The sequence below is a fragment of the Telmatherina bonti genome (genome assembly GCF_933228915.1).
Source record: "Telmatherina bonti genome assembly, chromosome: 5".
Taxonomy (NCBI): domain Eukaryota; kingdom Metazoa; phylum Chordata; class Actinopteri; order Atheriniformes; family Telmatherinidae; genus Telmatherina; species Telmatherina bonti.
The window spans coordinates 18623877-18766221 of record NC_136623.1 but is presented as its reverse complement, the minus strand read 5'-3'; the positions used below and the strand labels follow the sequence as shown (position 1 = coordinate 18766221).

Genomic DNA, 142345 nt, shown 5'->3' with positions numbered 1-142345 from the left:
TTCTTATTGTAAGTGTGACACAGACGTGCCAACTTAGACCAGTGCAGTAGCTATCAATTCAGATAAGTATAAGCATATCTTTTAGAACAGTGTGTATTTCACAAAAAAAAACTGCCCAGATCAACAAGTCATAAGAAAAACACTGTTAAACACAAATAAAAGCCATTTTCATTGAATGATGAGAATTAAAAACAAGAAGCAACCTTTTTTTTGCCAAAACAAGAGATGGCTTGAACTGGATCTAGTTGCTCTTTCACATGCTGTTATAGAAAGTGGCACAGTGTTTCTATGCAAGTATAGCAATCTTTGCTATCTGTCGTGTTGAAGTGTTATGTCCTCCAATTAATTGATTGTATTCATATAAATAAAATTGTAACCTCAAGCATGTCATGTTGACTGTCCTGTAGACAGATTGTCTTGTTATATTGCATGGTTGCAGCTTTGTCTGGTAATGTCTGTAATGCAAATATGCATTACAAGTCTGCTATGGAAAAGGATGAGTCATAACCCTGTGGGGTTCAAATTCTCTAACTAACAATTTTAGTATGTCCATGACATATTATAGGATGTCTCATGACACAATGCAACAGCTGGCACTTTCAAAAGAACATAATGGGTTTGGCTAAAATTGCTCACATATAAATCTTGAGCAAAAGGAGGTAGGCAGAAAAAGGAGAAGTGCTGTTTTTTGTTTGTTTGTTTTTTTTTATCACAGAAGCTCCAGACATGCCACCAGGAGGAGAAAGGGTTTATATGGTCGTGTCAGAATTTAAAGCGAAAGAATGAAACACCTTTCCAAATGAGTTTAACTTTTACGCTCAGCTCTTTATACAGTCTGTCTTACAAGGCTAAGAGCTTTTTTTTGTCATTTCCCTGTTTACAGAAGCTTTCATGTTTGTTATATGTAATGTTTTGGGGTTAATATCTCTTCAGTTTGTCTTTTTATATTGATAATTATTTTATTTAGAGAATCTTTGAAGCAATAAAATGCTACTTACGCATTCTCATTAGGAGGAAAAAATGCATTAACCCTTTGTGAAGTAAAAACCCCTTTCAGACATGAACTTTGCAATATTAATGACTTCATGAATGTATTCAAGCTGCAGCATTCAGTCATTCAGACATGGATTACATTTATCTGAACAGCCTATTTGAGATTTATGTACCATAGTGACTGAAAGATTTTAGCTAGATATTTAATGTTTAAAGAATAGAGGTTTAACATAAAGTGCCCAGAGATATTTCTTTTCTCAAAACTTGTTGGACTAATGTAACAATTCTTATCAACACATCAGACGTGCTGTGGAAGTGTAAAACATACTGTAGATAGAAACAATACTTTTAAATGAAATTCTGTTTTGGTGATTTAAAGCACTTTGACAGGTTTCAGACTTTATTGTTTCTTTTAATTGCCTCTTACAGCTTTTAGCCTTATCTAATTTATCCTGGAGACATTGTTTACAATCTGAAAGCTCCATGTGTGTTGGAAAACCTGCAGTACAACCCAGAAGGCTGCAGGGATCGTGTTACATTTTCATTCCTGCTCATATGAGATGGGCACTAAAAAGGACAAGTTCAGACTTTTATTTATGTGGGATTAATGAATGACTGAGAGTGGTATTAATTGTTCTTATAGTCATTGACATTTATGAAGGCATCACTTCCCGGTAGTCTGTAAGAGGATGTAGAGAATAACTATCACATGACAGATCCATAATAATGACATGCCATCTATTGATGCACTTTGCTTTAATTGTTTCCACATGTGTTTCTTTCATTTACTGAATATAGCTAAATAACATTTATTAAAAGGTGTATAAGGAGTTGCAACCCAGGTGGTTTTCATTTTCATAGAACTGTAAAGGTAGCCAAGTGTGTGAGCAGATATGTGCATGCATGCGTTTGCGTGTGCTGAAGGCGTGATCCATCGGAACAATTGTGCTTTTGACTCAAGGTCATGTTTTGATCTATGGGTCTTCAGGGAAATGTTCTTAGATTTGCTGCAGACTCTCAGGAGAGACACCACACTAACGTCAGCATTTGTTTAACCGCCAGCATGTGTGAAGTAAATATTTGAACTGAACATGTTCCTGACGCACCTCACACGTTATGATGGCTGCTTACGAGCATCCCTAGTGGAAAACGGTCTCACTCAAACCTTGCCAACCTTGTTATCTCTGTACTTGATGACACCATAAACAGGCAGGTGTTACATATTGTAATTTGTGTCTGGCATCTGTGAGATCTGCTCTGTTCTGTTGCAGATTAAAAATAATTTCACAAGCTTCTCTCTCTCAAATCCAGGCTAATTGACTTTGTTTTGAAGTGGCACTATTTTTGCAGACTGGTTGCGGAATATTTTTTGACACATGGTCCATCACTGATGCATTTTACTGAGACTTAAGCTCTCAAATATTAATCCAAGTTAATGAGCTGATAATTAAAATTAGTTTGCAAACTGTGTTGTTTTTTAAGTTGATCGAGGAGCTTTAATGTTCTCATTGAAGGCCGATAATCAGGCATTTTACTGTCAACGCCTGCTGCAGCTTTTCAGTCTACATCATCATTTTTTGTTGTTTTGTAGACAAAACAATTTCCAAAGCTGTTTTGTGTGTGTGTGTGTGTGTGTGTGTGTGTGTGTGTGTATGCGCCTCAGTTCAAATTTTTCCTTCATGTGTCATCACCTCTAATACCCCTGTAAAAGGCCTGACATGGACATGTTGCCAAGGAATGCAAAGCCCTTGACTCTTGTCAGCTGATAAATGTTGGTTTTCATCATTGGTCGTATAAACAGGAATCCTGGCTGTCGAGTTACCGAACTCTGCTGCAACCTGTTTCATACGTTCAGGTTAAACTGACTACCATATTTAATCAAAAATAATCCCGTAAGGCAACTGGTCATCATGCTTCTTTGTGTTCTTCCTCAGATAAATCCAGAAAATGGACGACTCCAGCAGCAATAAGCCATTCATGGTGACCTCATCGCTGAACTCCAAAGTCACCACCCCATCCTTCTACAACCAGCCAAAGAAGTTTGCCTCTGTCGCACCACCGCGGCCCAAGAGTCAAACCCCTCCCTCAGCTCCATCACCGACACCACTTGGAACAGCTGTTATTGGTCGAGTGGGAGACCTGCCTCCACCACCCTCTTCAGTCTGTGATGGTATTTGCATTATTAAGGCTACTTTATAAAAAACATTTTTGTTTCTTTCTTCAGTTTTATTCACCTGGCGAGCGCCCCATCCCACCCACAGTGTCTTTCATGCTAGTGTATGCAGAGCTTTCTGGTTAAAATATCCTTTATGGCTTCAGTTTTATTTGTATTAATACAAACAGCAAAGTCTTCTCAGGGCAACCTAATTCATTGTGATCCAATCGGAATAATAATAATGATGATGATGATGATAATAAGGCCTAGCTAAGAATCAGTTCAGTTTTCTGTCATTATCTACTTATACTTGTTTTTGTTTTGTGTAAAGTTATTTGATTTGTTTGAATCCACGATGTAATCCGTGAACAAAAAGATCAGATGAATTTTATGTACCCTATGGAGTTTTTAGACACTTGTATGAATATGTTTGTGAAGAAAAGGGCTTGCACATTACCATGAATTTCAATGCCTATGCATATAGAAATGAATTCACTACTGTTTAGCTTTTTTAGACACCTAAGTGGACACTTTGAGATTAAGCATGCAATGCAGAATGTGAAAAGAACTTTTGCAAAGAAGTACAACCACAACAACAAGGAGATACAGATTATTGCTGGACAGAACTTTGAACTGGAATTTTTCCTCTGGTGGACAATATAGATAGGACAACAACTTTATAATAATGTAACAACTGTAGGGAAGTTAGTAAACGAGTAAAAACTGAGTATTTTCTCTGTTGTAAAACCTACTTAAGTTTGAATGTTTGTTAACTTTTGTTTAGATATTTTACAGGTTAATGTTAAGAACTGCAGTTACTCTTTTTTAGTGATGGGTTTTTTTTTGTTTGTTTTTTTTTTGTTTTTGTTTTTTTGTTTTTTGTTTTTTTTGTTAGTCCCAACACTTATTTTTCTCCTGATGAATCGCTTTGCTGTAAAATCTCTGGTGGTTCTTTTCATGTTTCTTTGTACTGGAAGGATGATACTCAGAGTATCAATCTATTTTAGTAAAATAGCTGACACACTTCCTCTGACAATTATAAGAACTGTGAAAATGTTCCTGTGGTCTGAAAAGAACCTTCTAAGTTGTCTTGTGGATAGACATAAACTCAGCTGCACGTCTATCAGAGATCCGTAATATAATTAGTTTAAATTGTTTTGTTCCATTAGATATGGATGAGGAGGACTGTTTTATTGAATTGGATAATCGAATAAAATGTTAGTAAAAATGTTTTGTGTTGGCTTTTAACTAGCCTTTCCTTATTTTTGTCAGACTTCCCACCCCCCCCTCCTCCTCCACCGGAAGATGATTTGCCAGCTCCTCCCCCTGAATGCCAAATCGCAGTCATTGCCTCTGATGCCCCTCCTCCTGCCTTCCCTGCTCCACCTCCAGTGGCAGATGACCTGCCCCTCCCAGCTCCTCCTGAGGAGAGTGCTTGTCTACCCACTCTCTCTCCTCCCCCTCCCCCTCCCCCTCCACCTCCACCTCTCCCAGCTTCTGGAACCAGCCTACCTAGTGCTGCTGGAAACCCTCAGGTGAGTTGTGATGAAGTTGCTCTGACTGTCTGCATGATTTATTCTTTTGCTGCATCCAGCTGCATTTATTCATAATCTGATAATCATTTTAGACACTGAAGGACGTTGTTGTATGACCAGCGAGTCCATGAAGCAAATGCAAGGGATTCTGTCTCTTGAGATTTTCCCACAAATTCTATTAACATTAGTCTGGGGCAAATGGGCCAGTTTCATGCTTCTAACAAGATTATTGTGGATTTTTGTCACTAAAATAGACTTTGGAAACAGAGTGAAAGGGTATCTGTGCAGATGTTTACTGTTGGATTGTTTTAGTTTCATCTTGTTTTTAAGATAGAAAAAGATCAGTTAAATTGTTTGTGAGATTAAAAAAAAAGCCTAAAAATAGGAGTCTGTCTTGTTTAACAATTAAAAAAAAAAAATCCTACATTTGCACTTTTAAGTCCCATCATACGGTTGTTACAAGCTATGTTTACGGTCCGAAATAATTTCTCCAATTCTTCATCTTTGTATTGACTCATCTTGTATCTTTTGCTCAGTTGCGATCACATTTTTGTCTGAACAAATTAGGGCTGCCACAATTAGACAGTTAGCCGTGATTATGTAGACTTTAGAAATAGTCGATGACTAATTTTAAAATCGACTTATCTTATATTTTCTGAAGCTTTGTTTTTCTTTCAAAGCTGGCACGTGCCTTTCTGTCCTTTTACGGGCATGCCCAGTCGTGGCAGTTCAGGTCAGCCATAACGTTACCAGATAAGGTAACAGTATCATGGCAAGTTGACAACAGAGCTCAGGAGTTTGGGAACATTATGTAAAAATTAAAGTGTAAAATCTGCAAGGTAGAGCTCTTCTTCCATGGCAGTACAACGGCGATGCACGAGCATCTAAAAGGGAAACGCCTTGTGGCTGATTCAGTTTCTGAGGAAGAACAGTCGTTGTCTTGCTAAGCTAACTGACTAGTTGATTTGTGGCACTATTCAATACTTGAAAATGTAGCTGTGATGGCACAGACAAATAAAGAAAAACCCATACAAGTATTCATTTTTGTTTTCTTAAGCCTTGTTTTACTTATTTTGCTATAAGCTGAAAAGTTGATTAAAAGTCGTTGAATGAGCTATTATCTTGTACTAAATGTACTTTTCTTTTAACCTTTGCCAAGGAGGTTATCTTTATGTCATTTATCTATTTGTTTCTCTATTAGCAACTCTTTTTCTTCCTTCTGAGAATGGGTTTTTGTCTAAGATGGATTCCATCAAGTTTTGGGAGTGACTGGATCACCTTCTGGATCCAGGAATTTTTCTGAATGTTTTTTTTATCATTGCAAGATAGGGCAATTTTTAGTATAAATACAAATAACTCCACAATAAATGGTGCTTGTCCAAAAATACAGGAGAAGTTGTCAAAGAAAGATCTGCATGCCAGCAAAATTCTGGTTACTACGATCCAGAACAGGGGGAAAAAAAGTAAAAAAAAGTAAGGCATCGTTGAAATTTTATCACTGCAAAACAACAAATTAGGCAATAAACTTGCAACAAACACCACAATATAGACACTGAATTCATTTTCAATTAGTCTGATAGCGTTTACATATGAATTCAATATAAGATTATAACTTAGGGTGTAAATTGCAGAATGGATGGAAATAAGCTGTGTGGTGGAAGTCTTTGCTCTGACTGCTTTCCTAGTGTGTGATTATTTCTCTCCTCTTTTATCCTTCACCAGAGACTGATGGAGAAGCAGACGAGCTTTGATAAACAGCTCGACTCTCTGACTGGATTGTTGTCTGAGATGGAAACCAGGGGACCTTTCAACCCCAAGGTATACAGCACACAAGATTCAAGTGTCTAGCTTTAAGTTTTCCATGGAGCTGAAGAACAGATGAGAAGGAAAATAGCAGCCGGTGTTGACTCACAGGAATTCTGCTGGAGGGAGTTAGAATGAATCGATATCAAGGAAAAAAAGAGTAAAAGCAAGGTTGTTCTGTGAAAATAGTTTGGAGGGATGCCAAGATAGTTTTATAAGTTACTCGTTTGTTCGGGTTGAAAGTTTAATTGGAAGTGAAGTGCATACACTGCACACCAGACTGAAAGAGAAAACCAAAAAGTGAGGTGGTTGGTGAGTCACACGGAGAGAGGAGACACTTGCAGAGAGGGAAGGCGATGCACACTGAAGTGAGTGGGGAGTGTGTTGGAGCCAGAGTGTGCTGCCAGAGACTCAGTGAGAGCGCCATAAATGGAAGGTGTTTTTATCTGACTGGGAGGTACTGAATCAGAGAATAACATTGGCTCAAAACTGCAAAATAAATGTCAGGAAGACGAAGCACCGCTGATAAGCTCAGACTGTGGAGCATTTCCAGTGTTTACTTTAATCAAAGTACCTCATTTGATAAAAGTGTCTGCTTGCATCATGTAAGCTTAAGATCATATGCTCATAAAACGTAACTTCCTTATGTTCAGTTTTGGTGAAGGTAAATTTAATCATTTCAGATTTATTCTTTTACCGATGGCTGTTTTTTTTTTTATTATTTAATTTTGTTTAATTAGTTTTAAGATTCAGAAAAGAAATAACTTTGTCGTTTATCCACAGCTACCGAGCCAGTATTCATCAGCACCAGCACCCAAGCCTTGTGCCCCTCCCCCGACTGCTCCCAAACCAGCACTCTCCTTCCTTCCACCACCTGAAATGGGAGACCGCCCTCCGCCTGCACCTTGGGCCGAAGAACTTAAAGCCAGAACAAACCGGCAAGCCAATCACAACTCCGCTTCAGATACTCAGCCATTCACGAAGACTCCAGCTGTGGCTCCCAAGTCCAGTTTTGGAGGGAGAACACCGACAACATCATCTCTCTCACTCGCACAAAAACTCAACCAGAATCTGAACCAGCCAGCCACTCCAATCAACAGTGCACCAAAACCTTCACTTCCCACCGCCAGCAGCTCATTCCCTCCACCTCCAGCAGCTCCGCCTGCACCTCCTACTCCAGCAAGTAACATGGCTGCTGCACCAGCCCCAAATCACATCAAGAGTTCCTCTTTTGGGAGTCAGATGAATGCAAACCAAAACCCTCCTGCTGCTGTGCCTCCTTCTCAAACCAAGATGATGGGATCACCACCCTCCCCCGTGAGCCAACCAATGAAAACCACTCCTGCTTCAACGGTATGTTCCAGCTTTTAGCTCAGCTTGTATTGTAAAAAGGCACAATTGCACATCGTTTAGTATATAGTCAGATGCACAGCAGGTAAATAATGAATTATAAAATGTACTATTAGGTCTACAACATCTAAATCATAAAAAAATAGTGTTTTTGCTGTTTTATTCTTATTTATTTTTTGTCCCGTGTGTGTGACTGCAAACAGCCCTCACCTCCTGGCCCAGTTCCTATCCAAAGTGGAGGTGCTCCTCTTAATATGAGGGAAGTGGAGGAGCTGGAGAGAATGACCCAGGACTTCATTAAAAACATGGACACAAATCCACCTATCATTACCTCCCCTCTGACAGGTACAAATATTCATATTCACTGTTTTCAATACACAGTCATATTCTTCCATATGTTAATTAGAAAGTCATTAAACATAACTTGTTCTGTCGGCGTCTGCTAATGTAGATGAATAGTGGATGTCATTGTTGTAATTACAGTCATTATGTAGCTCCATGTTGGAGCATCTTGCATAGATTAATCAAAATCCTCTCAAAAACAGAATCACTCCTTTTGGTAATGTTCTCGATAAGAATACATGAGGGTGATGGAAAAGTATTGACTTTAACATTTCCAGTTCCCTTGTTGAGGATGTTGCAGCTTGGAGATTGTTGTTTTTGTGACGAATGTTGTATCACACATCTTTGTCCTCTTTTCTTCATTTCTTTAGAGGTTTGTGGGAAGTGTGGTGAGGCTCTCTCCCGTACTCAGCCAGCTGTAAAGGCCATGGATAAACTTTTCCACTCCAGCTGCTTCTGTTGCATGAGCTGCCATCGCCCCCTGCAGGGCATGCAGTTCTATGACAGGGATGGTTCTCCACAGTGTGAGAATTGTTATATGGTGAGGAAACCAATTTTTTTTTTTCTTTTTTAAATAAAATCCCCAAGTTCTTGGCAGATGGTGCTTGTTTCATAAGTGTTATTATCAACTACTTAATTATTAATCATTAATTTATCATCTTTTCACTTGTTCCTCAGAGTTCTCTGGCTGTGTGTTGCCGATGTGGGGAGAGGATTACAGATCGTGTGCTGAAGGCTGTGGGACAGTGTTTCCATGCCCACTGTTTCCGTTGTAGCACCTGCTCCTGCGTACTTGAGGGGGCACCCTTTATTACTGATGACAACAACAACCCTTACTGTGTGCAGGATTACCACAGGTGGTCTCACATTCCCCAAATAATTACAAAAAATATCACATTTCTTTTAGATATTTGGGATGAGATTTTTCTGTGCATTGTATTATATCAACCAGTGTTATAGTGGAAGACAACTGTGACAGAACATCTTAACCAGCACACATAATTTTGTAGCACAAGAAAGAGTTAGCTTGCTAAGTTTTTAGGAGTATTTGAATTTACAGATTCACCAGACCTATTAGACATTTTGATACAAGCGCTGGAGTGAAATGGCTTTGCTCTCCACCTCTAACTAATATCTCCAAATCACAGTTTGCCTGACAATCTTTTCCCACTGTCTTTCTGCCAATTAATGGTGAATTTTGTAGGTAACTAATGCCCTCTCGTCCTCCCTTTTGCAGGCGTTTCTCACCACTGTGTGTGAGCTGCAATGAGCCCATCATTCCAGCCCCAGGCAGTGAGGAAACTGTCAGAGTTGTGGCTCTCGACAAGAACTTTCATCTCAAGTGTTACCGTTGTGAGGTAATGCAATCAAATTAATGTTTTTATCCAAATAAATACACACTTACATGTGATGATAAATATGCACACTAATTAACTCTGCAGGATTGCGCTCGCCCTCTCTCCATCGAGGCGGATGAAAATGGTTGTTATCCACTGGATGGCAAGATCCTGTGTATGAAGTGCCACACCCAGCGGGCCAAGAGGGCTTCACAGTGATTGGCTGGTACAGCATTACTCAGTTCAACTATGAACCAAACCCTAAAGCACAGGATCGATCCGGCTGCCGGTTTTTGCCTTTGTAACAGGGCTTTGTTTAGTACATGTGTGTGTGCGAGAATGTGCATTGTGGAAAAAGTGTGTTTGCATGCTTATATGGTGTAGTATTCCCTTTGATCTTTGTCCACTTTATCCAGTGCAGAGGTAATGTACTGCACTGAAGAAAAGTCCCCTCATGTATTATTCTAAATATCTAATGCTCCTCTCTCCTGTCTGTAGCTTTCTTTTGTGAACTACAGAATAGGTTTCGTGCCAACTCAATGTTTACTCAAAAAATTTCCAGCATAACTTGCACAAGAACAGTTTGATCAAAAGAATAATCTGATGAACAGAAAGTTGCCTTTCTCTGTCTTTTGCCTAAACTTTGTTTGTAGCACCAAGAACTGGGATTTTTCCTATTTTGAGATCTTTACTGGTCAGTTTCTTTCTAAAAGAGCATTCTAACTGATTTGTTGTTACTGAGGCAGATTGGTACTGTAGGGTGAGAAGCATCAGCAACCTGACCATTTAACACATTTCACCACTTGGATTGGCTGGTGGTTGATAATGTCTTTTAGCATTTGTGCCTGCAAGCATGGTAAATGATGCTTCCCTGCCTAGAAAGTGCTTTATTTCAGCCAATCTACTCTGATAGCATTTTGAAGTCATCTAGGGCTATAACGCAACTGCAAAAAAACAAAAAAAAAACGGTGAATGTTCTTTTTGTAGTTTCTGTGATGTAAATTTCATAATTTACAAGCATGCTTTGAATTACATCTTCTTGCTTTTCTATGTTTGATCAAACTGCCATAATCAAAAGAAAAATCAAGTGTTTTATTCTTTATGAAAATAGTTTAGAGCTGATTCAGTCATGATATGTATTTTAAGATGCATGTTCTTGAGATGCAAGAAACAAACAAATAAATGAGCACAGGCTCAATCCCTGGAAATCTCATCTTTAAAACAGTTCAGTTCTGTCTGCAGCATGGCTGAAAACGGGACCTATTATGTAATCTTGCACAGTAAAATTAAATATACTTCTAGTGTCACTTTTTAAAATTTTTGGACAAATTTAGTTTAGACACCAACTACATACATATTATTGGTTTAATAGTTCTTAATTAGGATAGGAAACAGCTCTCGAAATATGTTTCTTTAAATAATATAATTTAAAGATCTAATGTTTTATAAATGTTAAAGGTTGAATATAAGTTGGATCTCTAATAGTATTAAAATAGTCTGTCTTGACAGCGGGACAGTAGAATTGCAAAGCCAGTTGAGGTAGGAGATGTAAAACACAGTGACCAAATGTGTCAAAGTAGATAAGAGGATTCTGATTAGTTGAATAGTTAAATTGTATTTAATGTTTGGTTTTTTCCTTTGTGTCTGTTGGTTGTTTGAGCCCACTCTTTTGCTCTTAATCTGTTCTTTTTTTTATCATAAATACCACTAGTCTATACATTCTTCAACATTTTGGACTTAAGTTTCTTCGTGTCTGTTATATATTTACATCTCGCTGTACTGTATTTCACTGATTTAAATGCTTAAACTTAATTGGTTACATTTTTACCCTGGCTATGTGCCTTTTCCATTACTGTATTCCATTGTTGTTTTGTTGGGGTTTTTTTTTTTTTTGTTTGTTTTTTTTTGAGTCTGGTTTGTAGCCACAGAAATGAATTTTCCTCCAAGAAAACTCTTGTAATTTATGCTTGCAATGAACGTTGTGCTGTAAACACCAGAGTGACCAACAAGACATGGCAACAGTGATTCAGCATTGCATGCTAGCTGTGTGATCAGTGAAGGCATTTCTATTAGTATTATTCCTTCTGTTCCAAACTATGACCCGCCACTGAGCCTGTGTCTTTGCCTCACGCTGTTCATTAGATGTGATGCTGCCTTCATGGCTGCATTTACTGGCATTAATGTGGTATGTCTTTGTATTACATGTGGATGCCTTTACTGAAAATGTTTTTATACATTTGATAATGTCTGAATGTGTACATGTTTAAAACATAATCTAGCCCTTCCCCTTCCTTTTTGTCTTTGTTTCTTTTTTTTCTTTGGCTGTATCAAAAGATCCAAATAAAGATCCTAAAGACGAGCTAAAAACTCAAATGTTTTGTCTGTTTTTCCTGAAGTATTGGAAGAAAAGATTTTGTTTTTTTTGGTTATTGTTAAAAAAGATGCCCATGTGACAGCCATTAGATGTGTTTTCTCCCAGACTCTCGGTGATGTGTTACGCTGACAGACTGTGACCTCCAGGACGCTCTATCAGTTGTTAACAGCCATGTGTTGCACTGATAATGACGATAGCAGATGTGCGTGTATGTGGTGCATGTGTATTTATGTGCAGATACTTTCCAGGAAAAAGAGCTTACCCCCCCACTTAATGCAATGTATAAGTAAAGGCAAGGTGTTGACTTTAACTCACCAGTCCCAGCCTGTTGTCCTGAAGCTTATAACACGGTGGATGGGAGGGACACTGAAAAGACAGTTTTCTGTCTACAACTTCATGGTTCCATTGATCATCTCTACGCACAGAGTGTGTACCCTAGTATTTACTCTGTCTGGATTCTGGAATGCAGAGTAAGACGAAGCTTGCAGAGTTGTTTTTTATCAGTCTTTCAGATGAGGAGAGAAGTGAGTGATGAAAAGAGATACAGAGCTGAGATGACAGCTGTTTGACGCAAGGGACATGAGGGAGAGGTACACGTGAAATGTAAAAAAAACACATAAGTAAAGATACTTGGACAACACAGGGCAAGAATGAGTGAAACTCCAGTTGCGCTTGAGGTAAGACTGGAAAAACCATGTGTGTGTATATATATATAGTATAATTAAGAAGCTGTGCACGAAGAGCAATGAGGCTAATTCATTTAATAGCAGACCTGTCTGTTCATTGAAAATTGCACTACTATAGATTAGTGGTTTTAAAATGACTGCTGCTCTCCACTCTATACATGCCAAAAGCAGTTTCTTTACATTTAAAATGAAAAGTTTAAACTGAATATTTACAGAGCATTGTCAATGTGCCGAAGAGCACCAACTCAACCTCAAGTCAGAAGCTGCCTTCAAATGTTTACGCAACAGAAATTGATCCATAAATCATATACTGCAATTAGTTTATGGAAAACATCTAACAAACAGTAAGATTTTGCTATTAGTAAGCTGCATGTTCTTTTTTTTAATTTATCAAAGCTGATCATTATCACTGCACAATATTTCAAATGTCAGCATCTGTGTTCTTATAGGGATACTTCAGTGTATATGACAAACAATATATCCAAAAACTGCTATTCTGAAAAAGCCTTTATTTAAATCAATAATTCAATGTCAAATACTAGTAAAATAGTCAACTGCTAAATGTTGTCCCGTTCTGCCACTACACAAAAATATTTGGCATACTTTACAGTGAAAAAGATGATAAATGAAGCTCCCGAACTGCTAAGAAGCTGCAATCCTTATGCAGTAAAATGAAAAACACACCAATTGACCCCTTAAGTCAAATACAGAGTAGGCATATATTGTGTCCAAAAGAACCATATTTCTCAGTTTCAGCATTGCATTTTACAGTCATAGTATTACGTTCATTCACAATTTACATGTTTTGCTTTTTATTGCAGTCAGTCTATAATCAAAGAATGCATTGCTTACATTGTTAGAATATTTTTGTGACATGACTTTGATTAAAACTTGAAAAACCTAATTAATCTCCATTTAGCATGAGCGTGTTGATGATAACGTTTCTCAGTGGTGTGCTTTTCAACCAGCCAGTCGTCCCACCCTTTACAGTGACCTATTGGGGCTTAAAATAATTCACATGGAAGAGTCGAGTTTAATTGGTAATTTTTACATGTTAGAAACTGGTGCAGTGTTTGAAGAAGTGGATCCATATCCACTAAACATCTGTGAGTAGTGCAAAGAAAACTACACTTAAAGTTTTTCTGGATATGCTGCTCTTAGAGGGTGAAATTTCATGTTTGTTTGTTTTTTTAATAAACAGCTTAATGTTTCCTTTGCATGGTCACTAATTATTTATGGCTCAAGGCCTGAAATAACCAATTAATTATTTGGTAGGAAAAGATTTCATGGTAAGCTATTCTGACACTGGATTTTTTTTTTCTTGAAAACAAGAATGTGTCTAAAGTTGGCATTTAATTTTGGAAAAGTTTTTGTTTGTATTGTTTGGTTTTAAAAGGTTGCTAGTGAAAATGTGTCAGCGGACTGTCAGCTATCTTACATCCTGAGCGTCCCTATACAAAGACCGGATAACTGTTGTTTAAAATATTGACATTATGGGCGCACTAGTTGTTGTCATGTTGATCCCTGGAGCACTACCGACTGCTTCAATAAAGTCAGAAGGAATAACACGAAATATTAGTCTAATGTTGTTTCTCTTGAATCATCTACTGTGTTTTCTTTACACAATTTCAGCCACAGCTATCAGTCCAGTCATTGTCACAGCCCGAACCTGAGAGGGGGCTTCAGCCTCTACCTCTGTTTCAGCTGCCACTCCCCACACAGGATCCCAACCAGCTCCAACAACAAAGCCAGCTCCAACCTGAGCTGCAGCAGCAGCAGCTATTAGAGTCAAACCTTGAGCACCAAGCAAATCCAGTGTGGATTAAACATCAAAGGCTGCTCCTCTTCCTTTTGGGATTCTTTTTATTCACTGCCATTTTGGGACTCATCTTCTACATGCAGCACAATCTGGACACTGACAGCAGTCACAATGCTGGTGGGCCAAGAGACAATGCAGCAATACAAGGTAATAAAGTTTGGAATTTCTTTTTTATTTCTAAATCTTCTCTCACTTTTTTTTTTTTTTTTTTTTTTTTTTGTGTAGTGATGCCGTGTGTCTCTCCAGCCTGTCAATGGGCCTCATCCCATCTGTCCACATCCACTGATCCCTTCACACAGCCATGTGACTACTTCTCGTCCACATGTGGATCTGATAGACTTTCACCAGAAAGCAGAGGGAGACAAAGAGGTCAAGGTATCCCAGGGCATCCACAAAACCAGAAGGAAAAGAGACAAAGAGATCGCAGAAGACTAACACAGGATAATATCCTGAGCCGAAAAACTGTGCTGCTGCAGTACCTCAGGAAAATTTTAGGTAGGAAACCGTCTGCAGCCTGTCAACATATGTTTCCCTCATCAATACACACACATGCCTCCACAACAAAACAACACAGTATTAGGATTGTTTGAAAACATTTGCACGATCACACTTATCTTTGAACACTCTTCATGATTCATATTGCGCATGCTGACAGTCGCTGTGTTTTCCTGTGGGTTCATAAATGAGTTGCTTTTTTTTTTTTTTTTGGTAGTTTGCCTTGTTTTCCTGGTGCTTCTGCTGTTGTTGTTGTGACATGCTTTTTTTTAAAGCTTGTTCTTCTGTTATAGGTGCTCCTGAGGATTGTCAGCTTTGTTTTCTGTAGGCTGTTCTCTGTTGTGTTTCCATACAGGTGTAACAGTTGCTTTTCTGACATTTAATGAAAAGCCGTTGCTAGCTGTCTGGTGTCTCTTAATATGTACATCACCTCTTTCTTCTCTTGCACCTCCTTCTCTTTTCCATTCACTCTTTCTTTATGCCCTCCTGTCAGGTCTGGAAATTCCATGTAAATTCAGTCATGAACAATTACCCTTAGTCTTACACCCATAAAGCTCCTCTTGACAAAGCAAATTTGGTTTTGAACATATCAGGCCAGGTAAGATCTCAGGTTTTTTTGTATGGGTGAAGATGAAAATAAAGTCGTTAGCTTGCGATAACTATAAGCAGACCTGCAAGACTGTGTCACAGCTCACATCTATAGATAAAGATACAAAGCAACAAAATCTTCAACATTTAAACTGTTCTAATGTTTTTGGGCTCCATTACAATAATATCAAATCAAATGTTAACTGCATTATTTGAAACCACCAACAGATCTGAACGCTCAGCCAAACTGAATAACTAGACATGGGACTCTGAAAAGACTGCAAGGATTAGTGTAACCATGAACTCGAGGAAAGGAGCTCACAAAGAAAAGGCTATCAGAGCAGACCATTTGGGCCTTTATGATGGAGTGGCAACACACAAGCCACTCCACGTTGAACAATACATGACAATTAGCTGGAAATATATCGGTGTTAATTGCTTTCATAGATTAATAAATTAATTTAAAAAATAGTCAAGAATAAAGACTGAACTAAAAATGAGAGAAAAATCAGACAGTTTTCAAAAATTCTGGACACTGAAAGCTCCCCATTAAGCCTGGCAAAGTATTACTTAAGACCACGTTATAATATTAAAGAAGACCTCGCTCTTTGCAAGCATAATATGAGAAAGGGAGGTGAAGGTAGGCTGCTGCACATTGCTATAACTATTTAACTATTTTTCCTTTCAACTGACGTACAGAGTAAACCAGGCACTGAGCATCACCTCATTATTATTGTTCCTACAATCAAGGTCAAATTTTTCTGACTGGAGCTGGTAGGCTTGTCAGGATAGAAGGAATAATTGATACAAAAACACAGCATGATCCTTACTAAAAGCATTTCTGAAAAATGCTCAGGATCTCAGGTTGGAATGAATGTATACACTTATGTAACAACCAAAAGCATGTAATTAAGAAAACCCTGATCTCTGATTGTATTTCTGTATCTCTATGTCAGAGGCCAACGACAGTTCAGATAGTTCAGCGGTGCAGAAGACTAAAGAATTCTATCATTCATGCTTGGACACAAAATCCATAGAAACCGCAGGAGCAGAGCCCTTCCTCGCACTCATCCAGAAGGTATGATAATTATATACTTTTATAAGAAAGTTATTGGCCGAAAGTTCCTAACAGGCTGTTGAATGTTGCTTTACTGCCAGGTTATGGGCAGTAGTGGTTGCTTCTTTGTTCTGTAGTTGCAACTTTAAAAAAGAATCAAAATCAGACGAAAATATTGTCTTTTACACATAAATTATGAATATGTAATAGTCTAAGCTTGCAAGAAAATGTTTTTTCTCATTTCACAGGACAGGCAATCAATTTTAATTTATGACCTCAGAATTTTAAAGATTATATTTGTAAAGTCTTCCTATCATAGGTTTATCATACACAGAAAAAGCCTTAATATGTCAAACAGACTCCAAGATGTGGACCAATGTCCACTGAAGGCTTTTTCTCTCTGCCTGACATTAAGGACACAGGGAGCAGAAAACTGCTGTTTCCAGTAGATATGCTCTCACACAGGTGATTAAGCAGGAATGTGTCTTTCATGACAGACTACTGCTTATGGAGAAGATATAAACTGAGTGCCTTATTGCGGCACCAATTAGTTTCCCCTCACATTGCTTCCTGAACCACTCTGAAGCCAAACCACACCCGCCCACTGCAATCATTGGCATTTTTGGTTTCTTTCAAGTTTTTTTCTACAATAACTGTGGCCCCTTCTTTTTATATGCTGTTATTTATTTGCTGTCTCCTCTCTGCATGCAGCTGGGAGGTTGGCCAGTATCTGGGCAGTGGAATAAGACAGATTTCAACTCCACCCTTGGTTTGCTAATGAGAGACTATGCCACTTTCCCATTTTTTAACCTATATGTGGGCAAAGATCCAAATGAAACTGCCCATGGGATGACCAAAAGATACATACAGGTTAGTATCCATCAGGATATATTGCAAGCCCTAATTATAATGATGGGACCAATGTTAGGTTTATGTCATGGTTGTAAGTAATGTTTCCTCTTGACAACAGATTGATCAACCAGACCTGCTGATCCCAATTGAATGGAACAGCAACACACAGAAGTCCGAAGCTAAAACTGAGGTTAATCATTCATTTTGGTGTTAGAGATATTTGTGTGAGCTTCATGTCTTGAATTGAGTGGAGTGTGTCTTTTGCATGTAGACGCTGCGTCCCTTTTTGAAATTATGTCAGAGGTACCTGGCCCTCCTGGGATCCCCACAGAGCAGAAGCATGATCCATGTGGGTATGTTCATCTCTTTGTCCTCTGAGCTTGCCGTAGCAGCTTCACCTCTGCACTATCGCCTGTTAAAAGGCCAGCTTCATCAGCGTATGACCATCAAAGAACTACAGGTACAATAACATTTCATCATTTCAAGTGTATGTTGAGGCATATTTAGCTTTGTGATCAGTGTGTCTGAACGTCTGAATTCCCTCTGTTATGTTTTTTTATGTAAATGTTTCTACAGAAACAAGCCCCTGCCATCAATTGGCTGGGCTGTCTGCAGACCACTTTCCATCCACTGTCTGTCAGTGAAGACGATTATGTCCTCCTACATAACTTACCCTACATCATTCAGATGTCCAACATCGTCAACAAGTGGCTGAACAAGCATGAACTGAGCACTAGGTACTGTGAAGCCATGAAAATATGCTGATCAAATATGAATATACTGTTTTTTGTTTCTGGGTTTTTTTGTTTTTTTTAAATTCCTTTATTTTGGTTCCACTTAGCGGTCCCCTTCATACATATATGGTTCTCAATCTGCTCCACACCCTGATGCCTGCCATGGATACTAGATTTTCTGAAACAGCAAATAATTTTTCTCTGGCTCTGGGTAATGCTGCTGAGGTTAGTTCATTTTTATGACATTTTGAATAAAATAAAATGAAATAAAATAAAATAAAATAAAATTGTGAATATGTCTGGACTCACAACCTTACTGTGGGGCTTTTTACCAGGAAGTTCCTCGCTGGAAAGACTGTGTGCTGGAGACCGAGCGGGGATTTGACTCAGTGCTCACACACCTTCTCAGTGAAAGGACAGCACATGGAGAGGTGAGCATGCACCATAACACATAATGAATTCTGTAGATATTCAAGCCTGTTAAAATGTCTTTACCCTTCAACAGGCAGAGCAGGTTATTCAAAACATTTTTGCCTCCTTCAAATCTCAATTACATGAGCTCAAGTGGACGGATCGGAAGTCTTTTCGACTCGTCGCGGAAAAGGTGATCCCTGGGGGGGAAAAAAAGCAACAAAAAGGAGTATTTGTGCATAAATATACATTTTGTTAGCAGTTTCATATTAGTTATGCCTTCTCTCTCTAGGTTTACTCTTTAATTCCAAGACTCTGGACTGCAGAGGAAATCTCTGGTGAAGATGAGCTTGACCTACTTTTTTCTGAGGTATTTTATTGACCTGCTCGGATAAACCTCTTTTCCCCGAAGATTAAACCTCTTAACATAACTTTATGTAATGCAATTAGCACATAACAACTGATATTATTGAGTAGAAAAGATTACATAACCATTATGAAACTGTTGTGAGGTTGGTCATGTGATATTTTCATTAATAAAGAACTGGCTATAAACCAACAACCTGTTTGATTTCAGGTGACTGTAAGGACAAATAATTTCTTCTCCAACTATATCCAGCTACTATCCCTTTGGCAAAAAAGACGCACTAAACTCTTGACTGCTCAAAAAGAAGTTACTGACATGTAAGTGTTGTCTTTACAGCTGTAAGCAAGTTTATTCTGGAAAATAGTCCAAAGCTTTGAATAATCTTTTCACATTTCTTTCAGTCTGTCTGTCACACCACTTCTATTGGGTAATGAACTCCTCTTTCCCATGGGAATGTTCATCCCTCCAATTTTCCATCCCACCTATCCAAAGTAAGATGTACCCTGATAAGGTAGCAGTATTTGACTTTCTTATTAATCAATTAAATATTAACATGCACATATTTGTGTGTGTGTGTGTGTAAACAGAGCAATGAATTATGGTGCAGCAGGTTTCCTTATCGCCAAAGATATCTTTCATCTGCTTATTCCTGAGAGTAAGTGGGATCCATTTGTTTACTTTAAAATGATTGTATTAAGCCCAAAAATATGGGCACTGACAATTACTTGTTATTAATAATCAGTTTAACTTGTTTGTGAAACCTGAGGACGCCATTCTATTTGCAGAGCAACCTGACAATTCTCAGCAGCAGCCTACCGAATAACTATCAGGCCTTATATCTGTTTTTAATTGATGAATAATGATAAAGAACTGACTCATACCTGTCCATTAAACACTATTTGAGTTCAACTTTCAATGTTTTTCCCTGAAACAATTATTTTAAAAAGATAACTCCACACAATGAATTTCAGATTTGAAACTCTTGCTTTAATTTGGATGTGATTACTCTTAAATTAAAGATAAGAGACTGTATTTTGAACTTATATGTAACTGTAAATTCGATGCTTTGATAATAGGGAGAAATAACAGTTATGTCAGTATCCAAATATTTTCTATTCTATCTGTAACATGAAGCACATTTCCTTCATTAATCCACAATAATAGCGTCTGTGTTGTTGAAGTTTACTCCCACAGTGAGACTGTGCATGCAGTGGGCCAATGTGTGTGGACTCACTACATCAATATGACTGAAAAGGGAGGTGGAGGTGGAGTACCTTGGCTTTCAGCAAAGCAGCAACAGGAGGTGTGGGTGCAGTATTCTGCACTGCAAGTGTCACTGCAGGTGATGGGCCAGCTTCAAACTTTGGCAGCTGTGTGGGACAACACTGGTGTGTTTACATTTTGTCTGACTCTTTCCTCAGGCTTATCATCAAAGTCTAAGCCAAGATCCAAGTGACACCTCCCTGTCAGGGTTGTCACACACTCGTCTGCTTCTCACATCTTTTTCTCAGGTAATTTCATCATCATCATCATTTTAACTGCTTTATCTTCTTCCTTCTATGTTATTGATCTGGAGTTTTGTATCTACATTTTCATAGGTCAACTGTGACGCTGACCCATACCATCATTCCATGCCCGTGAAGCCTTCCTTCTTGATTGCAGTCATTTGTGCCAAATCTAACCTGTGTCCTATAAGTCTTCAGTGCTCCATTAAACCTCAGGAAAATTCATCACAAACATGCTGAGAAATAATCTCTATTGACAAGTATGACTTTGTTTTGAAAAAACATATTCTGGGAACAGGGATGCTGGAAAAATGCTGTTAAAAAGACTTTATGTAAATGTAATTATAATTTGTAAAATCAAAAACATATAGTCCTGTTGTATTACCTGTTGTTTTTGTTGAATAAATTACAGGTAACTTAAAGGAATAAACATTTTTAAATGTTTTTTTTAATGTTTATTTAAAGTTCCAAGTGACATTCTCAGTATGCGCACAACAACTTAAAGATTATGCACTCTGTAATAGATAGATAATAGATTAAATCAATTTGTCTCTGTGGGGCTTCAAACGTTAAAATGCATAAAAACACCTCCTACAGCTGCAGGAATTGATGCTTCAACAGATCAATTTCCCTTTGGGGATTAAGAAAGTTTTTTTTTCATTTCATTTCATTTCAAGTTGTCGTTGCTACATTTTCAGATAACAAGTTCACATCCATACATATGAGCCGGTGGGTGCAGTTTCATATGCTGCCGGGAGATGCACTTTTCAGTATGTGGAAGGGAGGGGGCTGTTAGGTCTTTGGAGGTTTTCTTTTGAAATAGGGAAGCACCAAGTTTACCTTTACATCACAAATACAATAAAACTTGGTTTTATCCTGTAGGGAAGTTTTTGAGTTATTATGACCCACAAAATCTATATTTCTAAATAAATTTTAAAAAATACAAATCTTAACAACAGTAAAAGTTGTTTTCATCACATTTAAGTGACATGATATTGTTCACAGCTTAAAAATGGCAACTTCCTTCGTAGAACAGCAAATGAGGGGCAAAATCAAAGGAAAAGCACTGCTGATCCTCCTTCAGTGACTGGATAGGATTTTTTTTAGAGTCAGTTCAAACCAATTAATAACAATGTTCAGATAATATTTATTCTACTATAAAACATTTCCTAACCTGACTGGTTTTCTGAGGAAGACCCCGAAACGAGCTAGAAATTAGAGCAGTATTTAAATTAATCCGAGCCTTATATTCTGGTACTGTTTGTGGTAGGCTACGTATTTTAATTGCTTAGTTAACTATAGCCATTATAAAATATTTTAAATAATCTTTTGCCCCTGATATTTTAAATCTGGGACAGAATGTCCATAGCAACCACGGAACTATTATTTGATGTTGCCATTTGAACTTTGATCCTTTATTAGTAACTGGAACGGTTTCCGAATTTTATAAGATCATATTCTTGAAAGTTTTTGCTCCAAAAGCAAAAAATGCGGAGGAGGAGAAGAGCGGCTAAAAAAGACTCGCGGACTGGCGACGACGGAAATGGCATTGCTAGTTCTGAATCGATGGAAACCTCGTCCTTGAACATGATCAGAGAGCTAGGCAACCCTTTTAAAGTTGCGAGAGGTAGAGGCCTTGGAAAAGCAGGAGCCAAGCGTCTGGGCCGGATGCTCTTACAAGCCATGCACCCTGGAGAGGAGCCGAAAGGAAAGGGGAAAGTTCCTTTGCCAAGTGAGTAGATACATTTAGAGCCATGCTACAAGGTAACTGCGTTAGGTTTCTCATCATTTCAGTAGCAATAAGCTAACTGCAGTTTACAGGTTGCTAGGATACAGAAACATTAAGCCAAAATAGACTTCAATACACTTTAGAAAAACAAAAATGCACGAATGTTTGTTTGTTTAAAAGAAGCTACAATCAAAAAGTTATCTTTGTCACTTCTTGTAGTTTTGATATCTCTCTTCCAAAGATATTACTGGAATGTCAAACCTAAATGAGAAAAAAATATTCTTATGAAATATTAGCTATTTATTAATTCCTTAGATACCTGTCCCTGTTCTGTAGAAAGATGCAACCCTATCAGTAAAAACCTGTTGGAGCTATTTAAATGGTTTGATCAAGTACAATTGTTTCTTTACATACAGTACACAGCATCAATGATATCAGTGAGGTGTCAGCACATTGGTGAGTGTGCAGAGCTCAGAGGAAACTAAAACATGAAATCCATCTGGTCACAACCTGTATACCATGCTGCCATCTGCCAAGAGAGAGAAACATCTGCCACTTAATAGCTTCCAGGCTTTGTTTGCTTAGGCTGTTATACCACTGAGTGCATCTTCTACACCCCACCATCACAGTAGTTTAAAAACTCATTTACTTTTTTTGTGAGTATCATGAAAGGGAACATAACCATCTCCATCTCATCTTTCAGAGACTCCCATTGGTCTTTTGGAGTATCACTTTCAAAAAGAGGCGAACTACGCATCTGAGACAGACTCTCCAACATTGCCCTCACCGCAGGTATCAAGGTTCATCGGCCAGGTGGTTTCCAAGTACAAACGTGAAAACGGCCTCTCCATGGCAGAGCTCAAGCAGATGCTGGCTGCTGAGGGATATGACGTCAACAAAAACAAAAAGCCAGTGAATGTAGTGACCAAAAAGCTGGTCAACGATGAAACACCTGTGCGAACTACAAGAAGTGGATCTTATAGGCTGAACAATAAGGTAAAAGACAAACATTTACTCAGTAACATGCATGTCTTAGTGTTAATGTTCATTTGACAATAATCCATCCTCACCTTTCATTTTTAATCTTTTTTAATCCTACAAAACCAGGCAGACACATCGAGAGCAAAAAACCCTGTGATATCTCCTAAACCTAAACCTAGAGAAGAGATCAAACCAAATACCATTGCACATAAATTTCCCAAAAGAGCTGAGAGGTCACCGCAGAAAGGCAAAAAGACTCCCACACCAAAAGGTAAATCCCCCAAATCAAAAAGCAAGCCCAAGAGAGCACAGGGTAAATCATGTACCCAGCAAAGCAAGACTCGCAAATGTGCAGCCAAATCTCATGAGCAAAGAAGGAAGACGCCTAAATCAAACTTAAAAGCATTAAAGCCTGCCGGAAAGAAAACCAGATCTGTAAAGAACAAAGGATCAAAAAAGACCAAAAGGACTCCGAGACGTCAAGCAAAGAAAGTACAACATATGTATAAAACGCGGACAAGAGAACCACCAAGAGACAAGGGACCGAGAACAAGATTGAGGTCACAACAACGTCGAGATGCCAGAAGAACTTACTACAATTAAGAATAGTAAGCAGTAATAAAGACATTGTTTCAGCAACTTTAACTGCTTATCAGTTTGTTTCAGTTGTGTAAAATAATTTGCTTTAAAATGACAATTTTCTCATAGAACTTTTATCATTGCATCATAGTCTTGTTCCTCATGTAATTTGTTTTTAAGACTAAAATAAAGAGAGAGAACTTCCTTGTAATACATTTTAATGTAATCATTCTAATACAAATCCAAAACTCTGAATTTGGTGCAATTAATAATGTTATTAAAAAAAACAACAACAAAGAAACAAACTTGTTTTTACATGGAAAGGCAACAATGAGTACAAAACCACTTTAAATTCCACCTGATGTCCAAACAGCGTCATATGCAGTCCTGTGTATTACAGAACAAGTGACTGTTCATGTGACGTCACTGGGTATTTTGTCCAGTGTTTTTAGTCCACTAAAAAAAGGCCCATGTATGCCACTGTTTTTGTCTATTATGCACCAGCAGTTCATGATCTTTTTTTGTTACAGGACACCCCACACTTCCTCAAAGGCCGAGCAAATCTTGGCACAGGTCAGTGCTGCAGAGAGGGGGTAGTTACTGATGGACACAGTCTTCTCTGTGTAGTCCACATTTACCTAATAAAAAAAGAGCCATCAGTAACAATGAGTACAATATAATCTGACAAAGAGCGGTATTAATTTCTTACCGCTCCATGTGCAAATGCTCCGATCACCACGGCAGCAGGTCCCTCTGGGACCAGAGTCCGGGGGCCGACAGCTTCACCCGCAGTGAAGGAAGTGGCAATACGAGGGCAGCCAGGCGGTAGGTGGTCAGACACAGGATTTTTAATCATCCTGAGGAGCTTCTGAGGACCATCAGCAGCCCTTACACTCAGCTTGTGCAGCAGCTGCACTAAGGTAGAGAGCGAGAGAAGGAAATGTTAGGAGAAAACATGGTAATAGAATGAGGATAAATTTGATACACAGAGAACATATAAAAACAAACAAACCTAAAAAAAACTTATCTCTTACCCATCAGACCACAGAATCGAGGAAAGGTTCTTGGAATGCGAGTTTGAGGGTTAATTTCTATTAATGCATTTTTCTCTGTGTGGATGTAAACTTGTAACAGGCCTGCCCTGTTCAGCGGACTGTCCATCAACATGAGCAGACTCTGGAATTAAGCAAATTCAGACAAATAAGAAAAAAGTGAAGGAGGTTAACATACAGACAATGAGCATAAATGAGTAGATGCCTAATAATGGGTTTTCTGGAAGAGTAGACCCAAAGGCAGAAAATGTAAGTACACATTAACACCACTTAATTGGGAAAGCCATATTCAAGCATCACGACAATAAAGCTTGATGTGTTTCTGTCACCATGTTGACAATAAAATAATGAACTAAAACAAAATGGTATTTCATTATGGTTTTGCAAATCTTGCAAAACCTGTGTTAAGATAACACATGCACACTTCCATTAAGTATGACACCTGATGTGTTATATCTGGTCTTATGTTTCCTGGGTTCCTTCCACTTTTGACGATCATATTTTTGTGCTGGTCACAGTTCAGCAGCTCAAATGTTTTTCCGACCTAGGAGACACAAAATGAAACAATATACATGGAAAGCCTTTTAATTTATGAGTGGCACTTACAAGTGAGCAATTAAGGTTGGCATGTAAACAACACGACCCCGATGCTTACCTTCACTGTTTCTAACGATGCTCCCTCCAAAATAACAACCAGTCTTCTCTCGGCCATTCGGTCGTGAAGACTGCGAAGGTGCTTAGCTGGTTTTGGTTCATATTCGTCCAAATGTTCGAGACCACGCTTTTTGCCCTCGGAAGCAGCCATGCTGGTTTGTAAAGCGTTCAAGCGGTCGCAGATTGATTGCGTCAAGACAAAACAAAATTTTTGTGGATGTGCCACTGCTTCTTTTTGAAGCCTTTGCTTTTACGGTGATTCAATTTTACTTTAAATTATATTTCATACTTATAAAAGAATTATGTTTAGTAATTACTAAGTATATACTCGTCGATGCGTGTTTCCGCACACACGTGACTATTTGCCGTCATCTGTGTGCGCCGGATGTACTCCTGCAACGTGTTGAGGGAAATTTCACGTGTGGGATTTTTCACACAGAAACTTTAACATTTGAAGTTGTGTCAGACCGTGTCGAGTGATTGGTGAGTTTTTGAAATAATAATAATTTATTATACATCTGTAGGTAAATGTTTAGTTATTATTACCGATGCCTTCGCATTTTACTACCGCGTGCATTCACGTAGCTGTGGTTTAATGTGGTCGTTCATTTGTAAGAAACTGTTGAAGCAGTCCTCCCATTTTTTATGATTAGATTTCTATATTTTCAGTAAGTAACCACAGACTAATTGAGGTGTACAAGTTAGACGTAAATGTGTGTGATGTTTTAGTCACAGATCTTTTCTGTATAGCTTAGATGCTCGTTACATTATGTAACAGTAAATTTCTGAGTACATTTGGATTCACAGTTATTCTTCAAGACAGTTTTTCTTCTTCACACTTATTGATTCTTCACAGATTAATCTTTTGTCCGACAGAAACCTATTTCCCTAAACGTATGCAGACTTGTAGTCCTAATAAGGTTATTCCATGCATTTAATTCCCTAACAGAGCCAAATTGGAGACATTTATGTAAGGAACACGTCGGAAAATATACAGCATCCACTGTTTGTAATAAATATCAGTGATGTTAACTAATGTATCATAAGGTCAAAGCCACAAATAAATCACCATTACTGTCATTAAATATATCCTTGCTTCTTTTTGGAGTCATGGGTCGAAAGTTGGATCCCACCAATAAAGTCAAGAGAGGGCCGGGTAAGAAAGCCAGAAAGCAGCAGGGAGCAGAGGTTGAGTTGGCCAAGGTTTTAACAGAAGGTAAGAATTTTTAAGCTTTTCATAATGGCTTCGATTATCCAATTAACATATATTATGCAGGCAGCAAAATGTTAGCTTGTTTGTAATTTTTTTTTCACAGAGGAAACAGGATCAAAACGTCTGTCAAGCAGAGCAAGGAAAAGGTAAGAGTTAGATTGATAATTTGACATGAAATGCTATTGCAGCATTTGCAAGTTGCTCATTTTTTTCTCTTTTTTGTAATCGTTATTTAGAGCTGCAAAGAGAGTTCAGAATTTGCAGAAGTCCAAAGATACTGCAGGAGAACGGTCTGAGAAAGGTATTCGTATACATCTGTTTGTTTGCAAATTGCATGTTTTTTTCTATTTTTAATGTATGATCAAGATTATGATCAAGTGCAGTGTGCCACCAAAAGTGTCTTTTGTATAAACTAAGAGAATTCTTTCACATACAGTTTTGCTAAAGTACTTAATAAAGAAAAAAAATACAGTTGTCACTGAATTGAGTGCAAATTGACAAAAAAAAGAAGAGAAAATCCTAATTAAAAATAAAATGAAAATATTGACATTGCTTTGAAATGTGGTTAAACAGAAATGTTTTTTTTGTTGTTTTTTTTAACAATCATAGTAATGCATGAAAACTAATATTTTGTTGAACAACCCTTTGAGATAATCAGATGTAGGTCTCAGTCAGACTTCTGTACCTGTTTGCAGGTATTCTGGTCCACTGCTCATCAGTAAAGGGATCTATATCATCGGGGAACATTTTTTTTAATGATTCTTTTCAGCTACCGTGTGTCTTTTCACTAAATTGAAATTTTACAAATTTAAATTTATTACTTTTTTCATTCATTCATTTTCTGAAACGCTTAGTCTGATTAAGGGTTGCGGGAAAGCTGGACCCCATCCCAGCAATCACAGGGCGACAGGCAGGGTACACCTTGGACAGGTCTACAGTCCATCAAAGGGCCAACACCTCTGAACCTCTCAGGATGGTGGGAGGAAGCCAGAGAACACAGACATACGTACACAGGGAGAGGAGAACATGCAAACACCACACAGAAAGGCAACCACCCCCAAGCCTTCTTCCTGTGAAGCCACAGAGCTAACCACTATGCCACTGTACAGCCCTATTACTTTTTCCACTTATTAATTATTTGATTGACTGTTGTAAATGTGACCTTTTCTTTAATTGGACGATTCCTGTACATTTGGCCGCAACTGTATCAGTTGTGATCCCAGAAAAATGTGATAGATTCTTTGATTGGACACGTGTCCGATCCCACTTTTGTGAGATTTTTTCACATCAAGTAAAGCAGAATAAAAATCAGCCTGTAAATGTTAAAAAAAATAAATAAAAAAAAAAGTTAGTGCTTTATGTACCTCAGTCATTGTCTACTTAGATTTTCCATATTGATTCTAGTGGATGCTTTATTTTCTGTTATTGAAGTATTTCTTGATTTGTTTTCTGTTCTTTAGCATTACAACCTAGAATTGATCCTTTTTTTATTTATCTTTTTTTTTATTTCTTTTTATTTATTTGGCAAGGATTCACTGATGAAAATAAGAAATGGTTGAAACCAGCTAAAAGGAAGCGTAAGATTAATGAACCTGAAAGTGAAGAAGATAGTGATGAACACTGGGAAGAGGAAGATGATGATGATGAAGAAGAAGAGCAGCAGCCTCAGAAGAAGACAGTAAAGGATCCAGGAAAGAAAGGTGCAAAAACAGAAGTGACAAAAATGGAAGACGACGAGGGGGATGACGACTATGACGACGATGATGATGATGATGATGATGATGATGATGATGAAGAAGAAATGGTTGACGACTACGGTGCAGTTGATGATGGCAGTGAGGATGAAGCTGGGGAAGAGGACAGTGATGGAGAAGATGTAAGTAAAATGGTTCTTTATTCTGTTTTTACTGGTGACTTGACTTCTGAAAATTCATATAGAATACGTTAATTATTAGGTAGGAGTACAAGAATGAGATGACACATGATTTTTCTCTTAATCTTCTTACTGCAGCTTTTTCTTCCATCTCAAACATTCAGTCATAGTTTAGTTTCTCTTTGCTCGTATTAGTCAGCTGATAGACCAACACACTCACTCCATAGAGCACATTTGCACCTGATCTTCTGGAGGACTTGGTTTTATTGGGCTGGCAATTTGGAAGAATTGTACTTTATTTATTTATTTATTTATTTAAGTTTGCTTTCACGCTGCACTTTAGCAAATAAAACTGCTTGTGCAGTTACAGTAACTGCTCACTAGGATTCAATATTCTCTGAAACAACCACTGATTAACAAGAAAGATGAAGAAAATTCAGCCTTTTGATTGGTCAGGACCAAAAATGGCATGTTAACTCCAAGTAAACAGTGGAGCAACAACAAGGGCATAAAAACCGACAATAAGCAGTGAAGGGAACAGTTAAGAAAACATAGTGTGTTTTTTTTTTTAAAAAAGCAGAGATGTTTAAGTTAAGTCCCAGGTCTTTAAGTTCACGTCCAAGTCAAGCACCGATCTTTAGTTTAAACAGACAAATGCTGGATCCCTCTCTTCAGGACAGTTCTTTTTTTTGCTTCACTGAATTTGCAAAACCTATAGGTGAACATAGAAGTGTCTTCAGCTTAGGAAATATGTTTTTTTTAATCATAACTTGTCCAAGAGGTTCAAATTAATATTATGGTAAGCTTCTAAAATTAAGCTTTCATATTGCAGTCGCTAAGCTCTCCAGGTGTGCTCTTTAAGGTGGATGTGGTGGATTCAGCACATTGGATTTTTATGCCACAGGTGTTACAGTTTGCTACTGTTATTTTAATCCCTTTTTATTGAAATTTTAATACCCAAATGATACAACAATGCTGCAACTACAGACACCAGCACTGCCAATGTTTGGACTAAATGCCCAAACAAATGCATCTGAGTTTATGTGATGTTACTTCAGTGTTACGTCTGGGGAGATGACAACATACAACACAGACAGCAGACAAGAGATCGGACAGAGAAAAGATTATCAAAAATAATCTGTTTAGGATAGAAGACTAAACACAAATCTCAATTTGAAGGTCAAAATTGAGTCTCAACTCACTGAAATGCAAGTCAAAGGTCCGTCAAAGTCCCAGACTAGGGTCCTCGTCTGTAGAACCAGGGTTCACGTGCAAGTGAGCTAAGATTCCTGTTTTTAAGGCACCTTGGTCCACGCCAGAGTTGGAGTGAGCGTTCACATTAGATGTGCGCTAGCTATTGTGAATTCATAGACGTCTTCCTTGTACAAAAAGGTTATTACACACTGAAGAAGAGGCTCAACCTCCATAAATCATTTCATGTTTTTGTAAATATTAACTTAACTTCAAGTATGCAAATATAACCTTTTAATCTTGTTTGAAAACTTGCTCCAATTTCACGGTTAAATGTTAAAGTAGTGCTTCGGTTTCTGCAGCAGAATAAGGATTGTTTGTTGGATAAACAGTATTATGAAGAGATATTTTCTAAAATCTGGCACAAAGTTTGCCTGTAGTGACTACATTCCTTGTGTTTCTTCCATATGTAGCTTCTTCCCATTGAGCGTGCAGCCAAGAAAGAGAAAAAGATGAAAGAATCCATGGCTCTAGGGAGTGATGACGATGATGACGATGATGATGATGATGATGATGAGGAGGAGGAGGATGAGGAAGCGGATGAACACACACAGAAATCAAATGATGACATGGACGAGGATGACACATTACAGACTAACACAGATGAAGGGGACGTGTTCAGGCTGCCTGGTACAGAGGAGAGCGAGAAGGAGGGTGAGTGAATTCATTACTTCTGTTTTCCTGCAAATTAAGGGTCAGCAAACTTTCCTTGTTGTGCAAATAGTTCAACATTTTATATCTGATCTGTATTTTTAGGTCTCATTTCTGTAGATCTGAAGACAATCTACCAAAGAATAAAGGACAACATTGATGTCCTTTGTAATTTCTCGGCAAAAAGGGAGGAGGGGAAAGACAGGAAAGAGTACATCTCTCTTCTGAGGAAAGATCTCTGTACTTATTACAGCTATAATGATTTCCTCATTGAGAAATTAATGGACCTTTTCCCTCTGTCAGAGGTGAGGTTTTCTTGTTTGTTTTTTAAATTTCGGATTTTCTTTGTAATTATTACACTTAGTTGAATTAAAAAATGAGAAACATTGTTTGAAAACTGGATTTGTTTCCATTGTTGTTGACAGCTAGTGGAATTCCTTGAAGCCAATGAAATTCAGAGACCTGTCACGATCCGGACCAACACGTTGAAGACGAGGAGGCGGGACCTTGCACAGGTAACTCCTGTGATTGGGAGTCATGGACTGCCTGTTATATTTTCCATATATCCATGCACAATAGATGTCAGAGATATGACTTGTTCTGGTAACTTAAAGAAGAGCTGTTGCTTTGAGTCTGCAAACAAGCGCTCACGTTTGACTTGAAGAGTAACTCGGGTTATTTTCCATAAATAAAATGTATTTTTGCAAATATTTCACTGAAGTGTGTCATGGTGGCTGTCTGGGGTTGTAAGGGAAACAGAAATAACTTTCAGCTGACTTTATGTAATTGACATCAGGTTTCTTGTCACAGTTGGTTCTGCACATCCTCATGATCCCCAGCAATACAACCATCGATTCTAAAGATGTAGTTGTTGAAATTCCTAAATTCTTGAATTTTTCAGACATATTTCTAGAAAGAAGTTGCACAACATTGATACAAGTGAACATTATAGAGGAGATGAAGTAATGAGTAAATGTTTGTTGCTCGATTGTTGTTTCGATGTTTGGAACGTGGAGGCCTGGTTTTAACTCAAACAAATTTTCCTTCCAAATCTTTTGATCTCTTGACCAACTTTCAGTTTCTCACATCTGAAACTTTGTGTTTTTTTCTTGTTCAGGCTTTGATCAACAGAGGAGTGAACCTGGATCCACTGGGAAAATGGTCTAAAGTGGGTTTGGTTATCTATGACTCCTCAGTACCAATAGGCAAGCTCTCCTTCCACCATCTTAAACACTAACTTAAACCATTAAAGTGGAACTATTATGTGTATTTCAGGCTAATTTTATTTTTATCTCTGAGACCAGAAGGGCTGGCATTGATCAAGTTATTGTCACAAATCACTTTATTTACTTCAGACCGACCCTCTCCGTAGGCTGTCAGATCAGCCTTTGGGCAAAACGAGTGGATTGAGACTCTTCCGCATTAAGCCCCGCCTCCCGCCACTGCACTACATGGGGAGCGCGCACCGCAACTGCTTTCGCCGGCATTGTAACATCTCATAAACAGAAGGATTCGGCTAATATGAACTCAATAAAATAACAAAATAAAATGTCAACACATAGCATACAGCCCTACATGTTGGAACCTGAATCAGACCCTGAAAACAAGTGGAAAACAGCAACCCACAGCAACGAATGCAGCAGGATGTCTCTCTTTGGTAAACTCACCAGCCATCCTTCAAATAACTTGATCCGATGTTTTCTACCCGCCTGATACATTTGTACATGTCCTTGTTGACCAGTAGAAGGTAACCAATCACCGAACCTTATCCCCCGGGATGTCACAAGGATTTGCAAGTAGAAAAAACTCTAAAACGATGCGTTTTTCATCGCCATGGAAACCAAACGGAGAGAGTACTGGAACTCAAACTCAAACATGCGTTTAGGTGATAAAAAACAGTGTCGTTCACATGTCTGATGAGGATTCAACACTAACACTGTAGAAAGCTCAGAAAACTTGAAATACCATAATAGCACCCCTTTAAGCATCTTACTGGAGAATATCTGAGACATTCGGCAGCCAGTAGATCTAACTGTGATTCTTTGCTTTTGTTAAAATAGGTGCAACCCCAGAGTATCTGGCAGGTCACTACATGCTGCAGGGAGCCTCCAGCTTTCTGCCAGTCATGGCCCTCTCTCCACAAGAGGGAGAGTTAGTGTTGGACATGAGCTCAGCTCCAGGAGGAAAGACTTCCTATATCGGTAAGACTACACTTTCTTACTGTCTTTAATGATGATTATAACTGAGATGCTCCAAACTATAATCTGTGGGGCAAATGAATTGACTAAAAACTAAAAGAAACTGAAGACCTCATGCAAATGTTTTCATTCTCAGCTCAGTTGATGAGAAACACAGGAGTGATTGTAGCTAATGATGCAAATGCTGAAAGATTGAAGAGCGTGGTGGGAAACATTCACCGTCTGGGGGTCACCAACACGGTTGTCAGCAATTACGATGGCAGGCAGTTCCCAAAGGTAAAATGAAACATGTTTTGTAGCAAAATGTTCTTGATTTAAATTCATTAACTACAGCAATGTGTTGAAAATTTGTTTGAAGGTAATGGGTGGGTTTGACCGAGTACTGCTTGATGCTCCGTGTTCGGGCACTGGAGTCATCGCGAAAGATCCAGCTGTGAAGACCAGTAAGGTAAAATACTATTTACTGTTTTTCTGTATCTCCATAATTGTACTTGGTTTTAATTATTGGCCGTGTTCATGCTCATATTTTCCCTCTAAAAGATCTTTTGTTCATTTTTACCTGGTAGGAAGTGTCAGATATCCAGCGCTCTGCTCACTTGCAGAAGGAACTGATTCTGTCTGCCATCGACTCTGTCAATGCCGAGTCCCCAACTGGAGGATATCTGGTCTACTGCACATGTTCAATAATGGTATGCGTTCCTTTAAAATGGGTTTTTGTATGTTTGTGCTCCTGTTTGAATAAGTGAACTGTCGGTCTTCTTTTAAAGAGGGCTTACTAAAAACAAGTTTCTGTTAATAACAGAAAATGAATAAATAGTCATTTTGATGCTTATTAAATTTAGGTTATTAAATAAAGATTAGTTACATGGTGAAAGTGAGTAAACTCCCAAATCCACTACACTTTGAGATCCATAAGAATGATCAGGGTGTCTGTGACGATTGGCAGGTAGATTATTTATCATGTAACAAAACTGTAATGAACAATAATAATCATGAGTCATTGAAAAGGCAATCAAGAAATAAGCTGCAGAAAAAGTATTTTTGAACTTTGTACTAACACACTGAATGCAAAGGCCAGCCAATATTCCCTCAGAGATCCAGAGATGAACAGTCCTCAGTGTTTTCTCTATACAGCAGGAAAGCAGTGAAAAGTTATCCTTTTTTTTTTTCTTTTTTTTTTTTACATTATTCTGTTCTCTTCATGTAAAGCGGAGCTTCATTTTGTCATACAAGATAAAAGTCTGTATGGATAATAGAAAACTGGAAAATCAGCTCCGTGCCTCAGACTTTTACTCTGCATGACAAATCAGATGAACAAAACATGTCCTAAGCATCTCTACCAAGATAAGAGAGTTAGAGAGCATTCCTCCTCAAAGATAAAAAAAAAAAAACAAAAAAAAAAACCTCCTGCTCTACCTTTGGACCAATGTCCAAAGATCCGCGCAAAGTTTCCTCAACCTCATAACCTCATATCAGGTAATATTCTGCTTTGGAGAGATGAGAGCTATTTGACCATGGTGTAAGAAGATGATTTTGTTGTTAGATTTAAAAAAAAATGTTTTCATTCGAGGAAGCACATGCCAACTGTGGGTCATGGTGGTGTGAATGTTGTAACTGACTCAACAATTAAATCTTCTACTTATAACAGAGGACTTGGTAAACCATCTTTCACAATGGTTAACAGGAAGAGGAGGGTTTAAACAAGATCTTCTCAGCCTGTCCACTTAAAAGCAAGAAATGTCTCGGAAAGGTGAACACATACATTATAGTGAGCTTTAAACAAGAGGAGCCACAGATCTCACATGGGAAAAAGACAATTATCCAAAGTATTTGCAAGATGGCATTTCTGCTTAACTAAGAACTTGTTTGCAATTAAAGGTGAATAACTTGACACAAACAGTTAAGCTAGTGTGATGAGTAACCGCATTATATCCTGCTAGGTGGAGGAGAATGAGTGGGTGGTGGATTATGCTTTGAAGAAAAGGAATGTCAAGTTAGTTCCCACAGGACTTGACTTTGGCAAGGAGGGCTTCACCAGGTAAATAAAGTATCCAGTCTGTTTTCACAAAGTGTGAGAAATACTGAAGGTCATTAATATATGTTCTCTTTTAGTTTCAAAGCATTTAGATTCCATCAATCGCTGCGACTCACACGGCGATTTTACCCTCATTCTCACAATATGGATGGATTTTTTGTGGCAAAGTTAAAGAAGTTCTCGAATGTAATCCCAACGGCACCTACAGGGAAAGGTAACATGGTGTTATGACATACTAATTTAACAATTTTTATACCCAGGTAACTATGAACTTACTCTGTGTGTTTGTTCCCACTGTAGAAGAAGAGAACACAGAAGCTCCTGAGGCTATAGCAGTTACAGACTCTCCAAAGGAGAAGCCATCCAAAAACGAGAAGACACACAAGACTGCCCTCACAAAAGCAGGCAGCTTAAAGCAAAATCCTAAACTGAATGGAACAGAGGACAAGAAAACGGCAAAGCTGAAGAAGGCAGGAAAAAAGGACTTGCATTCTGGGCCAAAGAAAGCAAAGGTTGCCAAGATGGCTGGAGATGTTGAAAAGGGGGCTGAGGCCAAGAAGGCTGTGGTCAAGACCACTGATGAAAATGCAGCATCTAAAGATAAGAAAAAAGAAGGAAAAAGACTTGAGAAAAAGCAGGCAAAAAAGAGAAAAAAGCCTATGAAGGCAAAGTTGAGGATGGGAAAGAATAAATTCAACAAGTTGAAGCACATGTTGAAGAAAGAACATGTGGACATTATGTAAAGAATGCTTTTTATTCCATAAGAACTGTGGAGCTTTATTTAGACCTAACTCTGCTTCTTGAGTTTTCAGGTCGCTGCATTCTGTTGTCATTTCAGGGCAGTAGGTGTCCGATCTAAATATGATATGGCTGCAAGCTCATGGATTGGTGTCAAATCTCTCTTTATCCTCTTTTTTTTCTAAGTTGTGTGACATAATTTTCATTGTAGTTAAATGTATGTGAGGGCAGCCACCATAAGTGATTGATTAATAAATACTGGAAAAGATTGTTTACATTATTTGTTTCATCATTCATTAAAAAAATGGCATACTGGTTATATTATCTTTTTTTTAAATGTGCAATTTCTTATATTTTAATTAAACCATCAATGTACCGGTATTTTTTTATACCCACTAATAGCAATGCAGAGGTGTTGAAGCCTTTCCCAGTGGCCTTTTGAATCTTTTTGAGTCATCTTCAGATATATTTTTACATTATTGTTGCATTTTTTTTTTTTAGCATTAACTTTCAGTTACTTTAGATTTAAGCATATTAAAATAAAACAAATACCGATATTAATTAAAATGGTTACAGCACTGTTATAGGTCACAATGTAAAGGGAAGCACCTCATTAAGAGCTTTAGATTTGAGATGTTGCTGCTGATTGTACCATTGACTTTAAAATAGTCTGTACATAATCACAGAATTATAGTCAATCACAGTTTCTAATGTAACTAAAATAACTTTGTAGTGTCCTAGCAGTCATGGCATTTATAGCACCGGAGCCATTAACCTGAAAATGTAGCATTTTGGAGTAGTGTTCATCCTGGAGACTCATCCTTCAAACAGCCAATTACATTGATCTGTTTCGGAACGGAAGCTGTGTTGTTTACATTTTCCAAGATGGCGGCGGGGATGTATTTGGAGCATTATTTGGACAGTAAGTTATTAATGCCCCTGCAGGTGTGCTGAAACGTTTCTAATATTGCTTACTAATTGTATGGTTTATTCTTCCTCGATACCTGTATCTATATATGGGCCATTAAGGCAGAAAACAGTGTTTTAATGGTTTTCTAACGGTTGGCGAGTTTAGGATCGGTCTATTTACTGGCGGAGCGCATCGCTCCAAAGCTAAGAAATGATGCTGCTCCACAATGAAAACTCACATGCTGTATTACTTATAGTGTCTGTGTTAGATTTGTTAATCACACCAAGTCAGATACATGTATGTATTTAACTTAATAAATATAAAAATAACGCTTATGATATAGTTTATGAGTACAGTATTAGTAACTGAGCTAGCCTCCGAGTCTGCGTTATTATTTAGTTGTGTCACTGTTTTCACTAGCAGTGTGACCGACCTGCTGTTAACTGTGATACACCCATCTCCTCTTTTACCAGGCATAGAAAACCTCCCTTTCGAGTTGCAGAGAAACTTCAATTTAATGAGGGATCTCGATCAACGCACAGAGGGTGAGATGATCAAACTGTCAAATGTCCATAAATTTCAGTCTAACAACTCAGACCAAGTTTTATATAAGCAAGATCATTTTTGCTTGCTCGAACATAAACTCACACCCCAAAAATATAACCAAAGCACGCAGATTTGCATACAGTTAGTGCATCATCAAGTGCAGAATATTGATTTAGAAGTATTTATTTGACGTGAAAAAAAATTAATATTTGTCATATTAATGTTATATTTTCTTATTTATTCTTGAATATTTTCACTTTAGGTAAATTTTGATTGGAAAGGGTTTAATTGATTGAGCTGTCCACTAATTATAAAAGTCACTAATAAAAAAAATAAAAAAAATATTTTACTTGCAAGACCTAAACTCAAAGACTTGAGCAACACCAAACAATTACAAGTATTGCAAGTGATTTTGTTTTCATAATTCATACTGATAAATTGTTGTAGATCATGTTGACCAAATCTATAAAAAAGGTTACAATATATACCTGCACATTAAAGATTAAATAAATCATTCTTACCAAGTGGGATCTTGATTTTGAATATATGATTACAATTGTTCTTTATTTATTTTTTATCCTGTTTATTTATTTTATTATTATTATTTTTTTAATCTTTTAAGATCTTAAAGGACAGATAGACTCTCTGGCTAAAGAATACACAGCCAACGCCCGGACCCTTTCTTCTGAGCAGAAGCTGTCCATTCTGAGGCAGATTCAGCAGTCATACAGTAAATGTAAAGAGTTTGGAGATGATAAGGTGCAACTGGCCATGCAGACTTATGAAATGGTTGGTACTATTAAAATTTATACATTTTATTGATTTCTGGCCTCATCATAACTGGAGAGTCTTGGACATTGATGCTTGAAAGTCAGTCTTCGAAAGCTGAATTTTTATCTTTTTATATTTTACAGGTTGACAAGCACATCAGACGTCTAGACACAGACCTGGCTCGGTTTGAGGCTGACCTGAAGGAAAAGCAGATTGAAAGCACCGACTATGATTCCACATCAAGTAAGGGAAAGAAAGGTATGTGCACTCTTATTTACTTCAAGCCTGCTAAGTTTTTTGTTAATGGACTAATCAGCTTAGAAATGCTTTTCTTAGTCAAATATTTAACAGACTTTCTTAATTCCAGGAGACTCCAGACAAAAGGAAAAGAAGGCAGCTAAAACAAGGTCCAAAGTGAAGAGTTCAGACGAAGACAGCAGTCCAAAAAGTGCACAGAAGAAAGTCAAACTCCTTCAGCCGTATGTTATGTATGCTGTGATCATGTGTTTACTTTTCACCTTTAAACTTGATCATGTTCGGCATTAATCATATCCCCATTCTCTTTTGATGAATTATGCTTCAACCATCAGAGGAGAATTCAACAGCTCTTCGTCCAACTTTGGGAATGTGCACCCATCTGATGTCTTGGACATGCCTGTGGACCCCAATGAGCCCACCTACTGTCTGTGTCATCAGGTGTCTTATGGCGAGATGATTGGCTGTGACAACACTGATGTGAGTTGATCAGCACTAAAATAAGTCTTAAACCATAATTTGGAGCTTCTTTGCATTTTGCATTCATTGAGCTTTCAAAGAAACCAGTTGCCTGATGATATGTTGGAAAGGACATGTGTTTACTCATAACACAATTCTTAGTGTGAGTGGGTCTGCCAGCATGTGCCAAGGGAGATCCATGGGACTTTAACATAGTCGTGTTGGGTTTTGATCAGGTAAAAGATGTGAATAGTTTACACCATGGCTGGACATTTCTGCCTTTGATCTATGACTTATCAATTTTCTTCCCCCAAAAGAATTTATTCAGAAAACCAGGAATTAATATACTAGCTACGTTTCGCTTGCTACTGTATGTAACATAACTAAACTTGTTGGATTATTTAACAAATTTCATCTACTGTGCTGTGGTCTGCTGAGGGAGAAGCATTGATGCAAGAGATATACTGTACTCTTTCATGAAGCCAGAAAAAACATTCAACAGAACTTGTGAGCATTTGAGTCAAGATGCTCTCCATCATAGATCTTTCATCCCACTTTTCTCATGATATACTTAAGGGACAATTGAGCTCATTCTCCAAAAGACTCTTCATTCTGCTGTCATAAAGAACACTGAAGTAAATCAGTTATACTTTTTGTTGTCTCAATGTACAACAGCTTTATTCAGGGGAAGCCTTACAAGACTAAGACTTGACACATTTTTAGTAACTATATTAGCAGTAGCCTTGCATCGCTCATTGTCTTACTATTTTAGAATAAATTTTTTTCACAGATATTTTAGGCTAAAATACTCAAAAACATAACTGTTGTATAGTTATATAAGACGCATAGCGTCAGATGGTCCATGCCTCCACATCGTCCATTCATTTTCGATAATGGATTTTATTGTATTTATATAAAAGACAAAATAACACAGTCATTAAATCTGTCATTTTGATTAACAGATTTGAAATTTTAAGGTTTTAATTGCAGCTAATTAGGGAAGTTTGACAATCCTGTGAATTAAAAAAAATAGTGGGAGAGAAGAAAGGACAAGAGCTCATTTGTAGCCATTAACATGCCACTGAGTAAAATCATGCAAAGCACTTTAAGCAGCTTTTAAATGAACTTTTTTAAGTTCAATATTGTACCTACTGTGATTTGTCTGCAGATGCTTCATAAAAGAAGTTGCATGTAAAGGCACACTAGACAGGTGTTGGTTTTCACGCATAACAGTATTTAATTTGCTTTTGTCTTTTTTTTTCAGTGCTCCATTGAATGGTTCCATTTTGCATGTGTGGGCTTAACAACCAAACCACGCGGCAAATGGTGAGAAAGTCCAAAATAAAAAAGTAAATTCAGGCTGTAATGGCCAGTCATCACTGTGCAGAGTAATAGTGTGACTCGTGACTGATGCTCTTCTTTTTTTTATGTATTTATTCATTTTTGTTTGTTTGTTTGTTTGTTTTTACACAGGTACTGCCCACGGTGCTCTCAGGACAGAAAGAGGAAGTAAAATATCTGGTTGCTCTGGAACAAAAACATAAATGCTGACCTGTTGGAAAATGAGAAAAATCTTTCTTCATTAGTTTATAGAACTTTTGTTTCTCATCTTTCATACGATTTGGTGCTTTTTTATTTGATTTACAACCTTGCCTTGGTCTGATAAAGTGTGTGTGAAGGAACCAAGTGGTCACAGATTTATTTAAGGCATTTTTCTTTTGTTTAGTTTTTTCTTCTTGTTTTTAAGTTTTGGTGCTCTTTTTAAGACTTATGTTTTTTGGGGTTTTTCTTTGTTTTGTTTTTTTTTTGTTTTTTTTTTACAATTTGTTGTCTAATTGAATAATAAACACTACAACTGCCCCTACTTGTTTAGTTGTCAACATTTCCATGACATACTGTATTCACATACAACTATGAAATTTGAAAATTCAGTATTTTCACTGAAAACTGGTCATGAGATATTTTATGCTTATTTGTACGGTTACTTAATTTCTCACCTTCAAACACTAGGGTTTTTTTGTGTGTGTGTAACAAAAGGGCAAAATTAAGACATGTTGCATCTTGACAGTATTAGTCACCTGTAGTTTTTGTTTTAACATTTGATTGGGTTCAACATAGAAATGAACACTTTTAAAAAGCAATGTAATTTTTGTAGCTGAAATATTGGTATGGAATGATTGTGTTGTCAATCATTTGAATACAGCTACTACCTCAAAAAAAGAAGATAACTTTTCCTTTGTGGTCATTTGTCTAATGATTTCCATAGTGTTATTCCAAGATGCAGCTTTAATTGTGGTTATCCAGCAGGTGGCAGTATTTAGTCGAGCTCAAAAGTAAGGCGCGGAAATGTGACGTAATTATTACGTCGCCTTGGCGCGATCGCCGAAAAAATTTGAAAAGCGACTCGGACCGTTTGTAGACATATTGTTTGTAGACGGGGAAAAAGAAAGCAAGCGAGTTTGTTTTCTCCTACAGTGAAAAAGTTGCTTCCAGCAGAAAACAGCTGCTAACAGCACTGCAGCCATTACAGGTAACCTATGTTTTAAGTTGTTATAGCAGCGGATAAATAACTTCATACAGCCGTTTCTCCTAAACAATGCTGTAGCTGACAAGTTTTGTGCTAATGGCTATTTTAGCAGTCCTCATTAGCCCTCTAGCCTTAGCTTCTGTTTGTCTGCTTAGCTTGTGTCGCAAAAGCCCTGTCTTTACTGTTCGATTAATTTAAGTCTTAAAACAGTTTTCATTTGTCAGTCATTCTGCAGAGTTTGCGGTCTCAAGTTAACTTAAACTTTCTAGCTAACGGAATTTAGATGATTTAAGTTGTGATCATCCTCTGTAATTGTAGCATGATAACATGATATACAGACCAAACTGATTTGCCTCATAGTTATAATTTATCTTGACGCAGTTATGTCTTGGGACTTTTTTGTGCCTGTGTGCCTCGGAGATCTGGTAAAGACCGGGGGGATCAACCAGTACGTTGTTCAGGATGTGGTACCCCCAAAACAGCTGCCATCCCATATCAGTAGTAAGTAGTTATTAATATTTAGAAGTTGTGTAGCTCGTTTTTTGTTTACTACATAACCGAATGCTATCTTTTAAATCAGGATTCAAGTCAGCACTGAGAAGCCAAGGACCCTTGTCTATATTGGAACATTTTGACACAGGCTATAGTGTTTTACAGTAAGTATTGATCATGTGAAGCTTGTGGTTATTACTCACATTGAGGAGTTTACTAAACTGCTGTCTATTTAAGGCACTTTAACACGGTGGATCTTGGAGTGAAAGAGGATACTCTTGACTTGCTTGTGCAAGGTTTGACTTTTATTTATTTATATAATTTATTTTTGTCAAGTAAAAAGCCTTGATATGTTTGCTGATTATCTGCTCCACTAAACAGATTGTCTCTCTTTCAGTGGTTAGTAGCCTGGCTGTTTCCCTACCAGAACTTCTGGTGTCAGCCTCCCTGTCAGCTGCGGAACGCAAAGAGAAACTAAATGCTGTTAAAATGAGTGTTTTTTTGCTTTGCAAACTCACTGAGAATCTTGAGAGTGTCTCCTACCGACAGAATATCATCACAGCACCAGGAAAGGTATGATAATCCAAAGTTAAAAATACTTGGGCAGTGTTTTTTACAATTAGGTTTGATAAACAAATTCCAGTGATGAGATCATAGCTAAATTTATGATCCAGTATGACCAAGAGAACATTACTTTTAGCCTGATGGTAGATGGGTAGGCTTGGTAGTGTGGTTGAGTTGTATTGCATTGCTCAATTTGTCACTTTGTACAACATCTGCAGTTCTTAAAGAAATGGGCGAGAGATAAGTACATGACATGTTGATATTTGTTAGTGTTTTTATGAATTCCCATTATTTGTATCATCTTGCAAAAGGTTACAGCCACAAACGTTGGTTTGGCAGTTATGGATAGCATGTTTTGTGATCTGAAAACCAAAGGTTAATTTAGAAACTTGTATTTATTTATTTAATTAATTAGAACTTTTACAGTCATTTCTTTGTTTGATCTATTTTGTTGGTATTGGGCAGGGTGGAAAAAAAGGCAAATCTGGTGGAGAAGGACTGATGCAGTGGGACTCGGAGAGAGAGAGGGTGCTGCAGGCCCTTGTACAGCTGCTCCAGCTGGACATCCGTTCCCTCTGGAATCTTTCCCTGGTGGAGGAGGAGTTTATCAGGTGATTAGGCTTATGCATCTACTTAATTAGATGGTTTAAGTTCATTTTTACTGTTCATTAGTTTCACAGTAAACTCAATAAGATATTTTTTCATTTCCTTTCCTGAAAATGTTTGTTACAGTTTAAGTTTAGTAGGACTGGGACAACATGCTTTTTCTCTCAATTCTATTTTTTAAAACTTTTTTTGTTTGTCGATTTGATTTAAACCATGATTTCTCAATATTGCCAATATTTAGTTTGCTTTTTAAATACCAGGCCATGTGAAAAAGTTGCATGTAAGTTGCACCAAGTTTATAGACTATATCATGAGCCAGATTTCCCAAAAAGAAAAAAAATGAACTGTGTTTCAGTTTTTGAGATTTATTCAGTAGCAATATATCTGAACCAGCTGTTTGAACTTATAGCTTTTATAGCTTGAACTGCATATAAAAGTTAGCTTGCTGTCACGGTGCGTTTGGCTATCAGCTCTGCATTTACCTCAGGATGTTGTCTTGCTAGGTGGGCAGTAACTTTAGTCTCGTTATCGCAGTACGCCACATGTGCATTACAGAGCTTACAAATAGCTTTTGACATGTCCAACTCTGCTTTTCCCATCAAAGCAAAAAATCCAAAGTGTGTAAACACTTTTGACAATAAATGTGATGGTGGAGGATTTAAATCTGTGCATTTTTGCAAGTTGTCCCCCATTCTCAGTTTTCTATTTAAATGTTATCCTGTTTTGTTTTGGTTTTTTTTTTTTAAAAATATATAATGTTGCCCAAAACAGATATGTGTTACTAGACAGCTGAAGAGAAACATTTCGCCCGCTGCAAGAGAAAAGTGGCAACTTTTTCTCAACTTGGAATCTAAACATATAAACTTTTAAAAGAAAATTTTAAAAAAAACCAAAACTTTTATTTATTTTTTAATTTAAAAAAAAAAAAAAATCAAATAAAGATTGCAAAACAAAAAAATTACAACTTTGTATTTAAATTGACTTTTTTTTTGCCTACCCCTAGTGCAGGGTAGGCAACTCTGGTCCTCGAGTGCCACAGTCCTGCAAATTTTAGGAGTTTCCCTGCTGCAACACACCTGATTTAAATCAGTGGCTAATTAGCAGACTTGTGCAAAGTTTGATGTCAAGTTCTCCACAGGACTGCTAATTAGGTCTGTGTGCCAGGTGTGTTTTGCAGCAGAGAAACGCCTAACATTTGCAGGAGTGCGGCACTCGAGGACTGGAGTTGCCTACGCCTGCCCTAGTGTTTAGTTGTCTGGTCTGCTCTCAATCAAAGCTTTTATCTCAGAATTTATCACAATGTATGCAGGTCTGGTGAATACTGACCCACGTATTATCCTGGCTTCAGGCTGCCTTTTGTTCATACCTCAACAAACCTCAAACTGTATGTGCTCACTCCTGTTTAGCTGTGTGACCTGCTGCTGCTATAAGCTGCTGGAGAACCCAACCATCAGCCACGTCAAAAGCAAGCCCACTAGAGATGGCATAATTCATCTACTGGGACTGCTGATCAAAAAGTATAATCACCTTCTCGGTTAGTGTCTGTTATTTAAAGCCCTGCGAACAGGTGTCATGCAGCATGAGAGCATGTATGTCTGATTTTGTATGCTTTTTAATCTATATTCTCTGGACTCTTACAGGTGCAAGCGTTAAAGTGATTCAGTTGTTACAACACTTTGAGCAACTGTCATCCGTATTTGCTCAGGCAGTGTTTGTGTGGAGCACAGAGTATGGAGTGAGGGCAATCATAGGAGAGGTCATAAGGTCAGTACACGATCTGTTTTTCAATTAAGCTGTTGTAGCATCTTTTATTTGGTAAATATCTTATGGTTCAAAGTTCATATTTCTTTCCCCCAGGGAAATTGGTCAGAAGTCAAGTGAAGAGCTTGCCAGAGAGGGGTCAGGTGTCAAAGCCTTTGCCTCCTTCCTGTCAGAACTCGGTGCACTGGTACCTGAATTAATGATCCCCAACATAAGTGTCCTCATCACACATCTGGAAGGAGAGGTGTGCATTCAGCTTTTTTTTTTTTTTTTCCTAATCCATTTTTGTTTTGTTTTTTTCAACATCACTGTTGTCCTTCATGTTGTTTTTTTTTTTGTTTTTTGTTTTTTTTGTATTTACCTTATGTAAACAAAACTTAATAATTTAAAAAAGAAAAAGTTGAAAGAATCAGGGGGGGGAAACTATTTAAAAACGACAGTAAGTGTTAGTTTCCATCAAGCTTTGAGCGGAATGCTACATTTATCCACATATTTATGTTTTCTGTGAAATAAGAAGTGCTATAAACCCCTTCTGGGGTCATCATCCTGGTCTGAGTAAACAGAACATGATTAATATAACCATAAACGGCTAGATGTCCCTCTGTAAATGTAGGGTCATTATTTTTACAGTTTTCAAGAAAACTTGGAGCTCCAAAATGCCATTGAAATATGCACAAATTTACCTTTTTTCTATTTTTTTTTCTTTTTTTTTTAAGAAAATAATTGCATGTTGGAGGTTTATAAAGAGATGCTTTAAGAGTTTTAGTTTGACTATACAGCAACATAAAACAGTAACATTCCATTAATTCATTTCTTGGTGTATGCAACAAGACTTTCTATTTATTCTTCACATTATTTGCTGTCATGTAAAAGTCCCACAGAATTTTGTATTTCAAATGGTTACAGATGATGGCCACCATATATCTTTTGAACAACTCAGGGACGAGTCTTCACAACTAAATGACTTTTCCAACACAAACATGAGATGTGATTTGATTCTTTTGCAAATATTTCTACTAGTCTTTTAGCAAACTTCACTGATGCACAGATTATGAGATAAAAATAAAAACAAAGCAAAAACAGGTATGTTAATTCTTTTCTTTTGTTTATATTTCAACCATATTTTGCCCAGTGATGAGACCAAGGCGAATATGAGCTCACTGAATGAGAGTTGGGTCCTTTTTGCCTTGACTGGCAGGTAATCTTGGCAGTGCAGAGGAGGATTCCTGCTCTGCTGTAAGGGCCTGCCGACAGTGACTTGGCTCAGACCAAATTATTCCTCTACAGTCATAATGGAGTAATTGCTTGGGAATGATGCTGACATTATGTGTGTCATGTGAGTGTTGTGTGTGGGTGTGTGTGAAAAAGACAAGAAGTTTACCCATCTCTCTTTGCTTTTCAGTGAGCAGTGAGTATTGTCTTTGGTAATCTGAGGGCACGGTTCTGATACATTTGACCTGTTTGGCTTCCTGAGGCACTTGTATAAAGGAGAGAGCATATTTCCTCTTGTCTTGAGGATCTCTTTGAATGTCAATAAAGTCTGATTTATTTATTTTTTTTCTTCTTCTTCTTCATACTTTGTTGCAGAGTCATACAATGCGTGTTGCTGTGTGTGAGGTGCTGGGCGAGATCCTAGTTCGTGTCCTCTGTGGTGACAGCTTAGATGAGTCTGGCAAAGCTGATCGGGACCGCTTCTTTGACATACTGCAGGAACATCTGCATGACACACACTCTCACGTCAGAGCTCGCGTGTTGCAGGTCTACACTCGCATCGTCAACAGCAAAGTATGCTTTTGTTCACACTTGGTGCATTTTTTAAACCAAAACACTGAAGTTTGTCCTGGAATTAAGAGATCTCTGCTTTCAGGCATTGCCCCTGTGTAGGTACAGTGAGGTGATGGAGCTTGCTGTGGGACGTCTGATGGACAAGTCTGTAAATGCAGTGAAGAGTGCCATCCAGCTTTTGGCAGCCTTTATTGCACATAATCCATATAGCTGCAAGGTAACACAAGCAAGCATCATGTAGAAGCAGAGAAGCTGACTTTGTTTTGTTTTAGCACTAAGATGTGTTTGTATCTTGCAGCTGAGCAGTGCAGATCTGAAGAAACCTTTGGAGAAAGAGACAACTAAACTGAGAGAAATGAAAATGAAATTAGAGGGACAAGCACCTGGTAAGCACAACCTTTGTGGTCATACAATAATTCCTTTTAAAAAAAAAAAAAAAAAAAAAAAAAAAATTCCTCTGCTGCAGCTTAATTTTATTCTTGGTCAGGTTCTTCTTTGCCCAGTGATGAGACCAAGGCGAATGCGAGCTCACTGAATGAGAGCAGGGTCCTTTTTGCCTTGACTGGCAGGTAATCTTGGCAGTGCAGAGGAGGATTCCTGCTCTGCTGTAAGGGCCTGCCGACAGTGACTGGGCTCAACCCCAAATTATTCCTTTAAAGTCACAGTGGCGTAATCACAAGGATGAGCCTTACAGTGTGCTAGTGTGTGTGTTGGTGTGTGGGGGTGTATGTATAAAAGGCAATAAGTTCACTCTGCTCTCTTTCTGCTCAGTGAGCTATGAGCTGCTTCTTTGGTAATCTGAGGGCCCACCTCAACATGCCAGGTGTTGAGCTTGTAAAAAAGTCACATGAAACTTTACCCATGCTGTATGAATTAACGTTTTCTTGTTTCAATTTGCAAAACTTTTTTTCTTGGACTGGAATATACATTTTTTTCTATATGAAATATAGATATATTAACTAAAATACCTGTGTGTGGGGGTCGCAGGATTTTGGCAGTTAAGGTCTTTATTCATGGTAGACCTCCGTTGCCCACTTGAAGATTTGAGCTCTGTTCTCCAGTCCCAAACCTATTTCTATAACCACTCCCTTTATCATATATATATATATATATATATATATATATATATAAAATCTCACAACAATGGAAGATTATTCAATTCACTTCAAAACACAAGTCTGTCTTTTTTCCCAGTTTTTATTATAACAAGTTGTTGCATTTTAGTAATGGTGTAATGGCATCTTTTTCTTTTTTTTTTTCCAACTACATGAAAATCTTTTAATAAAATTTTGTTAATGTGTGTACTTGCAGTGTTTTGTGAAAAAGAAAAAAAAAAACTTTAGTCCTGCAGTCAGATTGTATTCTGTACAGCTGTAAATGTATTCATGCTGATATTACCTTCAGAAAGACGCAGTGTATTTTGTGTATTTTGTGAAAGAAAACAAAATAAAAATGTGTAGAATTGTAGCCACACATCACTTTTAGGATTCTTAATGGTAATTAGTGAAAAGCAATTTATCCTGCTGCTACTTTCATTTTTCAGAACATTGTTTCACATTTTTCTTTTTAGCTTTTCCACATGCAACCACCACTGAATTATTTTATTCCTTCCTGCAGTCACAGTGATAAAAGCGTCTGAGCTGTGGGCTGCCATGGAGCCAGAGCTTCTTGAGACTGTGAGGACCGTATTGGAACCTACAAGTGACGCAAAGGAGGAGCAGCAGGATGAGGACAAGGAGGAGGAAGAACAGGCAGAAGAAGATGACAGAGCTACTGCAGTGAAGATAGCTCAGTACTTGCGAATCAACAAATACAGGTGATTGCAATCATCAGTGGTGGCCATGGTAAAAGTTAATTGATTGTGTCAATGCTTAAGATTCTTTTTTTTTTAAACCTCCCGCAGAGTTATGAAGTCGAGAATGTAATGTGAAAGGTCTTTGTTTCCTCTCTGCAGGAATGCTGTTCAGCTTTGTGTTAGAGCTCACAGTTGCTTCCCAGAGTCTGGGATGTTTGTTTCTCTCTCCTCTCTCAACACCGAAAATCTGATGGACACACTGGCTTTAATTTTCAAAGGTAAAAGCTGTTCACAGATCACCCAACACACCTCTATCAGATTGATGTTCTCCATGTATGCAAGACTTATTACGCCTTTTAATATGTTTCATTTACAAAAACAGGACTAATATGTTCTGCATGAAAACAACTCCTAAAGTACTCGTCTTATTCATGTTTTTTATGTTGCTTGATGACAGTTAATGATACACACTTCCACAAATAATTATCTGAACTCAACAATGTTCAGTCCTCCCCAAGAAGAACTGTCATTTTATTAAATAAACAAGTGCTTGAAACAACTTGAAGCAGTTTATCAGTATAATGACAGTTAAAATCCCCTTAAACTGCAATTATAATATTTCAAGCTTTCATTCTTCATTTTCCTGTGCAGTTTTTCCAATTACAATGATTTCTTTGGGCTCTGAAATCTTGAAAAAAACGTTTTCTTTAAGGGGGCGAAACAGACAAAAGGTAGAAAACCACTTGTATCAATGCAAGGAACTTAATTCCTTTTTACTTCAGAGCCACTTCTACTTCAAGTGCTCATCAAAACTTAAGTTAGCACTTGCACAGTAATTGTCTGCTGATGTACATGCTGGTTCTGTAAGATTGGCCTGTTCGTCCCTCGCCTCAAAGGGAATTTGAATGAAATTGCTCAGCCGATAGCTTTTCTGTTATTCTGAATACAGTATACTGTATAGTTGAGCCTTCACACATTAAAGGAAGACTGTCACGTAATTATTGCCGCTCAAGGAAGTGCTTTAATCGAGCAGTAATTAAAAGATGTTTAGTGTAGCATGTTATACCTTTTTTTTTTTTCTTCGACATTTGCTATAGTATCTATTCCTTTTTTTTTTCTTTATTTCTTTCATATAGTCTCTTGGTTTATTTTGTCATGTTTTAGTACATTATTTGACATACTGTTAAACTGCTGCTTTTATCAGTTATTGCTTTTTAGGTCAATTTAATCTGTGTTTTAACTTTCAAAATATATTATTAACTCAAGTGTTTTTCTCATTGGGTCTCACTGCACTGGGGGCTTTGGCTGCTCAGTCTGCAGGGTTGACGCTACACCTATCTGCATGTAGGGTGGTGGGCGGGGGTGTGTTCTGCACTAATACTGCCCTGTGGCTGTAATGTAGACCCCGCTCTACCAGGGTGGTTGCTGTGTTGGCGCCTGCTGTGGTTATGGGTGGACTGGCTCCTGGTGTGGATTGTTCCCCAAAATATTGTTTCCTCACAGCAGTGAAAGCCAGTTGTTATTATGTTTAAGTTTTATTCGTATTTTCAGAATTTCATTCAGTTCAGAGACAGAAAATGGGAGCTAGAGTTCTTGCTTGGGTTTAGTACAGGGGTATCCAAAGGCAGTCCTGTAGAGTCGCTGTCCTGCAGGTTTTTATCGTATCCCTGTTCCAGCATAACTGGCTTCCATTAAATGGATCCAACAGCCAATGAAGTTCTGCGGAATGACTGATTAGTTGGAGTCAAGTATGTTGGAACAGGGATGCATAAAAAACCTGCACGATTGTGGCACTTCTGGCTTAGTAGGAGTGTAATTGTGGGGAAAATCCAGATTTGTTTTTTTTTTTTTATATATATATTTTAATGATGTAAAGCATGCTGTTACTGCTTGGCATGAAAAGTGCTTTATAAATAATATTTGCTTTGAATTTGTCCTCAGGCTCGGACGAAGACTCTTCAGAGATCAGCCAGAATTTGCCACCAACCCCACAGAAGGAGGGAGATAAAGATGGACTGGATGGGGAGCTGAAGAAGCAGGAGATGCTGGTGCAATACTTGAGAGACACAGAGACCTTTGCTTTACAAGTGGAGAGGGCAATCTCTGTCATCAACACGATGCTCTACTGGAAAACCACTTCAGGTAGAAAACTATATCCCCTAATGTCTTATTTAGCTTTTTTTTTTTTTTTTTAAATAGTTATGTAGTAATGTATAGTAATAGTAATGAAATGAAAATTAATTTGCTTGATTTTCAGTGGTCCAGGAGGCAGTGCAGTTTTGTGTGACTGTATGCGAATTCAGTGTTGCAAACTCTGTCAGCGGAGTGAGGAAGATGTTGCCCCTGGTCTGGTCAACTGATGCTGCTATTAAGGATGCGGTTGTTCAGGCCTACAGGCGCCTGTATCTGAACCCTCAAGGAGAAACTGTCAGGTCTGTAGAAAAACTTAACGCACTTGAAAACAAGAGAACAAGTATGAGCCTGTTGATACACTTTTTTTTTTATTAACATGCATTTGTTATTAATCTCAAGGGAAATTTTGTTTTGACTGCATGCTTTTGTGTGTGTGTGTGTGTGCGCTCAATATGTCTATAAATATGTCTATAAAAATGATTAAGTGCGCGCGCACTATTTAAAAACCAGGTCAAAGCAACACCTTGCAGTAAGGAAAAAACAAAACAAAACAATATATATATTTTTTTTTATTAGGCTGAAAGCCCAGACTCTTGTCGATAATCTCTCTGAGCTGATGGTAGACGCATCTCTGGGAACTATCCAATGTCTTGAGGAAATTGTGAGTAACTCTATTACTCTCGTATGACTCATTTCATTGTTGAATGATCTGATACAGAAACTCAATATGTCTATAAAAATGATTAAGTGCTCACTGGGAGGATTTTGTGGTGAGGCATTTTGAATTGAAATGCCTTGTACTAAAGCAAACCAGGACTTGTAACCCTGTAAACATGTTTCTGTAGGTACAGGAGTTCTTTGGCAGTGGCTGCAGTCTCCAGTCCACTGTAGTTCAGGTGCTGTGGGAAAGATTTACTGGTAAAAGAGAAACTTCCGTCCTACACAAGCGAGCTGCAGTGTTACTTCTGGGCATGGCAGCACGGTAAGAAACAACCCTAAAGAACTTCCAAAGAGATAAAGTTCCTATGACATTAAGAAAAACAAGCTTATTAACGAAAGTATCAAATCTCCTACCCGACAAACTACAGGAATTTCCGTAGTTACATGTTGCATATTTGTCTTGTGCTTTTTTTTTTTGTGTGTCAATAGTTTGATGTTTTACTTCAAACTTGATCAAGCGTTTTTGATTATGAAAAGATCCTCAATTTAACTTTTGCTGGTTTCTGCTGCTTTTAGTTTGTGATTTGAATTAAAGCATCGATCTGATTCGTTCATGACTTGTAAACACAGCTTTGATTGGTTGACAGACTGTAAACAAAGCATCATAGTGATGGTATCTTAACTAAAACTTCTCAATATACCAAAAAAAAAATTAAATGCATTTAATGGTGTGAAGAGGTCATATGAATCTGTGCCTTTTCCTGCCTGTTTAATGGCTCTTTTTATACATTTTGAGCCTGCCTTAGCTACTTAACATTCAGCAAATCCTCATTAGTCAGAATACAAGCCCAGCCTTGGCTCCTCTTCATTGTAATCAAAGTCACGACCATATACCTGGCTCCTTGCCAATACATTTTTTTTTTATTTATTTATTTTTTTTCTTAGATGCATCTATCTATATATTCAATGTTCTCTCTCAATGTACCTCAAAGAATGCCACTGCTTAAGGGAAGAGAGAGAGTAAAGAGTATCTGCAGTACACCCACACTGCTGCTTCTGCTAACCCATCCTCCTACATGCATTATCTGGGCAGCAGCCTAGCTCTGGCAAGGCCAGCACAGAGTAGCTAGGGTTATGTTGGGCCAGTGTTATTACCTCACTTTACATAAAGACGTGAACACATTGGATTATAAAAGATATACTTTGTCTGTTTGTAATATCTCTTTTTCATATATGCATCTGCAACAGGGCGGAGAGAGAAGTGGTGCTCAGTAACCTGGACACTCTTTGTTCAGTGGCTCTGGGAGAAAAAGTGACTGAGAACTTCCTTTTAGCGAGAGACACAGTTATCACCATCTGCAGCATCACTGACCATGTCAGGGTAAGAATATGTGAATCAGTTTGCCTTTAAGCATTTCTTGACAACCATCTCAACTTTTAGATAATGGTTAGTGGATTTGGGTGGGATTCAAATGAATTTTTCATTTAATATAAAATTTTAATCTCATCAGTCTTCATAATTGCTCATTTTAAAATTTGAGCTATCTAAAAAGGCTGTTTGGTTTTAAAATAATTTGGGAAATGACTGCCGAGCTTTTTTTTTTTTTAATTTATTTATTTTTTATTCAGAAAATGGGTATTTATGAATATGGTAATGTAGCTATATTACCAGCTGATGACACTGCCTGATTTTGTTTTATTCTGCTTATGCTTTTAATGATTTTAATGCTTCATTCAGCCTGACATGTTCGACTCAGAGATAACTAAATTATACAAGGTCACGTGCAGGTGGAAGAATCGGGGCACTGATAAATTCTTAAAAGGAAATGCCTTCCTTGCTGGCTCCTGGGTAGCACAACTCGACATGATTTGTGCTCCTTGCTTATTCCTAGTTGAATGTGGTGACTTCTCGCTCAGTCTTGCTTTCATTTTCTCTTCCAAGCTAAAAACAACCATATTGCTGATTTGCATTGCGGCCTCAGACATGTCATTGGTTAATAACTTTATTTCCCTTTTGCAGTATCTGGGTACAGTAGTTTTTAGGGCTGACAATATGCTTTCGTCCCGATTTGATTGGGCCAAATTGATTTTAAATTGCAATTCTCAATATTTTTCTTGATTTCAAATAGGAAAAAACAACACCGTAGCCAGATCATAATTCTGCTCCTATAATGCCCAAGAAAACAAGTAAAAAGATCAATAAAAACATTAAAAATAACAGTTTTCATAAAGAATTATTTTTGTTTATTTGAAAAAAAAATCTATTTGGTTAACAAAAAAAATCAATTTTGTAAATTGTGAAGCAAAAAAAATCCAAATTTTTGATTTTTCAATTATTTTCCCACCACTAGTAATTTTATGAAATGGCAAGGTAGAGCTGTTGCCATAGCTCAACGCCACTATCCACGTAAACATGCTTAACGTTCTCATGCATTTCTAACAGCAATCAAAAGGAACTCCATTCAGACTCCCTCAGGACCACCAGCTGTTTACCTGCCTCACACAGGCCATCGCCGATGGTAAACGCTGACACAGTCTATCTTAGCCATTTATTTCTGTCCTCATCTTAGTTTTTCACACTTGTTACCTCGTCACTACATTTGCCTCAGGTGTGACGATGGAAGAAACGTACTGGCAAAGCTTTATGGAACAGGCGGTTCGTCTCATCTATTTCCTGGCCGAGTCCCCAGACCAGCTGTGCTCTCGACTGCTCCAGCGAAGCGCTCGCCTCTTAATAGAACAGGTCGCAGAACATGGCGAAGTCAACAGGGATGTTGGCCAAATGCAAGATGGATCCCAGGAGTCCAATGAGCAAGGTGAACAAGGTGAATCATAATTTGTCTTTGTAATGCAGACTTTTGTGTTGAATGCTTGTTTATGCCGTATTGACACATGTTGATGCTGATATTGATGGTGTATGACTTATCTGTGCTTAGACTTGGTCAACACACTAGTTGTGTTATTAAGACTTCTGTCTATGTACCTTTCTTTTCCTCTAGTGAACTGTATGTGTCTGGCGCAGCTGTTGGCTCTGTGTGGATGCGTGGCTTTCTGGCAGGTGTCTCACCTTGAGCGCAGTGTGAGCGCAGAACTACGGAGGAGGAGAGGAGAGACTGAGGAGAGGGAGGAGAAGGAAAAGGGACCAGCCAGTAAAGCTAAGGTAATTGACTGTTGTTGAACTTTTACAGATTATACAATACAGTGTTCATGATACGTAGCAATTAAATATTAAGTATTTGCAGCCACTTGACCTTTAAGAGAGTGAGTGGTACGTTTGCAAAGCAGGGTCTTTTTCTTTCATTTTCACTCTGACCAAACGGTAACAAGTATAAACATGCTCTGTTGCTTTTAGTCAATTTTCTCTTTTTAAATTCCAAGTGAATATTTTTATTGTCTACTTTTTCCTGTACTATTTAAAAAAAAACAAAAACCAACATTTTTGCAGATGTCAGTTACGTTGTGACTGTACTATTAGTGCCAAATGTTTTTGTAAATTTAGGAAGAAACAAAATGCCAACGTGATCATTTTACATCTTTTTAGTGGAAGGATTTGCTATGACTGGCTCATTGACTCAGTATAATGCATCATACTGTTTTTTTATTTTATTTTATTATGTTAACTGTGTGACTGGCTGTACAAAACCTAATTCATCTTATTGGGTCATTCATTTTAATGAAAGTCTAGTTCATTTCTGGTAGATGCAGTGGAATGTAATTGGGTGTTTACATAAACCTATTTGAAACTTTCAACTCGTTCAACATTTTCAGGCTTAATTGTCATTAAACATCATTTTAAAGTATGTCTGCAGTTTTACTTTACTGTAACTTTAAAGTAAAAACTGAGGCCCAAACAACCTGCTGTGCAGTGAAGCATTGAGACTGTCAGTGAGTCTCTGCAGGATGGCTTTATGATGAGATTTTAGTGGCGCAGCTAGATGAGTGATGGTGCGTAATTGTTCAGCCCATCAGGGAACAGGAAGATAAACGTTTCCTTAATTACCTTCGGAAGTTTTTTGCTCATTTATTTTTATTTATTTATTTATATTTTCCATGTTTCTTCAGTCTGAGATGGGCTTATAAGGAAGTGCACACTTGAGGTTGTGAACACACACACACCAGTTGGCAGCCTCAGGATGTTTTTGGGTTTACTGTTCTAGCCCACATCTTTATTTTTTCCTTGTTGGTAAAGTAAAGGAGCTGGTAACTTTGTGGCTGGAATGACAAGTTATAAAAGACCCAAGTTGGTGTTTAACCTTGGTCTAGAAGTATTAAGTGTTTGTACGTAGTGTTCCTACTCTCAAAATAAGTAAAAAGGTGTTTTTTATATATAAATTTTTTCACCTGTAGCAAAAGCATCTTACAATTTTTTACTCTAAATTGGAGCAAAATTTCATCTGTCTTCAAGAGCATGTCTGCTCAAATGGTGTTTTGGAGTTTCATTAAGCTTATTTAATGGGCTATCCCTTCATTTCAACAGCAGGTGGCCAATGAAAGTGCCATGGAGGAAGAGCTTGGGCTAATTGGTGCCTCCGCTGAAGATACAGAAGCTGAACTCATCAGAAAAATCTGCGAAACCGAATTACTGGCTGGTAAAGAAACAACCACACTGCAACCAGCTACATTTTAAAATTCTATTCTATTCTATAGTCATTTAGCAGACATTTTTATCAGAAGCAACTTGCATATGAGCGAGAACAACACAAGCATGAAATCAAACATTAGAGGACATCGTAGCAAGGTGCTAGTGGACTGTCCAGTTGGATGCAGGTCATTACATGAAGTGCTACAGACATGCCTTTACATGATATGTATCACTATCTTTTTTTTTTTTTTTTTTTTAATCTGATTAGAGGAGAACCTGCTGAGTGCGTTCCTTCCTTTACTGGTGAGAGTCTGCAGCGCTCCAGGACGTTACTCCCACCCTCAGCTCATGACTGCTGCATGTCTGGCACTCTCTCAGTACATGATGATAAGGTAAACACGTGATCTTTCAAAACAGACATGCACAGCATGTTTTATTCTAATCCATTTAGTTAATATACATGCATAGGCCTAGATTAGGGGTCGGCAACCCAAAATGTTGAAAGAGCCATATTGGACCAAAAAAACAAAAAACAAATCTCTGGAGCCGCAAAAAATAAAAAGCCTTATATAAGCCTTATCATGAAGGCAACACATGCTTTATGTATCTATATTAGCTATATTAGCCTACTATCAAAATGACTAAGTTGGCTACAAATACATAATGAGCCTTAATGATGAAATGTTTATTTTCCCTGCAACGCATCCTGTAGAGAATGATGCACCACGTGATTACTCTGTTGTACGATGTTGTCTCATGTTTAACTTTTTTACAATTACGTTGCATTGATTAAATTAAAACAATGCAATAAGGAAATCCGAATTTTTTTTTTTTTTAATGTAATTTTTATTTTTAAGAATTCGGAAAAAAAAACAACAAAATGGAATGTGCATAACGCGCCCCTTATTTGGGTAACAAACAGAGCGCAATAAAACGCAGCCTGCATTTATAAAAAATAAACCAGCAGCCTTTTTTTTTTTTTTAAAAAGGTAAAGTATATCAAATTAACACAGTTTGATTCTGTCAAGCAAGTCAGTGCGAGGGTAAAACGTAGCAGCATCCTCTTCTCTTTAGACACGCAACTAACGCAGCTATCCTCCGACCTGAGCACCAAAACCCGATTATATTACCAAGTGTCATTTCAAATATATACTGACAAAAATCAGAAATAACTTTATAAAAACAGCCACTTTGTTACTCAATATGTGTCTATGAAGGATTATGTTCTTACCCGTTTAATGTGACTTCTGTTTCACTGGTCAGCTTCTCAACATCAGGCATGTAAGATGTAACTTGTGCTGAATTAATGTCCTTAATTTGCTGATCGGTGATGTTGCCTGCCATTTTAATGGCCCTTTTCCTTCATTGTCTTAGCGGAAAGGGGCATGTCTTTGATTTTCTGTATTGTTTCGGTTTTGTTTTTGAAGTTAGCAAATACATGTCCTGATATGTTGATGACTGACTCCTTCATGTAGTCACCATCTGTGAACGGTTTTCCACAGTTTTCCACGCTTTATTATCTCCCGGCTTGGAAATGAAATCCACTTAAATCTATTTTTGCGCTTCTCGAATTTCTCCAGAAGTAATGCAATCTCACATGCTTTCCCTCGAAATGTCTTTCCACATTACTCTTTGTTATTTGACAACTTCTCGCTACAGAGCAAACATTCAGACAATCCTTCCGCATTGGCAATGAATACAAATGATTCGTTCCAAGAAACATTGAATCCTCTGTTCTCCTCGGTTATTTTTCTCTTTTGTCCCTTTGGGATCCATGGCGCATCACACAGCCACCGGTTTTGTTTACAACAAACACCTGCCTGGCATCCCGCCCTGCTGATAGATAGGCTATGTCGCAAATCTTCCTTTACAGAAATGTTAAAATTTAATATTTATTCTACACATTTTTACAGCGCTGGAAAACGTTAAGAATGTTTGTGTCATGTTTGTCCTCCTACAGAACCATATCAAAACAAAAATATATATCCCTCCCCCATCTTTTTCCGTTTTTTTAAACATTTTTGAAAAAGCTCCAGGGAGCCACTAGGGCAGCGCTAAAGAGCCGCATGCGGCTCCAGAGCTGCGGGTTGCCGACCCCTGGCCTAGATTATTCATGCAGTGCTGTACTGTACTGAATAAATGTGTATTATAACTTGCAACTTGAGTTTTAAGTAATTCTGATTTCTAATTTCTAATTAATGAGAGTTTTTAAAGTCTTATTGGCCAAACAATAATGTGCTAAACTGAGAAAATACTATTTTGGAAAATGTTTAATGCTGTTATTTCTTTAAATTAGCCCATCAGTGTGTGAAGAAAACATCCGCCTCATGTTCACGGTGTTGGAACGGTCTACCCTCCCTATTGTAAGGGCCAATGCTATAATAGCCCTTGGAGACCTCACAGTCCGTTTCCCAAATATTTTGGAGCCCTGGACACAAAATCTCTATGCAAGGTAATGCAATTTCACCAATTAACACACAATTAACTTGCATCAGACTAGTAATGGAAAACCTTCTTGTCACAGTGGCAGCTCACTATCATCACACCCTCTGTATAATACACTTATTACCCCTGGAGATGCACATTATCATATCTGTAGATTGATTTAGTTTTTTCATCCAGTACAAGCATTCATGTGACTGAGCTGAGTGGGAGGGTTGTAAATCGTGTCTCATTGCACCCCTGCACCCCCCCCCCCCCCTTTTTTTTTTTTCTTTTCCCCATCCACCTCCCCCTCAAACATCCCCATGCTTGTAAAATTGAGCCATTTTCATCCAAATCCCACCGTGTCGCTCTTTGTCCCTCTCAGTCAGTGAAGTGTTGCTGTTGTCAAAATGCTCCACTGAGCCAGATGATGGGAAAAAGTTTACTCTGTCCATCAAGAGTTTTAATGGTGGGAAACAAACTTTGAGATGATCTGTGCTGGCAAACACTGATAATGTACTTCATATTCCAACCTCTGTGGTTGTCATGGGAACCGACCATTGATTCATAGCTTGGAAAAAAAAAAAACACCATGCATGAACTTGGGTGGAACCTGAAAGCCCATCAGGCAGGGCTACTGAAAGACAAGGTACAGCTTAATTAGTGGTGTGTTTTAGGTTGTGACTAGAACCAGTGACTAATATTTCATAATTACACAGTATGGTTAAGGGAGCAGACATGAATAATTTCAGCCAAAGTCAGAAATTTTGCAAAAGTTTAGCTGTAATTTTTTTTTTTTTTTCTTTTTGTAACTCAAAACTGTCTATTTTTCCTCCTGTGCAAATTTACTCCATTTTCCTGCAGCCAACTCGGATACTGAAGTCTCTCCATTTGAAGTGCAGGTTTAATTATAATAGCAGATAGTGCTTACATTAAGGTATTTTCTACATGTAAGACATTTTATATTCTAACGCGCCACTGCCCTCGTAATGTTTTCTTCCCGATAAGCATTTCAGAGTGTTCCCTAATTGTCTCCCACACACCAACACCTCCACTGTTCTCATGGCTGCTGCCCTGGTGCTTCCTGATAAGCGCATTAAGAATTAATTACCCTGTTCATTGCTGTCATAAGCTCCTACACTGGCATGTGGAAGTAGCATGTCTAAGTGTGTGATCCTCTGCCAGAAGTCCTGCTCTCTGGTGAAAATACAAGAAACGGAGAATGAGTTTTATTTGTTTGGTAGGTTTAGGCGAAAATGCTTCTAAATTGGAGATTGTGGTGCCACAGCCTGTCTGGGCTAAAACACTTACAAGCTATAAGGCTGTGTGGCTTTTGTTTGGTATCAGCAACCTTTTAGGCTTAACTAACAATGGCTTGATGTAAGCTTAGAGTTAAATGTACCAGTTAATTCATTAATCCAGCTTGAAATAATGCCAACATCTATTGCTGGTATTCTTCTAATAGTCATTTATCTCTAATTTTGTTTCCCAAAAGACTTTTTTTTTTTTAAAAATTAGGCATACCTGAAAAATTTGTATATATTCTATTCAAATCTAACAAGTCAGGTTTTTAAACAAATACTTTTCATCCAGCGTTTGGTTCATTGCCTAAAATGTGTAAAGGTGGTTGGAGATGAGGACTACATCCAAGGCAAACAAATGCACCGAAGTTCATTTGCGAGTTTCACATTTCTGTGGAAATGGCTAATAACTGCTCACACTTGTTCATATGTTGATAAACTTTTATATAATTTAGGAATATTTACGTGTCATTTCCTTTCAAACAAGCCCTATTTTACACATTTCATCTGAAGATGAGTAAGATGGACACGGTGGAATAATGGTTAGCACTGTGGCCTCACAGCAAGAAGGTCGCTGGTTCAATCCTTTGCCTGGGTGAGGTTTTGACAGCGGTCTTTTTGTTTAGTTTGCATGTTCTCCCCGTGTATGCGTGCATTCTCTCCGAGTACTCCGGCTTCCTCCCACTGTCCAAAGACATGCATGTTAGGTTAATTGGTTACTCTAACTTACCCATAGGGAGTGAGCGTGAGTGGTTGTTTGTCTCTGTGTGGCCCTGTGATGGACTGGCGAGCTCTCCAGGGTGTACCCTGCCTTTTGCCCAAAGACTGCTGGGATCGGCTCCAGCTTCCCCGTGACCCTTCATCGGATTAAGCGGTTAGGATAATGAATGAATGAATGATAAATAACATGGATGATCTTATTCTGTGGAAAAGGGAAACGGCCTTGAACTTATGATTATTTCAGAGCACTGCACAATATATTTGTATGTTTTGAAAGTGATCATAATCGCTATATTGCCATTTGCAATATCAATATCACTGATGTTAATATTGTTTTGTGCATTAATGGCTGCCGCCTTAGTTGAAACTGTACTTGTGGTTTTATTGTAAAGCCACTACCAACTCGCAAACGTCTCTAACTCGGAGATCTCAAACCAATCCTTGAGGACCAGTGTTCCTGCAGAACTGCCATTCCCTGCAGCGCCAACTGTACTGTTATGTAATAGATTGCATACTGACAAACAACACATTACAATTGGATTTATACCATCAAAATAAATATCTGGTAAGTTCGGACTTGCCATCATAAGTAAAGGCTTTTATTAAAAAAAAATAAAAAAAAAAAATAGTTACTTCACTTCACAGAACAGTTGAGCGGTCTGCCCTGTCACCAGAAAAGCAAAGAGCTAACCAGCCAGCCCATAGTCAGATTTTTTTTTTCCTTTTTCCCTTGTTTCCTTCTACAGGCTGAGTGACGACGTTCCTTCAGTGAGGCAGACAGCTGTGACAGTTCTTACTCAGTTGGTGCTTAAGGATGTGCTCAAAGTCAAAGGTCAAGTCAGCGAGGTTGCTGTGCTGCTAATTGACCCAGAGCCACACATTATCAGCTTGGCTCTGAATTTCTTCAATGAGCTGGCCACCAAGGTATGCACATCCTAGAAGCTGTAAAGAGTGAATAATTTGATGGAGTTTAAACTCTGGTCTTTGTGTCATCCATCAGGACAATGCCATCTACAACCTGCTCCCAGACATCATCAGCCGCCTGTCTGATCCAGAGAGAGGCATGAGCTCAGAGGACTTCAACACCATCATGAAGTGAGTTTCACAGCTGCACTAAAAGGTTTTTTCATCTCCTTTGCCTAGAGATGATATATCCTGAATATGCAACAGTTAGGTTTGATGCGGTCATAAATTCAGACATTTTTAAGGAGGGAATAAACATCTTTGTTATTTGGACTTAGTTTAGAAACTGGATTTGTTTGTGTCTTCAGACAGTTGTTCTCCTACATCACCAAGGAAAGGCAGACTGAGTCTCTTGTAGAGAAACTGTGTCAACGCTTTAGGACTGCCAAGTGAGTGCATCTTCTCTCATTCGCATCCTCCCACCACTAACCTCTATCCTTTCATTTTTTTTTTCTCATAATATTGAAATGCAAATTTCTGAGTCTGTCCTGCAGTATTTCATTGTGCGAGATGTAGGGGTGGATGTGTGGGTAATTAGTGGGCGTTTTCACTGTGGGAAAAAGTTTTACAATTACAACAAGTTCACAGTTCGGTTCACTCACACACACTGCCATCTTTTTTATTCACTCCTTTTGTCTTGGAAACAATATTCTTCTAGTTTGGGAAGGTAAGCGCAGTGACTGGCCTGGCCAGGCTTCAGCCTCTGACTCATACTCCATCCATACTTCGAGCTCAAAGGAAGGACATTTTATATTATATAATTGTAAAGTGAATTTAGGCATAAAAGGTTCCTGGAAAATTAAATTTGGTCCAAATGTCAGGGCAATGCCACGTTCATGAGTAATGAGCTTTTTTTTTTTTTTCTTCTTTTTTTTTTTTTTTTAAATTTTTATTTAGTGTCTGGATATATGTGTGTTTTGTTGTTGCTAATTAGATTTATTTCCTAATCCTTCAAACTCTCATTTAATACTCTCTTTAGGACAGAGCGTCAGTGGTGCGACTTGGCCATGTCTCTGTCTCTCTTATCCATGTGTGAGCGTGGTTTTAAGAGACTGCAGGAATGCTGGGAGTGTTACAGTGACAAGTTAACAGAACCCGGAGTTTACCAGCCACTGCTCTCCATCACTGCCAAGCTCCGTCGTGGAGCCAAGCCACAGTTTAAGGTATCTGATGCTCCCATTTGAAGCAAATGCAAGATTTCCAGTTTTCTCAAGCATATCTTTTGGTTCTTGTTGCGTTTATTCATTATACATTTGTGTGTAGGCTCAGGTAGAAGAGTTTGAAAAGCGCCTGACTGCAGTTCACACACGTGGTCTGGAGAATGTAGAGAGCCCTGAGATGCATGAAGAGAACCAAAAAGGAGGAGGGTCTACTGAGAAGACTGTCGTGCGCACACCTCTACCCACCAGAGGCCGTCAAAAGGCAAAGAGAGGTCAGAAATTGGGAGCTTTGCCTTAAATTCTCCTGCTGATTAAAACAGAAATATGCAGAAACAGCCTGTTGTTTAGTTTAGTGTCAAAAGAAACATTTATGTGTTTTGTTTTTTTCTTTCCCTTACAGGCCAAACAAAGCCCTCAGTTTCCAGCTGTGGTGATGACAGTTTTATGACTCCACAAAAGTCTCGCAAGTGCAAGAAACCAGTAATTACCTTCAGCAGTGATGAAGAGGAGGATGAGGAGGGTGAGTTCAGCCGTTTTTGTTTTTTTCTTTCTACGTTCTTCCCATTTATCAACATGATTATTTGCCATGTAAATGGTGTAATAATTGTAAAGCATTCACTGTAATTATGATAAAAGTGGTGAGAAAACCAAGCACTTAACTGGGTGGCAAAATAATTCTGAAAAAGTTGCCATCAGTACTTTAGTACACTTTTACGGGTTGTGCTTTGCCAAGTTAACGAAACACTTAAGGATCAATAAACCAGAGTCAGTGTCAGACCAGTGGAGTGAGACTTGCGAGGCAGCTGTCTGAGAAGATTTGAGATTTGCCACCTCACTTGCTCTCAGAAAGTGGGCTGGTCATCGTAGCAGCAATAATCCAAGGTCTGCAGATGACAGAAAAATGAATTACAAATATCACATAACTGAATTTAATACAAGCATTAGATTAGATGAGGTAAGGAGAATGTGACTGTTTAATTAACAGGTTTTAAACTGGGTAATGTGTCTTTTCATGCTTTTAATTAGATTACGAGCCACTGAAATGCTTAAGTAGTTTAAAATCAGTGAACTTGGCTCCGTTGATGTGGCATTTTCTGTTGCTCTGTTACTTTGACTAGATAAAATATTCAGGAATAGGCTGATTCTTTTTTTCTTTTCCCCTTCCATGGTGCATTACCAATTAACACAGAACATAATGTCACAGTACGCAGTTTGATAAGCCCTAGCACTAATATCAGAGCCTTAGCACTAATATCACAATGTTTCTTTGAATTACACCACTTACTCATGCAGTAATGGCTTTAGAGAGAGAGAGAGAAATGTGTTCTGTCAGAAAATTAAGTATAAACTCAATTATATAGCTTCCTGGCCAGTCATTTATGATATAGCTGTGACTTCTGCTACTGTATGACAATGCCTTTTGTTTATTATTATTTTATTTGTTTATTTTATCAGATGCTGTTATGGCTGAGAGTGAGACCCCTAAAGTGACAACACCCATCGCACGCACATCCAGACGAGCTCGCCTCAGAAACTGATTTCTTCTGTTATTACTCTTGTTTTTGTGTCCTTTTTATATGTTTGGATCTTAAAAGAAATGTTTCATTTTTTTAAAAAACCTTTTTATATATACTTTTACACAGTATAAATGCTTAGCACTAAACATGGTCTGATTAGCATAGACTCAACATCTTTCATTAAACCTGGCTCGAGTTTGAGTACTTTGTGGCGTGATGTGTCAGTTTTACCACAAGCTTGTGCATACTGAGGAAAACTTCTGGCACTAACTGTGTGAAGGTTTGTGTGTCTGCTGGTTTATGCCAAGTAAATTTATACCATCATTGTAAGCAGCTTTGAATGTGTGCTTGTGTTTTGTGTTTGGACAGTCGCTGTTTAAAGGATTGCCACAGCTTGCTCCGACAGTATTACTACCACTCTTCACTTTTATTTTAATCAATTTTCTTGTCCTTCTATTTTATTTTAGTTGAATTGCATTTTAATAATTTTCAAAGGAGAAATGCTTTTATTTTATTCCTTAGCTGTAACTGCGTCTTTTTTTTTTTTTTTTTTTTTCCCTTTTACTTAATTGCCTGACACATTTGCTGTTGCCTAGCTAGCTGTTTCTAATCAATCTCTTCAGTAGAGCTCCCTCCATTCTCTAGCTGGTGTGTTTCTCCCTCCTATTCTCCTCCTTCTCCTCCTACTCTCTCCTGCCTACTTTTCCTCCAGCGCTCCACTGACATATGTAGTCTCCCCTCCCCCCCACCACCACTACTAATCTCTCTCCCTTTCTCCTACGCCGTCTCCCACACATTGTCCTCTCCAAAAAAGATGAGAGGGGTGCATATCTGTATGTGTGATTGATATGTTATGTAAAGACACTTACCAGCAGCAGGCAAACAGTGTATTTATCTGAGTACAATTTGAGCTTAAATAAATTCAGTGAATGCCGAGAGTTCAAGTATAAGTAAATTTGCACTTCACAACAGCTATGCGAGTATGAATCCAGCATGTTCGTGTTGGATATGAAAGCCCACAGAGAGCCACTGATTACATGCACACTATTTAACATTTCTGGCAGGGGGTTTATTTACTTGAGATAATCAGAGGCCGCTGAATTTTAAGGTCAGTGTGTTGGAATCACGCAGCTCCTGCTAGTGTTGTAATTTGGCGGCAGGGGGTACAGGGAGCAGATGGCACTGACAGACTGTAACTTACCCAGCAGAGAGGGGAGGCCAGTGCATGCTGGGAAAGGCTGCGGAGACAAAGGGAGAGAAGGAGGCTTATATGCTCATGGAGCATTGTTAGCACACGGGAAATGTATAATTCAGGTCAAGTCATGACTGAAATGCATGATTTTTTTTTTTTTTCCCCAACCTGAAAGTTACAGGTAACCTGGTAATTATTTGGGTTATTTTGGCGAGGCACTCATTGACCGTTGCCCTCTGACCTTGGCTTGTGCAGCACGCTGGCTTCAGTTTGGTTTCCAGAGTGCTCACCACACACAGTCACCTTGGCAATGACAGTCAGTCTTTCCAAGACTATGACATCACTCCAAAGAAGAGCAGATGAGGAGGAGGAAGGTGATGTGGAAGGAGTGAGGGTTTGGGGGGGGGGGGGGGGGGGGGGGTCTCTGGCTGTACAAAACCACTGCAGCATCCCAGCTGATGCCCCAGCATCCAGCCTCAGCCAAAGGAAAAGACGCAAGAGGAAGAGAATCACCCTCCCAATTCCATCGCAGAACAAAAACGAGGAGGAGGAGCCAGGCGAGTGAGAAACTGATGCTCCCAGCAGGTGCCAACAAGTGAGAGGAAGCTGAGAGACTGAGAAGGTGGGAGATGGAGAAGACTCTGTGAGAAACGAAGACACCCAGAGCTTAGAGAGAAAAAAAAAACAAACTACAGGTGAGTTGTTTTTTTTTTTTTTCCGATGTTTACATTTATTTTCAAAAGTTCTTTTTCCAATTATTAAATCCTGATAAAACTCTGATTCCACCTGAATCTTCTGCTTACAGTTGCCTGATATAGATTTACTAACCCTTCTTCATTCAAAGTGTTTTAATGATGGATCTCATGTGATAATTTTTTCTAAAATTAAAGGTTGTTTTTTTTTTGTTTTTTGTTTGTTTTTTAAGCATGCATTTAAACTGGCACTTTAATTAACTTAACCCTCAATGCACATAAAAAAAACAAAATACATTCTTTACTATTTTTCCTTCAATCTATGATTTCTTTAGCTGTAATCTAAATTTAAAAGCTTACGGGGGCTGTCAATTAGTTTCAGCTAGACGCCCTATATATGTAACATTGTTACTACTGTGTAGGAGTATTTGTCTCTGAAAAGCAGAAAAAATAGTTTTAATTTACATCCTGAAGAGATTAATCAGATAAGCTGAACACCAACTTGACTGTTGATGTCGGAAAGATTTTAATTAACTTTCATTTGTTCAAAAGTAACTTGAAACTGATTTCTCAGCATAATTTTTTCAGGTTTTTTTTTTTCATTTTTGCAGCCAGTCTATTTTCAGTTTTCCTGTCCCTCGTCTCTGCTGCCATGCTGTGTCCTGCGTTGCTGTGTGCCACCCTGCTCCTTCTGACACCCTTCAAGATCACAGAGGCTCGCGCTCTGCATCCTTCTCCCGATGCTGTGCAGGTACAAGAGGAGGGGGGAGAAAGGAGTGGATTGAAGAGAATTCCGAGTGGATGAATTGTCCACTAGGAGAGGATAATGAAATGTATTGCTGATTGAATTATTCTCCCTTGTACACACCCTGACAATTAAATTTCATCCTTTTTTTTTTTTCTTTTTTCTTTTTTTTTCTTCTGTAGTTTATGGAGCAGTTTCTGGAGCACTATAATGACCTGCTGACTCTGGATGACCTGGAGAACCTGTTGAACAGCCAGCCGGAGGAGCAGTCCACCGTCTCTTCAGGGGTGAAGGCGGCAGAGTACCCCAAATGGGCTGATGCCCAGACGCAGGCTGAGACCCCATGGCTCCGGCTGCTGAAGGGGGCCTTAGCCAATCAGAAGCGAGCAGAACCAGACCGGTCTAGGAGGGGATGGAATCGAGGATGCTTTGGCCTGAAACTGGATCGAATTGGATCCATGAGTGGACTGGGCTGTTAGTGGACACTGGGGGTGGGGGACATAAAGAAAAGTAAGGACTGGTAACATCCTTCTTAGATTAAAAGGAAAAACAGGCAACAGCATCCACCTGCAGAGAACATGTAGACAATATGTAGTGTTGTAAACTTGTGTTGCTAATGTGGTTTCATCTAGCGTAGATCAGGTGCTTCACACTTTATTCCATGTGTATGTATTGAAGTAAGGATTAGGACATATGAGCTAATTTCCATCAAATTATCTCCCAGGATTGTTGGGCTTGTTTCTCAAGTAATTCTGTGTTTCTTGCTTTGTCTGCGTGCAGTACATGTAGAGATGTTCTGACATTTTGTGGTCAGGGATTGTGTTTAAAAGCATCCGTAATGGACGTGGATATCCAAAGATGATGGCACCTATAATCCCTGCGGGTTATTTTTATGCTCACTTATGATTTGCATGAATAAATGGATTTGACATTTGTGGTGTTCTGGTTCTTGCTCATAGAAATTCAATGCTTGCCCACTCGTAAATCCCACATGGCTCACTCCCTATTGACACCTGTCATCTCAATTTCTCCTTCAAAATGCAGCTTTGCATCCTCATGACAGATCTTTTTTAACTTGATGATTTATTGAATATTCTGGTGGCTGTTGGAGGAAGTTAACTCCTTCCCACGTCATTCTGGAGCGCAGACTTGCTGCTGCATCCAAAACTCTTCTCTGGCATCGTAGCAGAGTTCCCGGAGATAGAAAAGGGAGAGGGGGGGGGCTTAAAAACATCAGACAAAATGGAAAAGTTAATATTTCTCTACTCAGCATACATATCTACTATTAAGAGAATTTGCTTAACTTCAGTAATTATAACAAGTCATCTGTACTGAGAGAAATGTCTTTTATCTTATGAAAGCTACGGCTTCTTCAGTCATTTTTGTTAAGCTTTGTCCCAGAAGGAATGGGTAAAGTAGTTTTTCTCACAATCAAGCTTTTAAAATATCTCGGCATGTAAACCTTTTGTTTTATTGGACTCACAATAACCAACTGAAACATTGACTATTGACATAAAGAAGTGGGGAAAAAAATGGATTAAAATGTCATCACTCCTGATTCACAGAATGCTGTTCTGGTATTAATTTTTTGGTATTATAACCCCTATATATTCTTATCAGTCAGTCCTGTTCAGTTTTGCATCTGGAGGCTGGACAATAAGTCGAAGCCTGCCTTCTTACAGAAAAACAGTGTGACCACACTGCATCTATCCTGACCTTGCTACCAGTCCATGTTGAGATCCAGCTTAAAATGCTGTTAAGAGCCTCAGCAGCTTGGATCCACCCTTCAGATCTGACTTTTCAGAAAAGTTCAGCTGTATTCAGTTCACAAGAAAATCATTGAAAGGTGCTTTTAAAGAAAAAAACTAATGATCCTGTTTCCTCTAATCCATTTATATTTATTCTGAAACACTAATTCATTTAATTGTTAATGTGAATGCCAATTAACAAATGAGAAAAACAACAGCTCGGGAAATCTTCAACCTGCCACCTGTTTCCAGTCAGACCACTGGGGTCTAATAACCTGTTGTTCTCTGACGTAAGATCAAGAATTTAAAAACCGGAGGGGACTGAGCCTTTTTAGGTGCAGCACTTCATCTGTGGAGCAGCCGTCTTTTCACATAGCTGACCAGACCACTGTTCCGCTTAAAACACTGCTGAAAATGTCTTCTGGCTGGATTTTAGTTCTGGCTGAACAGAATATCTTGGCTTTCTTCATGTGAGACCTCAGATTCACAGGTCCAAAATTCCTTTTCAATATTATTTCCCCATTAAACAGACTCCCAGAACGCTGCGCAGATTTTCTCACACTTTGTGGTCATCTTTCATACAGTGTTTGGTCAAGGTGCATGGTACAAGATCTGCTCCATCTCCATCCCCCCCTGTTCATCATATGCTCCTGCAATTCACTGGCAGCAACACAGGGGTGTTTCAGCTGTTTTCAAATATCTTAAATTTACCTCTGCTTATGTCTCAGAATTTGAAGTGTCTTGGAAAGCTGAAGCCATTTATCTCTAAGCTGAAGCTTTTGAGCTGTGAGATATCTTCTTTATGTTTGTGGTATTTATTACTCAGCTTTTATGCCTTCATTTGTATGATTTATATTTTGCTTTTTTTTATGTCAATTGTATTTTGCAACTACGTATTTGTATTTAAAGTCTTAATACTGTAAATTGACACTTTGTTGGCAATGAACAGATTCTGATATTTAAATTGAACTGGAATATTATCATAAAAAAATGTAGTTAGATCAGGTTACCTACCACAACACAAGATGGCAGTACAAGTCAGTTTGTGCACCTGTTTGTTGTCACACACTGCTACACTTTGGACTTTGTACAAGTCTTCTAATACAGGATACAAATCGTATAAATATAACATGAGGCCATTTTAACATGCACAGATGACTAAGAGACTAAGATCCACCTCTTTATCAGTCAAAAAGTCTTACGAGTATGAAAAAAAACAGATACAAAAGTTACATTTTTAACATGTCTTTTGCTCAAATAACTACAAAAATATATTGACCTTTTCACTGGTGTAAAATGATCATGTGTGTCATTCCCCAACAGTCTACGGTGGATAGCTAAACTGTTGTAATACAGAAGAAAGCGTATGAGGCAGCACTTACAGTACTGAGAGTATAACGTGACTTGAGCATTGACTAGTGAGCCAGAGTCTAATCTTAGCGTGACCTTTAATTCCCCTCTTTGACCTTAAGCTGCAAAGCAGGGACCAAGAGTGGCATGCATGCACTCAGGGTTGTGGTAGTTCAGCTATGCCAGGGCCATTGAACAGCTGCCATAAAACACACCTCTGCTGTCGGGTTTTAGAGAAGAACATGTCTACAGCCTGTTGAAAAATACCAGTTTCTACATATTATAACTTTTCCATTTAGATTAATTATGACTTGCAACTTAGAACTCCACTATGGTGACAATATGGGGGAAGGTTTAAAAAATCAGTGAGCCTGGCCGACTTGTTAAAACTGACATTCCTATTATTTAGAATTGACAATTTACAATATCTTCTGGAGTGCTTTCCATTTAGATGTCAACAAGGTTGCCAAAGAAGTGAGTCAAAAATAGACTTGGAGAAAGCAGCTGACATAGCTGAGCCTTGTTATGTTTTGTGTGCAGGGAAGAAAAGCGACTCCAGTTTATCTCGCAGCAGCAGCGTGACTTCTTGCAGACACCTGAACAGCAGCACTTATTATTCAGACACAATAGCCTGTCTTTCCCTTTTTGGTTTTTTTTTCCAAAAAAACAGAAAAAGCTACAATTCAGCTGAATAGACTCTGTCAAACAAGGTCCTTAACTCATGTTGAGCAAGCAGGAGTCAACTTTTGACTTCTGCTGAAGGGATGGAGCAGCAGAAAGAGGGGAGCAGAAACAGAGTGAGTCAAGAGAAGGGTCATGGTCTTTGGACATTAAATGTCACAGTCAGTAAGACAGAGATTTGATCCCCCATTCGCTCTGTCCGTGTGTCTGCATTCACTGAGAAGGTCAGCAAGGGACCCCTCTCTTTTTACAGACCACTACATGAGGCCTTTAAGGTCTGAGTATCTAAATCAAGACCTCGTAAAGGTGAAAACACCAAACTCTGGGGCATAATGCAAATTAAGAAAGCATTAGACGTATAATTAGCTGCAAAAATCATCTGAGAAGAGAAGAGTTTGACATAAAGTGAGGTTTCACAAACCAGCCTTCGTGTCTGTGTAGCTGACGACCTTGACATTATAAAGGGGCGGGGTGAGGATCAGTGACCATCAGAGGGGGTGTGGTTTCCCTCTGGGTCAATCATAAAAACTTTCCTCTAAACCTTGCTCTTCCCCACTCACACCCGGAGGTAGCAAGACAGGCTGAGGAGTCTCACAAACGGTAAAAAAAAAAAGAAAAAAAAAAAAGAGAAATGAAGGAATGATTTCACTCAGGAATCTGCAAAGTTTCAGCAACTCCAGGCTGCATGGTTTACTCTGATTCAGATCACCTGGAGCAATGTGCATGTGCTTTGACTGAACCTTGTCTTTAACACCATGTGGAACCAGCTTTTGCTTTACTTGAACATGATAACTTCTTATTTTGTAAAGATCTGAAAATGTTAACCTCTTGATAATGTTTTTAACTTTGCAAGACAAGTTGTAGATTTATTTTCTGTGACTTCATCAGAGGAAGGCACTGCTAGATAATGTCTGAGGTCTTTTTTTTATTATCTTGGCGCATAATCAAAGTGCCTGAAATCAAGTCACTACTAATATATGGCACTATAAATGTTATCAATCTCTAACGGGGGATGTCCCACTTTTCTGTTTCTCTTGATTCTTCTTCCAGAGGACTAGACCAACCCAGGCAAAATGGTGAAAGTCGGTATCAATGGGTAAGAGCATTTCCATAACCTCGTGCTAGAAAAGAAATCCTGGTACCCATTTGGAACGCACACCTGTTAGGTCACTGCACACATTTAACTCACAATGCCACACCCCTCTGCTCCACGCTCCACACAACAAGAACTCAACACCGCTTTGGTTTCGCTCCATTCTGCTGGAAGTTTTTTGCTTTACTTGCTGCCTTATCTAAGCATGCAGCTCTTGTGCAAGATGTGCACACAGTCATGATTACACACACTAAGATACACTTACAAAAAGATTGTGTAAGGCAAGACGCTATAAGATAAGTGCTTGTTTGAAGTGACACAATGGGACCATCAGGGGTCTAAAATCTAATGCACATCAGATGTATGCAGACGGCAGAGTTGTAACATGCAAATGGGGAAATATTTAATGGTGGACTTGTTGAAACTTCTCTTTATGCAAAGACCATCTTTCAGTGTGTGGGTTTTCAATTTGTGCTCTGAAAGGCAAGACAAACTACAGAACAGCCTGTGACTGAGTAAATTCAACAGAAGCAACCAGTGTTTTGTAACCGATGTGCACTAACCTGTGGACCGTTATCCGATTGTTCTCATGCTTTACTTGATCTTTGAACGCTGGACCCTCTGCAGATAACATTGGGCAGTGACTTCAGTGTGAGGGTCAGTCAACAGGAGCCTGTTTTCCTGCTGCTGGTAGCAAACCTAAATGTTACAGAACAAACAATCTGACGTTGGTCCATACGCTGTCATGAATCTGTTTTCTAATCTCATGATTCCGTGCTCCCCTCTCGGTGTTTAAGGACTGAGCTTATCTGCGTCAGTTTTTTGGACCTGTGGTTAAAAAGTAACTCAACCTTTGGTCAAACTTTGCTTTGCCATCAGCAGGATTACAACATTTTAGAAGTTCATTTAGACTTTTGCCCCCTGAGAGGTGTGTGTGTGTGTGTGTGACAGAAAGAGAGAGGGCCCTGGAACACACCTCCCTCTGCCCCTCCCCCTGAACTCTGCCCTTTCCTCAACTGCAGTTTCATGTCTCCTAGGGTGTCATGTACATACTCACGAGGAGGGGTAAATCTGGACTGGATGCCTCTGGGGTTCAGCTGAATGCTAAATTAAATTTTACAGAATTAATTTTTAGCCTTGTGTTTTAAGCACCTTCGTTTTACTACATGTCTGAGACATTTCTGGACAGACTTGCATGGAGTAATGTTGCCACCTACAGTCAAGTCTAACAAACAACTTTGTGTTCTGCCCACAGATTTGGCCGCATTGGTCGTCTGGTGACCCGTGCTGCAATCCTTAGCAAGAAGGTGGAGATTGTTGCCATCAATGACCCATTCATCGATTTGGAATACATGGTAAGTTGCAGAGACTGGGATTGGGATTTAAAATCAATATTATTTGGACAAAGGCACACTTTTTATGAATTTATATATTAACACAAAAAGTAAAACCAACCAACAAAGAAGATGCGTGCTTTCATGAGGATTTTGTTGTGGAAATCTTAAAGTATAGTTCCTCTTGTCTCTTTAGGTCTACATGTTCAAGTATGACTCCACTCACGGTCGTTTCCATGGGGAGGTTAAGGCTGAGGGAGACAAGCTTGTCATTGATGGACACAAGATCACTGTGTTCCATGAGTGAGTTTGTCTTTTTCTTTTCTTTTCTTGTGTATTGAACACCCAGTTGTATAAAGCACAAAACTGAACTGGCTTTAGGGATGCACTAACTCTTTCTTACCTTCTTTTTTTTTTTTTTAAAAACAGGAGAGACCCTGCTAACATCAAATGGGGAGACGCTGGTGCCCAGTATGTTGTGGAGTCCACTGGTGTGTTCACCACTATTGAGAAGGCCTCTGTACGTATTTAATTCAGACTAATCGGATGCAATGAAAAATGTTTGCTTAATGAAGATGATTTTGAAATTTTTTTAAAATATAATTTCATTGGAACATTGCAGGCTCACTTGAAGGGTGGTGCAAAGAGGGTTATCATTTCTGCACCCAGTGCTGATGCTCCCATGTTTGTCATGGGTGTCAACCACGAGAAGTACGACAATTCCCTCAAGGTTGTCAGGTAAGACTGTTTTTATTTATACTTCTTTTTTTCATCAAATCTTTACCATGAAAACATTTTTGCCTCATAATACTCATGGCATCATTCCTGATGTTTCTTTCCTCATAGCAATGCCTCCTGCACAACTAACTGCCTGGCACCCCTGGCTAAAGTTATCAACGATAACTTCGGCATCATTGAGGGCCTGATGGTGAGAACAGTTTCAACCTTAAAGCATTTTGACAGGAAGAGCTGAAAGCCACATTTAGTTAACATATTATGTCTGTTACCCTTCAGAGCACAGTTCATGCCATCACTGCTACCCAGAAGACAGTGGACGGCCCGTCCGGCAAGCTGTGGAGGGATGGCCGTGGTGCCAGCCAGAACATCATCCCTGCCTCTACTGGTGCTGCCAAGGCCGTCGGCAAAGTTATTCCTGAACTCAATGGGTCAGTTTGCAAAAATGTATCGTTTCTACTGCTGTAAATATTCGCATCCAGTGATGGTTTTTACTTTCTCAGGTGCTTCATTATATGTTGAATCTTTACAGGAAGCTGACTGGCATGGCCTTCCGTGTCCCCACACCCAACGTGTCTGTGGTTGATCTGACAGTCCGTCTGGAGAAACCCGTAAGAGGCCAAAAATGCAAATTAACTAGTATTGTTAATGTGCTATTTTTCCCTGTTTAATGCTTAGACACAGACTAATTCCATATAAACAAAGTATTTACTGTGGTGTCTGATAACTTTCTCCTTTTTACAATTGATACATAAAGGATAACTTTCAGAGGGTTGTTCATTGATAGTTTGGGCTTTTCTTGTTTTTCAAAAATGCAGTAATACAATTTATTAAAAGTGTTGTAAGTGTTTAATTCAATTTTCATTTAGAATACAAACCATTTCCTTTTTCTTTTTTTTGAACAGGCCAAATACGATGACATCAAGAAGGTTGTGAAGGCTGCTGCTGAAGGACCCATGAAGGGTATTCTGGGATACACAGAGCACCAGGTAAGCACTGAGCTGAGTCCTGGTCGTACGCTTATTATTTTTAAACGTCTTGAGTTCACTAGCTTATTTTACTTTTGTGCTCTCCGTCAGGTCGTCTCCACAGACTTCAATGGTGACAACCACTCTTCCATCTTTGATGCTGGTGCTGGCATCGCTCTCAATGACCACTTTGTCAAGCTGGTCTCATGGTACACTATCAGCTTGGACTACTTTGTTATAAATGTTCCAAATGATGCCTTCTGACTTTTTCTTTTCTTCTTCACCAGGTACGACAACGAGTTTGGCTACAGCAACCGTGTCTGCGACCTCATGGCCCACATGGCCTCCAAGGAGTAAACTGGCCAGCAGATTGAATATGACTGTTATATTTATGCTCCTCTATTCAGAGTTGGCAATATACAGTGAGATTTACAAATGACTATGTGGTTCCATCTGATAGTCGACCCCATTATAAGCCTGAGGAAGTGTCCCACAGAACACATGAAATTGAATTTGCTGACCAATTATCTTTTTTATTCATTTCCCAGTTCTGTTCTTGTGTTGGATGGAGTAAAGGTGTGAAAGTGTCCCTGTCTGTAGTATTGACATGCTGCAGTCAGTGGTGGAATAAAGTCCTGTTTGTGAGATTCAGTTCTTTTTTTTTTTTTTTTTTTTTTAAATTCTTTATTTGGGTCACTGCACAAAACTATCCTATATGTAGCTCTGGTGGGATTAGTATGGGTTTTTGAAGATTAACCCTTTTCCAGCTATGCATTTGGTCCAGTTTTGACATACTGCTATGTTTCACATGTAAATGAAATGGTTTCAGTTCATATTGATAAAAAGTGGGTTTAAATTAACTTGGAATGGAAAGGATTGACTATTTTAGCCAATAAAACCATAATAAATATGCATATATATGTATACATACAAAAAGTTAGGGATATTTGGCTTTCAGGTGAAATTTATGGAAAATGCAATATGTTCATGCTACAGTGATATAAAAGTAAGACATTTAAGTAGAAGGATGCACTACTGATGTCCTCATCTCAAAAAATTAATTCAACACAAAAGGTAACAACAATGGTAGTTACACAACAAAAAATTTGAACGTCTCAATATCTGGTCATGTGCCCTTGAGCATCAATTACAGCTTGACAATGACGTCTCATGCTGTTCACAAGGCAACTTATTGCCTGCTGAGGCATGGCCTCCCACTCTTCTTGAAGGGCAGCCCTCAGGTCATTGAGGTTCTGGGGTGCAGGGTTTCGAGCCTCTACACGACGGCTCAGCTGATCCCACAGGTTTTCAATGGGATTCAGGTCTGGAGAGAGTGCAGGCCATTCCATTTGAGGTACACCAGTCTCCAACAGCCGTTCCCTGATGATGCGGCCTCGATGAGCAGGAGCATTGTCGTCCATGAAGATGAAATTAGGCCTGTGCTGTCCATGTAGGGGCACAATCACTGGATTAATGATGTTATTCAGGTAGTATGGGCTTGTCACTGTACCATTCACAAAGTGTAGGGCAGTTCTGTACCAAGTGGACACCCCTGCCCACACTGTAACACCGCCACCACCAAAAGCTCGCCTGGTGACAACAGTGGCTGATGCATAGCGCTCTCCCTGACGTCTCCAACATCGTTGCCGGCCATCATTTCTGCTCAGTGTGAATCGACTTTCATCAGAGAACAGCACTGAGGCCCACTGGTTCCTCGTCCAGCGTAAATGCTCCCTGGCCCATGCAAGACGATGATGCCTGTGCCTGGTGGTGTGGTCAGGTACCCGTGCAAGTCGTCTAGCACGCAGACCACGCTGATGGAAACGGTTTCGAATGGTCTGACGTGACACTTGGGTGCCTCTCACCTCTCTTAAACGTGCCTGGAGTTGAGTGGCATTCATCATCCGGTTTCTCAGGGCAGTGTTCACAATGTAGCGGTCATCAGCACGGGATGTGGCCAAAGGACGTCCACTTCTAGGCCTTTCTGTGACTCTTCCAGTCTCTCCATATCTCTGTTGCAACCTGCTGATGACACTCTGTGACACTCCAAGCTCAGTGGCCACTTCTGTCTGAGAACGTCCTGTTTGAAGCATCGCAATGGCAAGGGACTGTTGTTCCATTGTTAGGTGTCGTCTTGGTCTCATGATGTCAAAATGTGAACAGCATGATGAGGACAACTGTTTAAACACCAGCTCTAATTGAACCAGGACATTTATTGGTCAATTCAAGGATCACACACCTGCTGTGATTTTTGCCGTTAAGCTCCTTGTTAGAAAACAGAAACTTGTGCAAAATTTATTGAAACATTTAACAGTTGGACATGTGCATTTAAAAGCTTAGAGAAGATCACATTAAGTTCACCTGTACAGGTTTGAATGCATTTTAGGCTTGTTGTGAAATTTCACTCAAAAGCTGAATATCCCTAACTTTTGTGAATAGTGTGTATATATATATATATATATATATATATATATATATATATATATATATATATATATATATATATATATATATATATACGGACTTGTGTCCGTACTTATCTTGCTTGATCTTAGTGCTGCATTTGATACAGTCGATCATAACATTCTGTTACAAAGACTAGAACAGGTGATTGGAATTACAGGTACAGCGTTAAGCTGGTTTAAATCATATTTATCTGATAGACTTCAGTTCGTTCATGTAAATGACAAGTCCTCCTCACAAACTACAGTAAGTCATGGAGTTCCTCAAGGTTCTGTACTTGGACCAATACTCTTCACGCTATATATGCTCCCTTTAGGCAAAATTATTAGACAGCATGGAATAAACTTTCATTGTTATGCAGATGATACTCAACTATACTTATCCTTTAAACCAGATGAAACAAATCAGCCCAATAGGCTACAAAATTGTCTCATAGACATAAAGACTTGGATGTCTAGAAATTTTCTCCTCTTAAACTCAGATAAGACTGAAGTAATTCTCGTTGGATCTGAAAAACTCAGAGCTAAATTTTCCGGTTTTGTAATGAACCTGGATGGCATTACTTTAGCTTCCAGTGCTACAGTGAGAAACCTTGGAGTAATATTTGACCCTGACCTGTCCTTTGGCCCACATATTAAGCAGGTTACTAAAACAGCCTTCTTTCATTTACGTAATATAGCCAAAATTAGGGACATTCTGTCTCGGAGTGATGCAGAAAAACTGGTTCATGCTTTTGTTACTTCGAGACTAGATTACTGTAACTCTATTACTGGGCTGTCCTAAATATGCCCTGAAAAGCCTTCAGCTGATCCAGAATTCTGCAGCCAGAGTCCTGACCAGAACCAGCATGAGAGATCATATTTCTCCAGTTTTAGCCTCTCTTCATTGGCTGCCTGTTGAATCTAGAATAGAATTTAAAATCCTTCTCCTTACATATAAAGCCCTCCACAACCAGGCACCACTATATATCAAAGACCTCATTGTTCCTTATATACCAAGCAGAGTACTTCGTTCGCAGACTGCAGGCTTACTTGTGGTTCCTAGAGTCTCAAAGAGCCGAGCAGGAGGCAGAGCCTTTGGTTATCAGGCCCCTCTCTTATGGAATAAGCTCCCAGTTAGTGTTAGGGAAGCAGACACCCTCCCCACCTTTAAGACTAGGCTGAAGACTTATCTTTTTGATAAGTCCTATAGCTAGGGATGGTTAGCATCCCTTAGTTATGCTGCTATAGGTTTAGACTGCTGAGGGACATTTCCCCATAACAGTGTTGCATCATTAACATGTATGTCTCCTGTCTCAGCAGGTCTCCCTGGCCGGGAGTAGCAGTTCCTGTTGTCTGTTGTCTTTCTGTCCTCTTCCCCCCACACAGCAGAGGCAGATGGCTGCCTGTCCTGAGCCGGGTTCTGCCGGAGGTTTCCTTCCTGTTAAAAGGGAGTTTTTTCCTTCCCACTGTTGCCAGTGTGCTTGCTCAGGATGGGAGATTGAGTTGGACTCAACTCAATCTGTTGGTTTCCTTATATAGGCTATTATGAATTGGCCTTCATTATGTTTTCCCCTCTGTCTGTAAAGCGTCTTGAGATGGCATTGCCGTGATTTGACGCTATATAAATAAAGTTGAATTGAATTGAATATATATATGTATATATATATATATATATATATATATATATATATATATATATATATATATATATATATATATATATATATATATATATATATATATATATATATATATGTGTGTGTGTGTGTGTATATATATATATATATATATATATATATATATATATATATATATATATATATATATATATATATATATATATATATATATATATATATACATATATATATATATATATATATATATATATATACATATATATATATATATATATATATATATATATATATATATATATATATATATATATATATATATATATTAGTGTGTGTGTGTGTGTGTGTGTGTGTTAGCACAGACCGGTTGACTGAACTATATATAAGGAGACATTTTCCTAAGCGCTTAGTCCCATTAAGGGTCGCTGGGAGGCTGGAGCCCAGAATTTATCAGGCGAGAGGCAAGGTACACCCTGGACAGGTTTCCAGTCCATCACAGGGCAAACACAGACAACAATTCACACATATTCTCTTTCCTAGGGACAATTTACAGTGTTCAAATAACCTAACATGCATGTCTTTGGTTAAATAATTGTACCTATCAATGCTACTGTCTATAAATCCTGTCCACTTGGTTTTATCTGGTTGACCCTAAACTCAATGTGTAATCAAACTGCTTTTTTTTTGGCTGTCATCAGTATAAAATGTACAAATGGTTGCTAAGACAGTAGTTAAAGGACAGGGAAAACTAAAAGTAGAGCTTGTGGAATGAAATATTTGGAGATTAATCTAATTTTCCCCACACAAGTTTTGCACCAAGACTTTATTTTTGTTAAACGTGCTAGTCTAACAGATGTAAGAAAGTTTAATTTGTGCTATTGAAATCTATAAAAACAAACTGAGCCTTATTAAACTCACTACCAACTGCATGTCTCCATCAAACATCCTTGTGCTCCATGCAGTGGTTTACACAACAAATCAATGGAGCAACAGATAAGCAAAGGCTCCACACACTCAATATGAGTTTGCATTGTTGGGTGTCTGGAGTGATCCCAAGGGAACAATTAAAAAGTTCATTTTAATTCAAATGAGATTCCTATTTTTGTGTTAAAATGAAGAAACAAGGTGGAAACAGGTGCAGATCGGCACTGATCTTCCCAGAGATCGCATTCTACCAAATGCTAACGTCTTACTTAATCTTTTATTCTCTCTTCAGTCAGGTGCTACTTTGCTGCTTGGGGATGGGATGGTGATTTTAGTCAAAGCTAACAAAGAAGAAAGATGTTAAGATTTCCAGAGATGTTGACAATTGAATCCAGCTCTCTGCAATTTCTATTTCCGCCTCTTGGGGGCGCCATTTTAAAAAAATTATTTTCAAGTTTTAAAAAGTTGAGCCTAAAATGGAAAACCCACACATGCTTGATTACAGAATCCTTATGACCTATTCTATTCTATTCTATTCTATTCTATTCTATTCTACAGGCATTCAGAAGACGCGTTTTTATACAAAGTGACTTACATGTTCTCAATTAACCACAGTCATTAACCTAACATTCATGTCTTGGTTGTATATCAAAACCAAGTAGTCAATACAGAGGCTTCACTAATTTCTATTTGCCGAGAGACCTGTCATATTTCCCAAACAGAATCTGAGAATTAAATATTAACATTTTCTAAGTTTTCATTTATTTTTGCAGACATGCTGCTAAATTCATCAAACATAGTTCATTAAGTAGTTTGCAAAATTCTTGCCTATGCCAGATGGGTGGAACAGATGTCCAGTGTCTTATTGGCTATATATGTACAAAATAAAATTATAATTTGTTTTCTTCAGATTTTGACTTTACTTTAATATTTAGCTTATGATATCTAGTGAATAGGCCCTGCGATGGACTGGCGAGCTGTCCAGGGTGGACCCTGCCTTTCGCCCAAAGACTGCTGGGATAGACTCCAGCTCCCCTGCAACCCTGAGTTGGGTTATATTATAAATAAATATATTATGGGTTATAAATACATACATACATACATATATATATATATATATATATATATATATATATATATATATATATATATATATATATATATATATATATATATATATATATATGTATATATATATATATATATATATATATATATATATATATATATATATATATATATATATATATATATATATATTTATACAGACAGACAGACAGATAGATAGATAGATAGATAGATAGATAGATAGATAGATAGATAGATAGATAGATAGATAGATAGATAGAAACTTGACAGTGATTTACTAAATCACAGTTAGGGATGACGCCTCATTGTGATGGTGTTTCACAGAGCAGAAAAAGAGAAGAGTTGAGTGGAGAGCAAAGAGTTTGTGTTGAAGTAAAAAACTCAGCAGTAGTGTGTAAAACATGATTTGAATTTACCAACTTAAAGATAAAAGGTTTCTGTAATATTTCAAACAAAAACTGCCATCTTTTTATTGTTATATTAATCTTTTTCAGTGCATGGAAAGGGGAATGATTGTACATCCTCCACAAGCCATAGTTTCACAAGTTTCACCATTTAACAGCTTTAGGGCTGAACTGGAACCTTGATACACCGGGATCTTGACTACATTTTACCAAAAGGTGCTATTAAAGACTATTCTTTTCCACAATGTTTACTTAAAATTGTTATTATCTAAACGCCTACAGACATCAGCTTTGCGGATGAATAAAGATAATTTCTGTTAGACTCCAGAAACACTCAAAATACTATGCACCAATCACAGAGCCAAAAATTTCACATAATTCATTTAAACAATCATTTTCAACTGTATTGGTGTGTGAAGGGAAGCTTGTCTGATTCCTGACACACTTTCACAAAATACATTTTCATATTTCATTCGGGATTGATTTACCATGAACTGGCAAGAAAAAAAAATCTAAATCAAAAGTGGGAATAGACTTGAAAAGAAAAAGGACCGGTAGAAAAGCAGGACGTGCGCTCCTAGTAGCGTATTTACGGTATCCGGTTCTTCCAATCCCGCAGCTCTGCTCCTGCCTGCGGTTACATCTTACTGAACTTCAGTGACGCCTTGACGCTGGATTTCTTTATTATTCATTCATTCTCTGCGTCTTTTTCTTACTTTCATTGGGTTTTATTTCGCAAAGCATTGCAAGACTGGTATTTGTAGCTTTCTTGCCGACTATCTCTACTCGTTTCTGTTATTTTTGGATTATTATTGCCTTTTATAGCCCACCGTCGGAAAGCAGAGAGCCATCAGTCGACGTTAAGACAGCTAAGCTTCAAGGATAAGATTCTTATAAATAAACGGTTGCATAATAAGCTAAACTTTGGCGTTTTGTGCGCAACTTTCAGTTGGACGTTTTGCTGCGGGCTGTAAATTATTTCTACATAATATTCTGTTGTAGCAAGACAATTTCCCGTCCGTGTTCATGCCAGATCTGCAGCGCTTTAGTTTTAAATACCATAGTATGAATCCTTTGTTGGGGGCCAATACGCATCTCCAACAACACCCACAGCAAAGCCAAGTCCCCGGACACCCGGACTCTCCCTCAGGCCTCCTTCCCGACGCTGTTTTCGGTGGAACGGATCCTGCATCACTTCTTCTGGGGGAACATCTCGGCACGGGGCCCGACCAGCCGGGCCCTGATTTCACCGCATCCTCCCAGACCTCACCTTTCCTCCACCACAGCATCAGCAGCCCCTTTCAGCACCGCACAGTCCCGCACCCCCCAGCAGCAATGGCCCTGAGGAACGACCTAGGATCCAACATCAGCGTCCTCAAAACCCTCAATTTGAGGTTCAGGTGCTTTTTGGCCAAAGTGCACGAATTAGAGCGAAGAAATAAGATTTTAGAGAAGCAGCTTCAGCAGGCACTGGACGCCAACAAGAGCTGTCAAGGTGGATGCTGCGAAAACAAGGCGCATACCCAGGAAGCAGGTGTGCAGACTGGATTTATCGGAACAATACCACTCAGGCCTGGTTCCCTCCCTTTCCACAACACTAACAACTCAGCCAGGAGGCCTACAACTCTGTTCACAGCACCACTTGCAACCTTTCCACCAGCAGCCACTGAAAACTCAAGTTCAACCCAAACTAATGCCACATGTAATCCAGCCATCACTATCAACCAGTCATCTCCCTGCGTGGATTCTCCAGGATCTGGCACAAACAAAACAATCCAAAACAGCAGCACAGCCCAAAGCAACTCTACTAACCCTCCTCCACGGTTCCTCCCAGGGACCATTTGGTCCTACAACCACACTCGCAAGTTTGGCCCCAGTGCAGAGCGTCTAACCAGCCCTGGTGTGTCCTGGGTGCACCCGGATGGAGTTGGGGTCCAGATTGACACCATCACCCCTGAGATAAGAGCCTTGTATAATGTCCTAGCTAAAGTGAAGAGGGAAAGAGATGAGTATAAACGAAGGTAAATGGAATGAAACCTTTTTTTAAATTACACTTTTATCATTTTTACATTATTCAAAGCATTGAGTTTCACTGTTGTCTCTTAAATGTAGTTTATGGTGCATGTTGCAGGGGCGAGCGAAGCTGTGAGACAGCAGCAGGTCAGCTGTCTTCAGCAGGAGCAGAGTCAGCACAAAATCTCTCTGTCCTGCACCTCCAGCTCGGTCTGCATTCAGTTCATGTGTGACCACAGAGGCAGGTGCTGCTGCCACAAATACACAGATAAAGAACTGACTGGTCCGGTGCTAAATATAAAGCAGAATTAAAGTCAAAGCTCTAATAGAGCATGTGAAGGTCAGGTGGTGGGACAAACATTTAGCTCTGAATGCACATCTAAGTTTAGGTAATTATGTCTATTGATTTTTTTTTTTTTTTTTTAGGAAAATCAATCCCAAAATGCAGCTCAGGTTTAAAGGAGAAGACAGAGACAGATAAACTTGTTCCGGTGTGGGCCAGAACATATCATACTACACTATATTAAAACATCTTCTGATTATTTTGGTTCAATTCTGGTCAAAAATCAGCATTTCTGTTGTTTTCATCCTGTCCAAATCGTTTGCCATCATTTCACGTGTTATGTAGGTCAGCTATCGACCACAGCCACTCATCAGCAAAACTGCTATTTAGGATGATGTCATCTAGAGATGTGTCCTCAGAAAAATCCTTAGTCTCTGCTGTGGACTCGGAACGTTCACCTCTTTAGATCTGGGTGCTTTGGTCTCCAGTTTTGGAAGGTATTTGTCTGTGTGTGCAGATCAGAAAGATGGCACCATGTGGATTACATATTTTATATTCTTGACCAAATCACTCACTGCTGTGAGTGTGAAAAACATCCAACAATTATGTGTTATTATCTGTCCTGAGTGTCCTCCAGTGGGCCTCATGTTCCAGCACATTCATCACCAAATTCCCTCAGATTATGTCCAAATGAGCAGCCATGCATTCTTCAGAGATCCTGACCACAACATAGTGAGCTCTTTGTGAGTGACAGCTCAGGGCAGCAGGACTTCTCATGTACACATGTGATTTCTTTCTAAGTAGCCACCTGAGAGAGCCCAAGTTTCTCTTAAACAGGAGGATTTTGTGTTTTTAAGTTGTGAATCAAGGAATGTGACAGTGACAATCCGGTCTCTAATCAGTGCCTCTTAACCTGATCAGTGCTTAAAATCAGCTCTCAGCATCTTGCAAACATTATTTTGGTTTCAGATCTCCACTTTGTCCAACTTCACTATGCAGTTAAATATTTGTACCACTGAGCTGTGTGTCCTTTGTCCCCCCCCCCCCCCCCCCCCCCCGTAAGATGCTTTACGTTGTATTTAGAGCTTCTTTCTTTTTTTTTTTTACAGATGCAAAACAGCACCTTTTAGTGCAAGTTATGTTATTTCTTTTTTTTATGCTGCATTGCTCTTTTACCCATTCCTCTTTTAGTCAAGGACAGCTTTTTCTTTCTCACTTCACTCTACCTTTCCATTTTCTGTCACTTCCCACTCACCCCCACCACACTCTCCACTACAGCTTCAATTTCTCATGTAAACCAGACACAATCCCCACTTCCTCTCTCCCCCTCTCACGTTTTCTTCCACTGCGCAGCATCTCCTTTTCTATGCACTCCACTCTGTATCTGCAATGCAGCATGCACTGCAAGCTGTAACTGCTCAATGGGGGGGCTTGGCTTGCAGGAGGAAGCACTTCTTGACTTTCTCCACCTCACTGATCAGACAAGCATCCCCTCCGACAACAACGACCGCTGTTTCATGACTCAGATTCTTTCAGATTTAGTATTCCCTGAAGGGCCTCTGTGTACCGCAGCATTCTGCATTTCAAACAGCAATTCTATAAGAGCCTGCAGACTGCGGTGCGCGGATTTCCCCGAGGGCATGTGGTGTAAAGTCACGGTCTGAGATTCTGTACCGATTTGAGCTCAGGCTTTTTAATGTATTGAAGTTGAGACTGATGGGGAAATCATGTGATCAGCTTCATCATAGCAGCATGCAAGTCAGTTGTGAGGAAGTCAGCAAATTGCTGACATGCATCTGCATTTCAGGGAGTTATTGTGGCTGCTTCTGACTGTTTTAAGACAGTTATTGATGATCAGCCTTTTGATTTCTTCCTGCTGTTATAAACATTGATGATTTAGATTTAGTGTGCAGGTTTAATGCGAGTGATTTAAGAGTCAAATTTGGTGATAGAATAGGATGCCTATAGAGTGTTATAGCAATGCAAGTATCTTTTAGGTGTTGTGGTGTGTTACAGATTCAACCAAAACTGTTATTTTAGGTCATTTAGAAAAATGTGGAAATTACTTGAGAGCAGTTGAGTCAGCGGTAAGATTTTCCGTTAATGTGTGTTAAGTAAAGGCAGGATATGGTTACTAGTTGTTTTAATCTCAGTTGGGTGAGAGATGGAATAAAATCAGCCTTCAGTCAGCTTTCTATGGATGTCCATGGATGCATCAAATGTACACTGCTGATGCTGGTGATATATCTGGACAGCAGACATGTTATGAACATTTTTACAGTTTACAAGAAAGCAAAAATGAGATACATTAATATACTCCTAACATAACTGCAAATACACATAAAATAACTCATGACTGTAATCTTCTGATATTCTGCAGTTGAGGAATGGTCCCATTAACCCATTTTTTCCATCCTAGCCCAGAAGACACATTTATGGCTTTATCTATAAAAAAAAAAAAAAAAAAAGTCCTGTACATGATTTGTGTTCGGTTTTTGTCTGAGTTAGGAAATGAAAACCTAAATGAAGTTACACTTCTGTTTCTTCAGCTATCAGTCTATTGAATTCTGAACTCAGTCTTTTTTTTTTTTTTTTTTTTTTTAACTGGGATTTTACCCTGTCTCTCTGTCTCTCTCTGTCTCTCTCTCTCTCTCTTTCTGTCTCGTCTCTCTGTCTCTTTCTGTCTCGTCTCTCTGTCTCTCTCTTTCTGTCTCGTCTCTCTGTCTCTCTCTTTCTGTCTCATCTCTCTGTCTCTCTCTGTCTCTCTCTCTCTCTCTGTCTCTCTCTCTCTCTGTCTGTCTCTCCATCTGTCTCTCTCTCTCTCTGTCTCTCTCTCTCTCTGTCGCTCTGTGTGTCTCTGTCTCTCTCTGTCTCTGTCTCTCTGTCTCTCTCTGTCTTTGTCTCTGTCTCTCCATCTCTGTCTCTCTGTCTCTCTCTGTCTTTGTCTCTGTCTCTCCATCTCTGTCTCTCTTTCTCTCTGTCTCTCTGTTACAATATAATTTTTTTCCTGGTCCATTATTTCTTTCCTATGATGTGTGTCAGCTACAAATGAATGGCCTTTTTGGGATCAATAAAGTTATTCTGTGTCTTGTTTTTGGTGTCTTTTAGATGGGAAGAAGAATACACAATGAGGATAGATCTGCAACAAAAGATTGCAGACCTACAAGAGGTAAGAGTCGTAGCTTCATACATATGCGCGTGTTTGTGTGTGCGCATGTGTGTCTACATGAATCATTAGTGTTTTACGAAGAGAAAGTAGAATCCTAAATGTAAGTTTTGGTTGTGGCAAGCAGTAGTTAAGAAATGGATCGGACCATTTGTATAAATCTTGTTTTACAGTGTAAAAATATTACCCACTGCTCTGCACTCTGCTTCTTCTCCACCCCACGTCAAAGCTCAAAGCACAAAGGACTGTAGTATTATCCTCTAAAAAACGGATAGCTAAACCTCAGTGCAAAACAGAGAAGATGTCATCATTATTGGATCCACTGCAGCAAAGTAACATTATAATGACAAAACATTTAAAGCAAATAAAAGATGTCCAAGATGGTGAAATTATTAAATCCTACAAAGGTGTCAACACATCATAAACAACTAAAACATCGAGAGCCAATGAGATAAGTCCCAAGTTCAAGTTGTCAAGTTCTGCACAAACATCCATTAATTTCAACAAGGTGTTTTGCAGCAGGGAAACATCTAAAACTTGCAGGACAGATGCCCTTGTGTACCAGAGTTTGATATCTTTGAAGTAAAATGAATAAATAAATGTGTAAATACAACAATGCAGCTCTAAGTTTAGCATTGAGCCAGCCAGTTGCCGACTGTTCTTCACCCCAGGTTCACACGTCCTGCCAGCAGATAACAATGTTTGCAGTCAGATCATATGATAAAACTTGTAGCATTAAAGTGTATTGGATTACTTTTGTTATTCAGATTGCACAGCCGTTGTTTAGTGAAAGCAGTGACGCAGTGACCATCAAAGATAGAGTGAGCTCTTGATGTAAATGATAATTTCTTTATGCTTCCTGTGTCACTGCTACACCAGCTGAAGTCCTCATCCACACATTCTATAGTTGCCCAATTCTTGTTCTTACTGACCATCTGTTACTTAGGTCATATTGTGTACATGCATATCGCACAGCATCAAACTAATATCTGCTTCCCAAAGCTGCCTTTTTTTTTTCTTTCTCTTTTTTTTTTTTTAAAGTTCATTTGGTTCTTGACTTCCTATGTGTGCCTGAGTGTTGTTGTTTTTTTTTCTTTTGTTCGCCACTGCCAGGAATTGTTACCTGACCCAATTTAGGTCACAGCTCTACTCAACCTGAGACCACAAACACAGAGCACTTGAAACTTAAAAAGGCCTGGCCAGTGTTTGTAATGTGTGTGAATAAGTCAGCATGAAGACACAAGCTTTACCCTGCCTGTCGGACACGTCTGCAGCCACTCACTGTCCATCAGGCATTCAGGATTTATTGTGTGTTTTGTAGATAAAAATTGAATTTTATTGCATGTCTCTTCTTGCATTTTGCATAACCGAGCAGATTTTGTCTAGGCGTGTACGTGTCTGTGTGTGTTTGCACTTGACATTTCATGTTTTTCTTTTGTGCCTTTTACTTTACATGCAGGACCTGCAGGAGAGTGAAGGCTGTCAAGACGAGCTGGCTCTCAGAGTGCAGCAGCTGAAGGCAGAGCTGGTTCTCTTTAAAGGCCTCATGAGCAATGTGAGCAGAAAACAGCTCATATGGTCAACACTAATCAGACATACAGTTAGCTGTTAGTGGCGATAAACGCTAATGGATGGGCAGACATCTATATTTCCACATAAACGCTCTACTGTGGCTTTAGTATCTAGTTGAAGCTACTCTGCAGAGACACTTATCACTAATGCCTTACTTAGATTACTGATAAGCCATGATTTATCATTCAGAATGATTCTTAGCAAGCTATCTTAAACAGCTAGCTCAGGGATCCTCAATCCTGGTCCTCAAGGGCTGGTATCCTGCAGGCTTTCCAGGTGTCCCCGCGGCAACAAACCTGATTCAAATCTGAGTCAAAGTCACCCTGCTGTGTTCCAGCTGGGTGAACCAGGAAAAGCTGCAGGACACCGGCCCTCGAGGACCAGGATGTAGGATCCCTGAGCTAGTTACTCTTTTGTATGTTGCTCTATAAGGCAAGGTGAGTTTATTTGTAGAGCACATTTCATGGACAAGACAATTTAGAGTTCTTTCCATCAAAACATTAAAGCATTACAGCGAGGTGCAGGAAGCATGTGCTACAGTGATTATAAATCATTAAGGAACATTGATTGATCTTCCTCATCTGTTTCCATCCTCTGTAGAATTTGTCTGATTTGGACAGTAAAATCCAAGAGAAAGCCATGAAGGTGGACATGGACATCTGCAGGAGGATCGATATCACTGCTCGCCTGTGTGATGTAGCTCAGCAGAGGAACTGTGAAGATGTGAGCCAGATGTACCAGGTACCAGAGCTAAAAGTGCACTCTGTTGTTTTCCATCAGTTATTATGGTAATGGATGATGATTGTTATCGTCTGATCCTAAACTTGAAAATATCACTTCAGGTTCCAAACAACCAGTCATCTCTGAACTGCCGGCGTAAGCAAACCCCTCTGTCTTTTAACGGGAGTGAGTGTGACGAGCCGGTCAGCACTTCTGAAAGTGATGGTGGCGTGGTTAAAGAGGAAGAGCACTTTGGCTCTTCAGCCAATCTGATCAATGAGGAGATGCAGAGAATGCTAAACCATCTGTAAGTGACGCTATTTTTAAAATGTAATGGCTACAATCTGAGTGTCATTCAGCTCTGTTTCAATCATTTTTCTCTGTGTGCGTGTGTGTGACTTTATCTTTTTCGTTTCAGGCGTGAGTGTGAGTTTGAGGATGACTGTGACAGTCTTGCCTGGGAGGAGACAGAAGAGACACTGCTACTTTGGGAAGACTTCCCAGGATGCACTCTGCCTCCAGATCCGGCTCACCCACCAGGAGAGGTTGGCTATGAAAACATCACAAAAAGAAAATCTAGTGCAGCGTGACTGCAAAAGCCCTGCAATGAATACCAACCAAAACTCTTTCAAAAATAGACTGTATGCAGTGGGATTGCATCTTGAGTGAAATGTAAAGTCGATCACTGAGGGCTGCCATGGACTCCCATTTAAAAATGCCTTTTTTCTATCATAAAAATATTAAAAAATAAGCAAATAAAACATGCCAATGAGCCCGTTAGGGGAAATGTGGGATTTGTTATCTTATCCATGTCCTCCTCACTTGGAAAGGAGAACTTGAAAATCTGTTCTTTTTTAGTCATAGCTGTCCCAATGTCTGGTTGGAAGTTAGCTAGCTCACTTCAGTTACAGCAGACTTGACAAACATATACACATCACATGAACTAAAGTAAACTCATTCTCTCTGATCACTTTAACTATAATCATCTAAAAATGAACACAGTGCTTAAATGGCCTGGCCAGAAAGAGAAGAACCTGAAAATACAATGAAACAATCCATTATACCTCCAGGTTTTGGGACTGTAGTTCACAAACTGGCAGATGCAGTTTGTGGTTTTTTGGGGTTTTTTTTTCTTGTCATATCCTAATTTCTTGAAGGAGCAGATGTGGCAGGATTTTAGTTGAGGTTCGATTGAAGTATCTGAGTTGATGCAGAGCAGGGGGTTATCTTTTGATATACAGTCTATGGTTGTGTCACTGTTGTGGGACTGTAGACACAAGCAGACTGTGTTGGTGTGCAGTTTGTTTCCAAGAAATCCATGTATGTGTTTGTTTTCATTCACTGATTGCAAGGTATTTGAACAGTCCGCGGCTCTTTGAAGAGAGATGCTGCATTAGTCAGGGAAATCTGAGCTCAGGAAAGCACAAAGTAAGCTTAGGCTGCGTAGTTGTTTGTCTCATTTTGTATGGCTTTCAGATGGCAGGACAATGCCATGTTCTCTGATGTTACTACATGGATTTCTTGACATGTGCTGAACATATCTTTGCTCTGGGCTCGTCTCTGCCAGGAGGACTGCCTTGAAAAGGTGATTAACGACACTGAATGTCTCTTCAAGTCCCGAGAGAAGGAATACCAAGAGACGATTGACCAGATTGAGGTCAGACATTTACTCTTTATTTTTTTAACTTTCAGAAATGTTTAAAAAGATCCCTGTTCAAATAGGAATTCTCTTTTTCTTTCTTTCTTTCTTTTTTTTTTTTTTACTTGAAGATGTCTGATCTCATGTCCTTTTCAGCAGCACAGCCTGACATGCATGTCAGACAAGTTTTGTAACCACATTATAATGCTTTTGTAAATAGCTAAAATATGACCTCCAAGCAGCTTCTGCATTAAGTTAAAGACAGTTATTCAGATATTCAAATCATGCAGTTTTCTAAATTATTCACGTTTAGTCACTCGTATAGTTTTGTTTAAGTACAATTTATTTTGACTTGACATCGAGCAGCATTTAAAAACAAAATTTAACTCTAAAATGCAAAGACTAAACTCTCTTTGACCTCATGTGATACTACTGATTCAAACATTACAAATATGTACTTTCTGACCTCAGCTGGAGCTGGCCACAGCCAAGAGCGACATGAACCGCCATCTGCATGAGTATATGGAGATGTGCTCCATGAAGAGAGGCCTGGATGTCCAAATGGAGACCTGCAGAAGGCTCATCACACAGACTGGAGACAGGTGTGTGTGTGTGTGTGTGTTCAGTCAACTAAAACGTATTTATTTAATCTAAAAAATGAATCTATACATTTAAAGCATTGAGAAACAATGGCGATATGATGAAAAGAAAGAGATGTAGCAATGGGAGAGAGATTAATACAACTCCAACGATCACCATGAATGCAGGGTGGTGTTGTGTTTGTAACCTGGTAACATTTAAGCTGATGACATAACATACAGTACTAGTAGAAAACATAGATAGAAACTTGCAGCCAGGATTCTGGCTGTAGAGAAGCTCCTTTCCAGCAAAATGAGGAGGATTAAACCATATTGTTGTCAACAAGCACTTTGTCTGCCTGCATAGTCTGAAAGGAATAACAACACTGAACAAATATGTTCTCACAACTTCATCATATATATGTTTTTCTGCAAATCCAAAAACAAGTCACTTAGTCTGTTGGACACTGTTAGCTTTGGTTTTGGTATACATTTGCCATTTTAAAAAGTTTATGTGATGTCACAATATTTCAGTCCTGCGTATCATATCTAAACACATCTTATCCAGCACATCTCAACTCTCAAACCATTTCTGGTTTAAATTCAACGCTGACTATGAAAAACAAAGTTTTGGAGACAGTCTAACTCATTCATTGACTAATTTCTTATTCGACATAATTTTTTTACCTCTCCGAGCATTCTGGAAATAAAAGAATTGCCTCGTCTCTTGCTTGACAGGTGTCTTTGTAACTATATAATTTGTGATAGTTTTTAGTATCAAATCCATAATTATAATGTGTTAGTTTTGTTTTCTCTCATCGAAGAAATGAAGAGTCCAACAAGAGTGAATGTGTCACACTTTCCTTTGTGTGTCTGTGTCTCACAGTAACCCTGCTGCACCTGCAGCTGCAGAGGAAAATGACCCGAGAGACAATGACAGGTCTTCATCTTCTCCACCTTCTTCCTCCAGCACTGGAAGATCTTGACACCTCTTCACAAGATCCCTGCTGCATCCAGCGACAGTATCACACCCATGCAATACACACCTGTAACCACAGCAACATCATGTTTACATACTTAATCACTGAATATTTATTTTTTAGTTGTTCATGCAAATCAGTCTGGCGAGTTTGGAGATTAAGAAAGCCAATCTTGCAACAGATTGCTCGGTGAAGATTTAGGAATGTGAAGATCGTTTACAAAACAAACAAGCCACTGCTTAACATTACAATGCAGACAACAAGAAAACAAAGCAAGACGTATGTAGGTGGCACTCCATCAGATATATAATGATAAAGATATGAGAATTTGAAAGTTATCCGTAAGCTGCTGAAATGTCGTTGGAATTACTGCAAGGTCCACCCTTCCCGCTTTTATGTCTTTTCACCTGTAAATAAACAAGGAGGGATCTAGAAAACTGGATTTAAACTGCATGATCCAGCATTTTACTGCCTTGTGTTTATGCCCAAGTTTGCTTTGTGTTCATAGGACAAAACATAATGGGCAAATTCTTTATCAGCCATCTGTCAATCATGATCACTAACTCATGTGTGCTTTTTTTTTAACATCATAAAAATAGAAACAACAACAAAAATAGTCATCAAAGCTTAATTTGGGTAGAGTACAAGACCACCAACATGCTTCCTGCCTCCTGCCAGTACGAGTTGGTGTGTTACTGGAAACAGTAGTTATTTACAGACTGTGACGCTCCTCAGACACATTAAAAATCTCAAACAGCTGTAATATGTGCAACAACAGTGAATTTCATTACATAATTGCTGTAAGGTGCATGGTTGGATCATGTTTGGTTGTGGATGAGCTTGTTCACAGAGAAATCCTGCCTTAAATCTTCATCCATATCCATTTCAACGGGCGCAAAGAAGTTTGAGAGACAAAGTTGTGGCATCAAGATTTAACATTCAATCATGTTTCATATCATCATCATCATAAAAAATAGTATAATCGGAGATGCAATATGCAATCTGAAGCTGCAAATGTTCAGATTACACTGAAGTATTTGAGAAGTGGAGGGGGTCTCTTTCAAGAAAAAAAAGTTGATCCTAGCTGAAATGCAAAAATATTAGTTAACTTGAGCAACAGGAGGGTAGTAACTAACTGCAGGCAACCCTCACCATGCCTTTTATCCACTTTACCAGGTGTGAGCAGTTGAGACACCAAGTTAAGCCCAAAGACTTTTGCCTTTGCGAGGCCAGTGACGACATGAGGGGGAAGTAAATTTTAAATCTAGCCATAAAATCTGACGGGTGCAGTGACGAGATTGCACTGTTTTCCAGCTTGTCTCAAGTTACTGTTTAACAAACTAGTTATATAGCAGCAGTCGTGCTTAACATAGCTTATAGTGAGTAGGTTGTTTGAGCAGACCTGCCTGGTTGAGCAGAATCGCTTTAAAGAAAGTGGAAGAACTTTAAAAAAAAAAAAAAAAAAAGAAGATATAAAAATATGTTAGCTACTGTGTGCCAAAATTAAATGGTCAACATGTGACTCAGCAGGAAATTACTGAAAAGACTAAGTAAAGCGGCAGAAGCTATTTCTCCAAGGTGCTTGATGTAAATAAATAAACCTATTTTTGAGCTGGTGAGTGACTTCACATAGAAAGGAAGCAAAACTTCTTGCATCATATAAAACAATCAGCCCTCTTTGTTGTAACAAAAAAAAAGTGACAGTCTTAAAAAAAAAAAAAAGGTGACTATTTCTTCTTCTTTACCATATTGCAGGTGAACGTATACCTCATTTTTACTTTTTATTTATTTTTACAGGCAGGTTTAATCACAACTCCAAAACACAAAAGAATACACTGGCATCCATATTTTCAGGAAAACAATCCCCTCATCACTTCTCTATCAAGCACTGTCTATGATATATTACTGCCTGTCGTTTCGTCTGTGCAGCAGAACCTGGCTCTCCATGCAGAATTTCATTTCAGTAACTAGTACAGGAAGATGGATTTCCGCTCATGCATGTGAGGCTGTTGCAATTGACAGAGTGTTTTACGGTTGTTTGAATGCAGAAGGAAGATGTCAGAAATGTAAACATTCATTTCCTTTTACAATGTTTTCCTTTTACGCACTGAGTGAGTTTATGTATGCATGTGCCAGTGTGTGTGTTTTTGAGTGTCATATCTGTACAGAGAGCATTTTTAAAAAGACTAGCTGAGGTACATCAAGTAGAATGGAAAACTCCTTGAAATTGTGCCCATTAGTCATTCAGTGACATGTCAGACTGTACTTTTTTAATGTGGTCACATCTAAAATCACAAATTGAATATCAATGGAGTTTTTTTCTCTCTCTCTTCACTGGTCGCCCGTCTTTATGAGGGTATGTGATCTCCAAGTAAAGTCTAGTTTAAAAATAGCTCAAGTTCAAGAGAATGAAACCATGAAATACCAATGCTTTAGCAAAATGGCTGTTCGATGGCTTTAACATTATAAAGGAAATATAACTGAATATATTACATGTGTTTAAAGACTGCAAAAGGAAACTGTCCAGTCACACACTTGAAAGGAAACTTACAGAAGCTTTGAAATAAGACAACCATCTGATTAACCTGTGCAGCTTTTCAATGAGCAAGAAAGACAAAAAAAATGCTTTTTTCCCCCTTTTTGTCTGTTGTCTTATGTTCTCATAAAAGAGAAACCCTTTCCAGAAAGGAAAGTTTGTGTCATGCAGCAGTTTCACATTAATTGTGAGTACATATCTGATCTACAAGTGTGTGACTTTGTATCAAGTCAAAATCATTTTGGTTTGAAAGCTTCAACTGCAGTGCTACAGTATGTAACGTGTTAAGAGAGACTGAATGAATAAAAGATGCAACTGAGCAACAATCTTGAGTTTTTTTGTGTGTGGTTAATAAGATCTGTAGTCATGGCATCAGATGTATCTGGTGTCAGCACCCAAGCAAATTTTTTTTTTTAATATAAGCAATCTAAAAGGAGCATCTCTGCTGAACACAACCAAAAATACCAAGAATTGCTTGGTATGGATGCGGCGTTGATGTGTCGTCCTTTCATCATAGGGGTTCTGATTAATGCCAAATTTGTCGACCTGTGAGTTTTAATTAGGCTGTATCCTGCCACATGTCAAAGTGTGGGAAGAGACCAAACCTGACATGTCACGTGTTCTTTATGTTCATGTTGCTTTAGATAAAAGCAACTGCTAAACTAGAAAAAGCATTCGTAGATCACAGACCTCCGCCAAGCAGATAATTTCCACCTATATTGTAAAGAATCTTTTTAAGAGTTCCTGTGTGCACATTTTTTTCCAAATCACTCCCAAAATTGAATGGAATCTGAGACAAACCAAAACTCATACTTAAAAAAAAAAACAAAAACGCAAAACTCCTCCTTTTGCATAACATTGCTAACAAACAAACATGCTGGCAAAAATATAACCTCTTTGGCGGAGATGATGAATGTTTTGTATAAAAAATAGTCGCTTATAATTATATTCTGCTGCTCCGGGAAGCAGGGGTTGCTTTCAAGACCAGTGCAGCTGCATTCTGCCCACATTTGGATGTGTCCTTGTGCACAGAAATCCATTGGAACAATCCATATTGGAGTTTCTGATGAATGAGGTGAGGAGGTCAGAAACTGACATTTTCAGGTCAGACATTTTTTATGATTTAAAAAAACAAGTTTGCTTTCTCTGTTTGTTTTCTCACTGACCTCAAGTGATGAGCAGATGGATCTAACATGAAGAAAAACATCCTTATCCAGAGGCATGTGATCCAAAATAATGAAACTTGTCTGTTTAAGAATACTAATTATTCAGTTCAGGGAAGTTTCTGCTTAATTCTGCCACCACTGACTTTCACCATGGTCAGATATCCTTGTCCTTCTCTGACTTTTGAGTAAATTAACCCTTTATTTGACTTCCACTGTACACTAATTAAACAAAAAAAAAAATTGTCAAAAAGAGACTAATGGTAGTGAAAAATGACTAAACTAGAAAATAACATCATATCAGAAATGAAAGCCCAACTGCCAGATCATGAAGATCTGCCCTTTCATGTTAACACGCTAACTGAGCCGAAATTCGTCATATTTTACAGTTTGCATGGAAAGTGATGAGGCTTTGATTCATAAATGTTAGTCAGGTAACTGTTCAGAGTGTGTAAACACTGGCGTGCCGGTGCAGACAGTGAGCGGATGAGAAAGAAAGACAGGAAGACACCAGGTAAGGAAATTGTGACACAGAGGAGTGAGTTAGAGTGAGTGAGACGACAAAGAAAAAGAAGGGCAGAAGTACACCTTGAGGAAATTAGCAAAACAATAGCGACAGAAAAAACGCAGCATCTCACAGAAGGTAAAAACTGAGTTTTTTTCCCCCTCATTTATAATAAAAGCATTTTGAAAAACAAAATCTACATTTACAGAAACATTCTTCTTTCTAAAAATGCTGACTTAAAACAGCCAGCATATTTATTTTGTTATTTAGTTTTTGCACGCAGGATGGGATTTGTGCAATACTTGGTGGTTATTCTGATGTTATCTGCACAGTTGGTGCTCACCTATCCCACGGTAAAAAGAAAATTCCACTTTATTCATATTACTTGTTGTTGTAAAAGCGTTTATTATATACAAATAAAATGAATCTTGAATTTTGAATTATATCTCACAGAGGACAGATACGGAGGATAATGGCACATGTGTGGCTTGTCCTGCAGGTAAAACCACTTATATTTAGATCTAATTTGAGCTTTCTATATCTTAAACTATTTCTCTGTCTGATGCTTTTTTAATGTGAGCCTTTATGCTGTTTATGAATGAATCTGCACTGGTTAGTTTAAGAAAATCATTTTAAGTCTGTTCTGTCTCGATTTGTTTTTTCCTTTCCTTGTTCTTTTTACTTCTTTTTTCTGTTTTGACAAATGACGCATGCTTCGTGTTGACTTTAAGCGACGTGACCACATCCTTGATTAATATGCAGTCTGGCTAGGCAGCTTCTCTCCGCTTCTGCTGCCATTCGGTTGTTCTCATTTGATTCTTTCTGTCAGGTGAGTTTCAGAAGTCTTGTACAAAGTGTGAACCGTGTGCAGATGGAAGCTTTGTGGAAACTGAGGGGAACCATGAAGAACAATGCCATCTCTGCTTCAGAGATTGCCTTCCAAGTAATGTTTTTTTCATCATTACTTCCTTAAACACCTTCATCCATGCTGGTCACAGTTGGAATTACACCTGTTAGTGTGAACAGAAGAGATTACACTCCTAAACATTATATCTGTTTTACTTTATCTCAGAATATCATCTAAGAGTGGTTCAGAACTGCACAAGAACAACTCCTCTGAAGTGCATCTGCGAGCCTGGATTTAGATGCACGAATTTTAATCAAGACAACTGCAGAGAATGTGTGAAGATTCGAGACACAACCGGTAAATACAGATGAGATCACAATTTTAACAAGCAGATTAGAAACATGATATGCTTCATGATATGATTATGTTAGGGATGCATGTAAAAGTTGATGGATAGGGGTGCTCGAGGACTGGACTCCCTGCGACAAAAAGTCTACACTGCCTACGGTCCTACTTTAAAAAGTCTAAAGATGCATCAGAAATGCAGCGATTTTCACAACATAAAAGGTGTATTTACACGTGTCGGAGGATAATATCAGAATAACAATGTTATAATGCTGTATATTACCAAACCTGCCGACTGAAGCATACAGAACATCATGATCACTTTCCCCACATTCTATATCTGAGCTAACTACACTCTCAAAAATAGAGGTACAAGATAAGGACATTTCTGTACCTATAGGTACATTATAAAGAAATGTTCTCTCAAAAGTACAATACTGGTCTTTAAGAGACCAGAAGCACACATTCAGAGTACGAAAAAGGGTTCAAAGTGGCATAAAGTACAAATTTGTACCATTTTGACCATAAGGGTACCTGCAGCATTGAAAAATGTAACGTTAATGGCTGTAATGTTACAAACTAGAGCAGAGTTGAGTGATGACAGTAGTACTACTTAACAGTCATTTACTAGACCAGACAATGAAGGTCAGATGCTGCAAACTAAGCGTATGGCTGGTCAGTATTTTGAGTTTTTGAAGATTAATTCTAGATTAAAGATAAGATAATATTGCTAAGTTGCATGGACCAGGCCTAATGCTGGGAAAACATAAAAAACATAACTAGATAAGGTGAGGTTGAATTTGATAAGGTACAAAAATAGACCAGAACTGAAGGGTACAGAAATGTCTCTCAAAAGAGTACACCCCCAGCGACAAGCATTTGTACCTTTTTAGGTACAAGCTGGTACCTCTATTTTTGAGTGTGTATTATTTCTGCTTTTTTAAAAAAAAACCTGCTACACACAGGTTAAAAAAAAAAAACCACACAAACAAAAAAAAATGTGCAAACGTGATCTGTCACTTTCATGTTAATGTCTTCCCATTACCCCCAGCTGGCTCAAACATATTTTGCTGTTTACAACTGGTTTAGACTTTAAAATAAAGTGCTTTTTTAAAAGAATAACAATGTAATAATCATTGCAGACAAATATTTAGAAAATGACCCCTGAAAGCAGGGATCTCAAACTCCAGGCGCCACTGTTGTAGTGCAGGTTTTAAATGCTTCCTTGCTTCAGTGCACCTGATTCAAACGAATGAGACTCAACTATTTTTTTTTGTCAGCTTCTGCACAACGATCCTTTAACTTGCGTCAGGCATGTTAAAGCAGGAAAGCATCTAACACTTGCAGCACAGTGGCCTTTGAGGACCAGTGTTTGAGATTCCTGCCTGAAAGATTATTTTGAACTTCATATCATTTATAAATGTATATTAGTTTTATTTTTCATTTTTACTTTGTTTATGTTTGTACCTACATTCAGTTAAATAAACCGTAGCCAGGGAGCTATTTTAGTGTGGGGGTGGCAGGAGGAGGGAAGAGGGGTAGTTTGCTGTCTGTCCTTGTGTGTGTGCACGTGTGACTGTGTGAAAGTGAACATGCAGCTGTTAATTAATGTGTTATCAATTTTGGTGTGTGTCGGCTCGCTCTGTTTTACCGTGCTTGACTTGGTTTTATTGTGTAAAGCGCTTTGTGTTGCCTTTGCATGCATGAAAAGCACTTTAGAAATAAAGCTTGATTTGATTTGACAAATCCACTATTGACATGTATTAAATGATTAAATAGGATATTAAAAAATGTTATGTGTGAATGGTGCACAGCTCAGAAACTAATGTATCAAAAATGACATATTTGCCACCATAAGGTTAGAGATGAAGGAGTTAACTTATGCCTCTATTGATGGACGTCCACATAATAAGATGGAAGAGGGGAAAAAACTGTAGAAAATGACATTAGCTAAAATTACAGGCCCAAATTAGAACAACTATGAGATATATGCATTTTTTATTCTCTGAAACTTGAAACCAAACCTGTGATGTTTTTGTTCTGCAATTGAAACAGTTACCCCAGACAGAGATAAACACACCACTTCCCCGACTACCTTGGATCCCACCAAACCCTGCCAGTCTCCCGGGTGAGTAACCAGATACCCTGGATAACGTGAACGCTAATAAAACCTCTCTAAGTAAGATTTAGGACATCTTTTCAAAGCTCCTGGGCATTACAATTCTATTATTTTAGAATTTGTTAAAGATATTACAGACCACAGTTGTTCATGGGGTCACATATTTGGGATTTTTCACCCTTATCTCACACAGGTGTAGCCGCCTGACAGTCCCAACTGTAAATCTCACCATCAAGTCCAAATCAGGTGAGTATGTGACTGTGGGAAAACAAATTTTCTGAAGTATTCAGTATTTACAAATAATGTTGAATTAATAAAAGTTTACTTTTAGCCATACTACCAAGTACTTGGTCTGCTACCTTGTTTCCAGACTGAGTGGTTAGTTTCTGATGACATTTATTTTGCAGACATTTATGTTTCCATCCAAAACAAAGGTCAGACACTAACATATCAGTGAAGTGCTTTTATGTTTGACTACAGCAACCATTCACTGGGGATTGTTTTGATCAGCTCTTGCAGTGTCACAACTTTTATTTCCAGTTGCATCCATTTATTTATTTATTTAACCAAAATCTTGTATTAACATGAAAAGTCTGCTCCAGCACATACTAAAAATTCTCAGTGGGGTTCAGGTCTGGACTCTGTGGTGGCAAATCCATGTGTTGAAATAATGTCTCAGAACCGCTTTTTCACAGTTTGAGCTCAATGAAACCTTGCATCGTCATCTTCGGAAAAAAAAAAATCATTGATGCAATGACCTTGTCATTCAGTATCTTCAGGTAGTCAGTTGATCTTGTTCAATGAACACATAATAGTGCTGATGGCTGCATCACTTCATCTGCTTCTCTTCTTACCCTTATGCTCCCATCAAAGGATAAATCTCAACTCATTGCACTGCATGGCATTCTTCCATCCACAGTCCAATCTTTATGCTCTAAAACAAAGTGAAACCTTTATCTCCAGTTAGCATCACTGATTTATGGTTAAGCTTTTTGACTACACAATTGTACAGTCCCAAGTCCTCGAGTTCCCTTCACATTGTTCATGTGGAAACAAACTTTCAGTATGAGACATACGCCCTGAGTTCTGCTAGTTTTTCTCAATCTGATTTTACCAGACATGTAAGTGATCATCAGTCACCATCATTCAAGAGGTTTTTCTGACCATATTTCTTCCTGGAAGATAATTGTTCCCAAATATCCGTCCAGTTTCTAATAATTTATTGGACAGTTCTTAGACCAATTTTAGTGGATTCTGCATCTCTTTCTGTACTCGATGCATGTCAGTGACTTGACTCATGGTCTGGCAGTGTATGATGTTAAGAGATGTTCTTACTCTTCCACATTATCTATTAGCACAATGACATTTTAGATTTTTGTGCATTTTGACAGCTGTTTGTTGTGGAATATGATGCATTAGAAAGTTGATTCTTTTATGAATGGAGAGCTTCAGTATTTATTGGATGTTAAATTCCAGTAGCTTTGGCAAAACCTTTTTTGCCTCAGTGGGTCATTAGTTTAGAAAGCTATGTCCAACTATGGCCACTTGGTTGTGCTATTTATTGCTCATAACAGATGTTAGTGTGACCTAGATCTTCATTGTACCATGCTCCACCACTGCACTTTAAAACTTTTGTATTAAACATTTGCTTGTAGTTTTTATTTAATCAAATTTTTAAAAAGTATAAGAAAATCTAAATACAACCACCCATATACCCAAAAACAATTATTAGGTAAAATCCTGTAAAAAAAAAAAAAAAAAATCATTTTTAAATTGGGTACTTGTTTTTTGTGTCATTTTATCTTTGTTTTGTCCTTTTATGACACGGTTATTTATTTTTTTACATTCACACATTTCAATACACAAAACAGAACAAGTTAAAGAAGTCAAAGAACAATACACACTGCTCAAAAAAATAAAGGGAACACTAAAGTAACACATTGTAACACATTGTAGATCTGAATTAATGAAATATTTTTATTAAATACTTTGTTCATTCCAAAGTTGAATGTGCTGATGACAAAATCACACCAAAACTATCAATGAAAATCAAATCTATCAACCCATGGAGGTCTGGATTTGGAGTTGTACTCCAAATGAAAGTGGAAAAACACACTACATGCTGATCCACTTGGATGTAATGTCCTTTAAACAAGTCAAAATGAGGCTCAGTAGTGTGTGTGGCCTCTGCATGCCTGTATGAACTCCCTACAACATCTGGGCATGCTCCTGATGAGGCGGCGGATGTTCTCCTGAGGGATCTCCTCCCATACCTGGACTAAAGCATCCGCCAACTCCTGGACAGTCGGTGGTGCAACTTTACGTTGGTGGATGGAGCGAGACATGATGTCCCAGATGTGCTCAACTGGATTCAGGTCTGGGGAACGGGCGGGCCAGTCCATAACATCAATGCCTTCGTGTTTCAGGAACTGCTGACACACTCCAGCCACATGAGGTCTAGTATTGTCTTGCATTAGGAGGAACCCAGGGCCAACCGCACCAGCATATGGTCCCACAAGGGGTAGAGGATCTCATCTTGGCAGTCAGGCTACCTCTGGCAAGCACATGGAGGGCTGTGCGGCCCTCCAAAGAAATGCCACTCCACACCATTACTGACCCACTGCCAAACCAGTCATGCTGGAGGATGTTGCAGGCAGCAGAACGTTCTCCACGGCGTCTCCAGACTGTCACATGTGCTCAGTGTAAACCTGCTTTTATCTGTGAAGAGCACAGGGCATCAGTGATGAATTTGCCAGTTTTGTTGGCAAATGTCAAACGTCCTGCACGGTGTTGGGCTGTAAACACAACCCCCACCTGTGGACGTCGGGCCCTCATACCACCCTCATGGAGTCTGTTTCTGACTGTTTGAGCAGACACCTGCACATTTGTGGCTTGCTGGAGCTCATTTTGCAGGGCTCTGGCAGTGCTCCTCCTGTTCCTCCTTGCACAAAGAAGGAGGTAGCAGTCCTGCTGCTGGGTTGTTGCCCTCCCACGGCCTCCTCCACGTCTCCTGATGAACTGGCCTGTCTCCTGGTAGCTCCTCCATGCTCTGGACACTACGCTGATAGATATAGTAAACCTTCTCGCCACAGCTGGCATTGATGTGCCATCCTGGATGAGCTGCACTACCTGAGCCAATTGTGTGGGTTGTAGACTCCGTCTCATGCTACCACTAGAGTGAAAGCACCGCCAGCATTCAAAAGTGACCAAAACATCAGCCAGAAAGCATCGGAACTGAGAAGTGGTCTGTGGTCACCACCTGCAGAACCACTCCTTTATTGGGTGTGTCTTGCCAATTGCCTATAATTTCCACCTGTTGTCTATTTCATTTACACAACACCATGTGGAATCTATTGTCAATCAGTGTTGCTTCCTAAGTGGACAGTTCCATTTCACAGAAGTGTGGTTGACTTGGAGTTACATTGGGTTGTTTAAGTGTTCCCTTTATATTTTTGAGCAGTGTATATACATGTATATGTACTGTGTATATATATGTATATATGTCCAAGGTGTGCCCTGCCTCTTGCCCAAAGACTGCTGGGATAGGTTCCAACTCTCCCACAACCCTTAATCAAACTAAGCGGTTCAGATAATGAATGATGAATAGCTTGCTTCAAAATAAAAGATTCCTTTATATTTTCAATGTTTCACCCAACATCTCAGAAAAGTTGCCTTATTTGTTTTAAGTGGGAGCTATCAACATCACACAAATGTTTTAAAGCATATTTAATCTAAATCCTTTTTTTTCCCAACACACAGACAACACAAACTTTCAGCTGGCAGCCATTTTGGGTCTAGTAATTTTCCTGGGATGTGTGGCTCTCGTAATCCTGTTCTACAACTATCGCCCACAAAATGGAGCATGTTTCAGGCAAAGTAAGACGGCTGTTATATCTGGGATGGTTTATAATGTCTCTGTTGAACTTTGTGCCTTTCATGCTTTTGAGAAAATAACTAAAAAGTAACTTGTGGAAGCAGGTGTTATTAAAGTTTTATCATGAGTTTTTCACAGTTTTTGTCTACGCAAATGATGTGTATGTTGAGTCATTGCTGAACATCTGTGAACAAACTAATTATCTGCTTCTCGTCTGTTTTTCAGCTCTTGCGAAGCTTTGTAATGAGGTTTGTTGGTTTTTAAGATTCATGTGTTTTGCATGTGCTAGTATTTTTCTTTGTTTGCTGTCAATGGTGATAACATGGTTACTTTCTTTTATTTATTTATTTTTTTATTTTTAGAGGCAAGATGCTGGTCATACAGCAAATGAATCAACTCATCAGTTCCCCAGAGATTCTTTCAAAGCGAAACAGCAGCCGTCATCAGTTTCAGCAGCCAGTCTAGGTACTGCTGAGTAAATTAAAGACTTTTCATATGCAGTACTTCACTCCCATTATTGGGTCATATTGAGAATGTAAAGTTGTACCTGTGATATTCTAATGAGTTTTACTTAGCTGTCTTACTCTGCAACTTAACAATACAAACGAGTTTAAGAAGGGAAAAAAAAAAAAGTTTTTATGTTCACTTTGCTTGTTTTTCTTCTACAGGTTCAGTCCATGTCCACAATCCAGGCACGGTTATTTTCAGCTTTCTCAGTCATTTAACAGGCCAAGTCGGGCCGACGATTCTTGGTGGGAAGAGACCAGAGAGTGTGAGCAAGGAGGAAGAAGATGAGAGGGGCTGTCCTGTATTTCATCCTACTTCCTCACCGAGTGTCCTCCTCTCTGAGGAAAAGAGGAACAGAGAGACTGACATCATTTTCCCCCCCTTCCAGGAGCAGGGGAAAGACTGCCATATCTCCATGGAGGAGGTGCTGTGATACCAAAGATCCCAGGAAATTAGTGTCAGAGTTCCAGATGGGATCAAGTCAGGCTCTAAAAGCCACCATTTTGAATGAAGTAACTAAAAGACTCAGAACACAACCAGAGATGACTGTGCAGACTGGTCAACTATGAAAGGACCGCAACTGATATTATTTCCTGTAGGTTCTGGAAAAATTCACTGCACGTGAGAAATTTGATAATCCTTTGATGAACAGAAGAAGAGTGATCTTTTCTGTATGTTTTAATTTAAGAAAATCTTGTATATACGCCTTCATAAGCTTTGCCAACTAAAGTATATGACATGAGTACAATGCATTTTGAGTTAAACAATTTTTTTTTATTTTGAATAAAGAAAACTGTTGAAGAAACATATGCAAATTATTACTAAATATTCAACTTTTATATTCATAACAGCAGCTGAAAACTTATTCAAATACATTCACATCTGTATTAAAAAATATATACATACATCAATGGTGCATCTTAGGGAGTTAAAGGTCAAAGATTCAGAAACACTGGTCCAATTAATTTGGAGTAAGTTAAGTGTGTGCTGACTTTTGACTCATACTATAAACACACACATACATATACAGTATATACATACATGCAAATGAACATCAATCAGCCATAACATCAAAACCTTCCATCTTTGCATCTATATTCTATTGCTTATCTGGAACCAGGTTGTGGGAACCACAGGCTAAATGATCACCAGATCTTCTCATACCCAGCAACCCCCTCCATGCCACTGGAAGAGGTACCAAGTATATTTCATGCCTGTGAATCTTGAGTCACGTCTGAAACCTCTTTCCAGTAGGACATGACAGAAACTGGAAAACAGAGGGCTTGCTGTCTTGGTGCCCAGTCCTTCTCAACTGTTCCTTTCAGTGCAAAGTAATGGCAACTCTACTCCAATTCCTTCACACTTGGCTAAAATCTGCCCCAGAACTATTTATGTTAGGTCATGAAGTCAATGTGCATTCAAAAGCTGACTAAACTCCACAAAACACACACAATGAGTTGTTGTGCAACTGTCTATGCGACATTATCCTGTGAGTTTAACGTTTAATCCAGTGTTTTATAACCAGTATGAAAACCTACCCCCCCCCAAATAGTCAGTAAATTGTTTTGGGAGGAGGCAAGTATCAGAGTAATAACCATGCTAATGGCAGAATTTAGGTTTTCTCACAAACATTATCATTTACCAGGAACAAATCACTTTACATTAAGTGGTGCTTGTTATGCTGGATCAGGGTGTATAACAACCTAGTTTGTCATTATAATGTGACATAGTCACAGAAACTCAGTCTACTGATTCATGTTCACTGACATTTAAACCAGAGGTCTCCTAATCCAGTCCATGAGGGCCAGTCTCCTGCAGGTATTGGATCTGTCATTGCAACAACACATCTGATTTAAATGAACAGCTAATTTAACAGACTTGTGCCGAACTTGATAACAAGCAGTGGAGATTTTATTTGAATCAGGTGTGTTGCAGTAGGTACGCCAACCCTAGAGGACCGGATTTGGAGATCTGGGATTTAAACTGTTGTGTTGTGTTACTGGACATGATAATAACTGTAGTGGAACAAATGTTGCTTCCATCTTGTGAAATAGTTGTGAAGTGTCGATGGCTTTACATTTTAGGCATCAAAAAATATGTTTAACTTTAAATAAAAATCCTGTCTCACTATTTTGAGTTTGTTCCAAAACATCTAACCTTCAGCTAAATACACAAAACATGAACAAGTCACACATTCCCATTAAATGCAATGGGATAGTGTGTCCAAACTTTTGCCTTGTACCTTTATAAAGTAACATAATTTTATTGACATTATGTGTTACAGTAGATAGCCATTTTCAGCTGCAGAAGGAACAACCCTCATGATTGTTCCACCATGTCCTCCCACAGACAAATGTCTGTTTTTATACAGTTTTGCCATCATAATGACATCATTATCAAACCGTCTCTTTCCTCTAGTGGTAAACTCTGTTAGTCTTGAACTTTACTTTCTCTGTTGTCCTCTTTGTGAAAATGGACTAGAAGACTTTTACTGTCATTTGTCACACCCACAAAACTTACAAAGCTCCTGAAATCCAAGTTCAGGCTCTAGACTTCCACACATCCCTCAATACATTGATCACATTTCCCACAGACCTCCTGGACTGGCTGGGACACGTTTTCTGCACATGGAGCTTCTGCACTCTTTTCAGCCAAAAAGTAGCCTGAGCAACAAGAGAAAAGGGGAGTTTGGTAAATATACTAGAATAGCATGAATATTAATAATCTCTTGCTATGATTCCAAGTGATATAGTTTTGGTTTATTTTTACAAATAAAGAAAAACAATCCTGCAATGTATCCACCTACAATACACTGAAATTGAATACCAAAAAAACATTTTAGTTACTTCACAGTTTTTCAGTGTAAAATAACCTGCTAGCTTAAAGTGTTTTTAAAAATTAGTCCCAGAAACTGGCACGCATATGTCTTATTTATGGTCCGTCAGCTCAGTAAACTCACTCCAAAACAAGTGTAGACTGGTCAAAAAGGATCTTTTGAAACAATTGTGTGATGAGTGTGAAGACAACAAAATCTGGGAAACCTGAAAATGTTTTATAACTGTATATAATTGGGAGTCATTTCCTTGGTAATGAAAATGCACACACCGTGATTGAATCTGATCCAGAGCAAAAATGGCTTGATTTTGGTCACCACCACAATTGCAATTCCAAGACAGAGGAGAGCAATCATCACTAGGGGCAAAACTGAGTCTGTAATAACATGTAAAGAAGACACAAGTGAAATATATGTATGCATATTTCTCTGTTCCAAAATAAATAAAGTTTAAGGGAAGAACTTATCATTGTCATAACCTTTAGCTCACTTTACCTTTGATTTGTTCAGGGCGTGGCTTGGGTGTGGTTGCAAATCTTGAAACTGGAAGGAAGAGAATAAATATATCAGTTTAGTGCAGGCATTAACAGTTCAGTGGAACAATCACACTGTTCGTGACGTGACTAGTCTAAAGCTCATACAGATATGGAAAGATGCATTTAAATATCACACAATGAAATATAGAGAGGTAACTGATTAATCCTTGTGTGTGTATTACCTTTCTTTGTTTGCTGCAGTTGCAAAAAGACATCTCAACACCCAAATTTTACCATCATATAAACACTACGTGAAAGAGGAGTGTTGAACCTGCTTAAGCTATAAAACAGCAGTCTCTCTACAATAGTGCATGTACAAGTCAGGAAATAACATGAATGATGATGAGGTGAGTGGGAGCAGTCAAAGTGAACCAAAACATTGACTTGAGGACTATAAAATCAAAGCAGAAGTTGTAAGAAGATACTTTTCTCCAGAAAATGTTGGGTGATCAACAAATCGACAGCAAGAGATGAATATGAAACAGAGCAAGGCACATGAAGCAGCCAGCATACCATGTACATCTTTAAACAAGTACTGTGATTATAACCTTGTGGCAAAAAGATTAAGTTCTCCTGGTCTATGGCTTAATTCATTTCTGTATTCTGAATCATGATTTGATACACGTTGCTGCTAAGTGCTCCTGCAAAATATCCCTGTAACTGAATGGTGGTGAAAATATATTGACATGGAATTTCTTTGTGTAACATCCAGGTGTTAAAAATAATGTTTTTCTGCAAAGTTTAGTGCGGAGTAGTTATCCTAGTGGATCTGATCACACATGCAGGGGTGTAGTTCAGTGTGTACGTGGGTATACGGAGTATACCCACTTCTTTTTCAGTCAGAATTGAGTATACTCACCCCCTGTGATGCTGCTTTAACAATTACAAACATCCTCACACATGTACCTACATTGCCCAACAGCTCAGATAAGGTTACCAGTATGATACACTGTTAGCCATCAGCTGCGTTAACTTCAGCCTGAACATGGACATAATACAGATATTTTTGTCTAGTAGCCTGTCTCTCTCCAGTCTGTGTACCAGTACTCGTTTAGTTATTCCATAACCCTTCCTCCCTGAAACCGAAGAGCAGAAATGATGTGACGATGAGCAAATATACTGATGGGTTTATGTAGAGTAGTCCTACATGTCTCTGTTTCTGAAACTGAGTTTTCTGGGCTACTTTTATTCTATTTTCTTTATGTATATATTCTTTTCATAAATGGAAAAAAATTAAGAGAATACCCACTACACCACTACACCACTGCATGCATCGACATAACATGTTGCTCTCACCTCTTCAAAGTGTTGCTTTGTTGGTTTTGTTTTATTTTTTTAATGTGAAAATGATCCACTTCCAACTGGAATTCTACATTGGTGATGAAAAACAATGCAAGCTTTCTGCAGTGTAAAAAGAGTACTTACAAACTTATTATACAAGTAACTTAACACAGAAAAGCCTTTTGTGACCTCAAATGTTTCAACCTTTCCATTGGTAAAGAACATGAATGTCGAAGACCTCATTCCTAATCACACCCAGCTATCAGCTTGGCTGCAGTGCAACCTCTTTTTATATAGAGTCTATGGGTGCAACACATGCAGAAACAGAAACTATTTGTGGTAACACTTCTAGTAACCTCTCATTAAACTACATCAAGTTAATTTCCCTTGCAATGTGTTGAATTAGTTCCAGAATGTGTAGCAAAATGTTGCATCTATGTGTAACTGTTTGGAAAGAAAAACAAAAGGTCTTTTAGAAAAAGGCATTAGCTTGTTAGAGTGATACTGCAGCTGACTCTTCAGTGTTTTATTTTGCCACCTATCTGAAACTCAGAACTGTGATGCACAAATATTGTTTTCTGTTTCAAAAGGTTTGTGTATAATAGGACTGAATGTGCAGAGTTGATGCAAACTCACCTTTAGTGGCAGGAGGGAGGGTGGGCTTGATAGTGGTAGGCACTAACTCACAACTTGTGCAGGATTTGTCACTGCATCTAAATCCATCTTTACACTTGCACACAGCATTGTGAGTGGCATTACATCTGGACCTAAACTCCATGTGAGCTGGGGAAACAATCAGTTGTCATCAAAGATTAATATAAAAATACACAAAAGTATTCTTTGAATTGTGCTCACATATACGAGCACAACTCTTGTGTACGTAAAACCTGTCATGTATCAGAACATGTGACTCAAAAGCTAGGTATAGCAGGTAAAGAGTCTGGTTTTAACTCACTGGACAGTTATATTAGTATCTCTACTTCAGAGACAGCTGCTGTTTCTCAGTGAAAACACTGTTTCACTTTGAAAAAGACATTTTCTTTCTTACCAGATGTTTTGATCTGTGTACTCTGACTGATGTGCATATGAGCAAAGAGAAAACTGCTTTTATGACTCTCAGAAAGCTGCAGTCATCTCCAAACCAATCTTTATATAAAACTATGTCAATGATAATAAGTGATGAAAAGCTTTAGTCTTTTATAATCATGGTTCAGAAAAAGGTTTATTGAGTAGTACTCATAGAGTCTCTGAAACTCAGTTCCACCAGCAGTCACACACATTTTAGTTGGTCATCATTAATGGCTAGCTTTCACCTTGCAGTGTTTCAGTGCTGGAAACAAAAAACTGTCACCTGTGCCACTTAAATTTTATATTTCCAGTTAATAAACCCTAAAATCTCCAGGCATGACTGCAAAACATGACATTGAATGACTATGTAATGTTTTGTTTGACTGTCCGCACTGAGAAGTTAAGAAATTACAAAACAGGGACTCTTGTTCATTTGAGGGTTCAGAGAATGGGGAAGGAAGATATTTTACACCCACCCTACAGAAATTTACCAACCTCTCCAATGATAATCAGCTACTGTGATGTGAAAAAAAAAGTATAGTGGATCGTCATACAAGTAAAACTAAAGTACAAAAACAAGCATAAAAGTTTCAAAGTTGTAAAACATATTGAACTGTGGAAATGGCATCCTTCAAAAGGATGCAAGGCTTAAATGCATGTTGTACAGGTATTTTACTGTCTTCCTGTATGAACGACACTGAACATGCACACAGATAACACTGTTATGTAGAGCAAAGCACAACAGCACCAGTTGAACTGCGAGATCAGCGTGTTAAATGTCTTGCGTGGGTTTAAATAATTTCCACTTAAATTTGTTTCCATATGTTTTAATGGGCATAAAGCCCCTATGTGTGTACTTTGTGACATTTCGAACACCCACTTTCCTCTCCTGATTCTAAAGCAGATGCTACAACTTTTATAAAAGAGCATATCTCAAACTGTTCTATAGGAACTGTTAGATAAAAAATGTATTCATAATGAGGTTACAGTATACTCAAATCTCTAGCGTGCACTATGCAGAGAATAACAACCTTTTTGCCCATGTATAAAAAGCACCTGAAACTCAGGTTCTTGCTTCTGCGCTGAATTTCTAAATGTGTTTCCACTGTGGCATTTAGAAATATAGCATAACACACTGTTTTTGCTCACCTGGAGCAGTTTAAATAAGTAAGAGCCTACTAGCATCTCTGTTTCATTAAGAAACATCCTTTGCGTTTTGTTTTGCTCTTCTTTCTTTCCACTGACATAGCGGTGGTCTACTTTTTCAACCTGTCTTGGTGGGCTACCAACATGAGTTGTTATTATTTCTACAAATGAGCGTCTTCTGCAGAATCCCAACCATCTCTCCGTAAGATGGCTCAACAGTGGTTTCAGACACCACTTTCATCCCCCCCCCGCTCTTTCATCTCTTTCTAACTGTCTCCCCCCTTGATGATAAATTGGAAATCCCCTCAAATATGTCAACCTTTTTCTATTGGTAAACTTTTCAGAAAAAACTGGTATCCAGACAGAGCTGAGTAACAACGGCCTACTGCTTCATTGTTACATTGAACCTGGTTCAATACAGTGGTCGTGGATTAGATGACTCACTTACAGAGTAAAAGATTACACACTCACACAGTATGCAGCTGTGTAAGAGTGTGATCTGTGTGACCTAAAGCTGTGAGCTGTATTTTTTAAAGCCATGTTTGATTATTCATATTGCCAAATCAAAACTAGCATTTGTCATCTAGCGGCCTGTAATTATACTGTAAAAAGTTTTCATGTTGCTGATGGAATGGCTTCTAGTAACCACTTGTGTTATGGTTTATAGACATTATTCATCACAGGTTTTCTTACTCTAAGGATCTTGTGTAATCTCATTATACAACCCTTAAAGCTGATAACTGTAAAGTTACTCACATTTACTGCAACTGTCACAAACACTGCAGCTCTGTTCCACATTGTAGGTAGGGATAAAACGGTCACCTATGCAGGGTTTGCACTCAATGCCACACTTGTCAGGTTGACGCTTAACCATATGTTGACCTGGAGCACACAATAGTTTATGGTTTTACGCTGATTGAATCAAAATTTTGCAATATTTCTTAATAAAAAAACACTGTACCTGGTGGACACTTATCACAGCAAAATTTGCTGGGATTTAACGGCCAAGAATACTGCGTATCATTACACTGTTTGGAGTTCCCAGTAGCCCCAGTAGTCTCCAGCATCCCATGAAGACTGCATAGTAAGGACAGAATGTAATAACAGAGTGGCCGCATCTGGGAAGCACAAAACTAGAGGAAGAGGAGGAGGAGAAAGGTGAGCAGGGATGGATGGACAGAGGTGGTGGGTGTTGAGGATTGTGTCAGTTATATTCATGTACCGATCAAAGCTGATATTGATTGAAAAGATATGCTCGTCTCCAGTTCTTGTTGTCACATGAGAATCAAGGCATGACAGCTGAATTTGCTAGTAATGACATAAAATGTTCAGCACAGCCATATTTTACATTAGCAAAAACAACGAGCAAGAACATCTGAATTTTCGTTTACAAGCACGAGGCTAGGTCCAGATTCTACCAACAGCAGATTAAACAAGGGCTACAAAAATCTACATAAACATTACAAGAATCTATAATGAAGTGAATAAAAATAAAAGCTATTATCAAAGATTTCTCTGAGGCTCAGAAGAAAATATCTTGTCTTAACTTACCGTGGAGGAGAAGATAATACAAGATGTTACCAGGGACCCTCTTAAAATGAGAATGAAAAGGTACCAGACATGCGTCAGGGGAGTAGTCAACACACTACAATTATGACTCATGATAACTTAGTAATTTGCAACTCTTTGCATGACACTCTCAAACCTGCATCGACCACCCTTTGGCTCGCTACATAAAACACATGCCCTCCATCTGCCTCCACATTTTTCCCATCCTGCCTCTCGTTTCATACAAAATCACTCTTTTAGCTGAAAAACAGCCTGATACATCCTCTCTGTCTGTCTTGCAACTTTTGCTCCACTTAGAGATGGCTGATGAGGTTATTTCAGGCAAACTATCACATACCATACCTTTTAGCCCCGAACTGTCTGGTTAAACAAACAGATAGCTGTTGAATAAATGCCTACCAGAAAGATGAAATGATTGCCACGGCATTTGGTGAAAGATATTTCATGAAAAGCTCCAATGAAGTGACAGGAAACATCTGAGAAGTGGGTCTATTAAAGTCACTGAATTCAAATGTCTGCTTACTTTTTCTAGTTTGTAGTATTATATAACGTACAACGGTTTTGCATCATTTGGTTATTCAGAGTTTGTCAAAGTTAAAATACTTTTGATTCCATGTTTACCTTTTGTGAAATGCAGCACTACAGGCAGTTTGGATGCCTTGGAGATCACAAACATTTCATACATACCTAATTTTTTACAATTATTTTTCTAATTGTTAATGGTTCTAAATAAAATCAAAGTTGATGACCAGAGAGGCAAGTATAGATAACTTCCCTCAGTGACTGACATGTGATGTAGGCCTCCATGTAGGTGTGAGAAATTTCTAGTAGATAGTGATTGTATGCTTACAAGCATTTGTGTGCACATCTTTTCCTAAAACTATACCTTATAACCACTTTTCAGTTGTCTGACAAGGCTTTATTTTGGTTTGATTTGACATCAAATTAAACATAATTCATATAATAAACTGGTTTAGAGGAGTGACAACATGTCATTTCACTTGCAAACATGAGCTCAGTTTTCTCAGAAATCGAGCAACCGCAACACGTGACCTCCCTCCAGTTGTGAAGGCTGAGAAAGAATGGTCTCAAAGGGGCTGCCTCAGATGCCCTGTGTGGCTCCATTTAGGCAACAATACTCAAACAGAATACAGAAATGAGTGGAGTGAAGATGACTGAGCATTAAACTGATTTGAGCAACTGTGGTGGTGCTCATCTTGAAGTTTCACTATTACCATTGCTTGACCGTAAGGATAGTACATTCAAACAGAGCTTCAAGATGCACATTTACCAGGAATGTGTTGACATTTCTTTGATGATGTAAACAGATAAACAAAAGTCAATTTTAGGAGAAAATCTACATATCAAGTCAGAGATGAGCCTAGAGTCCCCAGGCTTTGACTCAAGGGGTTGTAAGAGAGCTGGCAGTGTGTGATCATGTGCAAGTGTGTAAGGTGTCTAGATACTGTGTGTTTATTTAACACATTGCGCATGGCGGAAAAAAAGAGAGAAAAAGGAGGAGCAAAAAAATGAACACACTTTTTTTTTTTATCTTAAGAGGAAGGATGTGGTTTTTCTGAAGAAGTTCATGTCCTGCTTTGCTGAATGAGCTTTTTCAACATGGTGCGGGCAGGCAGCTCTGTTAATAAAGGAGGGGAAAAAATGTGAACTTTTACAATGAATAAAATCTCATTTTTATTGTATTTGGTTGATGTTTGACATATTTTGGTTGCAGACTGATGACAAATTCAAAGTGATGACAATTACATTGCATTTCATTTCATTATTGTTCCCTATTCTTTATTCTCATATTACTCTTCTGGCTCTATATTGTAAAGGAACAGAAACTTTACAGTGTTAAGTGAGATGTTGCAACACCCTTAAATAACCCTTACATAGCACTTATAATAAATGAGCTTGTTATGAGGAGGGAGAGGCAAGGCTGCAAGTTTGCCACAAGATGTCATTAAATCCTTCACATTGGAGTTTAATTTGTGAGGAAGAGCATTCACATACAGACAAGAGGCAAATCAACAATAATTGTATCAAGATGGAAAAAGGAAATCCAGTTGAAAGAATTATTATTGTCAAATAAAACAAAAGTTTGTTGCACAAATGAAAAGTGACAGTGTTTAAGTTAACAAAGATAAATGGGAAAGGATGAGAAACTGCTTGACGTTTGATGCACAAGCTCTGGTGGGATTTGCGGGTAAAAACAAAATATCACTTATCAACAAAATGAGACTTAACATGATACAGGGCATAAATCCTTTTTGGCAAAGAAATAGATGGGTATGTGAGAGAAGCAGATAAAAGCATTAATCTGCAAAAACATCCTATGACTCACCCAGCTCCAGCTCTTGACAGGAGTTCGTGCGTGGCATAAAAAAAGAACAGCAGAGACATTAATCTATTCTTGCTCAAAGCAATCAGCTTCAAAATTTCGGGAAGCATTTCTCCAGAAAGGAGGGGTCTCCTCAGACTGATAACACCTTCTCACTCACAGACACACACACACACACACACACACACACACACACACCTGCAACTCAGGGTGCCCCTGGATGATTGGAGACAACAAAACTATGTGAATCATACAGGTTACATTCAGTGGGGCTCAGGTGAACACCTGGAAATTCAGGGTAAATACCTGAGTCAGCGCTCCATCAAACTGATGGACAGTATTTAATGAGAAACTCTTTATTTGGATGTTTAGGACCCCCCCCTCCCCGAACTTCCGCAAAAGGGGGTTCAGATCTTTTACAGTCCATTATATCATAATTCACCTGTAGACAGTCATATTGGCGCCAACACGTCTGTAAGTCACACAAGTTTGGGTTTGTTTTCGCCAGAAGGAGCAGGCTTCTTGCCCAGCTGCCTCGCAATTCCTTGAAACGCGCTCGTGACGCAGCTATTTCCCGTTTGACTACGCCTCCCTCATCCACAGCCACGAACGTGCAGGGCTCTGATGTCTGCTGCCGTAGGGGAAAAGAAAGTAACTTTAACTCAACGAACCGTTTCTTTTGTGTGTGTGTGTGTTTTTTTAATGTACTGATGTATGACATTAAAAACCGGGAACATACTTCACGGTGACGGATGCTGTCCAGGTAAGTGACGGTAAAACTTTGCTGCACGTTTGTGGGGAAAGAGATTCATATCAGACTTTGGGCTGCGGTGGGCGTCGTGAGTGGCGAACAGCGAAAACCGAAACTTTAAAAAAGACGGGCCTAAATTTGGATCTTGTCCGCAGATGAACAATTATTTTAAATGTTTTTAATGACAGTAAGAGCTGCATTGTGTCCGAACGGACTTTAACGCGACAGGGAAGTGAAGCTGCCTGGCAAGTGGCCCAGAAATAGCCAACATGACAGGCTTTTTTCTAAAAACCCACAATAAAGAGCTTTGTTGAAAGGGGGGAAAAAAAAAAAAAAAAAAAAAACCACAAGAAATTTTCTGTTTTATATCTACATTTTGCTCAAATTCCTATGATAATATAAATGGCTTGTCGTGGCAGGTGAGAATGAATGCAGGCCTGCATATTTATTAGTAGCCCAGCTCATGCTGCTCTTGTTCACCTTTAATTTCAACAAATCCAATAAAAATATTTTCAAACAAAAGTATTAATAACTAAAGGTAAAACATAACCGTCAGGTAGGGTCAAACAAAATGTAATTTATTGGTTTTGGCATGATAGATCATGAATTAATTAGATTACCACGGGGGCAAGTTATTTATGGGAATGATAATATAGCAAGATTTGTAAAAGCAAACAGAAAATGGAGTTTTAAAATTTTATTTTGTTATAACGAGCCACATTGTACTGTTTAAATCACTGCAGCATAAACACTTAATATTTTGATAGTAAACAGGCTTTGAAACAAATCACCAAATAAAGAAGTTTAATGACTCCCTCCAGCTCCCTTTGCCATTTTAACTGACCTTTTATTACCTGTGATGGTCTCATGACATTTACATCCTCTTTATTTAATGTAGATAGGTTGGACAAACAAAATATTATCAAGCTTGTGCTGTATTACTCCACCTCTAATTAAGAATACTTGATTAGTAGTGTGTCAGTGAAAAATTCTTTGTCGTCACTAAAAAGGACAAAAAAAAGAGAAGAAAGGAATTGCTAAAGCTCTTCCTCAGAAACTCGCCACCAGTGAGTCAACAACGTACAATGTGATTGAACTGGGGCACCAACCAGAAACGTTATTGAATGTACAGTGTAAGCTGGTCAATCCAGCTTGTGTGTGACTCAACATGGAGCTTTTACTTTAGGTTTATACTGCTCTGTGGTTGCTCCAACATGTTGTCATTAACATTTTATATAAATGTTGCCGACTATATAAAATTACTCTTGTGATGGTGAGGGGAGAGTAGTCAAAACTGCATAAATGTGAAGTTTAGTGCAAGCCATGTTCAGCGGCAGCCTGATGCACTTTATTTCATAAAGACGTGCAAAATTATGTTTTTGCTCAATGTTGTTCCTTACAACTTTAATATTGTTTAAATGTACAGTTGTGCTCATATGTATTCATGCCCTTTCATTAAAGAAAAAGGCTGAATTTACAACAGTCACTCAAACAACTGGAGACTTAAAAAAGGAACAATAACTAAAAATTTGCACAAATATAATTTAGTAATGTAAGACACTTTTTTTCATTTGATTGAGTTGAAGAAAGAAAAAAACAAACAAACAAACAAATTGGTCCTGGACAAAATAGAGCACTTTTCTGTTGAACAGTGGGACAAAATACCTGTCAACAGGTGCAGAAGTCTGCAGTAGAAGAAGTCTGATGAGCACAACCGTAAATTTAAGCACTTGGAGAACTACACAGTTTTAACTAATTGTGTGCACGTTTATAGAGAAGATTGCCTTTTTGTATTTTATCTAAAGTCTATATTACTTTATATCGTGTTAGCTTTGTTTTAAAGATGGTTTGTCTTCCAGGTGGCCCCAGATGGATTGAATCAAGTCTGCAAGATGGAGGGAATTGGGCATCTACAAAGGTGGATAAAAAATCCCACTGTTGGCTTCGTACTACTATTAATGGTTAGAAAGAACTTAAATAAACTTCATGAAGTCATGAAAGCTACTTGCTTTGTGGTAGAGAATGAAGCCTTGTTTTCATGGCCACTATAATTCTTTGTTCCAGTGCATGACTGCCAGTGCTATTACTCTGCAACATTCAGAGGAGGACTCATGTCGAGATGATGAATTTCGTACTGATGAGGGAATATGTTGCAACAAATGCCCTGCAGGTACTCTGTCTACAGTACACATAGCATGCTAGCAAGCAAATAATTCCAGCTTTCACATTATTGTAATGTTCTGGGTTTTTTTTAATGTTCATGTTTTTAGGTTATAAGCTTGCAGAAAAGTGTCATGCTCCAGGCCAGAGAAGCACCTGCGAACCTTGCCCCTCTGGTGAATTCACAGAGTACATGAATTCTTCCCCAAATTGCAGACGATGCAGAGTCTGCAAAGGTAAAGCAGTCTTTCCTTTCTCTGACTCCATTTCCCATGTTGGACAACATCAATTGGTGGATTAAATTTAACTTTTTTTCTTACTTCTTTTTAACTTTCTTGCAGAAAAGAACAACGAAATTGTGAAAACCAAATGCCCATCACACCAAGACACTGTTTGTCAATGTAAAGATGGTTATTACAGATCTATAATTGATTCACTAACATACCAGTGTCTCCGATGTACATCATGCCAGCCTGATGAAAAGGAGATTCAGAAATGTAAGTTACAAGATTTTGGCAGTGTTAGAAATGGCCTTGGCATGTCATCAACTCAGTCTAAACAGAAACAATCTTGTTGTGCACAGGTACAGAAAACAAAAACACTGTATGCAAATGTCAGGAAAACTTCCGCAAAGTTAAGGGCAAGTGTGAACCCTGCAAGAAGTGAGTATGCAACTGCTTTGTGTGAACTTTTCATGCATGCATGGTTCCCATCTGTTTAGAGTGGTTTTATTTAAGCTGTCATTTGGGGAAGAAGGTTTGTTGAATTGAAACTTGCAGCACACTTCTGCCTTTGTTCAGCATTTCCTTTTATTGGCAATACAGGAGAGAAGTTATGACACACCAGAGTTGCTGTCTGGCATTCTTGTTGTAACTAAACAAGTGCTCTTTTGTGAAATCTACTGATGGTCTGGTTCACTCAGGAGGAGCTGCTAAAATATCTCTCTGTAGATTAACAGTCTGCTTTAAATGCAAACCCAAATATTATTGTCACACTGTCCTTCAAGGCATGGATAAAAGATTTGACAAGGTTTTTATTTAAAAACTGAATCACTGATATAAAACGTTATCCTTTTGAAAGAACTGTACTTAGATTGCCATTTTCAGATTTTCTATCTAGTGCTTGTTGTTGTGGTGACGGAGAATATTTCCATGTGTAGTTGTAAACTTAAACCACACTTTGTTGAGTCAAAAATGTCAAAGATTGCTAGTCGTTCCTCAACTTAATCACTTCCTATTCAAGATGTGTTACTTCCTCCTTGGTTTTCTGAAATGTCTTTTTGGTTCTCCGCAGTTGCACAGAGCCTAAAGATGTCAGCACAGTCACTCATCTTTCAAAGGGTAAGCATTTACAATGGTTGTATTTATATGAAAGACTCCATTTACTGCTCTTTACATCAGGGGAAGGTAACTTGTTTGCTTGAGAGTTGCAGTCGTGCAAGTTTTAGATGTTTCCTTGTTTTAATACACCTGAATCATATAGATGAGCAGAAAATAAGCTGTTGGATCTATATATTTTGACTCAGGTATATTAAATAGAGCAGGGAAACATCTAAAACCTGTGGGGTTTGAGGCCCAGAGTTGCCTTCCCCTGCTTCAGATAATAAGAAGCTTTATTATGTGCTAATAGTGACCTTTTAATAGATCTTTCTGTTAAGCTCTTTATTGCGTGTTCTACTCTTCTTGGTTGCAGGTGTGTGTATGTGTGTGTTTTGTTTATAATGACAGTCAATTATGAGCCATTTTAGGTTTTTCTTTGACAGAAATTTAGTGGTATAATGGGTTAGTTTGGGCAAGGATAAACCATCTGAGCTCTTCCCTGATTAAAATAAAAATGAGGCTCAAACTTCTCATGTTGGGGAGCAACATTATGATTGACTGCATCCTGCTTTAGAACAAATCCGTTTAGAGTTACATGTTGATATAATTAGTGATATTCTCAGATCTGCCCATAGTATTCAGAAGTGTTCTTTTTCTCACATGCAGTACTTTATTATCTTAAATATTCCCAGATTGTTACCCTTTCTTTCAGATCAGACATGTCACTTTTTATTTACTTTGTATGCAAAATGGCCCAAAACACTCCGACTTGGAAACACATTAGTGTGGAGAACTTTAGGACATATTATCTCAAGTAATCATGCACTATGCTTTCATGTTTATCTGGTTTTACTGTTTAGATACATTTAAGTTCTTTTAAACCCTTATATTTGACAAACCGTTACTTCAGTGGATGTAGCATTTGCTGTTACGGTCTATCCTGTTTTGTTTTGGTTTGGTTTTTTTTAACATTCTTTGCTTTTGTTTCCTCATGAAGGTCAAGACCCTACACCTGACTGGCTCATCAGTGTATTTGTTGGAACTTTGGCCGTGGGGCTCGTATTGTTATCGTTGGGGATTCTTGTCACCTACTTTGTCACAAAAAAGTTTACCAAGAAGAAGATGAAGAGTAATTCCCACCAACCGTCTAACCCTTCCATCGACTCGTGCCAGGTAGTTCTAGTCATCATCCAGGGATAACTTGTATTAGATGGATCAACATTTACATTCAATAAATGTGTTCTTTTCTTGACTTTTAGGAATACTTGGTCAGCACTGATGAACCCCTGGAGAACAGCAGCGTAAAGGCCACAAATCAAACCCCAATGAGTGAACAGGAGCTCGTCAATCTGCCTGATTGTATCCCCCTAGAAATAAAGAGTGAGTATGTGTGCTGTCGTCAACATTCAGAAAACAATTGTCTCTTATCTCTTTCTTTCAACCATTTCCTGTTTTCCCCCTCTGTAGTTCCTGACCTGATCTACACAGTGCTGGATCTGGTTCCTGTGCAGCGGATGAAGCAGCTGGTGCGTTCTCTTGGCTTGAGGGACACAGAGATCGAACAAGTGGAGATGGATCACCGATCTTGCAAGGAGGCTCACTACCAGATGCTGCGGATGTGGGCCGAGAGAAGCCCGCGAGCAGTTGGAGGGGGACGAGGGGGAATGTTACACCGACCGCTGTTAGACGAGCTGCTGGACAAACTGAGACAGATTCACCTGGGTCGGGCTGCAGAAGAACTTGAAACAAAGTATGGCATTCAGTGATTCTGTCATACTTGGCAAAATGTACAAAGAGCTCATAAGACCAAGTATTGTTCACTTAAGGAACTCGTTTATGGATTGCTTTGAAGTGCACAAATGAACATGGTGCTACAATTAAAGCAGCAGTTTGATTTCACGGCAAATCGGCGAGCTGAAGACTCTGCCTTTCATCCTGCTAGTCATTCACTGTGAACACCAAACAACTGTGAGCAAAAGAACAATCTGTAGGTGCAGAAGAAGCGTATTTCTGCAATAGTTATGATGTTTATTTCAAAGCAAGACGATGGTTGAGAGGGAGTTATTATGAAGCTACAGTTTTACTAACATTAGCCTGAAGCTCAGTTAAAAGGCAACAAGATCTACCTTACCAGCATGTCGGATAAGCCAGACAAGTATCTTTAAATGTTTGAGTCATTAAAACAAAAAAACAAAAAAAAGTGATTTTTATGTTTTGTTTTGTATAGAAAATTAAATGATGTAACAGCGTTGGGGTCTGTGGCAATGCTTTTGTGGAGTTGTTATAAGATGCAAATCATGATTATCCTTTCATTTACACGGTTCCCTTTGCCAGTTCATTATGCATTTGCACAATGTAAAATTACACCAAAGATTTTTTTTTTACATTTTTTTTTACATTTGTATAGCTATTAAATTCAATTTAGAGTTCAAATGCAAATCCAAAACATTTGTTTGCAGATCCACAGGTTTTTGTTTTTTTTTATGTGCAAAAAATTCATGAATAGGAGTCTTTATCTCTAATGACTTTTAATCAGAAGGCAGATACTTTCTCTGTTTTGGTAAAGAGGAATGTTTGGATTGATAAAATGACAAATATAATCTGTCGTGTTTATGTATGACCCAAGTATGTTTGATCAAGTGATCTGTAATGTTAGAATGGTTCTCATGGTGTGATTATTACATTTTTAACAGATTGGTTTTGTAAAGAGCTTATGGATTTGCAAGAAAGCTTGTGGTTTTACATTTTAACCAAAAATGCATCTTGCATGCAACTTTCTATTTTCCTAATGTAGTTTCGATTGTTTTTCTCTCCATTCATGCAAACTGAATGATTGTAAGAAAAAGTTACTATTTCCTCATGTAAATAAGAGGCATTGTCAACATATGCTGTTTGTTTAGTATCACTATACCGCAATCATTTGTTATTATTACAAACATGTGAATTTCAATGTAGTTAAATGTATTTTAGGACAATTTGCATTATCACAAAGCTTTATATTTTGTAATCTAGTCTTGTATTTTCAAGACAGTTGGTGTATTATACCCACTTACCTATAATCTTTTAAGGCACTTAAGCTATTCTATTCTCTAATCAAGACACTTATATTATTCACACATTTTCAAAGATGAAAACACTTCCTTTTTCTTCCACAAGGAAGTGTCAAATTAAATGGTGTCATAGATTTACCTAGTAATGTTGTAATAGTAGTTCCCTGTTAGGTGTACTACATTAATAATAGCAAAGCTTGGGGAAGTTTGCTGTTCCTCTGCAGTGGTGAGCAGATTTGTGCCACATTTTGCAGGCCTTGCACAGCCTCGTGCACCTTGTTATCTTTTAAACCCCATCATAGAAGCATTATTTGTGACTGTTGGAGAAAACGGGACACACCTTGTCTTAGTCTGTCTCTGCCGGGCGACTTTGCCAGTCTTGGCCTGCATGTTAAAACATGCTCGAGTGATGCCCAGACAGTTGAAGTGACATTTTAAAGCACTGCTGTTTCAGTGTATTGGTCTGTTTATAAGTGTCAATATATCAATAAAAATCATAATAAACTTGTCAGCTGTGATTCTGTGCCACAAATCTGCCTGCGGGTGTGAGATGTATGTTTGTGTGTGGGGGGGGAGTGTAGAAATAAAAGTGTGAAATACTTGAGCATTTGTAAGTGTGTATTTAATCTACAGCCATGCTGCTCATCTGCATTCCTGCAAGAGACCTTTAAACATTTTATCACTTTGTAATGACATCTTTCTTCCTGTTGGTATAACTGTTAGATCTTTTCTCTTTGACGTGAATTAATACTTTCTTTTGTCTTGTTGCATTCTTGACCCTTTTCCTGTAATTCTTCCGTGCATGCTCTCCTGTGCTTTTTTTTTTTTATTTTACTTTAACTTCAAACATCAGGTTCTTTCAGCCCCTTTCATATGGGTGGCTTTTTGTTCTGTTGGGTAATCAGCAGGATCAGCGGCTGAACATGAAAATATCCTGTTTTGTACCCTAAAAACCGATTGCTCAGGGTGATCAATGAGCCCGATTGAAAATAAACTACAGTAGATCATCTTCAAAGAAATCAGTCATCGCCTCTGCTCTACTGAGCACTTTTCAGTGTGACACATTAACCAGCCCTCAGCACTGATTTTTTTGGTTGCAGAATCCAGTTGTTCCTGTCAGGCCAGTTGCAGACGGCTGGGGTGCAGGTGAAAGAAGGAGAGGGAGGGACTGATCTGGGCAGAGCACAGGAGAGGAGGAGAAAGTTAACAGAAACCAAAGATGACAGTGTGAAACAAAATGGATCCAACCAAGCCCAGGTAAAGTTCATGATTTTCTAGATTAACAACACAAACATTGTGGTTTAAAAAGAAACAGTGCAGAAAAGAAATGCTATGTTATCACCATAGTAAGTTGCATTTTGTTGAAGTTCTTGTCAAGACTTTAAGGAATGGATTTTCGTATTTGATTTGCTGATTTACTGAGACTGTGAAAGTGCCAGGAAGCCTTGTTTTAAAAGTTTATAATCAGCATTCAAACAGGCCAAGGACTTACAAATATAAATAAATTACATTTATGTTATTTTTCGCGTTACTGTGTGATATGGACTGTGGTTGTAGACAGGTATTTCATAATGATAAAAGCTAGGACATCTGTCTTTTGACGTTTGACAGCAAAGCATGAGAAGACTAGCGTTTCAGTCTGAAGAATGTGTCTTGCGACAATTTACCAGACTGTAAAAGTATCATTATGAAAATAATGGTTGCAATAATTGGCAGAAACACCAAAGCACTTTCTTTCTAAGTCATCTTTCTGTTATTTCATAGCAGCCCCACTGATTCAGCTTTGCATAAAAGAAGTACTTTGTTGGCTCTTGTAGAAAATGGTGAAATAGTGGACTCAGATACAATAGCTTTCTGAGATTTGAGATAAATTCCTCACTGTAATTTTAAGCTAAAGCACAAAATGTTGCAAGTTGAGACCTGAAGTAGCACTGTCGCCCGCACATCTCTGTAACTGGAGCTGAAACTGTATAATATTATTGGTCTCTTAATACAGAACAGCGTCAGTGAATGTGTAATGCAACAGTCTGGTTAAGTGGTTGGCTGTGCTCTACATTTTCCTTGTCAAACATGTCCATTCAAGAAAAAGAATAGGTAAATAATTCCTAAATTACTGCTTTCCTTTCCACTTAATGACGGGGCAGTTTATCCTTTTTATCATTCCCATCAAATCCTTTCGTTTTACTAACTGTTTTGTTTTTCTCGTGTTACTGTTCTGCTCATTACACTTTTCATTTTTTTTGCTGACAGAGTAAATATACTTTTTTTTTTTTTTTTTTAATTTTTAATTAATCTTTTTTAAAGTTGATTTTGACTTTATTGGAAGTTTTAAAACAGATTCCTGTTTCTGCTCCTCTAAATGACTTTTTGTTTAAACTTTGCATGTAAGTTGGTTGTAGCTTTACAGACTTCTCATCATGGTCATTCAATTGAAAGTTGTGCAAAAATGTCTGATCTCATCACTGCCATTTTACTAAAAAAGTTAAATAGCCATGTTTAACTTTTCATCCAAATTCCATTGAACTTAAGAATTAAAAAGTACGGGGTCACATTGGCATGGTCACTCTTCTCCGTACACATTCTACTCTGTATGTTCTGCAGGTTTTTTTCTTTCTGTATTTATGGTTTATATTTAACTTTTTAGTTTCTGGGGCTCCTGACAGTTGTTGGCCTGGTCCTCCCATAGGGGGACCATGAATCTGTGTTTGGTCTAAATGTGTTTATGTGTATCTACCTGTGTATATATGTGTGTGTGTGTGGATGTGGATGTATCAGCGTATGTATGTGGACATGTATGGATTTTTTTCTCTGTCTCTCTCCATCTCTCTATAAGGTGTTTTCTGTCTCCTACCTACTCTCTGTTTGCTGTCTTCTCTTTTTCTTTCCTAATGGTGGGATTTGCCCCAGCACTCTGATGCCAAAGAAATAGAAAAATAAGGAAGAATCCAGAATATCAAGGGGATCAGTATTCTACAAAGCTCCCCTTAGCAAAGTAAATTTGCTCAGCAGAACACAGCATGCACACAATCATTCTGCTTACTGAAAATGCTGGACAAGACAAAAACAAAAAAAGAATTGAAAAGTAACCAGGATCCTCAGTTTCTGCCTCCCGGGGCTTATGCTTCAGTCATTGAGTCTCCAAGGCTGACTTATTCACATCCAATAACACAAAACTCATGAAATCGCATATGTTATTGTTTTGTTTGATTTTTTACTGTGTTTTCTTCTTACTGCATGTTTGTACATTTTAAAACAATATCAAACCACATGTCTTCCCACATTCTGCCACCTGTTCTGCATGCTTCATGTGTAAAGTTTTGCCTTGAGGTAATCTGTTGTGCATTCACATACATTATTTTGGTAATGAGTAACCCTGTGATTATTTTTCAGCCTTTCCCCAAAAGTCTCACATGTAAACAATGGAGGAGCAAATGAGTCACTAATTGAAGAAATGGAACAGAGGCGAGGCAGTGTGAATGGAGAGAGGCAGGGGGACATGGAAACCAGAGAGCCGGATGTTATTGATGGGCCAATAGCTGCAGAGATAAACAATCACCACCGGGGGTCAGCACACAAACACAAATTCCGTGCATCTCGATATCAGGCAAGTGGAACAAGAGAGAAAAAAAAATTGAAATTGATGGTAGAAACACTAAAACGAAGTTACTTGCCATCATTTGGTGAAATGCTGTGAATATTTTCTTAATATTTTACGTACATTTTTGCACTTGATGAATTTAACACTTCTACATATTTCAAAGGGAGAATATAGTTCTTTTTTGTCTTCAACACAAACCAATGAATAATAAAACAGATTTTCATTTTCTGTTGTAAAAAAAAAAAAGAAACTCATTTATATAGAATTTTCTTGACACCTTTTCTGCAAACACTGTAAAAAAATAAATAAATAAAAAAAAAAAAAAAAAAAAAAAGAGATGTCCTGCTTTCTAAAATGCACAAGTAACTTGAGTTTTTCATTATCACTTTGTTTGAACCTTTATTTAACAGACACAAGGACAATGTAAATTATTTTCAGTGTCTTTGGTTGTTGTCTGCTTCTCCTCTTCGGGATGCTCTATATGTTTTCAATTGGACCCAGATCTGGAGAAAAGGCTGGCCAGTCAAGCACATACAAACACTGTCTATGAAACCATGCTGTTTAAGAATGATGTTTGCCATTATCTAGCTGAGATAAACCTTCCAGTAAAAGACCTGATGATGGTATATGTTCCTCAATATTCTCCATCTTCATTTCTGCATCAGTAATACCCCTACACATATGAAAGTCATAATCTATGCTATGCACACCCATGCGGCCCTATACCATCACATACCTTCACACTTTTGGGCCTTGCTATGATAAAAGCTGTAATGGTGTGTCTGAATTTGAGCACAAAACCGTTGTAGTCACTTTTCCCCAAAAACATCTGAAATATGAACTCATCCAACCTGAAAATAAATTTCCACTGCCTTCATTTGAAATAAATTATGGTATTAAAAACTGCATTTATGTTTAGGACTGATATGTGGGTTTACATCTTCTGGTTACAGTTCTCGAGGCAGTGACAATCTGAGTTGAGTGAAAATGATGTTTCGAGATATTCCACAGCCCCTGTGGCTATCGATTCAGTTGTAAATCTCATGATAACGTAGATTTAACCATTTAGTTGTGTAAAAGTTGTTCAGTTTGATGATATTTGCTAATCTGACATAAGAACATATCATACTTTATCCCAACTAAATTGTATTTGCTGATTTTTTTTTTCTATATTGACAGAGTTTTGTATTTTCAGTATTTCATTATAGAGGTATTACTTCTTTAAATGACATGATGGATGTGGATAAACCTTGACATCCTTCCATCACTGTCTAAGCATTAAAAAACAACAACAAATCATAACGTATCACTATAAGTTATGATTTAAGACACCAATGTACAGTTAAATAAGATCTAAATATTTCTTACGTTCTTCATTGATGTTTCTTTACATTATTACAACTTTTTGATAAACATTCTTAAATTACACAAGTTTAACTGTAGCTTCCCATTTTCAGAGGCGAACCAAGCAGAAGGTTGTGACAGACTTCACCACACTGAGTAAAGGATCTTCTCAAGGAGGAAAACCCAGAGCAGCGCTGAAACAGGTCCGGTTCAACCACGGAGTGTCTGAAAAGACATCGGAGGTATCATGTTGTGTGTTGCTCATCAAACAACATTCTCACAAATGAAGAAATGCATATAGATTTGCTTTTAACTGGGTCCGCCCAGTCAAATCAGGGCAAGGCTTCTTGTTCAGCTCCACTGACATATTTTTTATATGACCACAAGTAGTCACAACATATATTCATTTCTGTGGAACTGCTGATTCATTATGTGATTAGTTTATAATGTTTATCCTTGCTGACTTTCATGTTGTTTTTTTCCTTTCTGTTTGTGTTTCCTCTCAACATCCACCAGGAGCGGGGTCAGCTGGATGTGTTGAAGCAGGATCTGGAGGCCTACACTGGGCCAGAAAGCCTGAAATGGAGGTGGATGGAGGAAAGTCAGGGAACCACACTGGAACAGAGCTGGACTGATTTAGTGCAGTTTCATTCAGTAAGGGACTCTGTTTTTTCTTATTGCCAACTTGGTGCCAAAACTTAATGAAACCACAAAAATAAGCATTCATTTATCACTACATAGAGCAAACGGTAAATAATGCATTTTGCATGGTTTACAGCGATTGCTGCCCCCTGTCAAACTATGGACACAAGAAAGTAATGAGAGATTTAATAATGATTTGTGTGTTGCATCAGGGAAAAACTATTGGCTTTCATTATATTATTTTTGTAAAGTGTCTGCTCAGTATGCAGAATATTCCTCAAATATCTTGAATAGCCGTCTGCTTTGCCTCATCTTCCTTCTTTTTCCTTTGCTTTGATTTCACGGCAGACAATGCCTAAGATGCACAAACACCAGCAGGAGGCATTGTGGGAGTTTGTCCACACTGAGCTCAACTACATCAACAAGCTAAAGATCATTGATGATGTAAGATATCTGATGATATGATGAAGCTGAGAAGTGATTTTCTCCAGAATGTGTGAAAAATCTGCCTCCTCTATCACAGTTTGTTATTGGAGCTCTTCGGCACCTCAAGCAGCATGGATTTCTCCAGGAGGTCAGTCCACAGAGCACTCAGCCTCAAATGTGTAGGAGGTCTGTGGAAAAACACAAACCTCCTTTACAACACACATCATAAGCAGGCCTATTTTCCACTGCTCTGCATACTAATGATATACACTGATTGACATCCGCTCCAACTGAGACAAACTGCAACACACAGAGCAAGTGGAACATGTACCTTTTAGCTCAACAACACATTTCCACTGAGAAGATGGAAAATATTACAAAGCAGGGCAGTTGAACTTTAAAATCTATTTTCTTTTTGTTTTGATTTTCTTTTGTAACAGGTAACCCCCGAGCTGCTTTTCTCTAACCTGCCCTCCATCCTCCAAGCACACCAGCTGTTCTGGCAAGAGGTGGTCTTTCCCATGTTACAGGAAGTCAGACAGACAGGCAAACCCTTTGACCCCACGATGCTGGAGGCTGGTTGCTTGCAGGTATGAGCTTGCTGTTTTCAAGATGTATTTCAGACACACTCAGGAGATTATCATTTTAAAAAAATCCAATAAAGTACTCAAACACTTTGCACAAAGTTCAGGTCTTTGTTTCGGTTTAATGTATTTTCTTTTTAGAAATGATTTTAAAAAAAAATTAAACTAGATCAAGCTCTAGATCAAACATTAAAAATCTAAACTTTATTACATTTGCAACCATGTATGATGTTAAATCAACATAAAACTTTCCACTGTTATGAGATGCACATAGAAACGTGCCTCTAATGTAAAAACGCCGCTTCCAGCCAAGTAAAGTGACAAGCAAACTTGACTGTAGGGTGTTTGAAATGGATGATAATGCTTAATATTTTTTGTTGTATTAATCAAGGTTAACAACATTAAAAAAAAGCAACAAATTTCCTTAATCCATGTACAACCTCTGTGTTTATCTTCTCCCAGTTCCATGAACGCTTCTCTGTCTACCATCAATACTGCTGGGAGGAAGAAGACAATGTGGAGTTTGTACGCAGTCAGACGGAGGGCAATCCACATTTTGTTGCATTTGTCCAGGTACAGCCAAGCAGCGGTGGCATCCGCATACAGCATGCAATGAAACCGCACGCGCATGTGACAAAGTGCATGCCCACAAATGCTCAGCATTTCTTTCTCACACGCATTAATAGCTGAATGGAATTCAGTGTAATGACTAACAGTTCAGGTAATATTGGGGTCTGTGTTTGAGAAGATTTCACAACCAACGTCTATGACAGTTGTCATAGACAGTTCCTGTATGGCAAACCGCTTCCTGCACCAACATGCTCTACAAATGATTCAACATTAGTAAATCTCTTGTTCATAAATGTAAATGCAGGACATTCATGGGAAAAATTTCAAGACACACACCTCCCTTCACATACCTTCACACCTTCAGCTCATGGTGCTAAAAACCAAAACACTAGAAGGGGTTTTTAGGGACTACTTACAATGCTAATAATACCAACTGAGGCACAAAACCGCTGCTGCACATGATTATAGTTATTTGGTTCCACATACATCATACCTTTGATCAAGAAACCTTTTTTGTTCACAGTAAAAGACTCAGTCTAGCAGGAAATAGTAGGTGTTATATGACATGGTCATTCCAATCATACTGAACAATCCCCTCATATGATTTTACTATTAAAGTATTTGCTTTTGTTTTAGCAAATGTCTGTTTTATTTACCCGAGATTGTAGATATGATTACATCTCTGTGTGGTATGTTGGAAACTTCAGTAAATTAGCATATGTTTTAAATATCTTGAGAATTTACATGTGATTTTTTTGCAAGATATTAGTTTGAGTGTTATAAACAGAAAAAAAAATAACACATTTAAAGAATTTTCTGCATGTTTTAAACCCAATTCTAATGTAATTCTGATCTCTATCTCATCAAAGACACAAATATAAGACAACATCTTTATGTTTCTATCCTGTCCAGTGGATTGAGGCTCACCCTCACTGTGAGAGGATGCGTCTCGGCGATATGCAGGCCAAACCCCACCAGAGGATCACAAAATACCCTCTGCTGCTCAAAGCTGTCCTGAAAAACACCTCGGAGCTTCGTGTGCAACAGACTCTCAGAGGAATGGTGGGGATTTGCCTCTGCACAAATATTCATCCTTCTCAATCATACGTGTGTCTCATGCCAACTTTTATGCATCTCTGTGCCTCCCCAGATATCCAGTGTCAACAGCTTTTTGGAAAGCATCAATGACTACATGCAGCTCAAGGATGAGCAGCTTGCTCTCTCCATCTCAGCCCAGAGGGTAGAGGGATATGAGGTGGAAGGATTAAATGAAGAAATCGACAAGGTAAAATATCCTCTCTTGATTCTTTTTCATTAACCTCAGAGTTGTTTTGTGTGGCTTAGTGTTTTTTTTTCCTGTTTGCGGTCAAGTTGTTGTTCATTGCAGTTTTTAAGGCCTGTTTTAGTAGTTTTTATTTTAATTTTTATACAAATTTAGCTCTTTTTTTGTGTTGCCATAACTTTGTTTCTTTCTGTTTTATGTTTTTTTTTTCAACTTTTTCATGTCTGTTGTTACTTGTGTTCTGTTTGTTGTATTTCTGTTCTCAACACATTTGTTTTGTAGGTCTCTGTGTTTGCATTTACTATTTCATAAATGTGTCTAGTCATCTTATCTCTGTTGGCTGCTCTTTTGAAATTGTTTGCGTCTTCTTTTAAGTCTCTGTGGCTGTTTTGCATTGCATGGTAGAACATAAGAACATGAAGCATCAACATGTGGTCATATTCCCTCTGTCTTCAGTTTTGTGTATCTTTGTGACTGAAATATTCTCTTTGACTTGCTTTATAGTTTATTTATTTTAATGACTTGCAATGAAAGATAAAAACAAAACATTAACCCGGTGCTGATATAAAAGTGTGATATGCTTTGAGATAACAGAGGATTTTAATGTTTATTCAGGATGTTGGCACTGTGGTGTCTGCCTAAAACAAAATATCTCTGAAATCTTTTTTATTTCTACTGGTTTGCAGCATGTCCGAGAGATCAGCCAGTTTGATCTAGAATGCCCCATCAGAGGAGTCAGTCCTAGAATTGTACGTAAGCTGCTGCTGCAGGAGAATTTTAAGTTTCGGAGCGGAAAGGACAACAAGGTGAGTAAATCGCATACCTTTCTATAACTGTATTTTAACCATATCTTTCAGTCTTTAAAATTTCTTGTTTTTTCCTGCACATGCTGGAAAGCAGCTGGAGATGGTGGCTCTACTCTTCTCAGATGTTCTCCTTCTGACTAAAGTCCAGAAGAAAGGGGAGCGACTGAAGTTATTTCGACCTCCTCTGGCGCTCGACAGGACAGACTATATCCCACTGAAAGATGGATGTCAGTTACACTCTCTTTTTGGCAAGATGACATAAACATGTTGTATAAACATGTAATGGTTGATCCTTAAATACATTTCTGCTTCTCACAGATTCATTTCTTCTGGTAGAAGTAGGAGAGCTTCAGAGTGTGATGAATGTCCTCATTCTTGTTGCCAGCACCACTGATAGCTGCTCCACATGGGTCTCTAACATCCAGCAGGCGAAGGTAAAAACTGACCTTACTTCCACATCTTATAAAGCTGTTTGTGATTTAGTTCAGATTCAGCAGTGCAGCTTTACAAATGAAAAAGCTTTAGATATCTAAAATCTGCTGAATCGATTTCATCAAGATACACACTGCAATAATCTTGCAATCTGTCCAGCATGTACCCTGACTCGCACCTAGTGACTGCGGCACAGGCTCTTAGTTTCCCCTGTGACCTTACATTGTAATATATAGGTAAAGAAAATGGATGGATTGGTCCCAATAATCAGATAGAGATTTGATGGTCAGAACAACTTGTGCAGAAAGAAGGCTCGAGACACATGGGTGATCTGAAGTAGATTTTATTCAATGTGAGAGTTAGTTTGAAGTTGTTCCATTTTAACATCTTTTTCTTCATTGACTTTTTAACTTTGAGGGGAAATGTTGATATTTGTAATGACGAAGATACAGCCGAAAATCTTTCGTAATTTTTGAGCCAAGAATTTTTAAAATGAAAAATTTCTGCGAAATGTGCTGATTTTTCCAGATCCCTGTTTACAATGCAAAAATTTGGAACATTTATTTATTTTTTAAGTTTTGCAAACAAAATTTATCACAAAATTCCTCACAATCCTTTTTTTCTGTTAAAAAAAAAAAAAAAAAAAAAAAAAAAAAAAAAGAGTCATTATTAACTGCTTTGTTACATTGTCAGGAAACACTGAAGAATCTGAGAGAGCAAGAGAACATCAGACTGGAAAACTTGAGAACACGCCAGCTAGATGCCAAACCTGCCACAGAAGCCAGTACAGATACAATGCAGACAGAAGGGCAACCTTTAACCTATTCAGGAGAAAAGGATGAACTAGTTGATGAACCAATAAACAACCATGCAATAAATGGATCTCAAGAAACAAAGCAACATCCACCTTCAGATGAGCCATTTACTGAAAACACTGGATCAGCTCTTTGGAGCTCCCAGCTGCATTATACTGGCCTGAATGTAACGTACAGGAGTGATGCAGATTGGCAAAAAACATCAAAACCATATAAACCAATAGATTTGAGATCTGAAAGAGACATAGATGGAAACCATTGGCAGGAAGAAGAGCAAAGTTTTGAGTCTCGGATAAAAAACAAGCAAAGCATGATGTTGAACCACAGTGTGAAACCTGTCCCTTATCTGGATTATTTTGCACGCAACAAAGCTACCGATCCTTTACGACAAAGCAGAACTGGTCCACACAACCTTCTCATGGATGGATTACCTGATGTTGATTACCCAACAAATGAAGAGAGCACATTGCAGTCTCATTTCCAGCCATCAGTCTCCAGAGAAGGGTTCTTTAAACCACAGGAAAGAGGACTATTGACAAAGGGAAATTCAGATTTGCCATCTGTAACCCAGGACACCAGGAGAAACTCCTCCTCCCGTCAGTCTGACATGGAGACCTCTCCTGATACTAGGATCTTCTCAGCAGACTTCAAATCACTTGGCTTACAAAGGAGGAGGTCAAGTAGTACAAATCAGGCCCCTCCTACTCATCTGTCAAAACGGATCTTCCAGGACTCAGAGGAGACTCAGGCGGCTTCAAACGGTTCCTCAAATTCAGAATCAAACTACACATTAAATATGAAGAGAAACTCTCTTCCTGCTGGCTTTAGAAGAGCAGCTTCACACAAAGTGTTCAATCTAGAGTCCCTAAAGTCAAACCAGGGCGTGTTTGGGAACATGCAGCACAAAGTTGCCCCAGATCAGAACTTCCATAACAAAAAGCCTGAACTAAAAACTCAAAGGAGTTCATCCATTCCCAACATCATTCTTGATGGAGATCTGGCGCGTCATGTGTATTCTAAAAATGTGAACACATCATTCCAAGCTGAGGACATATCCAGCTCAGGATGTAATCCAGAGGAACGGCGTTCACCTCTGGAGGGCCTTTTGGAAAGAGCCAATGGGAGAGACCGAGACAAAGCTGGGATAAAAAGACACAAACACATAATGGTTGCTAATCTAAGGTCAAAGTATCTTCCTTCCACCTCACATACCCCCCCACCCTCGCCCCCAGCCAGTGATGGAGACAGAGACACAGACTGGGAGGAGGTGGGGCTGGTGAGAAAAAGGGTTCTCTCAGTAAGTACAAGATGGAAGGAGCAGCTGGTAGATGGGGATGAAGATGACAAGACAAGCAGGTTGGTGCAACAAAAGTTACTTTAACACATTTAACAGTCATTCGTTCATTCATTCATTCATTCATTCATTCATTCATTCATTATCCTAACCGCTTAGTCTGATGAAGGGGCGCGGGGGAGCTGGAGTCTATCCCAGCAGTCTTTGGACAAAAGAGAGGGTACACCCTGCACAGCTCGCCAGTCCATAGCAGACATTTAACATCCTAATACACATATTTTCTCATTGATTAAAGGGTTTTTATTTTCATAAATCTTTGTTCATGCATTGCAGGAAATAAAAGACAAAGGCAGACAAGAGACAGAATAGATCATAAGAAAGAAAACAACAAAAAACAAGTGTGGCCAATGTCCAATAAATACTAAACCTCAACTCTTAGGGACTGGGATGATACAGGCGTTACTGGTGTTAGATAAAATAATGTGGCTGGTGGCAAAAGCTAGTTCTAAATTAATTTTTTGCATTAAAATATTCATTTATCGTGTAAACAATGAAATATACATGCTAAATAGAATAATATCTGAACAGTTTGTTGGTATTTAAGCCTTCTTTTTGTATTAGTACAAATCTTTTTATGAAACAAACTTTGTTGTGACCCTTTTAATTTGTCCAAAAAAATGGCCTTTTATGACCTTTTAGGACATTTCCAACATTCGCCATTTCGCAATTTTGCTTGTATTTTTTTGGCAGCAACAAACAAATCCTTGACAGTTTCAAGGCAAAGTCAAAGTGACACAAACAAAACACACAACATACATATTCACTCCCACTGACTGATATTAACTAATTTGCTGACTTTGAAGTCAGATGTTTTGTGTCAAACAAGTTAGCGTGATCCATACTGAGTAACAGAAAAATTATCTGGCCTGGAATTAGGTAACAATCGAATTAATCTAATAACAGTAAATGTTTGATCTTTGCCCACTTCTTTCTTCTTTTTAGATTAGATTATAAATAGTATTTTAATGTTAATATTGTAAAAATCTGATTTTGTGGGAGCTCTATGCTGTGTTTGGTGGAGATAGAGAAACAAAGGCCATTTCTTGAAGGTTTAAAAGCAGGGACAGTAATAAAAGATGGTTCCTCACACGCTTCTGACTAGTATGCGCATGTAAGAAAGTGCATGCTCACTAACGTTGTGGCTATGTTTTATTTCTGGTGCAGCAACATTGAGATATCTGATAACATCAGTATCACTGACTTGCTGTAAAGAGGCTTGTTGGTGCCCCCTCCTTATAATAAATATCTACAATGTTAATGTTTGCCCAAGTTTTCAGATTTCACTCTATTTTGGAGGTGAAAATATGATTTGCTTAGAAGTGTGTTTTGTACGTAAAAACTGATGTTTCAAAGTTTAATGCCACATGTATGAAGCTGTAACTAACTTAATCTGAAGATTTTTTTTTAACTGGTATATTAAAGTATTACACATAGCTTAAAGTTTAGAAAATACATCCCCAACATCATGGGAAAAGTAATAAGAAAAGGGGTTCTCTCACAAGTTGTAGAATGAAAAAAAAATTTATACAAAACGCATATTTAATGTCTTTAAAGTGCCTCCTCTGGTAGTTTCTTGCAACCTACACAGCATCAGCTCTGCTCAAATATGTTTGACTTCTTAAAAAGTCAAGTTTGTAATCATGATAGCATGTACATGAATGTCAAGTGGCCGTTAATTTTGCTCTGTTTTGTACCATAGACGTGTGAAAACAGCTACAATCCCAAGGTTAAAAAATTCTGAAATAACATTATCAGTTCTAATAGACCACTTTTACTGTCATTTTAACCAGGACTCAACAATTATTTTCAACTTTAGCAAAGTCTCGTCCTGAAATGACTAGTATGTGCGCAACACCAAGTGTCATCTCTAAGTTGTCATTGAGCATGTAACATCAGCTTTTTTCCACTGGCCTCAGCTTTACAGATATTGTGTGGTCTGATGATTAGCAGACTGTTTTGTTGGAATGGAAACATAAAATTACTGTGTGGCTCATTTTTCTAACCACAACACTATATGAGAATCTGAAGTTGCCATTAACACAGTTGACACTAAAAAGCACTGGGTTGTTGTTGTTCTGGCTTGTCCCCATTTTCTATCATCACTGTATCTATTATTGCAATAGTTGCTTTAGCCAGTGTTGTTTTAATAATGCAAAGTTTTGTGTTTTTTTTAAACGCCTAGACTATTCTATTGCTTTAAAAGTATATTCGTGTTTGCCTGTGTTAAAGAACAAGAACTGCTTTGACTGAACACAGTTTTCCTATTTTCAGAGGACTTCTGTGTCACTGCAGCTAAAATATGTAGAACAGTTGGATCGTCTAAGTAATGTGTTACTGACTGTTGTGAATATGAATGAAAGTAAATTAATCAAAACACATTAATTATGTATCAAAGCAGGGTGGGCGAGTCCAGTCCAAATAATAACAATAAAATTGTACATTTGAAAGAGTGACCAGTTTTAACTTCCTGCCTGCATCTCTTTCTCTTTTAGAATTATCTTTGCGGATGGAGAGAACGTGGACTGGCAAGGCTGGTGCGTTGATGATGCGGAAGTCATGGATCACTTGAATCCCAGAAATGAAATATTTGTAGTGGGAAAGAGTCAATCTTTGGCTGACTGGGATTGCAATAATTTTTCAGACCAAGAAGATGGGGAGTGTAGTCAGGTGTAGCGATGTGTTCTTCCAACTAAATGTTTCCTCTGCCATCATCTGTTCTATGATGTTCCCTCAAAGTCTGTGAATATAAATTTATAATCAAGAAACTGAAAAAGGAAATAAACATTTTGGGAAAAACTGCAGCACATAATGGAAGACAAGAAAGTTTGCAGACAGAAAAATACAGTGATCTTTGCACAACTAGTTTGGGATGTAAAACAATGTTTTTTAATGTTAAGCAACAATTTTTTCTTAATAATGTAAAACAGTGTAACATATTTACATAAACACATTTATTTAGCCAGTTAAAAAAAAAAAAAAAAAAATTTTCTAAGTAGTGTGTATTTTATTTATATCACTTGTGACGTCTCCCTCTCTCTAAGCAGAGGGATTGTGATTGTATATAGAAAATAAAACCACATTTATTTCTGTTAAGTGCACTTTATTTGTTCCTATTATGCAAACAAGCCTCACATTGGGTAATAAAGAATATTTACAGCTAAAAAAAAAAAAAAAAGGACAAATACAATTAGAAATGTTTTGATAGTTTTGGTTAAACATTAAATGCTACAACACTTGCTCTGAAAATATTTACAAAAACTGTGCAAATAAAAAACTCCCAAAATTTTGAAAGCAGTTACTGATTTTGTGTCATTTTAGCTCTTCAGATGTAATGTTGTTATTTCTTCACTCGGTTCCTTTCCCTCTCCTCCCGCTCATTGGAGATGCTATGGACGATTGTCTCCAGGGCCGGGTACTGCAAAATCCTTTTCCTCTGTGAAGAAGAAATATGAAAATATCTTAAAATTTGTGCCTTGAGATTTAATCTATTAAAGTGCACAGATTATTCCTTCTTTTTTTTTGTATTCTTAATTTTACGAGAATGTCATTTTTTTCCCTACAATATTCATCGAGAGAACTTTCTAGAATCATCTTTCTAGAGTCTTTTTTTCTCAGGTTTTCAATTTCGCAAAGAAAACGTAAAAAATGTCAAACTTTTTCTGAAAAGTCATCCAGAATATATGATTGTTTTTTCCTTTCTTACCCTTCTGTGATTTTTGTACATCTGACCCAGGATCAGCAGCAGAATGGCCAGGAAAAAGCTAAGCCCGATCACAGTCCCAGCATTGCCTGAGATACCTGATGCTTTTTGTCCTGTTTGACCGCCTGCAAAAAAAAAACAACATTAGTGTCAGATGTGACATTTTTCATGCACAAATGTCCAATTCCTGGAAAATATTTTTGTAGCATTAAAACCTAAAGGAGTTAACTTACTCATCAGTGGAACTTGGTATGTTACATTCCCTAAAAGGCCATTTTTGCCGTAGTAACGACACGTCCAATCACCTGAGGTCTCCTCTATCACAATTGTCTGTCCTTTCAGGATAGGCCCAAATGACTCGGTGCCATTGATGTCATAATTCACACGAACCCATTCATATTCTGTGACTTCGCTTGCGTCGCTCAGTTGGCAGGTCAGCATCACAGAGTTTTTGTTCTTTGACTGGACAACTATGGAAAAAACATGAATACAAGGATTTTTAGAAAGAAATGCATTGAGATTAACCTATTTTTATCTGAAGTATTTAAACTGACCTTTAGCAACAACAAGTTGCATTGTGCGAGCCAGTGTGTGTCCTCTTACGGTCCCAGTGCATCTGTAATTACCCTGATCCTCAAACGCAACTTCATTAATTTTAATGGATTTACTCCAGGTTGACAGAGAAGTATGACGGTTGTCCAGGGAAGGACTGCTTTGATCTAACTTCTCCCAGACTATCCCCATTGAAAACAAATCAGGCGAGAACTCACAGGGGAGAGTAATCATTGACCCTATTGCAGTGTAAATCTTTGTATCATCTTTGGATGGCTTGATGATTCCTGTATGGAAAAAAGAAGTTAATATTTAAAACATGTTATCTAGCAGCTTCTATTAATTCACTAACTTCTCCAGTTCAAGATCTTACCTCTCACAGACAGAGTTGTCGAGGCTCGCCACTCATTATTGTTGTACTTAATGACACAGGTCCAGGTTCCTTCCAGTTCCTCGTTTGTGATTTTCTTCACAACCAGATCTTCTGTGTTTCCAGTCTGGTTCACAACTAACTTGTTGTTCAGCATCAACTGCACAAAACCGCTGCCATGCCAAGGTGTCACACTACAGCGGACTGACACAATATCTCCGCTTATGGGAGCCGATGGAAAGGCAGACACTGTTCAAGAAACAAACAAGGATTAGATAAACTACAGTAATTACAGCATCAACACAAAAACAAACCTATGAATTAACCAGTGTTGGTATATCATTGGGACTTGCGTTTAAACACAAGAATCATTAAGAATAACAATTTGTGCAGAAATTTACAGACACTTCCACGCAACGCAGTCTCACTTTCCATGATAAATGATTCAACAGCAAAAGAGTTTAAAATCTGAACTACTGTGAAGTCACTGAGGGTCCACTGCAGGAGTATTGGCAGGGAAGTGCAAGAAACCAAATAAGAGATCCCTTTCTTACCTTTCATAATCCTGAGCATGACATCATGGCTCTCAATGGCACGCTTTCCAAGTGTAATCCTGCACGAGTAAAGTCCTTCATCCCCCTGTTTCACATTCTTGATTTGCAGGCTATAATCACCACTTGGGAACTGTGAATGTTGACATTGCACACGGGTGCCCTCCTTCTTTGACCAACTAGAGCCAAAGTACTGCAGACCGCTGCTTTGTTTTCTCCAAACAGTGCTGTGAACAAGGGGAATCAGAACAATACAGTGTCAATGACATGCAGGTAGAAGTCTTTAGTTTGAAGTGAAAGGATAAGAGGATGAATTTGCTGTGTTTAGGGCTAGATAGAGAAGCAGAAGTGTAGCATGGACGTGGGGAGTAAAGTAAGTTGTGTCTCACCCTTGGTTCTGTTTAATCCAGATTATGCCAGCTGGATGGCAGGGGTTATTTCTGCATTTACAAGGTAAAACAGCCTGGGAACCCATTTCAGCGAACACATCAGTCATCTCACATCTAGCTGCTGGGGAACAAATAACACAATTCATTTCTGAAAAAGAAACACCAGAAAACTAAAATACATGTGCTTATTTTTTTGCATTGTTGTGTTCAAATATGAAGTAAAATTACCTGTCATGAGATATGTAAGCACTCCGAAGATGATGCTCTCTAACAACATCATTATTGTTGCTTCTATATTCTGCCTGTTGTTAAAATAAATCACTCCGTTCAGTCTTTTTCCACCCACTGACGTCTGTCTTCTCTGAGTGAAGTGCTCTCGCTTGTGTTTTCGAGAATTTGGGTGATTAGGTATATATATGAGCCCGTGGGTGCTAACGTAGGTGGAGCATTGGGTAGTTCCTCTGCTTATCATGTGACTTCAGCTGCAAGCTACACTTTGATGTGGTGTGATTTGTCAGCCTGGAAACTATAAGACAAAGATGTAAACAGGGAGCCCCACTTCCTCCCACGGATTCCCTCTTTATCTAATTCTTCTTCGTCTTCTAAGTCAGACGTACTCGATACACAATATGGGACAATACTTTAGTTTGCAAGTCAGTAAAAACATAGAGAGGACACAAGCAATAAACTGAAACATGCACAATATGTGTAGCCATTTCTGTACTCTAAACGAGGCAGTTGTGATGTTAAGCTTCACAAGTAAATAAACACTGATATACATTAGACTTCTTTCAACCAAAACCGCACGGAGCGGCTCTTCTTTATAAACATCTTCAGTATTATTCAAGGAATCGCTAGTTGTTGTTTTGAAACCAAGATGGTAAAACTGCAACACCAAACCACTGCGTCACTTCTCTGTCACTACCAGTCACTTACGTTTACAACCACTGGTTAACATTACTAACTCAGATCAGCAGCAGGAGCCTGAGAAGGAAGGAGATTTGAGATACAGTATTTGCTTCTTATGGATATTCATGAAAATGAATCATCGCCGCCATTCTCATTTCTTTACTTTCCTTTTCGTCAATTCTTATACGACTATTGGAGCAGCAGGCTCAGGCCTACACAGCCAGGCAAATGTTTAAAACCTCAATGTTTTAAACCTCACCTCAAACCTACAACGTTTATTCCACATCAACCTAAAAATGAACAATTCCCAGTAAATTATTTAAAATGAGAGAAAACTGTTGTAAAGAGGATCAATTTCTGAGATAAAAGATGTTTTTCTTTACCAGTATATTTAGAAACCTCATGCAGCTGACAAAAAATTTGCATCATATCTGTAATGGTAAGGATTTTTTGTGTAGATTTCCTTCAGGGTTTTGTAGATGTGTTAATGAGTGAATAAAGAAGTGCTTCTGTTAGTGCATAAAAATACTCAGAATCTAAATAAAACAAAACTATCATTAGCGCTAGTTTCATATGTCCTTACATTTTTAATTACAGATATCTATTAAGATATTTTGTGTTCAATTCTTTAAATACATAGTCTGTATAAAACACAAATCCATGCAACGTCACTTCATCCATTTTCCTGATCACTTGGTCCAATTGAGGGTTGCAGGAAGCTGGAGCCTATCCCATTCAAAGCGAGAGGCAGGGTACACCCTGTACAGGCTGCAAACTTCACACAGAAAGGCCACTGTTCAAACCTCCCCCCAGCAACTTTATTGCTGTGAGGCCACAGTGCTAACCACTGCAGCCCGCGTTATCACTCATATGCAAAAAGGTTATTCCGATTGCTTTAAGTGAATACAATTCTCATTAGGTGCAATCTTCATACAAACATCCATCCATCCATCCATCTTCTACCACTTATCTGGGATCGGGTCACTGGGGCAGCAGCCTAAACAGGGAAGCCAAGACTTCCCTCTCCCAAGACACATTTGCCAACTTTGCGGGGGGGATCCCAAGGCATTCCCAGGCCAGCCAAGAGATATAATCCCTCCAGCATCTCCTGGGTCTCCCCCGGGTTCTCCTCCCGGAGGGACATAGCTGGAACACCTCACCAGGGAGGCATCCAGGAGGCACCCTGACCAGATGCCCGAGCCACCTCAACTGGCTCTTCTTGATGCAGAGGAGCAGCGGCTCTACTCTGAACCCCTCCTGGATGACCAAGCTCCTCACCCTTAATATAAGGTAGAGCCCGGCCACCCTGCGGAGGAAACTCATTTCAGCCGCCTTTATACAACATGTCGTCCTTTCGGTCACGACCCATAGCTCATGACCATAGATGAGGGTACGAACATAGATCGACTGGTAAACTGAGAACTTTGTCTTCTGTCTCAGCTCTTTCTTCACCATGACAGACCGGTGCAGAGTCCACATTACTGCAGATGTCGCACCGATCCGTCTGTCGATCTCACGCTCCATCCTTCTCTCACTCATGAATAAGACACCGAGATATTTAAAATCCTCCACTTGAGGCAGGACCTCACTCCCCACCCGGAGAGGGCAATCCACCCTATTCCAGCTGAGGACCATGGTCTCAGATTTGGAGGTGCTGGTTATCGTCCAAGCCGCTTTACACTCGGCTGCAAATCGCTCAAGCAAGAGCTGGAGATCATGAGATGACGGGGTCCTGTTGGCTTCATCTGGCCAACAGGACCCTGTCATCTGCAAAAAGCAGAGACCCAATCCTGAAGCCACTAAACCGTATCCACTCAACACCTCAGCTGTGCCTAAAAATTCTGTTCATATAAGTTATGGACAGAAGAACCAAGCTCTGACACCTGTTGTACAGGGACCGGACAGCTCGTACAAGGGTGTCTGGTACCCCATACTCCCGGAGTACCCACCACAGGAGTTCCTGGGGTACACGGTTGAATGCCTTCTCCAGGTCCACAAAGCACACGTAGACTGGTTGGGCAAACTCCCATGCCCCTTCCAGGACTCCAAAAGGGTATAAAGCTGGTCCACTGTTCCGGGACCAGGACGAAAACCACACTGCTGTAATTGGAACACACCCTTCGGTCTCCCTTCCTAAAAAGAGGAACCCAACCCCAGTCTGCCTGTCCAGAAGCACTGTCCCTGATGTCAATGTCGCAGTGGCATGTCAGCCAAGATAGCCTCACAGAATCCAGAGTCTTAAGGAACTCCGGCTGATCTCATCCACCCCCGGGGCCTTGCCACCAAAGAACTTTTTAACCACCTCAACGACTTCATCCCCAGACATAGGAGAGTCTATTCGAGTCTCCCAGCCCTGCTTCCTCACCGGAAGACGTGTTGGTAGGATTGAGGAGGTCTTCAAAGTATTCCTTCCGCTGACCCACAACATCCCGAGTTGAGGTCAGCAGCTCCCCATCTCCACTGAACACTATTGATGAAGCATTGCTTCCTTCTCCTGAGTTGCAGGATGGTGGACCGGAATCACATTGAAGCTGTGCTGAAGTAATTCTCCATGGCCTCACTAAACTCCTCCCACGCCCGAATTTTTGCCTTGGTGACAGCTGGAGCCGCATCCTGCTTAGCCCATCGGTACCCATCAGCTGAACAAGGGAGTCCTCAGAAGGAGCACCCTCTAACACTCCCTCCAAGGACTCCAGAAAGGGTGGGTACTCTGAAGTGCTGTTCGGTGCATAAGCCGAGGATTGGACCGCCAGGGTACCTGCCTCTTGCTGCTGCCCAGCTCACACTGCACCC

At 38.6% G+C, this 142345-nt stretch overlaps 12 protein-coding genes across 17 annotated transcripts in view; 10 read left to right on the top strand and 2 right to left on the bottom strand.

The window, feature by feature from the left end:
* The window catches only part of zyx (zyxin), an 18063-nt gene extending 6228 nt beyond the window's left edge, over positions 1 to 11835 (top strand). For all 3 annotated transcript variants that reach the window (XM_079241442.1, XM_079241444.1, XM_079241443.1), the window contains exons 2-10: positions 2928 to 3163; positions 4421 to 4683; positions 6406 to 6501; positions 7270 to 7839; positions 8040 to 8181; positions 8550 to 8719; positions 8857 to 9035; positions 9416 to 9536; positions 9621 to 11835. In XM_079241442.1, coding sequence (XP_079097568.1) covers positions 2941 to 3163; positions 4421 to 4683; positions 6406 to 6501; positions 7270 to 7839; positions 8040 to 8181; positions 8550 to 8719; positions 8857 to 9035; positions 9416 to 9536; positions 9621 to 9734 — 1878 coding nt within the window. In that variant the 5' untranslated portion in view covers positions 2928 to 2940 and the 3' untranslated portion in view covers positions 9735 to 11835. The remainder of the gene's footprint in view (positions 1 to 2927; positions 3164 to 4420; positions 4684 to 6405; positions 6502 to 7269; positions 7840 to 8039; positions 8182 to 8549; positions 8720 to 8856; positions 9036 to 9415; positions 9537 to 9620) is intronic.
* A 704-nt stretch (positions 11836 to 12539) lies between these two features.
* On the top strand, positions 12540 to 20643 carry kel (Kell metallo-endopeptidase (Kell blood group); the record flags this gene model as incomplete). Its single annotated transcript, XM_079241065.1, has 18 exons — positions 12540 to 12566; positions 14208 to 14541; positions 14620 to 14889; positions 16434 to 16555; positions 17246 to 17404; positions 17505 to 17576; positions 17658 to 17846; positions 17963 to 18123; positions 18228 to 18345; positions 18456 to 18551; positions 18626 to 18724; positions 18824 to 18901; positions 19109 to 19215; positions 19300 to 19389; positions 19486 to 19553; positions 20080 to 20240; positions 20320 to 20409; positions 20497 to 20643. 18 exons carry the CDS (start codon positions 12540 to 12542, stop codon positions 20641 to 20643), a joined length of 2388 nt encoding a protein of 795 aa, XP_079097191.1.
* A 3573-nt stretch (positions 20644 to 24216) lies between these two features.
* emg1 (EMG1 N1-specific pseudouridine methyltransferase) lies at positions 24217 to 25549 on the bottom strand (the record flags this gene model as incomplete). The annotated part of the gene is made up of 5 exons (XM_079240169.1): positions 24217 to 24330; positions 24402 to 24607; positions 24727 to 24868; positions 25187 to 25288; positions 25400 to 25549. 5 exons carry the CDS (start codon positions 25547 to 25549, stop codon positions 24217 to 24219), a joined length of 714 nt encoding a protein of 237 aa, XP_079096295.1.
* Positions 25550 to 25788: 239 nt separating this feature from the next.
* nop2 (NOP2 nucleolar protein homolog (yeast)) lies at positions 25789 to 35622 on the top strand. Of its 2 annotated transcripts, XM_079240356.1 has the most exons (16): positions 25789 to 25881; positions 26507 to 26614; positions 26715 to 26757; positions 26848 to 26912; positions 28141 to 28487; positions 30149 to 30389; positions 30492 to 30691; positions 30812 to 30901; positions 31504 to 31591; positions 32447 to 32587; positions 32721 to 32860; positions 32943 to 33032; positions 33151 to 33273; positions 34525 to 34622; positions 34697 to 34833; positions 34920 to 35622. In XM_079240356.1, exons 2-16 carry the CDS (start codon positions 26509 to 26511, stop codon positions 35360 to 35362), a joined length of 2352 nt encoding a protein of 783 aa, XP_079096482.1. In that variant the 5' UTR covers positions 25789 to 25881; positions 26507 to 26508; the 3' UTR covers positions 35363 to 35622. The 2 variants fall into 2 exon arrangements, with proteins under 2 accessions (XP_079096482.1, XP_079096483.1); XM_079240357.1 differs by lacking the exon at positions 25789 to 25881 and having other exon boundaries at positions 26495 to 26614.
* Positions 35623 to 36229: 607 nt separating this feature from the next.
* On the top strand, positions 36230 to 40158 carry ing4 (inhibitor of growth family, member 4). Of its 2 annotated transcripts, none has more exons than XM_079240304.1 (8): positions 36230 to 36279; positions 36741 to 36812; positions 37436 to 37602; positions 37728 to 37842; positions 37952 to 38063; positions 38175 to 38319; positions 39563 to 39624; positions 39772 to 40158. In XM_079240304.1, the coding sequence occupies exons 1-8, from the start codon at positions 36243 to 36245 to the stop codon at positions 39809 to 39811; spliced, it is 750 nt and encodes a 249-aa protein (XP_079096430.1). In that variant the 5' UTR covers positions 36230 to 36242; the 3' UTR covers positions 39812 to 40158. The 2 variants fall into 2 exon arrangements, with proteins under 2 accessions (XP_079096430.1, XP_079096429.1); XM_079240303.1 differs by having other exon boundaries at positions 37952 to 38072.
* A 1050-nt stretch (positions 40159 to 41208) lies between these two features.
* On the top strand, positions 41209 to 63309 carry ncapd2 (non-SMC condensin I complex, subunit D2; the record flags this gene model as incomplete). The annotated part of the gene is made up of 31 exons (XM_079240178.1): positions 41209 to 41326; positions 41406 to 41481; positions 41555 to 41613; positions 41715 to 41890; positions 42347 to 42492; positions 43894 to 44021; positions 44128 to 44251; positions 44345 to 44492; positions 45836 to 46033; positions 46116 to 46250; positions 46332 to 46419; positions 47651 to 47849; positions 47988 to 48106; positions 49770 to 49970; positions 50086 to 50260; positions 50538 to 50622; positions 50807 to 50943; positions 51870 to 52002; positions 53065 to 53140; positions 53231 to 53437; positions 53621 to 53781; positions 55102 to 55210; positions 55472 to 55595; positions 57500 to 57655; positions 60395 to 60572; positions 60649 to 60743; positions 60920 to 61000; positions 61591 to 61774; positions 61875 to 62043; positions 62172 to 62291; positions 63227 to 63309. The coding sequence occupies 31 exons, from the start codon at positions 41209 to 41211 to the stop codon at positions 63307 to 63309; spliced, it is 4188 nt and encodes a 1395-aa protein (XP_079096304.1).
* Positions 63310 to 65824: 2515 nt separating this feature from the next.
* nppcl (natriuretic peptide C-like) lies at positions 65825 to 66396 on the top strand (the record flags this gene model as incomplete). The annotated part of the gene is made up of 2 exons (XM_079241194.1): positions 65825 to 65923; positions 66100 to 66396. 2 exons carry the CDS (start codon positions 65825 to 65827, stop codon positions 66394 to 66396), a joined length of 396 nt encoding a protein of 131 aa, XP_079097320.1.
* A 3789-nt stretch (positions 66397 to 70185) lies between these two features.
* gapdh (glyceraldehyde-3-phosphate dehydrogenase) lies at positions 70186 to 74473 on the top strand. Its single transcript, XM_079240490.1, has 12 exons — positions 70186 to 70296; positions 70747 to 70792; positions 72045 to 72144; positions 72320 to 72426; positions 72553 to 72643; positions 72746 to 72861; positions 72970 to 73051; positions 73138 to 73289; positions 73391 to 73469; positions 73764 to 73847; positions 73938 to 74035; positions 74114 to 74473. Exons 2-12 carry the CDS (start codon positions 70770 to 70772, stop codon positions 74181 to 74183), a joined length of 1002 nt encoding a protein of 333 aa, XP_079096616.1. The 5' UTR covers positions 70186 to 70296; positions 70747 to 70769; the 3' UTR covers positions 74184 to 74473.
* A 6510-nt stretch (positions 74474 to 80983) lies between these two features.
* LOC306756624 (non-homologous end joining factor IFFO1-like) lies at positions 80984 to 94068 on the top strand. Its single transcript, XM_079241434.1, has 9 exons — positions 80984 to 82345; positions 85729 to 85789; positions 87246 to 87341; positions 87959 to 88099; positions 88201 to 88385; positions 88497 to 88623; positions 89646 to 89735; positions 90189 to 90319; positions 91182 to 94068. The coding sequence occupies exons 1-9, from the start codon at positions 81351 to 81353 to the stop codon at positions 91279 to 91281; spliced, it is 1926 nt and encodes a 641-aa protein (XP_079097560.1). The 5' UTR covers positions 80984 to 81350; the 3' UTR covers positions 91282 to 94068.
* A 20486-nt stretch (positions 94069 to 114554) lies between these two features.
* On the top strand, positions 114555 to 121723 carry tnfrsf1a (tumor necrosis factor receptor superfamily, member 1a). Of its 2 annotated transcripts, XM_079240902.1 has the most exons (10): positions 114555 to 114711; positions 116559 to 116660; positions 116764 to 116869; positions 116970 to 117095; positions 117201 to 117356; positions 117443 to 117521; positions 118153 to 118199; positions 119176 to 119351; positions 119438 to 119558; positions 119646 to 121723. In XM_079240902.1, the coding sequence occupies exons 2-10, from the start codon at positions 116592 to 116594 to the stop codon at positions 119942 to 119944; spliced, it is 1179 nt and encodes a 392-aa protein (XP_079097028.1). In that variant the 5' UTR covers positions 114555 to 114711; positions 116559 to 116591; the 3' UTR covers positions 119945 to 121723. The 2 variants fall into 2 exon arrangements, with proteins under 2 accessions (XP_079097028.1, XP_079097027.1); XM_079240901.1 differs by lacking the exon at positions 114555 to 114711 and having other exon boundaries at positions 116527 to 116660.
* Positions 120314 to 135754, top strand: plekhg6 (pleckstrin homology domain containing, family G (with RhoGef domain) member 6; the record flags this gene model as incomplete). Its single annotated transcript, XM_079241064.1, has 15 exons — positions 120314 to 120333; positions 122329 to 122485; positions 126284 to 126412; positions 126687 to 126824; positions 127161 to 127256; positions 127336 to 127386; positions 127679 to 127828; positions 128285 to 128395; positions 129305 to 129454; positions 129543 to 129677; positions 130361 to 130480; positions 130575 to 130707; positions 130799 to 130914; positions 132458 to 133083; positions 135574 to 135754. The coding sequence occupies 15 exons, from the start codon at positions 120314 to 120316 to the stop codon at positions 135752 to 135754; spliced, it is 2313 nt and encodes a 770-aa protein (XP_079097190.1).
* Positions 135755 to 136418: 664 nt separating this feature from the next.
* Positions 136419 to 138920, bottom strand: lag3 (lymphocyte activating 3; the record flags this gene model as incomplete). The annotated part of the gene is made up of 8 exons (XM_079241061.1): positions 136419 to 136514; positions 136785 to 136906; positions 137087 to 137251; positions 137552 to 137620; positions 137707 to 137952; positions 138258 to 138481; positions 138644 to 138764; positions 138872 to 138920. 8 exons carry the CDS (start codon positions 138918 to 138920, stop codon positions 136419 to 136421), a joined length of 1092 nt encoding a protein of 363 aa, XP_079097187.1.
* Positions 138921 to 142345: the final 3425 nt, after the last annotated feature.

Coding starts and splice junctions, on each gene's coding strand:
- nop2 (XM_079240356.1), top strand. CDS start 26,509: ATGGGTCGAAAGTTGGATCCCACCAATAAAGTCAAGAGAGGGCCGGGT. Junction 26,615..26,714: donor GGCCAAGGTTTTAACAGAAG/GTAAGAATTTTT, acceptor TTTTTTTCACAG/AGGAAACAGGATCAAAACGT. Junction 34,834..34,919: donor AACGGCACCTACAGGGAAAG/GTAACATGGTGT, acceptor TTCCCACTGTAG/AAGAAGAGAACACAGAAGCT.
- ing4 (XM_079240303.1), top strand. CDS start 36,243: ATGGCGGCGGGGATGTATTTGGAGCATTATTTGGACA. Junction 37,603..37,727: donor CCATGCAGACTTATGAAATG/GTTGGTACTATT, acceptor TATATTTTACAG/GTTGACAAGCACATCAGACG. Junction 38,320..39,562: donor TTGGCTGTGACAACACTGAT/GTGAGTTGATCA, acceptor TTTTTTTTTCAG/TGCTCCATTGAATGGTTCCA.
- gapdh (XM_079240490.1), top strand. CDS start 70,770: ATGGTGAAAGTCGGTATCAATGG. Junction 72,145..72,319: donor TCATCGATTTGGAATACATG/GTAAGTTGCAGA, acceptor TTGTCTCTTTAG/GTCTACATGTTCAAGTATGA. Junction 73,290..73,390: donor GTTATTCCTGAACTCAATGG/GTCAGTTTGCAA, acceptor GAATCTTTACAG/GAAGCTGACTGGCATGGCCT.
- LOC306756624 (XM_079241434.1), top strand. CDS start 81,351: ATGCCAGATCTGCAGCGCTTTAGTTTTAAATACCATAGTATGAATCCT. Junction 87,342..87,958: donor TTAAAGGCCTCATGAGCAAT/GTGAGCAGAAAA, acceptor CATCCTCTGTAG/AATTTGTCTGATTTGGACAG. Junction 88,624..89,645: donor CGGCTCACCCACCAGGAGAG/GTTGGCTATGAA, acceptor CGTCTCTGCCAG/GAGGACTGCCTTGAAAAGGT.
- tnfrsf1a (XM_079240902.1), top strand. CDS start 116,592: ATGGAGGGAATTGGGCATCTACAAAGGTGGATAAAAAATCCCACTGTT. Junction 117,522..118,152: donor AAGTGTGAACCCTGCAAGAA/GTGAGTATGCAA, acceptor GGTTCTCCGCAG/TTGCACAGAGCCTAAAGATG. Junction 119,559..119,645: donor TATCCCCCTAGAAATAAAGA/GTGAGTATGTGT, acceptor CCCCCTCTGTAG/TTCCTGACCTGATCTACACA.